The sequence below is a fragment of the Artibeus jamaicensis genome, unplaced genomic scaffold, assembly GCF_021234435.1.
Source record: "Artibeus jamaicensis isolate MK-2021 breed Jamaican fruit bat unplaced genomic scaffold, CSHL_Jam_final contig_956, whole genome shotgun sequence".
Classification (NCBI taxonomy): domain Eukaryota; kingdom Metazoa; phylum Chordata; class Mammalia; order Chiroptera; family Phyllostomidae; genus Artibeus; species Artibeus jamaicensis.
Window position 1 is genome coordinate 1,922,669 of NW_026522021.1, and position 137,747 is coordinate 2,060,415.

At 48.0% G+C, this 137,747-nt stretch overlaps 8 protein-coding genes and 1 long non-coding RNA gene across 22 annotated transcripts; 5 read left to right on the top strand and 4 right to left on the bottom strand.

Moving 5' to 3' along the window:
- The first annotated feature begins 3,863 nt into the window (after positions 1-3,863).
- ACTL6B (actin like 6B) lies at positions 3,864-15,345 on the top strand. Of its 4 annotated transcripts, XM_037134999.2 has the most exons (14): positions 3,864-3,955; positions 4,418-4,494; positions 4,702-4,867; positions 5,162-5,262; positions 9,522-9,619; positions 10,282-10,376; positions 10,443-10,549; positions 11,243-11,332; positions 11,484-11,545; positions 11,668-11,782; positions 11,921-12,001; positions 12,101-12,196; positions 12,401-12,487; positions 15,033-15,344. In XM_037134999.2, exons 1-14 carry the CDS (start codon positions 3,931-3,933, stop codon positions 15,111-15,113), a joined length of 1,281 nt encoding a protein of 426 aa, XP_036990894.1. In that variant the 5' UTR covers positions 3,864-3,930; the 3' UTR covers positions 15,114-15,344. The 4 variants fall into 4 exon arrangements, with proteins under 4 accessions (XP_036990894.1, XP_036990895.1, XP_053511285.1 ...); XM_053655310.1 differs by lacking the exon at positions 4,418-4,494 and having other exon boundaries at positions 3,866-3,955; positions 15,033-15,341; XM_053655311.1 differs by lacking the exon at positions 3,864-3,955 and having other exon boundaries at positions 4,662-4,867.
- A 351-nt stretch (positions 15,346-15,696) lies between these two features.
- Positions 15,697-31,025, top strand: TFR2 (transferrin receptor 2). 5 transcript variants are annotated; one of them, XM_037134958.2, is made up of 20 exons: positions 15,697-15,743; positions 16,276-16,445; positions 16,864-16,924; positions 17,163-17,415; positions 17,517-17,703; positions 22,515-22,655; positions 22,723-22,834; positions 22,919-23,041; positions 23,430-23,546; positions 23,676-23,815; positions 24,160-24,323; positions 25,118-25,237; positions 25,662-25,744; positions 25,825-25,888; positions 25,975-26,042; positions 26,129-26,205; positions 26,298-26,382; positions 26,469-26,696; positions 27,068-27,208; positions 30,307-31,025. In XM_037134958.2, exons 3-20 carry the CDS (start codon positions 16,886-16,888, stop codon positions 30,589-30,591), a joined length of 2,427 nt encoding a protein of 808 aa, XP_036990853.2. In that variant the 5' UTR covers positions 15,697-15,743; positions 16,276-16,445; positions 16,864-16,885; the 3' UTR covers positions 30,592-31,025. The 5 variants fall into 5 exon arrangements, with proteins under 5 accessions (XP_036990853.2, XP_036990857.2, XP_036990855.2 ...); XM_037134960.2 differs by having other exon boundaries at positions 15,726-15,743; positions 16,273-16,445; XM_037134962.2 differs by lacking the exon at positions 16,276-16,445 and having other exon boundaries at positions 15,705-15,743.
- A 3,594-nt stretch (positions 31,026-34,619) lies between these two features.
- On the bottom strand, positions 34,620-37,696 carry MOSPD3 (motile sperm domain containing 3). 3 transcript variants are annotated; one of them, XM_053655324.1, is made up of 6 exons: positions 37,608-37,696; positions 36,856-37,123; positions 36,544-36,619; positions 36,095-36,324; positions 35,341-35,505; positions 34,620-35,218 (listed from the first exon to the last, which is right to left on the bottom strand). In XM_053655324.1, the coding sequence occupies exons 2-6, from the start codon at positions 37,058-37,060 to the stop codon at positions 35,187-35,189; spliced, it is 708 nt and encodes a 235-aa protein (XP_053511299.1). In that variant the 5' UTR covers positions 37,061-37,123; positions 37,608-37,696; the 3' UTR covers positions 34,620-35,186. The 3 variants fall into 3 exon arrangements, with proteins under 3 accessions (XP_053511299.1, XP_036990877.1, XP_036990878.1); XM_037134982.2 differs by having other exon boundaries at positions 37,518-37,608; XM_037134983.2 differs by lacking the exon at positions 37,608-37,696 and adding an exon at positions 37,415-37,483.
- A 928-nt stretch (positions 37,697-38,624) lies between these two features.
- PCOLCE (procollagen C-endopeptidase enhancer) lies at positions 38,625-44,087 on the bottom strand. Its single transcript, XM_037134985.2, has 9 exons — positions 43,890-44,087; positions 42,942-43,050; positions 42,247-42,505; positions 41,272-41,396; positions 40,623-40,759; positions 40,011-40,282; positions 39,681-39,758; positions 39,376-39,546; positions 38,625-39,227 (listed from the first exon to the last, which is right to left on the bottom strand). Exons 1-9 carry the CDS (start codon positions 43,982-43,984, stop codon positions 39,061-39,063), a joined length of 1,413 nt encoding a protein of 470 aa, XP_036990880.2. The 5' UTR covers positions 43,985-44,087; the 3' UTR covers positions 38,625-39,060.
- Positions 44,088-45,249: 1,162 nt separating this feature from the next.
- On the bottom strand, positions 45,250-52,906 carry FBXO24 (F-box protein 24). Its single transcript, XM_037134929.2, has 10 exons — positions 52,802-52,906; positions 52,433-52,531; positions 52,148-52,331; positions 50,919-51,157; positions 50,488-50,722; positions 49,702-49,860; positions 49,310-49,431; positions 48,925-49,056; positions 46,023-46,193; positions 45,250-45,700 (listed from the first exon to the last, which is right to left on the bottom strand). The coding sequence occupies exons 1-10, from the start codon at positions 52,871-52,873 to the stop codon at positions 45,344-45,346; spliced, it is 1,770 nt and encodes a 589-aa protein (XP_036990824.1). The 5' UTR covers positions 52,874-52,906; the 3' UTR covers positions 45,250-45,343.
- On the top strand, positions 46,606-52,246 carry LOC128625852 (uncharacterized). Its single transcript, XR_008389687.1, has 5 exons — positions 46,606-46,899; positions 50,419-50,680; positions 50,940-51,054; positions 52,023-52,102; positions 52,174-52,246. It is a non-coding gene; the product is annotated as an uncharacterized LOC128625852 (long non-coding RNA).
- A 2,775-nt stretch (positions 52,907-55,681) lies between the features above and the next one.
- LRCH4 (leucine rich repeats and calponin homology domain containing 4) lies at positions 55,682-66,997 on the top strand. Of its 3 annotated transcripts, none has more exons than XM_037134924.2 (18): positions 55,682-56,099; positions 59,633-59,777; positions 59,935-60,061; positions 60,237-60,342; positions 62,419-62,555; positions 62,680-62,795; positions 62,939-63,038; positions 63,286-63,376; positions 63,463-63,539; positions 63,658-63,719; positions 63,829-63,978; positions 64,075-64,143; positions 64,235-64,344; positions 64,455-64,538; positions 64,755-64,840; positions 65,036-65,173; positions 65,269-65,346; positions 65,629-66,259. In XM_037134924.2, the coding sequence occupies exons 1-18, from the start codon at positions 55,880-55,882 to the stop codon at positions 65,824-65,826; spliced, it is 2,094 nt and encodes a 697-aa protein (XP_036990819.2). In that variant the 5' UTR covers positions 55,682-55,879; the 3' UTR covers positions 65,827-66,259. The 3 variants fall into 3 exon arrangements, with proteins under 3 accessions (XP_036990819.2, XP_036990820.2, XP_036990821.2); XM_037134925.2 differs by lacking the exon at positions 65,629-66,259 and adding an exon at positions 66,632-66,997 and having other exon boundaries at positions 55,684-56,099; XM_037134926.2 differs by lacking the exon at positions 55,682-56,099 and adding an exon at positions 58,251-58,348.
- A 94-nt stretch (positions 66,998-67,091) lies between these two features.
- On the top strand, positions 67,092-69,199 carry SAP25 (Sin3A associated protein 25). 2 transcript variants are annotated; one of them, XM_037134927.2, is made up of 5 exons: positions 67,092-67,848; positions 68,168-68,274; positions 68,367-68,517; positions 68,633-68,730; positions 68,813-69,199. In XM_037134927.2, exons 1-5 carry the CDS (start codon positions 67,458-67,460, stop codon positions 69,113-69,115), a joined length of 1,050 nt encoding a protein of 349 aa, XP_036990822.2. In that variant the 5' UTR covers positions 67,092-67,457; the 3' UTR covers positions 69,116-69,199. The 2 variants fall into 2 exon arrangements, with proteins under 2 accessions (XP_036990822.2, XP_053511298.1); XM_053655323.1 differs by having other exon boundaries at positions 68,185-68,274; positions 68,813-69,198.
- A 5,863-nt stretch (positions 69,200-75,062) lies between these two features.
- Positions 75,063-98,202, bottom strand: AGFG2 (ArfGAP with FG repeats 2). Of its 2 annotated transcripts, XM_037134974.2 has the most exons (13): positions 97,844-98,202; positions 89,707-89,800; positions 88,762-88,877; positions 87,427-87,580; positions 86,690-86,855; positions 85,866-85,991; positions 84,870-84,902; positions 80,101-80,221; positions 79,830-79,912; positions 79,563-79,646; positions 78,484-78,612; positions 78,059-78,144; positions 75,064-77,709 (listed from the first exon to the last, which is right to left on the bottom strand). In XM_037134974.2, the coding sequence occupies exons 1-13, from the start codon at positions 98,062-98,064 to the stop codon at positions 77,650-77,652; spliced, it is 1,473 nt and encodes a 490-aa protein (XP_036990869.2). In that variant the 5' UTR covers positions 98,065-98,202; the 3' UTR covers positions 75,064-77,649. The 2 variants fall into 2 exon arrangements, with proteins under 2 accessions (XP_036990870.2, XP_036990869.2); XM_037134975.2 differs by lacking the exon at positions 84,870-84,902 and having other exon boundaries at positions 75,063-77,709.
- Positions 98,203-137,747: the final 39,545 nt, after the last annotated feature.

A 137,747-nucleotide genomic window follows, 5' to 3' on the forward strand; every position in this document is an offset into this window, starting at 1 on the left:
CCAAAATTCAGTGACTTAAGTGATGACCCCAAAATAGATCCTTCAGCACTGTGGGAGCGTCCCTGCCATCCTCAACACATAGCATCCATCTCTGTGTCCATTGTGGCCCAGGCAGCTTCCACTATTACACTTGAATCTCATCCATTGAAGTGGGGTAGAGTGGGAAGCACAAGTGCTTTCCTGTTTAAGGACACCACTAACTTCTTCTTAGAAGTTGGTCAGATGCAAGGTAGGCTGGGAAATGTAGTCTCTAGCTATATACTCAGTCAAAACATTACTAACAAAGAAAGAAGGAAAATGGCTACTGATGTAAAGATAGCAGTCTATGTCATTGGTGGATACATCTTGTCAGTGCTGCCTCTTGTATATTGCTTAAATCCATCCCATCTATTGTATGCCAACTGGTTTTTGCCTATTTCCTGGACTCTAAGGTAGACCCCCCTCTAATCAACCTACCAAAAAACACGGCCAGAGATATCTTTCTCAAATGCGGATTGGAACATATAATATTCCAATATAATGTTGCTGTTCAAAACCATGCGATAGTTCCCCATTGATTCCATGAGAAGGACCAGACTTCTTTGCATGATACGCAGGCTAGATCTTGTCCCCTTTGCTCAGTCAGAATGCCTTCCACCCTCACTCCAACTTTATTTCCTTGTCAGCTGGGAAAACTCAGGTCATTTTCTCAAGCTTAGTTTCAATATTGTCTCCCTGACCATACTGTTGTTTGTGCCCTACTGCAATGCTGGCTGCATTCCTATTGCGGTCTTACTGGACAATTTATTTCTGGGCACCTGCCACCTCTAGCTAGGGAATCCCTGTGAAGCCAAGGCACTTGTAATATCTGTGGAAGGGCTTGGGGGTGGGGGAGCACACCAAGCAATGAGCCCTTCACAAGATGCTGAATCATTTCCAAGGTGTGTGGGGTCTGAGGGTCCTGGCCCTACTATCTTTAATGTCATTATCAAGTGCTCAGATTTGGCCAATGTGAATGTAGGCCTGCAATTAGAGAATTACCAGATGACTTTATTGAATTAACTGCTTAACTATCCATCTTCCAGGATAAACATTAAACCTGATGAGAATTACAGCAAGTTATGTAAGCCATTATATTTCCAGTGTCTATCAAGCACCTAGAGAACATCTATAAAATGAATAGAAGCGTGTCAACATTTTCCCCAGGATCAATACTTGTCACACGTCAAATCTCAGCTGTCACCAACTGAGTGAGCTGGGGCAAGTCATTTAACCTCTCCATGCCTCTCTTTCCCCTCCAAAATGCAGATAATAATCAGGTCATTATGAAGACTAAATTATTTAATATTTGTAAAGCATTTATAACAGTGCCTAGCACATAGTAGATGCCTTGTGTTTGCTAAATAAAAATAGAGTTCAGGCATGAATGAATGAATTGCTTTTACTACTTTTTCAGTCCAATCTCCCTGACAGTGGTTTCAGCCACCAGTTCATATCCAACCCTCCTTCTACACTGAGCCCCTAACCATTTTCACATATGCCAGAAATGTTCATGACTCTAGACCTTTGCACAAGTTATTTTCTGTGACAAAGACCTTTACCACCTTGTTCACCAGCGAACCCTTATTCATCTTTCACAATTCAGTTCAAAGTTCACTTCTAGAAGCCTCCCTGGACTCTCAGAAACAGGTGGCCCCTCCCTCTTTGGGCCTCCTTTCATCCCACTTTCATTTGTATGTGAGCTTCCCACTACACCCGCAGTCCCTGAGTGCTGGGATTTATCTTATGCACTTCAGTATTCCCATGCCACACACAATGCCTGGCACATGGTAGGCATAAAAGATACTTGTTAAATCAATGAATGGATGAATGAAATATATAATAAACTTTACATTAACTACTTCCGTAATACAGTAGAATAGCATGTAAGATCTCATGGAAGATTGGCCAGAGTTGACTGGGAGGTAAATCAAGTCTAGTCCTGTAGTTAGCAAACTAGTTTTTCTACCCACCATCACAAGAGCATTACCACAGGGACTTCTCATTACCAAAGAGACTACAGATTTCTAAATTTTGAATAATAACATTAAAGCCTCAAAAACTCCCCAGGGACTTTCTTGGGACCCAGTGTCTACTGAGTAGTCTTATATACCCAGGTCATAGCCAGGCACTTGATTCATCAGACTGAGTCTTACAACTGTCTTACAGATGGGAGCAGTGGAGTTTAGAAAGGGACACACAGGTGTTATGAAAGAAGGTTATCTGTCAACTAGCTGGTAACACATGTGAGTTCTAGTCCTCACTCAGTCTCACTTGGCTATGTGAACCAAGACAGGGCTCTGCCTCTATCTGGGGAAATCCTTGTAAAATCTAGGAATTGGATCAGTAAGGTTTCTTTTGACTGGGGCAGTTTCTTAATGTTAGAGCCAGAGTGAGGTGGAGGAGGGTGTAGTGGGAATTGACAAGATGGAACTTACAGGAGAAGTGAAGGAACATCATTAAATGTCACAAAAGGAGACATTAAGGCTGTAAATAGAATCAATTTCCCCTCCAATGTCCCTTTAACCCTTACCTCAGCATTTTGAAAGATGAAACAATAGAGGTGCCAAGAGCTTAAGGGGCTCATCCAATTTATCCAAGCCTCAATTTATAGCAGCCAATGACTGACCTCGTGTCACTCAAGAATATTTCAATTTCTCAGCTCTTGAGTTGGCTCTCTTCCCTATACTCATTCCTCCCACTGATGCCTGGACCCCTCTAGTCTGGGGAACCAGGCCTGGACTTGGAATTACACAGCATGTAAAATACCCATGTTGCCATGGGGTTGCCAATGAGCCAGCTGACACCATCAGTCCTTCCAGAGTGGGCATCTGGTAAGCAGAGAATCTTCAGGAGCATGCTAGTATCACACAGTACATTTTTCCTCTGCCATCTCTGATCTTAATGCTCTTCCCATCCTCAAACAAGTAGGTGGCAGTGCCCCCAACACACATGTATTCACATGCACATATGTAGACATACATTATGATAGGCACATACCTACACGCATACTCACATAAGAGTCTCACAGCTAAGCCAGGCTGTCAGAGCTCCTCCCTCACCTTTGTTATTAAAATTGCTGTGGAGGTGGCTTCATACCAGGAGCCCAGAAGAATCTCGGAGACTTCTAGTGGCTTACTTGGTAAATGTCTTCTGAGGAGAACAAATGAAGATAGAAGGATAGTGAAAGGAAGCTAAAACTAGGTTAGCTGAACACAATGTGTGAATGTATACAAGTGTGTACACGCGTGTATGTATAAGGCCCAGTCTCCAGGGGACGGCAAAGGGGAAAAGTGGCCATCAGAAAGACAAGAGTAGAAAGAAATGGAGAAGATGGAGGAGACACACACCCTACCGTACATCTCCCTCTCCTTCCCTTTCTCTCCCGGTGACTTCATTCAGGCCTGGGTATGGCAGAACCTTTCTCAAGAGCCTAAGGACGGACGACTCTCCCGGCCTACGGCCTCCTCTCCTTGACCTCATTTTATTTTTAATTTTTTAAAAGATTTTATTTATTCTTGACTTCATTTTAAAAAGTAAGGGGTCAAGGGCCCCAGCAGTCACGCTGCAAAGTCCTGGTCTCCAGGTGGACAGTGTCTCCATCTCTTGAGTTCTCCTGTTCTCTGCCTGCCTGTCAGTTAGGGCCGATCTCAATGTCCTTGCTAACCACCGGCTTATCCCCTCTCCGCCACCTAATGTTGCGGTGTCTGTCCCTTTAAAGCAGCGGGCCCTGGCTGGGTCATTGTCTCTCCTCGTAACCAATCCGCTGTGCTTTTGCGGGGGGTGAGGGGATCCGGCCTTCCGATTGGCCGTCTCGCACCCCGCCCCGCCCGGGATCCCCGGAGCTGTCCGGCCGCCTCGGTGCTGATCCCGCCGCCTCCCACAGGCCGCCAGCAGCGTTGAGGGGGCACTATGAGCGGGGGCGTCTACGGCGGAGGTGAGCGAGCCTCCGGTTTCGGGCTCTCAAGCCTGGCGCGGCCTCACCTGCAGCCCTGCGCCCCGAACCGGCGCGACCCAAGCTTTGGGCACCTGGGGCCTGTCACCTCGACGCTCGAACGGGTCCAGCCCCGGGTTTGGGTCCTGCGCCATTCCTACGTTCGGTCCTCCCCAACTCCCGCACACCTGGCCCAGCCTCTCCACCCTTCAACCCGCCACCGTCCAGCCCCCGGCCCCTTCCTTGCCAGCAAGGAAAGTGGCCCTGAACAAGGCCACTGGGCAAGAAGGGACTCTGGAAGCTTGACCCCCCCACTGCCAGGACCCCGGACTCCACGCCGAGCTTCCACCTGCCCAGACAAGGTTGAAAGTGGCGAGACTATGGCTCTGCCTTGACCTCTCCTCGGAACTATCCGGGGGAGAGAGTTTGGGAGAGACCCCCTCACACGCCTGTCTCCCCGCACAGATGAGGTGGGGGCGCTGGTCTTTGACATTGGCTCCTTCTCAGTCCGCGCTGGGTACGCTGGGGAGGACTGCCCCAAGGTGAGCCTTCCAGCCCCCTTCCCAAATCCTGGGGCCTTCGGGCTCCCCTCCCGCCTTCTCGGAAACGCTGGGCTTTCGTAGCCCAGAGAGAAGCTCTGCTGAGCGGGAAAATGGGAGTAATAAACCCTGGGGCGGGATGAGGGCCCTGCCGAGGGCTTGGCCTGGAGCAAGAAGTTGATTCCTCTCCCTGACCATTCACCCCTCCAGGCTGATTTCCCTACCACAGTGGGGCTGCTGGCTGCGGAGGAGGGGGGCGGGCTGGAGTTGGAGGGAGAGAAAGAGAAGAAAGGGAAGATCTTTCACATCGACACCAACGCCCTGCATGTGCCTCGGGATGGAGCGGAGGTCATGTCACCTCTCAAAAATGGCATGAGTAAGGGGCCCCCACCCACCACCTCCTGACACAGACCTGGAGCCCAACCCACAACCCGGGACACAGCACCCCACACTCACGGAGTTTTCCTTGCAGCTACCCAAGTCCCAGAGATCCCCTTACTGCTTCCCACAGCTACCCAGTTCCCCGCCCAGGGACCTCGCCAAATATCTGGGAAGGGGGCATTTCCACCAGAGCTGTTCTCACTTTCCCTCCCCTGGACTTGGTCTTTCCCCTTCCTTTCCTTCCCTTCCTGCCCACTCTCATCTCTTCCCGCTGGTCTCCTGGCCCCAGTCGAGGACTGGGAGTGCTTCCGCGCCATCCTGGATCACACCTACAGCAAACACGTCAAGTCCGAGCCAAACCTGCACCCAGTGCTCATGTCTGAGGCCCCGGTAAGTGCCTCACCCAGCCCCGAGGGCAACCCTGGGGTCCGCAACACACCTCTCCCCCCAAGCCACTGCCATCAATCATTCCACACCTCAATTTTCAGACTTTCCTTCCCATCACACCCTCTTCAACTACTTTTCCCTCCTCTCTGGTTTAGTCTCCATCCCAGTCTCTCCTCCTACTCTATGTACTCACCCTTCTCCCAGTCAGCCTTATCCACTTTTTTTTTTTTCCTGGTGAAGTCCTCTTTTTACCTTTTAATTTAAATTTCTGTCAATATTATGTATACATATAAAGAATCAATTTTCCTTATAAAGTATGTTAAGGAAAAAACTGCCACTCATACCCTCCTTCTTCCATTTCCCCTTTTCCAGAGGCAACTGCTTTTCTCTCTTTTAGCTTATTTTTGTCATTTTCTTTCATAACTCTAAATAACAGACCTAAATTGCTTTTTTAGTTTAAGGCATTATCTATGAATTTCCAACTATGGAAAATGAGCATTTAGCTCTCTTTCCTTCTCCAGCCCACACTATGCATATTTCTTACTCCCACTTTCAAGTACAGTGTATTTTAGGTTTTTTCTAAGATCAATATTCAGCATTTACACTGTTATTATTATTTATGCTAATCAGGGTTGAGCCAGGCAGTAAAATCTGATTACTTTTTCTTTAATGCACAACCTTTTGTTTTTCCTAAAACTAAAAATTGTCTTGATTATTTTGCATAGCTTTTTATCTACTTATAGTGTGACCCCAAATTATTCATTGGTTGTTTATATTTTTCTCAAAACTTTAATTTCTTTAAGCATTCAATCAGTTTCTCCTTCTTGAAAGAAATCTCTCCAAGAACCCACTGATTTGCTCCACTTTGGACTGGTTGCCTTCTACATAGAGAACATAGCTATCATCCTGACATCTCCCTTCACCATCATCACAGGGAATCCTTTGGCTTCTGTTCTATGACAAAAGTACTGTTACCTGTACCTCATGACTCCTTCTCTTGATTTACTCCATTATTTTCATGGAGCACATCCTTCAATAATTATCCTGACTAAAAAAGTCACAGGAAGCAAACCTTTTGACACCTTGCATATCTGACCATGTTATTGGTCTTAGCTAGGTATAAGCTTAACTAGGTATAAGACTGCAAATGGGAAATAATTTTTCTCCATAATCTTGACGGCATTTCTCCATTGTTTTCCAGCATCTACTGTTGCCATCAAGAAGTCAGAAAACATCTAATTTCTGATCCTTTAATGTATTTTTTTCTGAAAGTTTATAGAATTTTTGCTTTGTCCTCAGTTTTCTATAATTTCACACAATTCCATTGGTTTACTTTCATCCATTGCTTCTAGAGCAGCAATTTTCAACCAGTGTGCCACAAGAATTGTTAAAACACGCAGGACCTGACTATTCAGTCAGGGTCACCAACCTCTTTTCTCTTAGATTGTCAAATTTAAAAATAATGACAAAAGCCCACACAGCGATAGCCACCCAGTGTGAATAAATAAAAATTATACTTCTGTGGGGTTTTTTGGCATGCTGCAGAATTTTAGCAATTAGTTTGTGTGTGCCATGAGATGAAAAAGGTTGAAAATCACTGCTGTAGACATTCAGTGGGTCTCTTCAATCTAGAAACCTGTCTTTCAAACAGTGAAAAAAAATAATTCAGTAATTATTCAATTCAATAACTTATATTACTCATTTATCTGAATTTTTTGCTCTCTCTTTTGGGAAATATTATTATTTGAATTTTATACCTCTTGAACTGGTTCTCTAATTTTTATATCTTTTCCACTGTTATATTTTTCCCTCTATTTCCAAGATATTCCCTCAGTTTTATTTTTAACCCTTTTATTGAGTTTTTCATTTCTGCTCCTGTATTTTTAATTTTCAGCTCTTTTTTTGTTGTTGTTACACAAATGTCATTTTGTAGAGCATCCTATTCTTGTTTCATGGACACAATATCATGTTACATGATAAGAATATTATAAATTTTGGTTTTGCTTTTGAAAGTTTTCGTGCCCCTGCATAAACTCTGTTCTTCTAAGTTGCTTTTTCCCCTGCCCTTTTTGGGAGTCTCTATCTCATTATAGAGGATTTAGATTTATGCAAATTCTTTATTTTCTGCCTATGATCAAGACAGCAAACTAAAAAGCTGATACGAAGGTGTGTAGGGTGGGAGTCGCGTTGACTATGATCTCTGCTAGAAGTTGAGCTGACTGGTATGTTTGATAGGCAGGCTCTGATAATTGGAATCTTTTGATCTTTGATGTAACCCACAGGAAAGTTTTCCACCTTAAGGGAAGTCCTGGCCACCTGCATTCTGAGAACCAAGTGAGAGAATAGGACTGATGTTCTCTGTATTCCATGTGCCTGGCATCACTGAATTCTCCTATTTTAAGTATGGTGTCCTCACTCTCAATTGTGTCAAGTGTTGCACCAGTTCAGAGGTCTGCAGTTTTACTCTGTTTAGAGTAAACTTCCAGGGGGTTTTTGTTTTGTTTTTTGCTGAGGTTAGCATGGGCAATAGCTTAGTGACATGGAAGTGGAGAGAGAGAGTTTAGGGATTTGTTACTTGCATAGCTTTAAACAATCTTTTTTTAGATTTCCCTTCACTTCCACTTCCAGAGATACCTGAAACTACCAATTCCTGAGCCCTATGAGGATTTTGCAATTTAACACATGTTGTTCCTGTTGTTTTTTTTTCCAGTACTGGCTCATGAGTCATCATTCTTGGATCTGTTAAATCAATTACCACTCACCTGATTTCCAACCTTGGAAAATAGGTTGCTGTTTTCCCCTTTCTTATTATTCCCAATCTTTGAGGGTTTCCTTCTCTCATAAAATTCACATGACATAACATTAACCTTTTTTAAAAATATTTATTTATTTATTTTTAGAGCGAGGAGAAAAAGAGTTAGAGAAACATCAGTGTGTGGTTGCCTCTCACGTGGCCCCCACGGGGGACCTGGCCTACAACCTAGGCATGTGCCCTGACTGGGAATCGGACCAGCAACCCTTTGGTTCACAGCCCATGCTCAATCCACTGAACATTAACCTTTTTAATGTTAACAATCTAATACATTCACAAAATGTTGTGCAACCATCATCTCTATCTAGTTCCAAAACATTTTCATCACCCCAAAAGAAAATCTATTTTTATAAAGCAGTTTCTCTCCACTACCCCTGCCTCCAGCCCTTGGCAACTATCAGTCTGCTTTCTGTATGTAGGGTATATCTATTCTAGATTTCTCATAGAAATTGAATTATACAATCTGTGACTTTTTGAGTCTGTATTCTTAGCATAATGTTTTTTGAGATTCACCATGTTGTAGTATATGTCAGTGCTTTAATTTTTATTATGGCTGAGTAACATTTCACTGTATAGATATACCACAATTTGTTTTTCTATTTATCCATTGCTGTTAGTGCTGCTATAAGCAGTTGTGTACAAGATTTGTTTGGGTACATATTTTTAATTCTTTTGGGTATATAACTAAGAGTGGAATTGCTGGGTCATATGCTAATTCAATATTTAAAGTTTTGAAGAACTTCTAATTGTTTTCCACAGTGGCTCAACTATTTTACTTTCCTACTAGCAGTGAACAATGGTTTCAATTTCTCCACATTTTTTCCAACACTTGTTAATTTCTTTTTTTTTTTTAATTATCATTGCCATAATAGTGGGTGGGAAGTGTGGTATCTCACTGTTCTTTTTTTGATTTGCATTTCCCTAATTGCCATTAGTGTTGAGCATCTTTTCATGTGTTTGTTGGTTTTTTTGTGGGTTTGTATGTTTTTAAATTGCCCCTTTATTTTAGTTTTGCTGGAATCCTGGAAGGGAATAAAATAGATGTTTGCATTCAATCCATCATTTTTACTCAGAAATATCTCCAGCTTTCTTACCTCTGAAATGATTAGCATGGGACAAGAAAAGAAATGTACTGGAGACTTGGAGGAGCCTGAAGTGTGTACACTGTACAATAAAGAACACCAGGCCAGGAGTCAAGAGACTATGATTCTAGTCCCAGCTCTACTAAGAGCTTTCTGTGTGACCTTGGGCAAGTCAATATCTTTCTCTTACTTGTGTCTTCTTCAGCTGTGTTTGGATTGTGATCTTCAAAATTCTTTATAGTTATCACATAATAACGATCTGTGTGGGTCAAGGGGACTGACCTGTGTTCCCAGTCAAAATTGTGTGGATGTGCATGGGTCTGTGCTTCTCCATTCCTGAATCCTCCCCTCCTGCACTTTCTCCACAGTGGAACACACGAGCCAAGCGGGAGAAGCTGACTGAGCTGATGTTCGAGCAGTACAACATTCCTGCCTTCTTCTTATGCAAGACAGCTGTGCTTACTGCGTATCCTCTGGGTTGAGCTGCTCTGCCTGGGTGGAGGGCCAGGGTGTGTGTGTGTCATGCAGAGCTGGGGGTGGGGTTTGATTCTATGGAGATAAAGTCCTGGAGGGGCAGGTACTCCCATGAGCCCCATTCCTACAGGGAGCCCCTGTGGTCTAAATGCCTTGGACCCTGAGGTGGCCAGTTCAGCAGTCACTTCCCATTTCTTGATCAGACTGAGGAGAGAGAGAGAGAGAGAGAGCGAGAGAGATGGGCCAATAGACAGAAGGGGCTGGGGCTAGAGAGGAAGGAGGGGTATTCGACAAAGAGCAGTTTCCTTCCCAAACAGCTAATCGGCATGTACTTGTTTATTTAAGGATCTGCCTTGCTAGGCACTGGGGCAATATGGCCTCTAATTTCAAGGGGCCCATAGGACATAAAACCAAGACTAAAGAGAGGCTGGGAGCTCAAAAGGAAGGAATAGAGGGGAAGATGTTGTGACTCAGAAGGAAAAAGTGACAAGGGTCTCAGGAGCCTTCCTCCAGCAGATGGGTCACAAACCAGGAGAAATTTACAGACTGGGAATGAGCTGGACCTCAGGATACCAGAGTGTGACCAGGTCAGACCTGGGTCCCTGCCCTGGCATTTGCTGCTGCTGTCTCTTTGACCTACCAATCCCATGCCAGCTTTGCAAATGGACGCTCCACGGGTCTGGTGCTGGACAGTGGGGCCACCCACACCACAGCCATTCCAGTGCATGATGGCTACGTCCTGCAGCAAGGTGGGGCTTCAGCCAAGGTTGGGGGTGCCTTGGGAGACCAGACCCTGACACCCCCTCCCCTTCTAGGCATCGTCAAGTCACCCCTGGCAGGGGACTTCATCTCCATGCAGTGCCGGGAGCTCTTCCAAGAAATGGCCATTGACATCATCCCACCTTACATGATTGCAGCCAAGGTGGGGCCCCTGGGGCATCTTTGGCACTCACCCTATGACTGTCGGCCCACTGACTCATTAGATATAAGAGTGGGGAACAGCAGGGCCCCCAGAGGACACCGGGTCCAGTTTCTCAACTTACAATCAAGGCATCAGAGATCCAGACAGGCTGAGGGACGTGACCTAGGTCACACAGCCAGCTGGTAGCAGGATATGAAGGGCCAGTGTGGTGAGTTCTGGGGTCCAACACACTCAGGTTCAAGGTCTGCTTCTACCATGTAAGAGCTGTGCGACCTAAACCATGAGATTGAAGTTTCCCAAGCCTCATTTTCTTCCCTTGTAAAGTGGAATAACAGCGCATAAGGCTGCTGTGTCAAATGAGATACTGCATGCAAGGGTGTTCCCTGGACCACCCCATGGAATGTGGCTCAGCAAAGGCCATTTCCTTAAGGTTCTGGTTTCCCACTGTATTTCCTATTCCTCCAGCTTTCTCTGACCCAGGCCTTTCAGATTATCTGTACCCATTGCATGCATGGCTCTCCCCGTAGCTCTCCTCTAACAGGGAAGGAGAAAAACATCTCTTGTGGGCCACATAGCATAGAGTCTAGTGCCTGTTAGCTGCAGAGCCAACAAGTGCTAGAAATGCAGGTGTGGTCAGGGTGGGCTGGGCAAGTGTGGGATGAGGAAGGGTGCTCATAGGCTGTGCCCCCACAGGAGCCCGTACGAGAGGGCGCCCCCCCAAACTGGAAGAAGAAGGAGAAGCTACCCCAGGTTTCCAAGTCTTGGCATAACTACATGTGCAATGTGAGGCACTGAAGAAAGTCCACTGAAACACTCCTCCTTAGCTGCTAGTCCCCCACCATGAATGGAAGGGAAGGGACAGAGGCCCTGCAAGTGGGTTGGGGAGGAGGGCTGAGGAGGGTAGCTGACACTGACCACCTCCCTGGGTTCTCAGGAGGTGATCCAGGACTTCCAGGCCTCTGTGCTGCAGGTCTCAGACTCTCCTTATGATGAGCAGTGAGTGGGGCCTACAGCTGGGCAGGGGAGGGGGAACATGTAGGAAAGACGGCCTGGGGCTCACTGGGGACCTCTGGTCCTTTGTGAGTACCCCAGACAAAGTCTTGCTCCTTCCTGGGTAGGGTGGCTGCGCAAATGCCCACAGTGCATTATGAGATGCCCAATGGCTACAACACAGACTATGGTGCTGAGCGCCTCCGCATCCCTGAGGGCCTGTTTGATCCCTCCAACGTCAAGGTTGGGTTGGCTGGAGGACACTGTGGTGGGTCTGGCTGGGGTCCGTGGATGCCAAGATGTGGGAGAAGCTGGGAAGGGTCATAGGAACCTGGGTAGAGGTGGCAAAGGGCCCAAAACCCAGGTAATCTTTCTCTGCAGGGCCTCTCAGGGAACACCATGTTAGGTGTGGGCCATGTGGTGACCACCAGCATTGGCATGTGTGACATCGATATTCGCCCGGTGAGACCAGAGCCTGCGGCTGGGCAAAGGGGCCTAGGAGAAGTGGGGAGATAGGGAAGGGCTGTTGCCTGTCTGCTTACTCCTCCTCCCTGCTCTCAGGGTCTGTATGGCAGTGTCATTGTCACTGGTGGGAACACACTTCTTCAGGGCTTCACTGACAGGCTCAATCGAGAGCTGTCCCAGAAGACCCCACCGGTAGGAGCCCACCCCCAGCTAGGGCCCTGGACTCCAGTCCTGGGTTAGCCCTTCAAGACCAAGTCCTTCCTTCTTTCCAAACATCTAGTGTTCTGGCCACCAGAGCAGATCCCTCCCCTCGTGCCTTCCTAGTCTTCCCTACCCCTAGCCCGTCCTTTCCCAGAACCCAGGCGTCTGTTTCCCCCAGCCCTCCTTTCCCTACAGAGCATGCGACTGAAACTCATTGCCAGCAACAGCACCATGGAGCGCAAATTCAGCCCCTGGATTGGAGGCTCCATCCTGGCCTCACTGGTGAGTGGGAAGGGGTCTGGCCTGGTTCTGACTGTGTGAAAGGGGCAGCCCCAGTGCCTTACCTACCTTCTCATTTATTCATTCAACAAATATTTATTTTTGAGAAAGGGCAGTTAGTGATCCCAGAAGGGTTAGTGTTCTATCAGGTCACAAATCGGGGAGCAGAGGAACAGGAGAGGTTGGTTGGGATGAGACTGTGGTGGCCTTGTGTGCCAGGGTGAGGCACCCACTGTACTCAGCAGAGAGGAGGCACTGAAGTTCTGGGGAAAGGCTAGGTGATGGTCATAGGCATGTTTGAGACTGTCTTTAGGGATCTGAGTGTGATCTGGATTTGAGGGGACCACGCAAGGAGAATATAATGTCCTGGAATCATAGAGAGTGGTGAAGAGCAAGGGGCAGTTAGAGAAGGAGGCAGGCAGGCTGGTTCTGGGGCTATAAGTGGTGAGTTCACTTTGGACCTGCTGCTGGGGCAGAAGTAAGGTGTTGAGCAGGGAGCTGGAGAGGCAAACTGCATCTGGAGAGTGCCAGCCACACAGAGGGGACAGCAGAGGCATGACAGGACAAGGAGGACATCCACTAAATGGGGAGCCCCCAGGGAGACAAAAACAAGGGTCAGAAAGGAAGACTAATAGTCCGAAGTTAGCTCAGGGCTGAGCATGTCTGCCACACACAGTTATTGTGGGCCTCCTGTGTGCTGGAAGTGGACAGGCAGCCTGGCACAGTCTCTGCCTCCATGAGCAGGGACTGAGGCCCAGATCATTAAACAGGAAGTCACCATGAAGAGACTGTAAGGAGTATTGAAACTTAGATGAGCCCTGGCTGGTGAGGCTCAGTGGACTGAGCGCCAGCCTGTGAACCAAAGGGTCACTGGCTTGATGCCCAGGGCACATTGTGGGCCAGGTCCCCAGTGGGGGCACACAAGAGGCAACCAACCACACATTGATGTTTCTCTCCCTCTCTTTCTCCCACGTTTCCCCTCTGTCTAAAAATAAATAAACAAAGTCTTTAAAAAATTAAAAGAAAAAGGAAACTGAGAGGGGAAAACTGAGTAAGAACTCAAGAGGTAAAGAGGGAGGTAGGGTGCTTGGACCAGGGGGGAGAGGCAGGCAAGGCCAAAGGCAGTGGGCAGACACAGTCGAACATTGGTTTAGCAAGCTCACTTGGGCTCAGTGGCCTCCACTGCGATTGGGGTTTGACTGAGAAGTGGATACAAGAAGCAAGAGAGGAGTGCAGGATGAGGCTCAGGGTGCTAGCTCCTAGCAACTCTGTTTGACAGGAATATAACTTGAGTCACACACATGATTTAAATTTTTCTGGTAGCCATATTTAAAGAGCCCAAAGAATCAGGTGAAATTAAGTTTAAAAATGTATATTTTATTTAATCTAATATATTCAAGATATTTCATTGTATGATCAAGATAAAAGTGGTTGAGATATTTTACATTATTTTTTCTGGACTTTGTCTTCAATATCCAGTGTGTATCTTACATAGAACACATCTCAGTTCAGATCAGCCACATTTCAAGTGCTCAATAACCACACATGGCTAGTTGCCACTCTAGTGGACAGTGCTAGTTTAGAAGATGAGAAAGACCATAGAAGCAGGTTTGAGCCAAACCTGGGGGTAGACAATAAACTCAGGGGTGGATATGTTGAGTTCGAGGTCCTTAGGGACACTCAGGAAGAGGTGTCCAAAAGACAGCTGAGTATTTGGCTCTGTTACTCAGCACAGGGATCTGCAAGAGAAATGGGAAGTTGGGAGAGGGGTGGGATTTTAACTTACGAGAAGTTTGAGAGTAGATGAACTGGTCCAGGAAGCCTTGTTCTGTGAGCCAAGGAGAGAAAAATGGACAGAACCATGTACACAGGCACCAACTTTCAGGCAGAAACAGAGCTACCATCAAAGAGAAGACATGGTCTGAAATGCCCAGTGCAGGAGACCCTCAAGGGGCAAGTTTCAATAGGGAGGTGGGACACCAGAATGAAGACAACTGCATCACAAGTGAGGTGGTGCAGGAATGGTGAGGGTAGAGTTTTCTTGCTAATGAAGGAAGACATGATCAAGATAAAGGGCCAGATGGAGCGGCAGGATGCCTGGTGGAGGAGGAAAGAGAGAGAGTGTGTGTGTGTGTGTGTGTGTAAGCACTCGAGGTAGGGGGCAGTTTCGGGGGTGGGGGGGGATGGGGGGTGGGCGGGGATCAGTTGGCTGGCCTGGGGCTGTAAGTTCCACCACCCAGCTCAAAAACAGGGCCTGGCCCAGGGTAGCGGGCGCACAATAAATACTTGTTGAATGAATGAGCATTATGATTGAACGATAAGAAGTAGGTAGGGTATTCACCCCCAGAATATGAAGGCGTTGTCAGGAGGATGGGGGGTGGGAGTTGGGTTTGGGGAGGGTGTTGCCTGAGGGAGGTCGACCTGAGGATGGGGTGGGGAGAACAGGAAGAGGATTTCCAGGGGCTGAGCCTGCACAGGTGGAATGTGGAGAGGTGCTTCCCCCCACTCCTCCAGGGCTTGCCTGACCGTCGATGTCTCACGCACCCAGGGCACTTTCCAGCAGATGTGGATCTCCAAGCAGGAATACGAAGAAGGCGGGAAGCAGTGCGTGGAGCGGAAGTGCCCTTGAGGGGTCCTTTTTCCCACCCACAGGCCCTCAGGCAGCAGTGGGGGAGGGGACGAGAAGGGGAGGGGAGAGGGTTTCCCCGGCCGGGCCTCCCCAAGTTCAGATCGAAGTCTCCTAACCCTCCCCAACCCCATCGCCCCTTTCTTTTCCCCGCCCCTCGTGTCCTCTTAGATTGTGATGTTTCCGGGTTGAAAGGAGTAAAAATGTTTTAAGAAAAAAAAGTTTGGCCTCCTTGGGGTGGGGAGTGGGTGCAGGGGTCTGGGGGTTGGTAAGCAGAGGGCAACACCTACATCCATTTGTGATCCCACGGAGGACATCGGGCAAGGTATGTGGGCCGGGCGGAGCCGCAGGAGCTACACATGCCTCAGGTTTGAAAGGTGCCTCGATCCAGGGAGGATCAGTCAGCGAGGACCCTGCAGAGCCGCACAGTAAGTCGACCAGCTAGGAGCCCAGCTGGGGTGGGAAAGGGTTGCTGCCGAGAAGCTGCGGCAACTGAAAGGCCGAGGTAAGGGCAGGGCCAGAGGCAGGGCCAGAGGCAGGGCAGGAGTGGGCGGGCTGGAGGTGGGGCCTGGGGTGGGCGGGGCGTCGGTGCTGGACAGTCTGTGTCCAAGCACTCGCGGACCTGCCACTGAGGTGAGCCTGGGCTACGCGGCTGTCTTCCTTCCCGGGGCTCTAAGTGGTGACAGGAATGGGGCGGGAATTCAGACATGGGTGCGCCCCAGCAAATCAGAACTTTTCACCCAACTTGGGCAGGAATTGGGTTTTCCTAGGGGTGACCCCCACACAAGACCCCTGATTCGTTCTGTTCCAGAACTACTCGTCCTGGGGTCCCCGGCCGGGCTTGGGGACCTGTGCCCCCTGCCTGAAATTGTGGGTAAAACTTAGCGGTTTGTGACAGTGATGGTGTTTCTTGGGTCCCCAGACCCAAAAGAAGTAGAAACCCGTGGTGTCCAAGTCCTTTAGTCACGAAGCTGGCAGAAATGCCCAAAGAGGACTATGGATTGTCCAAGGTCACAGAGCTCTGCCCACGCTGTGGCCAGGACTCCTTCCACCACTGCCTGTGGGCCTCGACCCACAGATCCCTGACTCCAGGACCCTCATCCTGGAGCACTTGCCAGTCCTGCCTGGCCATGTGCTACAATTCATGCCCTTCCCTGACCAGCAGTAGACGCCGGAGACCCAATGTCAGTCTGATTCACATGAGACAAGACACCACATAGCTAAACCCCCAGGTCACACCACTGCTGCATCTTCAGCTTAGAATCCCACTGGGGCTGGCACACAGAGAGGACAGCTAATGTAAGATGGGACCTGGGCATTGAGCCTGCAAGCCAGGTGAGGAGGGGCAGAGATTTTCAAGGTGGGGAGCTAGGAAGGGGTCCCCAGGACACTGGGAGGAGTGGAAGCAGGAGAGGGGTGGGGGCATGCATATCTACACCCTCCCTAGCCATCACCACCCCTCCCCCACTCCTGATGGGAACTGGGAGACCAAAGTCTGTCCCAAGGTCAAAAATTGATTGTTTTGCAGGAATGGGGCAGGAGTGGGACTGTGGAAGGATTGGCAGGGGGGAGGACAACCCCTCCTCCTCTAACCTGGGCTGGGGGCCATGTGAGGAAGGCTGGACTGAGGCCAGAGCTGTGCCCCCACCCTTGGGGGGAGCAAGAAACGCCAGAGCTTAGGCTGCCTGCCAAGGCTGATAAGGGGCCCTGACAGGGCTCCCACAAACGGTTTATCATTGGGGGTGGGGAACAGCCCGCAGGACTCAGGAGTGGGCATGAGCATGGAGCCGCTTTGGGGTCTACTCCAGGGAGCGGTAAGACTGAGTGGGGTTGGGAAACACCTTAGGCCTCCTCTCTCAGCCCTTCAGCCCCCTCCCAAACCCCAAGGCTTGCCCCTCCCCTTCCCCCCTTAATCTTTCCCCTCCAACCTTCCCCCTTCTTTACCTTGTGCTTATTTGGTACCCCAAAGTCACTGACCCTATTATTGCCTGGTCCCTCCCTGCCCCCCACAAACCTCTTTCCCTAATCTCATGTCCACCATGCTCCCCACAGAAAAGGTTGTCCCCACGACCCTCTCAGACCATCTACAAGCATGTGGAAGGCACCCAGCAGGGTTGCCCAGAGGAGGAGGAAGAAGACGGGGAGGAGGTTGCTGGGCCACCAGTCCACTTCTGTGCCATGGAGCTGAGGGGCCCTGAGCCCCTGGGTGCTCAAGCTGGGAGGCAAAACCTTGGACTCTGGGCAGCAGCAGGACGAAGGGGTGCTGCCTACCTGGCCCTGACAGCCCTGCTGATCTTCACTGGGGGTGAGAGTCGTTCCGCCCCCACCCTGAAGGGCCTGGGCTGGGGGGGATTTCTGGGGTACAGGAATGGGCACAAGGAGAATATCCATCTTGCCACTCGCCAGCCTTCCTTCTGGGCTATGTGGCCTTCCGAGGATCCTGCCAGGCATGCGGGAACGACGTGTTGGTGGTCAATGAGGATGTGAACTATGAGCCAGGCCCGGACTCCCACCAAAGCACATTGTACTGGAGCGACCTCCAGGCCATGTTCCTGCGGCACCTGGGGGAGGGGAGTCTGGAGAACACCATCAGGTAGGGGTCATCCTATCCCTCAGAAACCCTCATCCTCTCTGCTGCCACCTCTTTTTCTCCTTTCCCAGCACCCTGGTGTCATGGTCTCCCTTCTGAGTCCTTCCACCTGCCTCCCTGGCCTCTTTGCTCAGTGGGCCAGGGGAAGACGACAGGCATTAGAGCTGAGAGGAGGAAGGGCAGACCCTGAGACAAACCTGCAGAGGGCTTAGGTTCTGCAGGCTCTGAAAAGTCTTGAATGCCACCCTAAGGAGCTTGGATTTTGACTCGTGGCAGCAGGGAGCTCTGGGGGGGGGGGGAGGAGCGATCTGAGAAGAGGTATCAGAATCAGGGATCAGAGAAACAAGCAAGGAAATCCAATCGTGGGAGCAGACCATCCCCCATTTACATTACGAGAGAAGCCATACAGACTCAGAGTGCGCCGCCTACAGCACAGCACAGGCAGGCCCGTGTTTCTTTTGTGCTGAAGTCACCTTTGCTTGCTGGGGGGGAGCTGCCGGGTAGGTCCACAGAAGAGGTCATGCCACCAAGAGCCCTCTTTTAGGTCAGAAATAGTTTTTCAGCAGATTCTCCTGGGTTTTCTAAGTACAAAACCATGTAAAACTATACATATTGAGAGATGCATAGCTTCTCTTCTAATGCTGGTACCTTTCATTTCTCTTCAATTTTTTAAAAAGATTTTATTTATTTATCTTTAGAGGGGAAGAGAGGGAGAGAAACATCAATGTATGGTTGCCTCTTGTGTGTCCCCCGCTGGGAACTGGCCTGAAACCTAGGCATGTGCCCTGACTGGGAATTGAACTGTGGTTGCTTGATTCCCAACCCCGAGCTCAATCCACTGAGCTACACCAGCCAGGGTCTCTTCAATTTTTTATTAAATTGGAGAGGACATGAATTTAGGTAACAATGACAGTAGATATCCTTACCCATTTCCTGACTGTCGCTGGGATGTTTTTATAATACTTTGTTACGGGATGTGAACCTTGCTGCAGACTCTGGAAAGCTTTTTTTTTTTAGATTTTATTTATTTATTTTTAGACAGAAGGGAGGGAGAAAGAGAGAAACATCAGTGTGTGGTTGTCTCTTGTGCATCCCCCACCACTGGGGACCTGGCCTGCAACCCAGGCATGTGCTCTGACTGGGAATCAAACCACAATCCTCTGGTTTGCAGGCCTGCGCTCAATCCACTAAGCTACACCAGCCAGGGCTCGTGCTTATTGGTTTTAGAGAAGGGGAAGAGAGGGAAAGAGAGGGGAAGAGAAACATCTATCAGCTGCCTCTCATCCCGACCAGGGACCTACCCCACAACTTTGGTATGTGCTGTGATCAGGAATGGAACCTGCAACCTTTGGGTTTATGGGATTATGCTTCGACCAACTGAGCCACACTGTCCAGGACTGGGATTTATTTTTTATTTTTTATTTTTAATGATTAGGAAAGGAGGGACAGTTATGGAATTTCTTTCTAATATTTTTCCAAAATGTATGGAGATGATCACTTAATTGTTCTTACCATGTTTATGTAGTAATTTGTATTAATACATTTCCTTTTCTTCATGAGAGCAACACTAAACGTGATCACTCTCTTTTTTTTAAGGTTTTATTTATTTATTTATTTTTAGAGAGGGGAAGGGAGGGAGAAAGAGAGGGAGAGAAACATTAATGTGTGGTTGCCTCCTGTGTGCCCCCTACTGGGGACCTGACTCATGACCCAGGCATGTGCTCTGACTGGGAATCGAACTGGGGACCCTTTGGTTCATAGGCTGGCACTCAGTCCACTGAGCCACACCAGCCAGGACTAAACATGATCGCTGTTGATATCATTGTATCTGCCTTGCTAAAAGACCTAAAATCTGTGACATCAACAACATGAGGGTTTGTTTTTTTTTCATCTTCTTGAGCCACACTTGGCAGTATAGGTACAGGCCGAGCAGGTGGATGGTTTGACAGGTCTAGGGGTGAGGTATCACCCAGGGGATGCCATCAAAGGGCAAGGAGGCAAGAGGGTAGCAAGTAGTGAAGTGACTTTCGGTCGGATGGGGAAGGGAAGGGAAACCAGGAGCTGATGATATGCTCGGAGAAACTGGACAGTCTGGAATATTCAGTGAGGCTGAAGAGCAGGTATAGTAAGGGCAGAGGAGTAAGCTGGAACCTAGAAAGCTCTAGTCAGAGAGAGAGAGTCAGAGAGGATTCTGGAGATTATAAGATTTATCTGATAAACTCTGTCCTAAATTTTTTGGAGTCTCCAGCCCCTACCACAGTGCCTGGTACTTAGTAGGTAAGTCCTCCATGGATAAATATTCTGGAGATGGAGTTCTAGGTAATGACAAGATCCAGGGTGTGGCCAAGGAAGTGGGTGGCTGGACTGGAGGTGACATTGATGATGCCATCCATTCATGTATCTAACCAATATTTTGAGCATCTATTATGTGGCCGGCTCTTGGCTAAGTGGCTGGAGGGGATGTAGCAGAGAACAAAACAGTCTGGATCTTGCCCTCATGGAGCCTATAGTCTATTCAAGGAAATCAGTGCTGAAGTTATAACCACACTCATGGCTGCATGAGTATTACTGGACTCATGGTTTTGAAGGAAAAATAAAGATGTGAAGAGTGACCATAACCCAGGGATCCTAATTTAGTTTGGGGGTCAGGGAAGACTTCCTTGAAAAAGTGAGAAGTTGAGACCTGAGGGGTTAATTGGTCACTAGACAAAGAGAAGGTGGAAGAGATTTTAGGCCAAAGACTATCACACACAAGGGTCTGAGCCAGGAAGACGGTGGCCTGTTGGAGACAATAAAAGAAAGTATGGCTGTTGGGGTGGATATGGATCAGGCAACAAGGGTCTTACTGGCTACATGAACTTCTTTGGATTTTATTCTAAAAGGAATAAGTGAGAACTAAAGTTTCAAATGATAGAGTATCGTGATCAGATTTGGGGTAAGGGACCTTTCTAAGGTCAGGTGCAAAGAAGGGAGCTCATACCCCTGAGACCATAGCCCAGTATCCTTCTTGGTCACTGAGGGTGAAAGGGCTACATTTCCCCTGCTTCATTTCCCCTCCCTACCCCTGAGCGTTCCTCCCCACTCCCCTCGCCCATAAGCACCTCATCTGACATGTAGCTTTGTCACATATACCATGTTTTATGTGCATGTGTAGATTTTTTCAAAACAATGTTTGTGTAAAATGCTATACATTCATTACATTAAAATTTAAGCAACACAAAAAAGTTTTAAAAAATCACTCCAAGAGTTAGTATTCAGATACAGCCACCTCTAGTGTGTGCTTTTATTTACTTATTTTAAAAAGATTTTATTGATTCATTCGAAAGAGAGAGGATGAGAAGAAAGACGGGGAGAGAAATGTCCATGAGACAGAGAAACATCAATCGTGGACTGTGATAGTCCTCGAGAGAGGTGGGAGAGTAGTGGCTGAGACTAAGGTGTACGTTCACCTGGATTTTGAAGCAGTGCAGAAGCTTAGTGGATCATGGTGTGAAGAGGAAAATAGTAAGCCAGATGCCAAAGTCCTCAATGAAAGCAGACAAATGACCGATTGGCTAGAACGATTTCCAACCTTTTCGTCTCATGGCACACTTAAACTAATTACTGAAATTCTGCTGCACCCCAGTTGAAAATCGATGGGCTGGAAGACAGCAGCAGTGAGGAGGAACAGAGTCGGAGGGCACGGGCTTCAAAGGGAAGCATTGTACCAGAGGAGAAGAGGTCAGAAATGTGAACAGTGGGGCCAGGGTCATGCCTCCACTTCAAGCCCAGGTGGAAAGTGAACCTGAGCCACCTTCGGGAGCCCCACAGGAAACCTGGCTTCTCGAGGGAGAGCAGCGTTTCAGCCAAGGCCGGGGGTAGAAAGGATATTTAGTGACAGTGCAGAGGAGGGAGGAGTTCATTGCCATGGAGAGGGCACAGGTGGACCCGGTTGACAGGGATCCCACTGTCCCACTGGGGGACTGTGGCAGAGTTGCGATGGAAGAACAGGGAGAGTTCAGATGACAATAGACTTGCTAGACAGGTAGGTGGTGACTAGGGAAGAAGACAGGGTGAGGTCTCCAGTGGGACTAGTAACTCCATGATCCCACTGGGAAGGAACCTTGGTGTCAGGTGTCCTTGATGGGGGAGATGGAGAGCCCTGTCTCTGCCAGTTAGCCCTTTAGAAGACGTTTTCGTGCCTGGGACAAAGCACAGGGCAGAGTGCTTATGTGTGAAAGAGAAAGTGGATCAGAGTTTGGCCTGAGCCAGGAAGAACCTATGGAATGGTGGTCAGGACCCCTAGCTATTGGCAGCTAATTTTTTTTTAAATTATTTATTTATCTTTAGAGGGGAAGAGAAGGAGAGAGGGAGAGAAACATCAATGTATGGTTGCCTCTCGTGTGTCCCCCACTGGGAACTGGCCTGCAACCCAGGCATGTGCCCTGACTGGGAATCGAACCGCGGTTGTTTGGTTTGCAGGCCCACAATCCACTGAGCTACACCAGCCAGGGCGACAGCTAATGTTTTAAGCACACGGAGGCCCTGCAGTCGATGCGTCACAGCCCTGGTGATGATGGGATGGATGGTGATGGCTTAGGAGCCCCTCACAGCCCAGGACCCAGGGCCACTCCACTTATCTGGCATCCTTCCCCTCACAGCCCAGGACCCAGGACCACTCCACTTATCTGGCATCCTTCCCCTCACAGCCCAGGACCCAGGACCACCCCATTTATCTGGCATCCTTCCCACCCGCCAAGGCTCCTCCAGGAGCTTAGAAGTCCTGGCCCTTCTCCCCTCCCATGCACCAACCAATTCCACCTCTCCTCGCTCAGGCAAACCAGCCTAAGGAAAAGGGTTGCCGGCTCAGCCGGAATGGCCGCCCTGGCTCAGGACATCCGCGCTGCGCTCTCTCGCCAGAAGCTGGACCACGTGTGGACAGACACGCACTACGTGGGGCTACAGTTCCCAGACCGGTGAGTGCGTGAGGGTCGAGAGGTGGCGCACGTGGGGTGCGGATCGCTCACCACCCCCACTCTTTAGGGCTCACCCCAACACCCTGCACTGGGTCGATGAGGCCGGGAGGCCTGGGGAGCAGCTGCCGCTGGAGGACCCGGACGTCTACTGTCCCTACAGCGCCACGGGCAACGCCACGGTGAGCGCCTCCTGCCACGCCCCCATTCCTTCTTGGCAGAGGAGGGATGCCTTGAGCAGGCCTAACAGACCTTCCCACCTTCAGGGAGAGCTGGTGTACGCCCACTACGGGCGGTCGGAGGACCTGCAGCACCTGCGGGCCCAGGGTGTGGAGCCGGCAGGGCGCCTCCTGCTGGTGCGCCTGGGGGTGATCAGCTTTGCCCAGAAGGTGAGGGTCCTTGATCGGGGGCGGGAGAGGGGAGAATGGAGCGCAGCAGGGAGGGTGCAGGCTGGGGAACCCCAGGATCGGATAGCGTTTAGGAGGCCGTTAAAGGGAGAAAAGAACGGAACCAAGTGGGTTGTAAGACAGCATTGGCGCGAACAAAATCAGGAGGTCCTGAACGGAGAACAGAAACACGGGGAAATACTGGGTACTTCGGGGTCTGAGGCTGCCAGGGCACTGTGGGAGGGCGTGAAGATGCGGGCCAGGTGCCCACAGCCTCTCTGGATCTACAGCTGCAGATCAAAGGCTGTGTCATTTCACTTTTACTTGCTCTTCCTGCCCTTATAAATGTTTTCCCTGGGAGAAAGAGTCCTTTAGCCCCTTCCTTCCCTAGGTGGCTAGTGCCCAGGACTTTGGGGCGGGAGGAGTTCTCATATATCCCGACCCAGCTGACTTCTCCCAGGACCCACACAAGCCAGGCCTGTCCAGCCAGCGGGCTGTGTATGGACATGTAAGTCTGGGGGGAGCTAGCAGTACTTTCCTAAGGTCCCAGGGCTACACCTTCTGGCTTGGGATGAGGCTGGCACACGTTTTGAGAGCCTAGCCCACAGTTTCAGAGTGGACACCTCTCACCTCACAGGTGCACCTGGGAACTGGGGACCCCTACACACCTGGCTTCCCTTCCTTCAACCAAACCCAGTTCCCACCAGTCCAGTCCTCAGGCCTTCCGAGCATCCCAGCCCAGCCCATCAGTGCAGACATTGCCACCCTCCTGCTGAGGTGAGGGGCATGTGGGGACCAGGAGAGGAGGCAAGTCCATGTTGCCTCTGGGTGAACTAGAAAAAGGTGGCTGTCCTGAGGGGGCACTGCCTCTTGCCAGGGCCCGCAGTTTGGTGAGTGGAGCTCCTGCTGATATCACACCCAACTCAGCGGGCACCCTTGAGCAGGACACAGCCTGCACCACTACCCAAGGCAGCCCTGACCACACTGCCCCCCTCAGGCAGGGTACAGAGGCAGAGAGCAGGAGCCAGGTGGTGGGAGGAAGAGAGAAGAGTGGGCTTTGGGCTCTTCTATAGCCTGAGCCTGTCTGCCCCTCCCAACCCTTTCTACCCCCACCTCTCCAGGAAGATTGACGGTCCTGTGGCTCCACAGGAATGGCAGGGGCGGCTCCCAGGCTCCCCTTATCGCCTGGGCCCTGGGCCAGGCCTGCTCCTGGAGGTCAACAACCACAGGGCTTCCACTCCCATCAGCAACATCTTTGGCTGCATAGAGGGCCGATCTGAGCCAGGTGTGTTTGCTTGCCCAGGCTGTGGGAGGGGAGCTGCTTACAAACCCTGACCAGAGATGGGGCCCAGAGGAGGGAGGTGACTTTGGCTGAAGTGGAGGGTGTGGCAAGGGTTAACGGGGAGAGAGTGGCAAGTTGGGGCTGAACTGAGACTGGGGAGGGCAGTAGTGAGATTTCAAGGTCCAACATGGTCGAGACAGAATAGGCCATTTTGCAGTCGTGATTTGTCTAGCACTGGAGGTGAACAAGCATAAGCTGGGTGATGTTAGAGGATGAAAGGCAGGTCAGGTCATGTAGATGAGCCTTGCAAGCACAGATATGGATGGCAGTGGGAAATCAGAGAGGTTCCCCACTCAGAGTGGTTGAGCTGATTAATGGGGTCACAAGAACAACCTGGGAGGAAGAGTGTGGTACGGATAAGCACTGAGGGAGTGGCACAGGGAGTCCGGTGATGAGGCTCAGGTGAGGATGCTGGTGGTCGTAGCAGGGCTAGAGAGATTAAAAGGGGAACACCTTTTAATCAGCGAGACATGACTGACCTGGGAGATAATGGAGTCAGGAATGACCTCAGGCACCCCACTAAGGAACAGACAATCCAGGCAGGGCCAAAGGGAGGAGGGACACTCTCTTGAGTCACAGCAGGGGGTACACACATGTGAGGGGCTGAAACAGAGACTGGTTGGGGGCCTGGAGAAATGCTGGTAAGGTCCTGTGAGCACCCACCTTTCCAGGGTGGAGGGAGAAGCCTGTGGGTACTGCCAGTGTTAACAGGTGGGCCCCAACATCCCTTCCTCCAGATCACTATGTTGTCATCGGGGCCCAAAGGGATGCATGGGGCCCTGGAGCAGCCAAGTCTGCTGTGGGGACCGCCATACTGCTGGAGCTGGTGCGGACCTTCTCCTCCATGGTGAGCAACGGTAAGGTCAGGGCCTGGGCTGGGCAGCCAGGGCTAGGGCTGGCCTGAGTCGGGATGGGGCAGAGAGGCAATCAGCGCGGCCCAGGCTGGAGTGTGGCCGCTCAGACCTGGGCTCCAAACCTGGCAACTCATGTCATGCATGGCCCTGGGAAAGTGACTGCGTCCCAATTTCCTCTTCTAAACATGAAAGTAGTAACAGTTCAGAGTCTGAGGGCAGGCGAAACAGGAAACACACGGGCCCAGCCCATGTGTAAGCCGTTTCCATCGCTGTTGGAGTTGAGTCTGAGCAGCCCCAGGTGAGAGGGGCTGGGCTGGGTGTTTGATGAGAGGGAGGGAGACCCCAGGGAGCCAGGGCAGAGGAAGACAAAGGGGGTCTTTGCTTGGCCCCCAGTGGAGCCCATCCTCCCTCCCTGCTTTGTCCCCAGGCTTCCGGCCTCGAAGAAGTCTTCTCTTCATCAGCTGGGATGGAGGTGACTTTGGAAGTGTGGGCTCCATGGAGTGGCTGGAGGTAATGAGGGTCCTGGGCAGGTAGGTAAGCAGTGGGGAGATGTGGAGAGGGGCTTCATACTCCATTCACCTAACCCGCAGGGCTACCTCAGCCTGCTGCACCTGAAAGCCGTAGTCTATGTGAGCCTGGACAACGCGGTACTGGGTGAGCAGGGGCAATGCCACCATCTGGACCCCCTCAGGTGCACCCCTGCCCTTGGGATCAAGCCCTGACCTTGGCCTCCTCTGCAGGGGATGACAAATTCCATGCCAAGACCAGCCCCCTTCTGATCAGCCTCATTGAGAACATCATAAAGCAGGCAAGAGTCTAGCCAGGAGCAGGGAATGGAAGGAAACTGGTGGAGGGGTGGTCGGGGCCTGACTGTGTCCCCAACCCTGCCCTCAGGTGGACTCTCCTAACCACAGCGGTCAGACCCTTTACGAGCAGGTGCTGTTCAACAATCAGAGCTGGGACTCAGAGGTGTAAGTTAGGACAAGGCGGGAGGGAGGAAAGAGGGGCCGATGTGGGAGGAGCCTGAACCCACAGAGCACTCTAACCTGCTGCCCAACCCCAGGATCCAGCCACTGCCCATGGACAGTAGTGCCTATTCCTTCACTGCTTTCGCGGGGGTTCCAGCCATCGAGTTCTCCTTCGTGGAGGTGAGACTCCCTGGCCCCGCCCAAGAGCAGCAGCCCCTCAGCCTGTCGGCACCGTGCCCCTGCACCAGCACCCTCTGTCCCCGCAGGATGGCCAGGCATACCCGTTTCTGCACACAAAGGACGACACGTATGAAAACCTGCACAAGGCGCTGCGGGGTCGTCTGCCAGCCGTGGCCCAGGCTGTGGCCCAGCTTGCAGGGCTACTCCTCATCCGGCTCAGTCACGATCACCTGCTGCCCCTCGACTTTGGCCGCTATGGGGACGTGGTCCTCAGACACATCGGCAGCCTCAACGAGTTCTCTGGGGACCTCAAGGTCCAAGATGCCAACCCTGCTCACGCCTTCTAGGGTTGGGGGACACTATATCCCCTTAAAGTGCTGCCCAGGCCAGGCTGTCTGATCTCTCCCACCCCCACTCTCCTGGGAGGGGTGGGGCTAAATCCCCTCTAGCAACCTGGCCCCTTTACTCCTGCCCCAGTCACCTAAGCCCCTCCCAAGCCTCCCGGATTTGCCTCCCCACCCTCAACCACACAAGTCTTCCCTCTCCCTTCATTCCGCCCCAGCATTCTGTCCCCCTGTACCCCCCTACTCCTGTCAGACCCAGCCTGGCTCCTAGACCCGTGATCTGCATCCTAGGCCCGGTCCTGGCTCCTGCCACCAGCCCCAACCCGTGCCTCTGCCCTCAGGCTCGCGGACTGACCCTCCAGTGGGTGTACTCTGCGCGGGGAGATTACATCCGGGCGGCAGAGAAGCTGCGGAAGGAGATCTACAGCTCTGAGAGCAGCGACGAGAGGCTGATGCGCATGTACAACGTTCGCATCATGCGGGTGAGGCCCCGCCTCTACCCTTCCCCCATCCCCAACCTCCCCTAGCGCGATCCCCTTCCTCTCTCTGTTCCTTGCACCTCTCTTTACATTCTCTCGATCGATCGCTGTCCTGGGGCACTTCCAGTCCTGGGCGCAGACTGCTCACGGGCCAGGCTGGAGTGACCACCGAGGAAAGCCCGGTAAAGTGTTGAAAGCGAAGGGGAGGGCCAGTCTCTTGGCAACGGTCACCTGGCCAACATGTCAGGACTGGGTCACTGCCCCCCAACAGACACACACAGTCCCCCACACTGCTTCCCCACCACCCTGGAGAGAAAAAGCATGCCCACAATGGCTTACCGTACAAGAGGCACAGGGTTATGCCACTGGAGATGCAAAAGTTTTAAATTCAGAGCATGGAGAGCTCTCTTCCTTCTGGCAATGAGATGCGTGAAACCTAGAAAGGCTGCTTGGAGGAGGTGTCACGTGGAAGTTATACGAGATCTTATTCTCTGAGCAATCTGTCCTGCTTAGCTTTAGTACTTTTCTATCTGTACCCCCCCTCCAGTTCCAACCCCTCCTCTTTCTTCCATGTCCTCACCCAAGAACTCCATGTGGCAACCCTTTGTCTCAGGACATGAATAGGTAAGGACTGTAAGAGTGGGGGAAAGCCTATAGGGCAAAATCATAGCAGGACTATCCTCACTGAATATGGGGTGAGCAGGGAACCCACAGTGTTCACGTGCACAGTTTTGGGAGAACAAATCTGCTCCTTGCAGGTTCATGTCCTTTCTCCCCATTCACTTTTCCCGCTTGCATTCCTGCCCGTTTCCCTTGACATCACTCACTCCTCCTTTCTGTCCACAGAGCCATCCCTCTTGCTCTTTCGTGCTCACTCCTTTCTTCTGGTCTCTCATTCTCCTCTCCTCGGTATCCTCTTCTTCCTTCTCCCTTTCCCTTTGTCCCCTCCACGGAGACTGTGACCCTGTGGTGAGACAAGAGATTGGGCATGGTTCAGCCTCACTCACAGATCTTGCTTCAATTCCTGCTGTGCCAGACTCTAGGAACACAAAAAGACACCCCCTACCTCACCCCGAAGTTTCCCCCCAAGGGATAAAACCATCTGTGTGTAAGGGATCGAGGTATTTAGACTCAGGCTGGAAAAGAAAGACTCAGTATTTCAGAATCTGCAACACAGGGCTAGGCCAGACCCAGGGCACTTTGTGGCTCTAGGCCAGGGGTTGGTAAGCTACAGCCAGAGGGCCAAATTTGGCCAGCCTTTTTGTAAATAATGTTTTATTGCAATGCAGCCATGCTCATGGGTTTTTATATTGTCTACAGTTGCTTTTGTGCTACAGCAACAGAAGTTGTGTAGTTGCAACAGAAACATTATGGTCTGAGAAGCCTAAAATGACTACTGTCTGGCTTTTTGCAGAAAAAGTTTGCTGACCCCTGCTTTAGACTGTGACATGGCCTTGAGCAACAGACAGAACTTGAGTTGGTGCAAAATGAAAAGGATGTTTTAGGGCAGAGAGCCTGAGAATAAGGATGAAGCAGCGAAGTGGGGCTTGACTTTCCCTGTAAGCAGTGTGTGGACCAGCACAGCCCGAACAGAGGCCCTGCAAAGAGCTGAGGGGAGAGGAGTGCCCGACGGCGAGTTAGGGACCAACTGTGGGGAGCCTGAAATATCAGGATAAGAACGGAGTTTTTAGGGCCTGGGCATCAGGGAAGGTGGTTGAGCAGGGAGGTGAAGTGAGCAAAGTGGAGTGTCGGGGGAGATTTGGCCAGAGTTGTAAACGGCCTGAAGAGAGAATGACGCTAGCTCTGGGTGAGGGTGGCAGGTGGCAGCGTGTGCCACCTGTGGGTGAAGTGACTGCACCGATATGAGACATTTGGAAGTAAAATGGACAGACTCGGTGTTGAGAGAAGAGGAGAATCACAGCAGTTGCCATTTATTAAGGGCTACCATGTGCTATGGCTTTGCTTTCTCAGGAGTCCCCCAAATTCTGTGAGGTTGCTAGTATTGTACACAGAAACTGAGGCTCTGATGGGTTAAGTGATGTATCCGAGATCTCAGTAAATAGTAGAAACCAGGCTGCCTGACTCCAAAGTCTGTGCTCACCCCACTCACACTTACCTTTGAGGCTGAGAGCCTGGCATCTGAGGAAGACCATGCTGTTCACAAGAGAGTGTGGGTGCAAGGGTCAAGTTTTGGAAGAAGTTGGTGCCCACATGTGTGAGGCTATGTCCAGGGCCCCCTGCCTGCCCCAGTGAGGAGGCCCAGGAAGCTGGAGGGCAGGATTCTAGTAGATGATTCACCAAGTAGAATTGCCAGCTGTCCCCACAAGGTCCTGGTTGAAGTTAAGGGCATGGATGGGCTTTTGAATGAATGAGGCCTTAAGAAGAAATGAGGGTGTGAGATCACCCTTGGAGATTGATTATGCTGGGTGGTGCTAGGCAGTGGTGATATCTTAAATATCTTCCCCTAATGATTCTAATATGCAGCCAGATTTGAAGATCATTGGACTGTAGGTGAAGAGAAGAGAAGAAGGTAGACGTTAAATGGTGGGCCTGTCCTCAGGGGGAGCAGAAGGAAACAGAGAGGTGGGCAGAAAGGTGGGAGGAGAACTGGCGTAGGAGCAAGGCCATCTCGGGACAAACAGAATCTGAGTCAGAGGGTGAGGACAGAGTCGGGCACTTCATTAGGACTGGGCTGTCCCCTTGACCTTTGACTTGGGGCTATGGACATTGGCAGAGGTGAGGCGGAATGTCGGGGTGTGGGAAAGTTAGGGACAGCAGGGCCACAGACTGTTCTCTGAGGTTCTAGGCAGGGAAGCGAATGTTGAGAAGGGAAGGCTGGGGAGAGGGAAATGCAGACCTGGAGGTTTAAGGGAGGAGAAGAAAGGGGTTTGGCCCAAAACACAGCTGCAGGACGAGCCCTACTAAGAAGGGATACTAGTGACATGCAAAGTGGCCACTCCCGATTGGGTGGCCAAAGGGAGGTGGGACTTAAGCTGCTCGACTGTGTTTATTAAGCTGGTACTAGGTTCCAATATCGGTTTGTTCAGGCCTTCACTCAGGGCCAGAGCCCGACCCTCCATCTGATGGCCCTCTCTGCTCAGGTGGAGTTCTACTTCCTGTCCCAGTATGTGTCACCAGCCGACTCCCCGTTTCGCCACATCTTCCTGGGCCGCGGAGATCACACACTGGGCGCTCTGCTCGACCACGTGCGGCTGCTGCGCTCCAGCGGTTCCGGGGCTCTGGGGGCTGCCTCCTCTGGGGTGATGCCTGGCCTGGGCTTCCAGGAGAGCCGCTTCAGGCGCCAGCTGGCCCTGCTCACCTGGACGCTGCAGGGGGCCGCCAACGCACTCAGCGGGGACGTCTGGAACATAGATAATAATTTCTGAGGGGGGAGGGTCACAGGCCCCTGCCCCAGGCCGAGAGCTCCTGCTCTTCCCACTTGAGCGACTTCTGGGTGACTGGGCACCACTCATTGCTGACCAATTTTTTAATTAGCTCTTCCTGTCTCCTAGTGGTCCAATGTAAAATACCCACGCACCCTTGGCTCTACAGTGTGGGAGCAGATGAGCAGTGCCTTCCAAAAGGAACCGTCACACAGCTAATCAGATGGCGGCATCTGCTCCATCAGTCACAGCCCCTTGCTCTTCAGGAGCTGGGTCCCTCACACCTAGGGATCACTCTGGAAAGTTTCCTAGGCTCTGGGAAGCTGTCTTGGTGTGAGAGATGGCTGGGACCTTATGGCCAACACGTGGTGTTTGGCAAGAGGGGCTGGAGTTTAAACTTCAATAAACCACCTGGGCATCTGTTGTTTATAAACACCTTTGTGCTTCTTCACCCTCATTCCACCCAAGCGCCCATTACTTAAGACCTTCCCCGGGTCTTAAGTAGAAAGGGTTGGGGAGGATGCAAGTGGGAATGCTGTCTCCGTGGAGAAAACTCTGAGATGTTTCATCATTATGGAAGGAATCTGTTTAAGGAAATTGGGACTGCCCGGTCTCCAAACCCCACCATGGATAGGACACTGCCTCTGTACCTTCTCCTGGGACCTGGGACAGGCCACACATGGTATAAATTCTGGTGCTAAACAAAAATGCAGGGCTTCTTGTTCAAAAAGCAACACCAAAGCCATTTTCTTTCTTCCACAGTCACCCAACCTGTCATAGTGGTTTTTTATTTGCTATTTAGTGTCCTTATCCCTCAGATAGGGAAATACTCAGGTGCAGATCCCCATAGGCACGTGGGTTCGGCCCCACAACTTGGTACAGATGTACCTGACCCTGACCTAGACCTGGACCCCTCCTGTGCCTACGCCCTGGTTCCTGCCGGGGAAGGAGGGTGGCAACGGTTACCTGGTGGGAGCAGGAATCTAGGAGTCAAGATCCTATCCAGGGGAGGCAGGGCTCTAGCACATGTTCCCTGTCCCATCAGACCACTTCTAAAACATAAATTCAAAGGTAGACTCGTTACGAATCATAAGACAGTGACCATGGAGCATTAACCCCAAACATAGGACTCCCTTCTAAGCACGGGGCCTTGGGTCACTGCAGTGCTCAAATACCCATTAGATCGGCCCAGCCTGGGACCTCTTTCTGCCAGGGTCCCCTTTGGCCAATCTTTGTCCCGTGAGCTGGAAGCTGCAGGAGGGCAGAGAATTACAAGGGCTGGTGGCACCACTTTACCTTTCGTCTTGGTCTCAGCAGGCTGTGGCCCTGGCTGTCACTCCCAGGGCAGCTGCAGAAACCCCAGGGCCTGCCTCTCGGGCTCCTTGGTCCTCTCTTATTCCCAGTATGGCATGAGAAGTCCTGCCCACATCCTCAGGATGTGGGACACGAAGACCTCTTAGTCTGCTGCTTGGATTTCAGGATGAAATTGCCCCTCCCTAGCCCACTGAGCCTGGCTTGGTGAGATCTGAGGAGACTGAACTGGGATCAGAACTCTCCTCAGGCTGTTTGCTTCCCTGAGACACACAGTCCAAAACAAACCTTCTAAAGTGGCTTTTCAGCCATTCTTCACCTTGTCCATTCCCGCCCAGTAGTAGACAGAATAGTGGTCTGGGCAAAAAGGTCCACATCCTAATCCCCCAAAACCGAATGAATGTTATCTTACAACAAAAAGGATTTTCAGATGTTATTAAGTATAGGATCTTGAGATGGGGAGTATAATGGGCTGCATTGTGTGCCCCCCAAACCCATATGTTGAAGCTCTAACCCCTAATACCTCAGAATGTTTGTATTTGGACCTAGGGCCTTTAAAGAGATAATTAAGTTAGAATGAGGCCGTTAAGGTCAGTCCTACTCCAGTCTGACTGGTGTCCTTATAAGACGGGGAGGCCGGACACATAGACACCAGGGGTGCACACGCACAGAGGAAAGGCTGTGGGAGGACACAGCAAGAAGGTGGTTGTCTGCAAGTCAGGGAGAGAGGCTTCAGGAGAAACTAAACCTGCCGACCCCTTGATCTTAGACTTCCAGCCTCCAGGACTGTGAAGAAATAAATTTCTGTTGTTTAAGCCACTCAGTCTGTGGCAGCCCTTAGCAAACTAACACAAGGAGTGTCCTTATAAAAGAAGACAGGAAGATCACAGATAAAGTAGATATGATGACAGAAGCAGAGGGTCTGTGTCAGAGATTTAAAAATGATACACTCCTAGTTGCTTTTTTTTAAGTGTTTTTAAACAATTATCATTTGTTATTTCCACTCCTGGCTTGCAAGATGGAGGAAGAGGCCACCAGCCAAGGTATGCAGGTGGCCTCTAAATGCTAGAAAAGGCAAGGAAACGCCCTCCTCTGGAGCCTCCAGGAGGGAGGCAGCCCTGCTGCTACATTGATTTTTATCCTCAGAGATGCTTTTTGGATTTCGGACTCCCAGAACTATAGAATTAATTTGTGTTGTTTTAAGCCACTAAATTAGTGGCTTTAGTCACAATTTCTGTGACTAAAATGGTCACAGAAAACTAATACACACCCACTTGAACTTCTGCAAGTACTGTTTTCTTTAAAAAATTGCTCAAATAAAAGTCTGTTTCCCAAGCTCCTTGCAATCCTTCAGCTGCGTCTTAGAAAACCTTCCTGATCCCACCGGCAACAGGCCTTTGCACACCCAATACCAGAAGGATCATTAATGTATGGTACCTGAAATCCATTTTGGGGACCTGGGCATGGCCAGCCCAGTATGAAGGGTGAGGGGATCGCTGGGCCATGGTAAGAACCCTCTTATACTTCCGGACTCAGGCTGTAGAGCCGTTCTCCGCACACTAGCAGGGCCACACCCCGCTGGGGCCAGCTGCAGTGTGGGAGGAACAAGACTCGCTGGGCAGTGGGGCAGCTCCCAAGACCCCCAGAGTAAAGCTGGGACCACTGATAATCTTCCTGCAGCATGACAGACCAAGTCTCTCATACCATTATCTTGCTGATTTTTGTCTCCAGTCAACAATCTGGTGTTGCCAAAAGCCCCTTTCCCTTGCCTCCCCCTCCCCCTGCATCTGTAGGAGGGCTCAAAGCCTGCTTTTTGAGGATCCTGCTCTTTTACTGTGCCTTCAGGTCTGCTGCCTGGCTAAGTCAAGGTTATGTCAGGGAATGCTATTTCCCCCCATCTTCAGGAACCTTGGTGTTTCTGACCCACATGACTTGGAGTCAAAGGAAGAGACAAAATAAAAGCAGATAAAGGAACAAAGAGACAAGGGGATTCTGGGAATTGGAATTATCCAGGCAGCCCTGGCAAGAGGCTCCAATGGCTCGAGACAGCAAGACTTGATCTCTACAGCAGGTGGTATTTTTTATTCTTTTTAGCTTAGATATGTTGGCACAGGGACAGGATCCTATTTTGTAGGGCTAAAGGGTATCTTAATAATCAGCTGTCCCTGAGATTGTAACTTGGTACAGCCACTATGTGAAAAGTATGAAGATTCCTCAAAAAATTAAAAATAGAGCTCCCATATGACCCAGCAATACCACTTCTGGCTATTTACCTGAAGAAAAGAATAGCCCTGGCTGGCATGGCTCAGTGGATTGAGTGCTGGCCTGTGACCTGAAAGGTTTCTGGTTCAATTCCTGGTCAGGGCACATGCCTGGGTTGTGGGCCAGGTCCCCGGTTGGAGACCTGCAAGAGGCAACCACCTGATGTTTCTTTCCCCCTTGTTCTCCCTCCCTTCTCTTCTCTCTGAAAATAAATATTAAAAAAATAATAATTTGAAAAGATATATGCACCCTGATGTTCATTTTGGCATTCTTTACAATAGCCGAGCTATGGAAGTAACGCAGGTGTCCATCAATAGATGTGTGGTTAAAGAAGACATTACACACACACACACACACACACACACACACACTGGACTATTAGTCATGAAAAATGAAATCTTGCCATTTGTGAAAATACAGGTGGACACAGAAGGCATTATGCAAAATGAAATAATAAGTCAAAGACAAGGACAAATACTGTATTTCACATATATATGGAATCTACCAATCAAAACAAATGAATAAACAAAGCAAAACAGAAGCAGGCCCATTAGATAGAGAACAAGCTGATGTTGCCAAAGAGGCAGGGGTAGGGGGCAATGAGGGGGTAAAGAACTAACTTTTCCAATTCCTTCACTTAGTGGGTAGAAACTGATGCTCGGAGAAGTCAGAAGACTCGCTCAAGGTGACAGTTCTTTTTGGTGTGGCTCCAGAACAAGAACCCAGGTGCTTTAAATCCTGGCCCAGGTGCCTGGGTTCCCTGAGGAACCCAGGGAATGGGAATAGGAGGAACTGGAGGAAAAGCAGTACAGAGAAAGGGCATGTTCTCTACATTTCTCAGTTTAATTTTGCAAATTTATTTTATTCAACTTGAAAAATGAATACAAATCCCTGGGTATTTTTTGTCGGGGGTGAAGGGAGTGGCATTAATAAGGGAGTAGGAGTTGAGGCAAGGTATGCGCATCACAGTGGCTGTCTCTCGTCCGCGTCCTGCCTGGGGAGAAGGGTAGAGGTTGAGCAGGGACTCAGGTCCGGAGGAAGACCATGGTGAGAAGGCCTGCAGAGGGGAGAAAGAAAGAGCAAGGTTGTATTAGCAGCACTGGAGCTCTGGAAGCCCTCTTACCAGTCCCTACCCCTCTTTCTCTGGGGCCCAGATTCCTTCGTCACTGCTGTTCTTACCCAAGATGTAGGCTGCCACCAATTTTTGTCCCAGGGAGACGTGCAGGATTTGGGGCAACTGGCTGCCGAGTTCATCCTGGAGCGGGAGCAGCAGGAAGGCCACAGAGACTATGCCCGTGAGCAAGAAGAGGAGGAAGGAGCTGGTGGCCAGTTGTGGGTGGGATTCTGGGAAACAAGGCTTGTCAGAAGCTCCAGCCCCAACTCCTCCCAACCCAAGGTCCTCCAGGGAGGAGACTAAAGATGGAAGGTGTGGACACTTTTTACTGCCCTCCAGGAGCACAGTGCAAGTGTCCTCTCCTCCCTGGAGCCTCTGTCTCCACGGCCACAGAAACCCTCTCTCCTCTGGTCCCTCAGCATATTTTTTCTACCTTCATTCTTCCTGATTACTGGCTCCTGTGTACATATCTGTCAAACAGGAAACTCCATCTTCCAGACCCAGCATACAAGTTGGTGTGGCATAATTGCTCAGTACAGGTTTCTTATGGAACTGAACTGAGCTGGCATATGATAGAAAGCGCTGAAGTTGAAGCTAAAGAAAAACTTTTCCATCTAAATAGAAGCCAGAAACCAGGGAAACTGAAAAATCTGCTTATGCCCTAACCTGATATAAAATCTCAACCTGATATAGAATGTTTCCATCAAAAAGCAAAAGACTCAATCAGAAGACCTCTGCAACTCCAAATGAGCTCATCTCTAGGATAATGCTAGGTCTTCCCTCCCTACAGAACTCAAGAATGCCCATCCCCCAACTCACTCTCAGGGAGGTGTCTGGCCATGGGTGGTTCTGTCCAGGAAGGAGGCCCTGGGTGGGGCATTGGGTCAGGCTGTCCCTGAAGTTCAAGGGGGTAGGCTGGGGCCCTCAGAACCGAGGTGATGTCCTTGCGCCCCACCACTCGGCCCTCAGCTCCCTCCTCAGACAGCTCAATTCGGAAGCGGTCCTGGACATCATAGTGGCTGGCAATGGGGGCCACGTGGCGAATCACACTGGTCCCAAGATAGAAGAGAGGCCCATTGTGAGGAAGTGAAAGGCAGTGATCCAAGTGGATCCAGGCCCCACCCTCCCAGGAAACTTTCCCATAGGGTTGCAGATGGAGGGTGGAGGGAAAAGGGTTAAAGAGGACCAGGTCTGAGACCTTAGACCACTGCTCAGTTATTCAGAGAAAGGTAGCAGTGGCCTCTGGCTTCCCCACCCTTCCAACTCACATGTCAATGCAGGACTGAGGCTTCACGTATCCTTCTGCGTCAAACACTGTGTATTTGGCAGGAGCTGTGCACAAGACTGGGGGGATAAAGGCACAGAGAGACCGATTATTGCCTCAGAGACCCTACACAAGCCTTTCCCATGAAGGCACACTAGAATCCCCTTGCCTTCTACTCCCAGGGCTCCACATGACTCTTCCAGTACACCAGGGACAGACATCTGCCCATATTCATCTTACTCATCCAGTCCACAGGCCCCCCCCATATCCTGCCACCAGCCCCCAGACTCCTAGCAGGAGGTTCCCATCCCTTCACCTCGGAAGCGAAGCGCAGCTCCCGTGGGGTTATAGAGAGTCAGCAGCTGCCTGGGTCCGCTCCGTTGGTCCGCCCTGAATACTAGATCCGGGGGAAAGACGAGGACCGGGACAACAGGCCCCGAGGGAGGAAGAGCACCCCGGGACCCCCGCCCAGGAGCTCCTGGACCTACCAGCTCTTGGTCTTGGGGCGCCCTGCGGCGCATGCAGGCTCTGAGCGGTGGGACATCAGAGGGCTGAGCTCGGGGGACAGGGCCCGGAGTCTAGAGCTGGGAGGCGGGGGGGGCGAAAGGGAATGGATGAGATGGTGGGGCCATTATGGACTGATACCGCCACCACTGCCGCCTTGGAACTCTACTAGATCAGTCTCGGCAGACCAGGCCCTGGCCTTTGCAACCCTCCGCTTTTCAGCAGCTCCCTTTTCCTTTAGGCCCCGCCCAAAGCCCCCACCTGGATAGTCACGCCCACCCGGTAAACCACGCCCCTTGCAGCTTTCAACTCCCGCTTTATTTTCAGGTCCGGTTCAACATTTCAAGAATCCCCGCTCCACCAGGACCCACCCCTTCCGGGAGCCCGGGGTTCCGCCCCTTTCTCGGGCCAGACTCCGCCTGCCGCAACGGTCTCCACGGGAGCTCCCCTGTCTGCTTCCCGCCCAGTAGAGACCTTAGGTGTGCCTCCGACACCTTCCTGAATTCAAGCCCGCGCTCTTTTGGGTTTCCGCCTCCGACCCGCCACTGGTGCTACAAGGCTCACCTCCTGGTGACAGCACCTGCCAATCAAATTTGTGACCAGACTAGGCTGCTATCTGCCCAAAAGACTGTTTCGGCACTTCCGTCAAACGGCTTCGGTCATTGGCCAGGGCGGCCTTGTTTCCGCCATAAATATAAGCCGATTGGTACGTTTAAGAGGGGATTGACAGGATCCTAGTGACAGGAAACCACTGGTGTCTCTATCTAGAACTCTAGCCTTCGAGAGACCTGGACGAGCGTGAGAGCGGGCCGTGTTTCTTCCTCCGCGCTCTGAGACCGTCCAAATTGCTAGAATCCCAGCCCACAAAGAAGCCTTCTTTCTCCATCTCAATCCCAGGCTCTCCTAGAAGCCCCTGCAGCAACCGAGGCCGTTTCCCGCAGTACTAGTTGGAGGTTGCTTCCAGTTGGATTCGAGTCTCAGTCCTATGTTCCTCTCTTTCCTTCATGGCATTCTGAAATTACTCACATTTGCACAGAGAATTAAGATTTACCAACCCTGCCACTTAAATAATCACTTCAAATCTTCAAATCTTCCAGACAAGGAAACATCAGCCAGGTGTACAGTATACCCACAGGCCACACAATTGGTTAGCAACGGAGCAAAGACAAAGTTGATCTTACCAGAAAGCCCTCCCTGTGCACCCTATCAAATGTAGAATTTCCCTTGTCTGTCCTCTCAATCATGCTTTTGTTTTCTTCGTAGCGTTCATAGTTACTCGTCCTTGTGTTTATTTGCTGTTTATCTCTGCTCCACAAGAACGGGAACTTTACTTTGGTGCCTAAATCAGCGCATGTGATTTGGAATGTACAAATGACTAGAATAAACTTTGAGCTGAGATCTGATTGAAGTTAGGAATTGAGCCATGAACTCTCTATGCAACAGAATTCCAAATAGGGGGATAGCACAGGCAAAAGCCAGTGTACCAGAAATGGTCAAGGAGCCAATGTGACTGGAATAGTGGTATTAAGGGAGGTGAGAGGAGAGGAGATGAAGGATGCAAATCATCTAGAGCTTTGGAGCCCACAGGACGACTTTGGATTTTATTCTGAGACTGATGGAAAACTATAGGAGAGTGCTTATATAGTTTCTTCTTAACAGCTTTGAGATAATCTTTAACATATAACTTGTGTATATTTAAGATCTACAACTTGATGGTTTGTATACATTGTGAAAAGATCACTTCAATCAAGCTCATTAGCATAACCCTCATCTCTAAATGGTTACTATTGTGTGGGTTTGCCTGTGGGGTAATTTTAAGCAAAGGGGTAACAAGCTCCAACTTAGGTTCTTAAAAGATGATTCTGTATAGTAAATGTCTGTTGAGTTTAATGAATGAGTGAATATAAATCCCCAAGATGGGCACCAAAACCATAGAAATGCTCCTTCCTCAGTAAAGGAACATTTATTTGGATAAAAAATGGGTCCCTAGAGCCAAGGTCCAAGGCTGGCCTGGGTTTCAGGCCTGGGACCTAGCAGCCCGAACAGGCTGGGAGGGGCACTTCCTCTTGCTGAGGCTGGTGAGGATCTGGTCCTGGTTGGGCCGGTAGAGAACCACGAAGCTATCTGGAGGGAGGACAGGACCTCTGTTCTCTTCTACCTGGCCCATCAGCAGATAACTGGCTCCTGGGGGATGGGGAAAGAGGGGTTGAGGGATCATGTTATATACCTTGTAGATGTAAATCTGAGGGTAAAATCCCTCAGATTTTACCACCTTATCGTTTCCATGAGGCCAAACACCCCTCTCCTCCCCTCTACCCCACATCCCTATTACCTTTCTTCATGGGGGGACACTGCTTGCAGGGCACATAAAACTTCAAGGAGGTATCTGCGGGTGCAGAGGGCAGGTCCAGGCCCCCGGTTTTGTAAGCGCCAATAAGACTGACAGTGACAGTGAGGCCTTCCCCTGGGCCCCGAACCATGGACTTGATTGTTCCGGTCACCACTGTGGGAGAGTGAGGGTGAGTGGTCAGGAGACAGGAGGCAAGGGTAGGGTTGAAACCAGAAGAGGGGCACTTTGGGACAGGAGGGGAAGTTAGAGGAGCTGGAAGAGCAGAGCATGTGAATGAGGCTTCTTACCCAGGTTGCTGATACAGAAGTTGCTTTGCAAGGTGCCTGTCCTCCGGCACTGCTTTGGGCAGGTGACACTGGGTGTATCTAGGAGTGGGAGGTGACATTGTTTGTGGAGGGTGACCTAACCAGCAAGTAGGAAGGACTACTTTCCCTATAACAGCCTCATTGCTTTGAATTTGTTCAGATTTCTATTCAGCTTTGGGTCCTAGCACCCGTTATTAGCACAGGTGGCACCAGTGAGTGTTGTAGGAATGAATGAATGAATGTGCCCAGGGAGGAACCCTTTGATACATCTTCCTCGGTCTGTGTCCCCTTCCTTCCCCTTCCCACACTCACCTGAGCCCACGGGGGTTGCCTCGGCCTCAGGCGAGGCTTTTGGTTTCTCCGCAGGTGGGAGTTCTGGCTTGACTTTGGGCTCAGCTCCCGGCTTGGGGCCCGGGCCAAGGAGTGGGGGTCTTGGCCGGGCATCCTCCCCTGGGTTCCCGGCCGACCCTTCTTTTGCGGCGCCCCGTGGCAAGGTCCTGTAGGAGGCTGAGAAGCCATCGGCTGTGACGCTGAGGTCCGAGACGAACTGGACGAGGAGCTCATTCCCTTCGGAGGAGATGGGACTGCGGGCAGCGGCGGGGCATTGGGGGAGGCGTCAAGGGCCTGCACCTGGCCTCTACCCAGGCCAGCGGCGTTTTAACCTCTGCTCCCTGGTTGGCTGCATTAGATTCCTGACTTCGTAGTCGTAGGCTCCACTGGTCTCTGTATTCACGGGCCTCAGCCTAGTGTTGAGCCTGGTACCCTACCTGCTCCACCCACCCACCCACTCGTTTGGGGCTGGCCGGTTCAGATTCCACCTCTTCAGCTAAGCCCCACCCCTCCCAACAGCAGCAGGGTCGGACTCCGGAACCTGGAGAGGTGGAGACACCAGGCCCATCCACCCGCCCAGGTCCCGCCCCTCACCCAGGGGCTGTGTCTCCGCAGAACTTCCCCAGCCTCTTGGCGTCATCGCTCACGGCTCCGTTGAACACGCTGACTGAGTCATATCGGCAGTAGGTGTCCGGCTCCACGTCAAACTTCCCAAAGGTCAGCGAGATCACCTGATGGCAGGGCAGAGGGCAGAGGCTGCTCGGTACCTCTCGCCTCCTCCACCTACTACCCACTTAGGAAGGCTTGCAGCAGCCTCCCCTCACATCCCTTCGCGCTGCCCTCTAAACGCACTCATATCGTAGCAACTCGGAGGCCCACAGACACCAGAACCCGGCAGCGGCCTCCCTTGCCATAGTGGGCAAGGTCAAGTCCTGGCTCATTCTCAAGGAATAGACCAAGAATCTGCCTCTTCCGCCTCCTTCTCCTCCTTCCCCCCCCCCCGCCCCTCACACACACCATCACAATTTATCAGCATTAGATACCTCGCTGGTCCCAGGTGTAATTTTACTTTTTTTTTGTTTGTTTCATGCAGGCACATTGGGTGTGTTTTTGCTCCCCACCAGCTAAGCTCAGTGTTTATGACACAGCAGATGCTCTTGCTAGCTGCATGCTGGAGGACGCTGCTCGGGTTCCCGAGAGCACCCCAGGCAGGGGGGCGGTACCTGGGTTGGGGGTGCGGTACCTGGTTTGGGGGTGCGATGATGTGCCAGGAACAGCTGATGCCCGGGGGGTAATCAGACTCGGGCCAGTTGGGCGTGGTCAGGGTTCCCTGGGCTTTCTCCAGCCGCCCCCCGCAAAATTGGTGCTCTGGGGAGGGGAGAGAGGAGTGGGGGTGGGGGGCAGTGGAGACCCTCGGTCAGCTTGAGAAGAGCTCTAGACTGGGAACTCGTGCAGGAAGGTCGCTGTCGGGGTCTCAGGATGAGGGGGAGAGAAGAGGGTAAGGAAAGAGGTGGGTAGGTTAGCAGAGGAGGAGCGAGGCTCAGGGAAGTCTAGGACCTCCTGGCGCCCAGGCTGGCTGTGGAAGGGGGAGGAGGAATTGGCTAGACACGCCCCTTCTTGCCCCTCCCCCTGACCCGCTGCCACACCGTTCCTCTTCCCCTAGTAGATCCCATCTCCCCCGCCCGGCAGAGAAGTCTCCTTTGCAGGCTGGAGAGTTCCCACGCTGTGAGGGTTCCCTCAATTTGGGGCATAACCTCCTAGGCCCCTTTGGGAGGTCCTTGCCTTAAACATTTTAGAGGAGACTTCTGCCACCAGGAAAGGGTGATGGGACCGCAATCGGGAGCCCCGGGCTGGGTGAAGGGGGCTCCGGGTCGGGGGAACCTGGTCCCCCTTCCCGGAGGTACCCCTCGCGCCTCTCAGAGGGAGCCCGATTGCGGACGGGGGCAGGCAGTTACTCACCGTCCCAGTAACCCCAGGCCGCCCATTCTACCCGCGGGTCGGTGACCCATTTCCGCCTTGCGCCTGGGGTGGGGCCTGGAAGAGGGGGTGGGTGGGAGCAGGAGAGGGGAGAGAAGACGGGGAGGAGGGACTGGAGGGGCAGTTAGTGAGGGAAAAGGGAAAGGGAGGCAATGGGGACCTGGGAGGTTAAGGCTGGGGGCAGGGCATGTGTCGGGGTGGGGCCAGGAGAGGGGGAAGGCGAAGGTGAGGGAGGTCTCACCAGTGCCCGAGGTGGCCCGCCCGCTGTACCAGAGCAGGAAGCCTCGTCCTCCTGTGCCCTCGTCTGCTGTCATCTTTAGGGTCACCTGGTTGCCAGGGGCGACTATGGGCGCTGGCCGGAAGGTCCCGCAGAAGCGCCCGAGCCGCTGGCCCGAGGTTCCAGACCCGGCAAAGACCTCCAGAGCATCATAACGGCAGGCAGGGTGTAGTTCCAGGTCAAAAACTCGGAAGGAGAGGGACACAGTCTGGCCTTCGGGGACCTGGTTGCAGAGATAGCAGTGGGGACCCACAAAGTCAGGTCATAAACAACTCAGGCAGAGGGCACTTCCCTTTCCCCAAGCATTTTCTAGAGAAACTTGGGTCTGAACATAAAGGGACCCCATCAGGGTGGCGAGCAGAGGGCCAGGACCCTGCATCGGGCTTGCGGCTTGTGCACAGGACAAGACCTGAGGTCTGTGGAGAGTTTGCAGGGGGCAGGAATGATGTTGGGATTGGAGTAACAGGCTTTGAATTAAAGGTTAAGGGTGAGCACACTGCCACGTATTGTTGTGGACACTGGTGCCATCAGTGACTGGAGGGGAGGGGTCTTGGGACTTCCCCAGGGAGAAGTGGTGGTACTGGGGGAAGGCATTTGGCTGCCTGGATTTAGGACTTGGAGACTTTGATGAGGGATAGTGACCAGAGGGGCCTTCTCACCGTGATTGTCCAGATGCAGTCCTTATTGGGGGGGTAGTGGTTGGGAAAACTCTCACTTGCCACGTAACCTGACTCCCCAGTCACATCCCCTCCACACAGGAACACAGGTCTGGAGGACATAAGAGGGGTCAGTCATGGGTGGGGGAGCAGTGGACAGACTGGGATAGGGTAATGAGGGCGGGGAGGCCCCAGGGGGAAGCCTGGGGGATGGGATGGCCTCAGACGGCCAAGACAGAACTGGTGTGGGAAACACTACAGAAGAAGATGAGGAAAAAGTGGGGCCAGCAACTTGGCCATACCTCCAACCCCCAGCCCCAGCCCCCAGCCCCGACAGGAATTCCCGGAATCCTCAGCCCCACTTCCTCATCCTCCCCGCTCACAGCGCCAAGCAGTCCACAGCAGCTGCCTAACTACTTCCAGATGTGGACGCGGCCACATGGCTGTGCAGGGGGAGGGGGTGGAGTGTGGAGAAGCAGCAGCGATGGCCCTGAAATTGAACCTGGAGATCAGGCTCCCTGAGCTCCCAACCTTTGCTCCACTCCTGTTCCAGCTAATTACTTGATTATCTGACTCCCAAGTCTCCCACTTGCTGCCCCTGCTTTCTCCCATAATCTCTAATTCCTTCGTGGGATCCAGATGTCCAGCTACCAGGCAAGTTCAGGTCTTGGCTCTCTCTCAGGTTCCATGGGGGCGGGGAGGGAAGGGTCTAGGTGAATGGGCAGACTTAGAGGGCAGAGGACAGAGGCTGAAGAAATGGGGAGCAGTGGTGTCCTGCAAGAGACAGTGGTCTTGCAGCAGAGGACAGACTTGGGGGCCAGAGAGGGGTACGTGCTGTGGGAGATCTTGGGGGTGTTGTGTCAGCAGAGGAATCCACAAGATCCACAGGCATAACCCCTCAGAAATTGGCTTTTGGAACTCAAACTAACTGAAAGGTGCCAAGAGACCTACCTGGTGTAGTTCGGGGTCTGGCCCTGGGCAAAAGGCAGCAGGGCCCATGCAGTGAGGAGGGGCCCCAAGAGGGAGGCTGTGGTAGCAGGCAGCATGGCTGGGGGGCGGCGCTGGGGTCCCTCAAGATAGAGGCAGCAGCTGAGTTTAGCAGCAGCAGCAGCGGCAGCAGCGGCAGCAGCAGGGATAATCGGTGCCAGATGAGGCAGCCTCGGGTGTGTGGGCGTGGGGACTGGCCAGTAGGGAGGGCGGTGGGGAAGGCGGGACAGGGAGAGTACAGCCGGGACAGTGGTGAGTCCAGGGGCCTCTCTAGGTACAGGGCACAGAAATACTGACCTAAGTAGTGGGTGGAACAATGAAGAGCCAAGGGAGCACCAGGCCCTCAGCCATAATCTAGGCATCAGTTAATGCCATCTGGAAGCCCTCTCTGTCCAGTGCCCGAGCACCCTGTGAACACAGTGTCTAGTCCTTCCAGAGGATTCTCCAGTCCACTCATGATCTTTTCTCTCCGTTGCTTCTTCCTTAGCATCCAGAGGAAGTCCTTTCCTGGGCCCCCAGACTTTAAGCATTCACCCTCTTCCTGACCACCACCTGCTCCAACTTGTTTTCCACTCCAAATTTCCAGCCTTCTCTCTACCCCCGGTCCAGACTAGGTCAAAGAGAAAAGAATTCTGCTCATCCATTTTCTCCCAAATTATCTGTAGGTACAGGGGTGGGACAGGGAGGCATGGCATGTAAAGGGAATGTCTCGCTTCTGGAGGAAGAGGATGGAGTAGAAAGTAGGGGGAAAGGACACATGAGGCCAGAGCTGGACGGTGAACAGAAAGCAGAGAGGAGGGAGGCTGACTTCACAGGGATGAAGGAAAATGGAGAGAACACTCTCTGAAGTCAGATGTGGCTTCCTCTGGATGAGAATGAGAGGATTCAAGTGGGGGCCCTAAGTAGCATGTGTTGACTGACTTGTACCAGAAGGTGGGGCTAGGATTTCCAGTCAAGAAGACTGGGTCAGGCTTTGGGAGTGGATGGGGAAAGCAAACCGAAGGACTGAGGGGCCGTGAGCTCTCCAGAGCCTGAAAGCTCCAGCAGCTTCTACTGTGCCTATTCTGTCCCTGCTCCTGCCCTCCCCCATCCCCTGAGCCAGGCATCAGGTAGCCCTTCAGGTCCCATTGTCCTCCCAGGCCCCAGGGTTCCAAACTGGGCCTTACTTCAGCCTTTTATTCTATTTATCCATCAAATCTCTTGTCCATGATAGTGAGGCTGGGGGCCCCTTCCTGGGCAGCCCCCTGAACATTTTGCAAAACAGTTCCCTCCCCACCCTGGTATGCCCAGCAGCCCCCACCCCACTGTGCTCCCCTCCCTGGGCACAGTACTCCTTGCCACCACTCCATCTCTCCTAAGCCTTCGGCCCAGAGCCAGGCTCTCCCTCCAGGGGAGAGACCGGGAGGAGTGCTCAACTCTCAGGGGTTGGGGGGGCCTTGGCCGACCCCTCCAGCAGCCTTCTGTAGCAAGTCCAGGGCTTCCCAAAAGAAATCCTTCTGTGCAGCCATCAAAGGCATCCAGCCCACGATCTGCTTCATCTTTGCCATGCGGTCCTGCAATGTGGAACAACTGTGGATCTGGTTGAGGTACTCCTTACAGGCCCAGGCTGTCCCCCCAGGGTCCTGAAGTACTCCGGCCCGTGGGTTGGGTTCAGGGGTCCCCACCGCTTTGCTGGCTGGCAGGTCTCGATAGGCAGGATGGTGCTCAATGTCGTGGCTGGAGAGCATGTAGAGACACTCTCTGGTAGAGCAAAGTGAACAGGCACACAAAGGGACCTGGGAGGAAAGAAGGGGTGGGGCTGAGTGGGGCCTTTACTGAGGGGTTCCCACCAAGCCCCAGCTGTTGCATCCCTCCCCCCAGACCAGCCCTGAGCCAGTGAGCGAGCTCACTGGCTGAGCCCCGAGGTTATATGAGGTCAGAGAGGGCCAGCAGTATCTGCTAAGGAAAAGAGCCAGGAGCCATGGTGCGTGGCAGGAAAGGTAGGTGGGTGGTGCCGGGGAAACGGGGCCCCTGGGTCCCTGCAGGAGTCCCAGCTACAATCCTGTGGGCTACCTGCCCTCTCTGGTTGCCCACTCGCCTAATCCTGCTTGCTCTGACCTTCACATGGAGTTTGACGAAGGAGGCACTCCCCTTAGGCCATCCGGGGAGGCGGCCTCCAGCCCCACAGCCACAGCCCAGCAGCTCCTTGCTGAAGTCCGAGCCCTGGCTCAGCACCAGGGAGTGATTGAGGCCACACCACAGGGCAATGGGGTGTTGCAGATAAAGCACCTGAGGACACAGGGCCAGGGCTCCTAAGGGGGGAACATCAGAGCACTGGGGGCCCAGGTCAGAGAAGGGTGACAGGAAGGCTCAGGGCAGAATCTAGGGAAACGAGGAACGGGAAGAAATAGGACCCCGCACACCTTCCCCAGGTGGTCTGCCCTGCCGAATGAAGACCAGCAGCAATCTCTCTCTCACTGGTTCTCTTGAAGCCCCCAAAAGTCTACTATATGGGGTCTAGCTTTGTTGGTTCCTCATCTTTGCTTTCCAGAAAACAGGTTATGTGCCTGAGGCCAGGGCCTGCAGTCTTCTCTCATTCACACGCCACAGGCCTCAGCCAGCCCAGCCTCTCATCCTGCCTTCCAGCCTCAGGTTGAGAAACACCCTCCTTCTTCCCCAGGCTTAAAGATACAATCTCTCCTCTGCAATTCCTGGTTAACCTCCAGGAAGGACTTCCCTCTCTGTCATTTTCAGTTTTTCATATTATCCTATTTTGAAAAAACATTTCCTCGGGATTCTGTTTTTCAGGCAGAAGACCTGGTTACATGACCAGTCTGAGATTGACCACGTTCTTGTTCTCAACACAGTCTTTCCTGAACCTTCCTGTGATCCAGCTTTTCTCCCTTACTATGCTTACTATGCTTACTGACATGTTCTCCATATGCACTTGACCAGCCAAATCCAGGGCCTCCACTGAATGTTTTCTCCTGACACGGTGAGTGCTTTAATTTTGAAAATATGGATAAATAATTCATAGTCATTATAGAAACATAAGATATTGATGAGCAAAAATTAATTGAAAAATCACTGGAAATCCCACCATCCACTGTTAGCATCTTGCTAGATACTCTTTTTCTCTGCTGTCTATACAAATGTATACAGTTGGCCAATGAACACAGGTGTGAACTCCACAGGTCCACTTATACCCAGATTTAAAGCTCAGGTCCATTTATATGCAGATTTTAAAAATCCGAGTATAAGTGGGCCTCTGAAGGTGAAACCTCTGTTGTTTGAGGGTCTAATGTCTTTTTTAAAAATATTTTATTCATTTATTTTTAGAGAGGAAGGGGAGGAGAGAGGAAGAAGAGAAATATGAATATGTGGCTGCCTCCCGTGCGTCCCCCGCTGGGAACTGGCCTGCAACCCAGGCATGTGCCCCAACCGGGAATCGAACCACGACCCTCTAGTTCCCAGGCCCGCGCTCAATCCACTGAGCTACACCAGCCAGGGCGGTCTAATGTCTTTTTAATCCATGGTTGGAAATCCAAATACGTGGAGGGCCAACTTAAGTTACATGTGGATTTTTGACTATGTGGCGGGTTGGTATCTCTAATGCCTGTATTGTTCAAAGGTCAACTGTAAATTGTCTTTTAAAACAAAAATGAGATCATACTATGTAAACCACTTCGCACATATTTTTCACCTAAAAATATGGCATGATCAATTTTCCATGTCCGAAAAGTATAATCCTGCATTATCACTGTCACCATGAATCACTTCCTCCTGTGTGAAGCTTCCGGGACATGGCGTCCGAGGGCACGCCTCCTGTGTCAGTGACTTTTCCATCCCCTCTGCCTGTGATGACGGCTTCCACCCAGGTTTGCTCCTCTATGTCTGCTTTTGTCATTTCAACCTTGTTCCAACTTGGCACCAAATTGCCAGCGAAATAGTCCCACTTTACTCTTCTACTCTCTCTGCAAAAATGTTCCAAATTCATGCTCTTTCCTCAAAGCAGAGTCACCAACTCACACATTTGTTGCTGATACCATCTTTCTTCAAGGGAACTATTGTCAGAGTCTGCTCACATCTAATCAATCAGTTTCCAGGGCCTGTTCCTTTTCTTTAAAAATATCTCCTATATCCATTTCTTTCCATTCTCGTTGCCCCTGTACCAGCCTGGGCCCTCGTTTCCCGTGCTGCTCTTACTCAACAGCCTCCCAGTGGGCTTCTCATTCACAGCCTCCTGTGCACTCCAGCCTGTTCTCAGTCATCTTTTGGGCTGCCCTCTTCTGCTCCAGAACCCCAAATGACTCTTTCCCACGTCAGTACTTCTCCAAGCTCACCCCCACCTACCCCACCTCACACTACCTATTACAAAATGCCCTCTTTCCTCCCATCAGGCCAGTCTTTTCACGGTCCCAAATATGTACAACCTTTGTCCGTGTCCCCATAGCACAGATGCCTCTCCCTATCCCCACCTGAATACTGTCTAACCCACTAGGCCCAACTCACATCTCACCTCTTCTTCTTCTTCTTCTTCTTTTTTTTTTAAGATTTTATTTATCTTTAGAGGGGAAGGGAAGGAGAGAAGGAGAGAAGGAGAGAAATATCAATGTATGGTCGCCTCTTGTGTGCCGCCTGCTGGGAACTGGCCTGCAACCCAGGCATGTGCCCTGACTGGGAATCGAATCGAGATCCTCTGGTTCGCAGGCCCACAATCGATCCACTGAGCTATACCGGCCAGGGCCACATCTCACCTCTTCTTGCTACTCCAGCCCCCCCCCCCCCCCCCGCCCCCAGTCTTTCCACTTCACTAAATTCCTATGGCACTGACAGCATGCGCTGCACAGAACAAACCTCATAGTGTCAGCCTTGGGTTAAGACACGCAAAATACCCTTTGGCTTGACCTCCTAGGGAGTAGGAAATGGAGTCTACGGAAATTGAAAAAGTGGAGAGATCCAGGGGTCAGGAAATTGGAGGAAGGGGATCAGGATGAAAATTTCTAGGAAACGGTCTCACCTGTGTGGGTTCCCCTCGGTCCATTTTGTCCCCTGTTCCCAGCTGCCCGTATCTATTATTTCCCTGCATAAAGATTCGGCCAAATTCATCCACCAAACCAAGGTGATTGTAGCCAAGAGCACAGAATAGGACCTAGGGGGTAAGAGAGAGAGAGATGGGCATTCAGTTCCCTCCAGAGGAACCTCGAACTCCAAAACCTTCCGGCCACCAGCCTGCTAGCCCTGGATGATCTCTTTTGGCCTTGCCCTCTATGTAACCCCTCTCTCTGGGCCCCCTGTCCCTCCCTGATCAATCATTTGACTCCTGCTCACATTTCAGACCCTCAGAACCTTTCAACCCCTAAAGCCCCTCCAAGTTCGTTCTCCCCATCCCTCCAGGATCCTACCTTGGCAGGCAGTGAGAGAGCAAGTGGCATCTGCTGGTCCAGGGGGTCAAAGGCTTGAAGAGTCCCAAAGAGATCACGATACACCCCTGGGGTATGCACCTCAAAATATACCCCACCCTGGTCTGGGGGGGTTGGGTGTCCTCAGCTCAGCAGCTTTGGGCACCCATTTCCTCGGGGAAGGCCTCATGCTGGGTGAAAACTACAAGATCCGAGGTCTCATGCCCACTAAAAACGCAGCAGCTATGATGTCTGGGGATCTAAACATCTTTTTACCGGGATGCCCTAGGTGTCCACCCCAGACTTGGAATAGGGATTGCGAGGGTGGGGGTGGTGTCTGTATCTGGAAGATCTGTACAAGGTGGGGTCTGGAGAAGAAGGGAGGTGGTTCTTACCAGTAATGTAAAGAGTACTGCTCTGGTTGGAAGCCATGCAGGTCACACGCAGGTGAGGCAGGCAACGGGACACCTTCCTCAGGGCCAGCTGTACTGTGTAGGAGCGTGGCTGGTCCAGCTGGGTTTCATTCACTACCAAAGAGTAGATCTTTCCTTCCTCTGGGGGGTGGGGGAACAGGTGATTATACGCAAGAAGGGACCCTCCAATATCCCCAACATTACCTTTCCAAAAGACTCCTCTAAGCCACATAGGACGAAATGTTTACTGCCCTGAAATGGAGTTGGTAGAAAAAGGGTAGAGATGAAATAAGAAAAGCGTGACCTTGGGTTTCCCAGATTCCAGCCCCTTACCACCCAAAATAAGTCAGGAAGTCCTTCAGTAGAGAGAAAACCTAGTAGATTTGGCAGAATCTAGTCTGAATGTTGAAAATTATCTCTGGGGATTCAGGGCCTTGCATAGCATTAAGAAGTCCCGAAGGTCTCAGGCTTGGGAGTGTGGTCAAGTACAGGAAACACTGAGAAAATACGGGGTAGTTTGGGGTATGAGATGTCTGGCATGGAGGTTAGGGAGATCAGAATTTGAAGCAGGGCCCTTTACTCATATGAAACACGCATAATCTTAGACTAGGAACAGACGAGGCAGAGCTATTTGGTTTGGGATGGCCTGCAGAACCCTGTGTCAGAGGCCTCCCGCTCTCCTACTTTACACCCCTGCAGTAGGTCCTGAAGAATCTGCAGACAACAATTTGCAAAGAACAATTTGCAAACCACTGCTTGAAGCCACACCTGTGAGGAGCAGCAGAGCCCGCTGAGTCTCCTGACCAACCAGCACAATCTGTTTAAAGCTCATGGAGTGGTGGAAGGTCATCTTGAAGACCCGCTGCCCGCTGGACTGCAGGTAGACCTCGACACAGTCACAGGCCTGGCTGCCAGTTGTGCCGACCACTTCCAGCTGCTCCCGAGTAGCCAGTACATAGAGGTATTTACGGTAAACTGTATCACATCTTGGGTCTGAGGCAAACTATAGGAAAAGACAAAGGTGTCTGGGATCTAAGGCTTGGAGTGGGATGAGGCTGGGGCGGGAGATGAGACAGTTGGGTACAGAGCTGGGAAACGGAGACTTGTTTTCCAGTTCTACTTATGGGAAGGCAATTTGGTGTGGGCACTGGGTCCCTGGAGGCTGGGTGGGTTCTTAGCTGCAGAGATCTGCTACTCACATCCTTGGCTCCTCGACACAGCACAACATAGCGGCAGGCACGCTTCCACTGGATCTGGCCAAGGGTGGAGGAGACCAGGGCATTTTTGAGGAAGAAGAGAGTCCCCGCATAGTCAAGAATGAAGACGTGGTCCTTGGTGGGTAAGAAGCGGCGGTAGCCGTGGGCTAGCAAAGGAGCTACACTCTTGTTGAGACAGCGGCGTCGGCCCCCAAATGCCTGGAAATATAGGCCTTTTGTGTCTGGAGAAGGGAAAGATATGAAAAGTGCAAGGGGTTGGGATGACGCAAGGGAAATGAATCAGAACTTGGGCAAACAAGATTTCTTAGACACCCTGGTATTTAGCTCCTCTCCACCCCCAGGGCTGGGGAACGGAACCCTTCCAAAGGACAGATGGAAACCTTAGAGACATCCTCAATTATACCCGATGTCTGAATGGTGGTTTCCTGGCCTATCTCAGCCCAGGGCCATGAAAATGCTTCTAAATGAACACTTCTTTGATCCAAACTTGCATCAGAGACATTAAGGGAAATACAATAATACATAGAAAAGAAGCAGAGGAGTGAAGAAGAGAGAAGAGTGAAGAGAAATGCTCAGAAAGACCAGTAACCCCCCCCTTCACCCTGAATTCTGAATCTGCTGTGTGGCTCTCCCTTAATCTGTAGTATGTGAGATGAAATGTGTAGATAGGGGCTACTTAGGAAGGGAGGGGGGTTAGAGCATGTTTCTCAATCAGGGGGAGATTTTATCCCTCAAAGGACATTGGTTGTCACAACTGAGGGAGGTGCTACCGGTATCTAGTGGGTAGAGCCCAGGAACACTGCTAAACATCCTATAATGCATAGCCCCCACACTTTAAAGAATTATTTGGTCCAAAATTTCAGTAGTGACAATGTTGAGAAGTCCTGGTTTACAGGAGGGCAGATTTGAGGTTTGGGGAGTGGAAGATGTCTCTGGGCAAGATTTGGGAGACAGTTTGAATATGGAAGGAGACATGGCAGGGAGGCTAGTAGTGAGGGCTCTGGGTGGGACATGGGACATCTACAGCCATCAGAAGGTGGCTCTAGAGACTTGAATTACTCGATGGCATGTTTGCGTTTCTTCCAGAGAAAGGGGCCCTGGAAGGTTGGCTGGGAATGCTGAGGTCATCAGGCAACTCTGTGGAACAGGAGGGGTCCCAGAATAAGGTAGGATAGAGGCAAAGAGAACTGGAGGTTTGGGGGAAGCTGTACAGTTAAGAATGGCAGCTCTCTTCCAGGGCCGGACCCCAGAACCCTGCTCTCGTAGGCGAGGACTGAGCCTGCGACAGATGCGTCTCCACACGCCCTCAGCATCGCACACTTCGTGGAAGTAGTGGCAGGTCTGGCCTAGGGCAACTACATCTCTTACTGGAAGAAATGAGATGATGTGTTCCACCTGTGGGGAGAGGAGGGGTGTAGGGGGGGGTCATTGGGGGTCCTCAGTGGTTTGGCCCCTAGTCCTTTATTCTTCATATTTCCCCCTCCCCAAGGACTCACCAGCTCTGGGGGGAACAACTGAACAGAAATAGGGTTCCCTCTCCCCTTCTTCTCTTCACCCCCAGGCTCTGGGCCACATGAAGGGCAGCTCCGCTTCACCTACCCAAGAAGAAAGGGGAGCAAGGGCTTTGATGAGAACCATCTCTTGTTTTCTTCCTCCTCTCAGTCTGTGTTTTCATTAACTACTATCTTGGAGGCTCATAGCTCTATCTCCCAGCTTAGTGCTGTCAAGTCCTCCCATCTTTCTCTCTAGGTCCACGGCTCACCCTCCCTGTCTACCTTGTTCCTTGGTCCAACTTCTCCAAGTAATCCTTCCCCAGATATCTTGCTATCCTCTTGCCCTTCCCTTGCCTTGCCTCCACCCCTCACCCTGAGCCTCTCCTCCCATCCACACAGCCCTGTGAATTTTTGCAGCTTCTGTCTCAGGCTTCTCCTCACCATCCTGACTGCCCCCTCCCTGCTCCTGTCCTCATCTCTCCGAGCCCTTTAGCACCCATCTTGGGCCCAGTCCCTGCTGCCTTTCCCACACCATGTCCCCTGCCTGGGCTTGGGGACCTCTGGGCCCCTCTGCCTCCTAGGCCCTCCCCCATGGAGTCTGGGGCAGACAAACCTCTGTGACCTCACTGCCTAGCCACTGTGACCTATTTTCCCCAACCTTGCCAGAGATTTTTCTCTTAGCTCCTCAGTTCTGGCTCAGCTCTAGCCCCCCAATGGCTTGGCATATGCATTTTCCAGGAGAAATACAGTGTGAACTCCCGGTTGATGGGGCCTTTACTTTCAGGGATTAGGAGGAGGTTTTTCCACTTGAGGCCCTTTTAGCACTAACTCTGTAGAGAAACACTGGTAAATTCTTCATATCTCAGCAGGCCAGAGCCTCCAGGGGATTTGTAGCTCAAGAGTATAAACTCAAAAAAAAAAAAAAAGTACCGACTCAGTTTGACAGGTGAGATGGACAGTGGCCCTGCTAATGATCATCTGTCTCCCAAAAGCATGCACCAAATTAAAGTAGGGACAATTCAGCACAAACTCTTTACAGTCTTATAAAAAATACACCCAAGTCCTGGCTGGTATAGCTCAGTGGATTGAGCACAGGCCTGTGAACCAAAGTGTTATCAGTTCGGTTCCCAGTCAGGGCACATGCCTGGGTTGCAGGCCAGGTCCTCAGTAGGGAACGCATGAGAGGCAACCACACATTGATGTTTCTCTCCCTCTCTTTCTCCCTCCTTTCCCTTTCCTCTAAAAATAAATAGCCCTAGCTGGTGTGGCTCGGTGGATTGAGTGCAGGCCTGCGAACCAAAGGATCTCAGTTTGATTCCCAGTCAGGGCACATGCCTGGGTTGCAGGCCAGTTCCCAGTGGGGGATGCACCAGAGGCAATCATACATTGATGTTTCTCTCCCTCTCTTCTTCCCTTCCCTTCTAAAGATAAATAAATAAAACATTTAAAAAATAAAAATAAAAATAAATAAAAGCTAAAAAAGGCATCCAAAAGTAGACTGCCTTCCTGGGTCAGTAACATCACTGCAGGTATGAAGGGCAATCTATTATGGTGGAAGAAAGGGCTAGATTTACTATGAAAGCTTAGCATATCTCCCAGAGTCTAACACATAGTCTTAGTGTTAGACTCTTATGTATGCTGGGGGAGAGGGAAGGGGGAGAGTGATATATATGAGGAGAAACAGGGGTTGAGGTTGTGTCTGTCTAGGTAGGGGCAGATCTGCACCAAGAAATCCAACAAGTAGCTGGCTCTTCCATGGGCTCAAAGGAATCCAGTCCAGGTCAGCCAGCCGAGCTGCACAGTATTACAGACTTGGTTTACTGGGCTAACAGACCCATCTAATCAAACTTTCTCATGGTGACTAGTAAACAGCTGGTTTAGGTTACCTAGGATTAAATTTTTAAATATTTTTATTTTATTTTTAGAGAGAGCAGAAGGGAGACAGGGAAAGAAACTGGTGCTAGAGAAACGACAGTCAATCGGTTGTCTCTGGCACGCCCCCAACTGGGGACCTGGCCCAAAACCCAGGCATGTGCCCTGACTGGGAATCGAACCCACGACCTTTTGGTGTAGGCCGGCACTCAATCCATTGAGTCACACCAGCCAGGACTAGGATGAAATTTTAATAGTTCAATAGTTTAGGAATGTCAATATCTGAGATGTGATTTATGAGTGCATAGACAACTACTAACATACTAAGGTGGACTTACTTAAGTCCTCAGGTCATCTAAAAGGATGTTAGATCTCTGCAGACAGAAAAAGCATAGTCAGTTTCCTTTCATTTCTGGGTCCCCTTTATTCACTCCATTTCACCTCAGGAGGCAGAGGGGGAGAACAGAAAAAGCGCGCCGTAAAAGCCGATGCAGTGGGAAGCCTGGGCTCTACTGCAAGCTGTCAGCACCTTGCTGTTTGCTCCTGCCAACTCATCCACTTCCCTCTGCCTCAATTTCCACACTTGTAGAGGACTTCTAGATGAGAAACGGTCCCTTCTAGGCTAATCCCCCGGTCTAGTCAACACAATTCCTGCCCCAGCGCGCTCCTCTGGCTGGGCTGGTAGGCCGGGTGGCAGCTCTTGAAGTTTTCGCGGGCTTCTGGAACCCTCCTTCCAAAAGTTGAGCCGGTCATCTTAGGCTCTGGGAAGCCGCCCGCCGGGTCTCCGCTGATCATTGCAGAGCCTCAGCCTTTGCAGTCGGAATGGCCTCCGTGGAACGAGCCCCTGGTGCACGGGTCTCGGCGTTGCCCAGCACTCCCCGGTCTACCTCACACCCTCAAAGCTGGCTCGCTCCTTAAAACACATTTCGCACACACTACTGTCCCTGCAGTGCTTCCAACCGAAACGTGCGCAGCGATCACTGTCTTTACTTTAGTCTCAAAGTTGTAGCTCACGCACCTCCTCCTTAGCGAAGGGGCCACCTTCTCTCCCATGCTATTGGTAGATAGATCCGTCCTTCAGAGAAGGGGTCGGGCCAGGTTCCCTTCAGAGAATCTAATTGGCTTTCTTGGCAGTCACTCGCCTGTATCTGGCTTGCGATTGGTCTTCATTAGAAGAGGACTAGGCGCCCGGGCCTTGTGATCTCTGCCCCTATCCCTTCTAGTTGAGCGCTAGCGTCCCCGCCTCCTGATTGGACCTGATTGGTTCTATCTCCAGCTCTAAATAGTGTGATTGGATGTGGCTGCACGGGGCTAGCCAGGTTGAAGCGTCGGCCGTTGGCGAGAGCCCCATTCTAGTCCTCCTCCTTTCTCTCGCCTCACTCCAGCGCCTGAGTCTCCACCCCCTGGCGGGTTCTGATCAGCCACTTCCTACGCGTCTAGGGACCGCGATTGGTCCACCTGGTATCTGGGCCCACTTCCTCCCCCTTGAAGTCACTACGGCGGCTCCAAGGAGGGGTGGGGGGGGGAAGAAGGGACGGCCGGTGCCGTCAGTCAGGCAGCGGTAGCCGCCGGGAGCGGATGGCGGCAGCGGTAGCGGCCCCACTCGCCTCGGGGGGTGAGGAGGCGGCGGCCACGAACTCAGTTCCAGGATCTCCGGGTCTGCCTGGGAGCCGCAGTGCAGAGCGGGCCCTCGAGGAGGCCGTGGCTACCGGGACCCTGAACCTGTCTAACCGGCGCTTGAAGCACTTCCCCCGGGGCGCGGCCCGCAACTACGATCTGTCAGACATCACCCAGGCTGGTGAGTGCACCCGGCCTAGAGCCCTGATGAGACCCTCATTTGCATAGCCCCTCCCCGTCGCCTGCTACTCCCGGGGAGGGAGAGTCTGGCCCTTCACCTGGCAGTCGGTGTTCTTTACTCTGATGATTTGCATAAGCCTGCTACTGCCCTCTCCCCACCTTAAGAACTACTAGACAATGACTGCGTTTCTCGTGCTGGTAAGCCCCGAATTCCTGGCCGAATGTTGTGAGCTGCCCGCCCTTCTCTTCTCTTTATTTGCATATTGGCGCACCTGTAGAATGGTCCCGCCCCTCACCTGGTTGGCTTATTTGCATGGCTTCTTCCATCTCAGTTCTGATTGTTCCATAAAGCAGCCCCCGTGAACCCCTCTAATGACTCCTTTCTCTTCTTCCACTTCGTCGCAACTTTCCCCGTTCCACCGAGATCCCAGAAGACTTAGGACGCCTTTCCCATGGGTTTGTCCTTAACAACCTGTTGTTCTGCTTATTTTGCTTGTAGTCCCGCCCCGTAAGGTCCCCGGCCCTCTCCTCTCTTTGCCCAGCCAGCCTATGGGAAAGAAGCAAATCTTCCACCTCCCCTCTTTTCTCCCCAACTCTTCCGTCCATTATTCCTGACCCTCTTATCTGAGACTCCTCCTCCTTCCTGCGTGTGTGAGGTCACTGTGGAGCCCGTGACCTCATAGGGACCCTAGAATTCCCACTTCTGTTTCTGCTTTCCCCAGGGGAAGAGACTTGAGGCAGTTGCTAGAAGGAAGGAAATCTTATCTTCTTGCTAGGAGTGCTGGAAACTTAGACTGACGATCCTTCCACTCCCCCACCCGCAGGATCCTTCTAATCATGCTTCCTCCTCCCTGGTGTCTGTTGATGGTGGGGTTTGGGGGACTCTACTGTGACAGGTGAGTCAGGCCTCAGCTGCTCTGGAGACAACCTATGACCTTGGGCTGGCAGCTGTATGTGTACGTGTGGCGGGGTGGATAGGAAGAAGGGAGGAGGACTGCATTCCCAAAGCCCCACCCCAGCCTAGCCCAGGGTGGGACTAGGGGTTGGCTCAGTGTCCTCCTCATTGTTGACACTGCCCTGGGACTGCATTTCTCCCCTAGCAGGTGCCTGCTTACCTGCAAACACTCAAATGGGCACAGACACACTCTCTTACCCCACTATCCTGGTTAGAACCAGTTTTAACTTTACCACTTTTCTTGAATTTCTGAGTAAATGAACTTGACCACTCTGCAGTCAGTGAGTTCAGGGAATGAATGGGTGAACCCCAGGAGCCATCCTCTCTGTCTCCCCGAGCTGCCTATCCCCCAAGCTCCAGATTGACCTCAGCAGCTGTGTGACACTCGGTGTCTGTTCTCTTTCCCCTCCCCCTTGCTTGTTTTTTGACAAAGACCAAATGTTATTCTTTACTTCCTTAGGGCTCTGTCTCTGAGTGGACTCCTGGGGAAAACTACCAAGAACTCCCTGATCTTCCCAGCTCTCCCCCCTCCCCCCTCCCCCCCTAGCATTCCGGCTCAGGGTGCAGCCAGCTCTCTCCTCTGAGAGAGCTTGTGTAGCGAAGCAGGAAAATTCCTGCTTTCCGACAACCCCTTTCTGCCCTGGTCTCCGCGTGGGAATCCTCAGTCCTTTCAGGACCCAGGTTGGAGGCCAGGTGGGATCTATCTTGTCCAGAACTCTCGTCTCTGTCCCCTCTCCTCAAGCAGGGTGCTTATAGCTTAGGGCAGAAAGGGGAAGTGACAAAAACACAGTCAGTGTTGCTGGTACCCTGCCCTCCAACACCTCCTTGCCTTCCAACCCAGACTAACAGCATCACCATTCTGCTGCCAGAATCATTTTGAACCGTCTTCTCCTGCTTTCCCAGTAATTTCTGAACCAGTGTTTTCCATGCATGTTTCCTATGGCACAGGTCCCTCTCAGCCCTTGGACTGTATTCCTGGTGCCTGATAGTACGATGACTCCTGAGATGGGAGGAGGGGCCGCCCTCACAAAGGAGAAGTGTAGCTCATTCTCTCACAGACCACATCCTGTGCCTCCTGTGCCCTGCCTCCTCCTGCTTGGGCTCCCTTCCGCTCCTAGCTTTTGCCCCTCGCCACCTGCTTACCCCATTATAAATTGTTCTCCTCCCCACTCATCCATACATATGTACGTGCACACATTTGGTGGATGCAGAGCAAGTGGGCAGGTGGAGGATGAGAGTAGGAAGACTGCATCTGGTCCTCCCACCCTCTCCGGAGCTGTCTTCTCCTGTGACAGGTCTGTGTGCACCAGGGTTGGGAGCAGCAAGGGAGAGAACAATCCCTGGGGTATCAGACTGTCATCTCTGGCAAACACAGGGCCCACTAGAGTCAGTACCTGACAGATTGTTTCTATTTCATTTCCTGTCACAAGACCCATTTCCTTGGAGGATATGCCCCAGCTTCTCCTCCCCTCAGCTTTTGCTCATTCCTCCCTTGGGAGGGCCATCTAAGAAGCTCACCCAAGGACTGCTGCCTAGGACTTCCCCCAGAAGGCCCCAGGCTCCTCCCAGTACAGGCCAAGCAGAAGAAACATAAACCCAGGCATAAAAGTCTAAGCAGTGAGTGCCTCCAGACTGGTGGGAACCCACATGCCTGGCTCTGCATTGAACTAGTAAGCCACCTCTTGAGTTAAGGAGTCAGTAATAGACTTTACCCTCCTTTCCACTAGTCTCTGTTCAACGCAAAGGTGGTGATTGCTTGAAGTCTGGGGCAGGAACAGAGGAAGTAGAGGAGGTCGGTGGAGCTACAAGAGGGTGAGGAAGAGCCAGTCCTGAAGAAGGTGTGCCTGGATGGGAGGGACCAGAGGACTCTAGCTCCCACCTCCAGCTTGGCTGACTTGCATTTCCTTCCTGGTCCTGGGGAGTCTGTTACTTCATAGACCCTTGGACCTGGCTTGCTAACCCCAGGGACTGGTGAAAAACTGTTGTGCAGTGTTGGGAGCCTCAGCTCTAGAGTCAGGCTTTAGTGACCTTTGGTTTTTCCCCTGGGTTGAAAACAGGTTGAGGTTGGGAGACAGGGCTCCCGAGGAAGGGTGGGCTTTCTCAGTGGTTTCCTCAAGAGGTTGTCCATCTTTTTACCTTGAGCCTCCCAACTCTATCACCTTGCTGTTTTCTTTGGAGCACTAGCACTTTCCTAAGACCATTGTCTTCCACCTCTCCTGGCATCAAAGAGTAACAGGAACCACAAGAGTTACCGAATCCAGACACCCTTTCATGTTAGCCCTTCGTTTATTTGTTTGAAGACAGCATTCGTGGCTTGTCCCACCCCCTTCCCCAAGTTTGGGCATCTCCAGCCCAGTGACCCTAAGGCCTTTGCCTTCCCTTTGCCATTCTAGTCTTGCGTGGAATGTGCTCCAGTTTGCAGAAGACTTTGTTCTCTTTCCAGGTAGCCCATGTTTATAAGCCTGACTCTTCAGGTCTGGGGAGGTAGAGGGCTGGGCATGTGGCTCTGGAGAAGTTCAAGGTCTTCCTTTCCAGGCTGGACATCTCCATAGTTCTCCCCTGACTCTTGCTTCCCTTAGACCTGTCCCGCAACCGGTTCCCTGAGGTGCCAGAGGCAGCGTGCCAGCTGGTGTCCCTGGAGGGCCTGAGCCTGTACCACAATTGCCTGAGATGCCTGAATCCAGCTTTGGGGAATCTCACAGCCCTCACCTACCTCAACCTCAGGTAGGGAGGCAGAACCAGGGAGGGTACAGCTTGTCCTTCTCAATTCCAAGCATCAGTGCACAGTACCCTGGGTGACCTTCCCAATGACCTTTAGAGGAGGGCCACACTGGGGTGCACTGCCCGGGGAGTGAGCTCACTGCCGCTCTTCCTTCTGCAGCCGAAACCAGTTGTCATCGCTGCCATCCTACATATGCCAGCTGCCCCTGCGGGTGCTCATCGTCAGCAACAACAAACTGGGAGCCCTGCCTCCTGACATCAGCACCTTGGGAAGCCTGCGACAACTTGTAAGAATGAGGAGGGGTAGGGCGAGAAGAATGACTGTAGAGCCGGGCACCAGGGGCTTTTTGAGGAAAGGCAGGAAGTGCCCTAGGAGAAAGTCTAGGACTAAAGGGGGTGGCCAGAGACAGGTTCTGGTGCTCCTGGTCTTGTGGCTCCTTTTGACTTTTTTCCTCATTCCAGGATGTGAGCAGCAATGAGTTGCAGTCCCTCCCCACAGAGCTGTGCAGCCTCCCTTCCCTGCGCGATCTCAATGTTCGGAGGAACCAGCTCAGCACCCTGCCTGATGGTGAGGAAAATGAAGAATTGGGCGAGGGGGAGGGGGAGGGGTGCGAAGAGAAAGACAGACTACCCTGGAGAAGAGAGGGAAAAGGAATCTTCACAGAAAACTCATGCTTAATTGCCCTGACCTGTGTGGCTCAGTTGGTCGGGTGTCATTTTGCAAAGCGAAAGGCTGCTGATACGATTCCCAGTCAGGGCACATGCCTGGGTTGCGGGTTAGGTCCCCAGACTGACAGGGCAGGTATGAGAGGCAACCAGTTGATGTTTTCTTCTCATGTCAGTGTTTCCCTCCCCTTCCTTCTCCTTCCATTGCCTTCTCTCTAAAAACAAATAAATATAATCTTAAAAAAATATGCTTAATTGACCAGGGTTTTTTGCATTGTATGAAACAGACCCTAAATTATTTTATTTGCTCTTGACCAGCAACCCACTGAGGCTGGCAAGGCTTGTGTTATTAGCTCTATTTTACAAATGTGGGGAAAGACACACATAGGGGAGTAGGTGAATGCAGTGGCACTCTGTAGGATCTTAAGGACAGAGGGAGCCTTCAAGGTTACCCAAGGTCACCACTCTCCCCAGCAGCAGCTGTCTGTTACCTGAGTCAGCTGATGCCCTGCGTCTCCTCCCCAGAGAATCTGAATCAGTGGGGCCACATGCTGGAGCCCAAACAGCTCTGTTTTAATGAGCTAATTGTGATGCACCCCAGCATTTGATAGCCTCTGCTCCAAAGCAGCCACACCTCCTTTTATTCATCCGGGCATTGTTTTGTGTATTAAGTGGGGACTTGTGCTTTAGGTGGGGACCAGGTAAATCTGGGGCTCAGATCTGGGGCCATCTCTGAAAATTTAATGGCTTAATTAAATTTAATAGGAGGGACAAGCAGAAGGATACTTAGAGAGCTACGGAGCTAGAAGGAGGAGCTAGAAGGAAGCGCGGGGCTCTGCTTGGGGGACCTGAAGAAGGTTTCCCCCCAGAGGTGAAACAGGAGCTGACCTTTGAAGGAGAGTTCATCCTGTGCCTCCCAGGCAGAGGAAACCCCATGTGCAAATCATGTGGGTGGGAGGGAGCTCGGTCCAGCGTGAATCTGGTTAGAAAGGCAAGCCAGGGCTAGGTAGAAAGGACCTGTGCCATGCTAACCTTGGTTCTGAGGAACAAGAAACAGGAGTCAGGTGGTAATGCGTTTTCTCCGGGCTCCCCCTTATTCCTACCCTGGCCCTCTTCTGAGTCAGTAGGTGTACAAATAAGCATTTGATCAGGGCTCTCTCTGGGCCATAAAAGAGACCCCAGCAAAATGTCCTGGGGACACAAAGGAAGGAGCAATGAATTCCAATGTAGTGTCTGGAAAGATAGCATGGAGGAGGTGGTGGGCAGCACTTTGAAAGAGGCATGGACAGAACAGTGGCACTCTCCTAGTTGTGCAGAAGCCGAGGGGTGAGAGGACTGTCTGAAGTGGTATGAGGATGGGCGGTGAGGTAGGAATCATGGACACCTTGACTGTGCTCAGCCAGGCAGCAGTGATTTTTATTCTGTGTCTCGGGCCACCACGAATACATCAGTGCTTTTTTGAGAACTAGGCAAAGGTACCCTTCCCTACCTGTGGGCAAGCAGAGTCTCACCCAGGGGCAGGGCTTGGCTAGCAAAGTGCAGGTGGGATCACAGCCCCTCCTGCCTGGGTGCCATCGAGTGGGGCACAGCCCACTTACCTTCAGCAGCCCCAGCTGCAAGTTATGGAAAGTTTTTGAGCAACGTGATACCAGTTTGTTTTGGGGCTTGTGATGGTTGCTTGAGAATGAAGGAGTGGTTGGACTAGGAAGTGGGTGGGGAGAAGAAGTGGAGGAAGCACCTAGGAGGGGCAGAAGCTGAAGTGGACAGGCCTGATGGGGGAGAGGGGGCCTGAAGGTGGGCGATATCTGAGTGGGGAGAGGAGCAGGGAGGCTATTCCTGCAGAGTAACCTCAGTCAGCCAGGGCAGAAGCTGTGGTGGGCCCAGGGGTGACTAGTTGGCCAGAGCAGAGGGTAGAGAAAGTGAGCACAGGATCCCACCTTGTGAACATACTCCCGACTCTTCCCTCACCCACTCCCAGAGCTGGGGGACCTTCCTCTTGTCCGCCTGGATTTCTCCTGTAACCGCATCTCCCGCATCCCAGTCTCCTTCTGCCGCCTCAGGCACCTGCAAGTCATTCTGTTGGACAGCAACCCCCTGCAAAGCCCGCCTGCCCAGGTGAGAGGTGGGCCTGGGGTGGACCCTGGGTACAGGGCTGAGATTGGGCAGGAGTGGGCAGTGGGTCCCTTTGATAGCCAAGCAGGATCTTCCCCCTAACTCCTCTCATGCTTTTTACACTTAGATCTGCCTGAAGGGGAAACTTCACATCTTCAAGTACTTGTCAACAGAGGCTGGGCGGCGTGGGGGTGCTGCACTGGGGGACCTGGCCCCTTCGCGCCCCCCGAGTTTTAGTCCCTGGTAAAGAAGGGCATGGGAAGGAAGGAAGCCCCTGAATTCCTAATGCTAATTCCTGGCACCAGGGTCCCCATGGTTTTCAGAGGGAGGGTGTGGGGGGTTGCTGCCCAGTATAGGACTGACCGGCTCTCCCTGGCTGGCCCCAGCCCAGCTGAGGACTTATTTCCGGGACGTCGATATGATGGCGGACTGGACTCAGGCTTCCACAGCGTGGACAGTGGTAGCAAGAGGTGGTCTGGAAATGAGGTAAGTGTCCCTTTCCAAGGGACATTGGCAGTGTCAGCTCTGGGGGAGAACATCTGAGCCTGGGGCCTTGGCCTTTTACTTCTGAATCTCAGAGTGACAGGTGGTGGCTGGAGCTGTCTTCTTCCTTCCCTCACCCAAGTGTCCTGAGGAAGGGCTGTCTCAGCGGCAGACCCCATGGCTCTGCACTCACGAGCCCCCCAGCACTACAGAGAAACCATCTTCCATCTTTACATTTCTGCATTTACAGTCAACAGATGAGTTTTCGGAGTTGTCATTCCGAATCTCAGAGCTGGCCCGGGAGCCTCGGGGGTCCAGGGAGCGGAAGGAGGATGTCTGTGGTGAGTGGTCAGGGGGCCCTGGGGCTGAGAGGGGTGGAGCAGCCTGAAGGCGCCACTCTGTGTGCTGACATGTCCTGCCTCGCCAGCTGATGGAGACCCCGAGCAGATTGACTTCATTGACAGCCACGTGCCTGGGGAGGATGAAGAGCGAGGTGCTGCCAAGGTGAGGGGCTGGCCCTTGTCTGTGTGTCCATCTGCTGTGGGAGGAGAGCTGGAGGGAGGGGCCGCTGTAGGCTTGGAGACCAGGTACTCCCTCAGCCCCTCTGCTGTTCTTTCTCCAGGAGCAGCGGCCACCAGAATTAAGCCCTGTGGCAGGGGACGGGGAGAGGGGACCAAGCAGCAGGTACCAGAGGCACCAGAGCCAGCATTTCCTCCCTTTGCTCCATCTCCCTACACCCTCTCTCCTCTTCCCTGACCTGCTCTACCCCTTGCATCCTGCCTTTGCCCCTCAGAAGGGAAGAGCTGGCTGGGGAGGAGCGGCGGCGCCCAGATACTTTGCAGTTGTGGCAGGAGCGTGAGCGGCGGCAGCAGCAGCAGCAGCAGCAGCAGCAGCAGAGTGGATTGTGGGGAGCCCCCAGGAAGGACAGGAGCGAGCCCAGCAAGTGAGTGGAAATGAGCCCTCCTGAGCTACTCTGCCCCCTTGGGGTTGGCAGCCCCCTGCCTGACTTTGCTGGCCTCGCATCTCCTTCATTTTCTAGTTTTCTGAAGCTGGGGGTCAGGGCTGCTGGTGGAGGTGCTGCTGCCTCGTCCACACAAGCCTCCTACAAGTATGTGTCCTACCAGACTCCACCGCCGCGAGCCTCTCCCTGCGCACCTTCCCGCTGACCATCCCCTCCGTTGCCCTTTCTCTCTCCTCAGCGGCGTGCCCAAGTCCAGTGCTGCCCAAGCGGGAGCTTCAGGGGCACAGGGAGCTTCTTCCCCTGCCTCAGCCCCCACCTCCCAGGAGCACCTTCCTATAGCTGGACCAGGTGTGATGGGGGCTTTGGGAAGAATATGGGGGCTTATGTAGGTGAGGGGTGGCCTGATGGAAGAGTGGGACAATGAAGGGATATCTTTTCACCTGCCTCTGGCCCTCCAGTGACAGCACCTGTTCCCCGGCCACTTGGCTCTATCCAGAGACCAAACAGCTTCCTCTTCCGTTCTTCCTCTCAGAGTGGTTCAGGTGGGTCTCCCCGTCCCAGTATTAACCCAGCAACCACCCAGTACTCACCCCTGGGCTGCAGTCACCACTTCTGGCCTGGGAATTCTGTGGTCAATTGTCCCTTTATGTTGAAAATCCCGTAAGCCACAGAGACAGGAGCTGTGGGTGCCAGACACTGCAGCCCAGACAGTCAGTGGGTGGTAGTGGAGACAGCTCACACATCCTCCTTTTCTCCAGGTCCCTCTTCACCAGATTCTGTCTTGAGACCTCGGCGATTGACCCCACCTCTGGACGAGAAGGAACTGACAGCTCAATTGCGTCAGGTGAGAGAGATGGGATCTGTGTGGGTGGGGCCTGGACTCGGTAGGACACCTCCTGGAGTTCCCTGGCATTCCTCATCCATCATCTCTACATCCTGGTGCTTTGGCTGAGGGTGGGGGAGGCAGATTGGAGTTCTCTGCTGGCTCTGCTATCTCCACCTCTCACCCCCTACCCCCACTTCTTTACCTGCCTTGCAGGTCCTTGAGTCGCAGCTGCAGCGGCCCCTGCCTGAGGACCTGACAGAGGCTCTGGCCAATGGTGTCATCCTCTGTCAGCTAGCCAACCAGCTGAGGCCCCGCTCTGTGCCCTTCATTCATGTGCCCTCACCTGCTGTGGTTAGTTGGTGTCCCAGATGGGAAGTAGGGAATGGAACAGGGGACTCCTACGGCCCCTCACTCTCTTCTCTTTTTCCTTTCTTACACATCCCCAGCCAAAACTCAGTACCCTCAAGTCTCGGAAGAATGTGGAGAGTTTCTTAGAAGCCTGTCGAAAAATGGGGGTGCCTGAGGTATGGGGGGTTGGTCTTTTCTATACAGAGTGGTGGCTTCCTGGGCTTAGTTGAGCCCTTTGCTGGGATGGCAGGGTTCCATTCACAGGCTGCGTCTGCTCCCCAGAAAGAAGCCCCTGTCCTGCATGCCTCCCCTCCCTGCATGCCCCCCCTCCCTGCACTCTGCATGTTGGTGTGGCTCTGGCCCTGGCATGTAAGGGCAGGGGGTGGAAAGGATTGTCTAGCTGCTACTGCTGACATCTGCCTTTGTCCTTGTCCATCTGTCCTACTCTCCCTTCCCAGGCCGACCTGTGCTCGCCCTCGGATCTCCTCCAGGGCACCGTCCGGGGGCTGTGGACCACCCTGGAGGCCGTGAAGTGGGTGGGGGGCAGGGCACCCCCACCTCTCTGGCCCCCCTCTGGTCTGGGTGGCTTCATCCTCTTCTACGTGGTCCTCATGCTGCTGCTCTATGTCATCTACACTCGGCTCCTGGGTTCCTAGGACCTGAAGTCTGCCCTCCACCACCACCTCGCCCCGTTTCTATTTATAAGACTCCTGTACAACCCCGTGCCCACCGGTGGTGCCTTCAGCCCCTACCAAAGACACTAGTGAACCCCCATCCCCTCACAGACACTGACCTCAGAGGCCCCACTCTGGATCCCCCAGACCCTGGGTCCCCAGCCTCTGGCTGTCCTCCTGTAGCCCTTCCCCTCCCAGTGCTGATGGTTACTCCATGCCCTCTCCCACCCAGCCCTGCCCTCTGCTCCCCCAGAGGGTGTGGGTCTTAACCTCCCTGTCTTCACTCTCCACCCCCAACCCCTACCCCAGATATAGGGGACTAAATTATCTATATTTTGTAGAGAGAACTCTATATTTGTAGGAGATGCAGGACCTAGGCTGGGTCCCTGTTTCTTGTATAAATGTACAGACCGTGGCTGCCTGTGTCTGTGTGTTTGCGTCTGCTCCTCCCGTGGCCAGGCCCAGTCCTGGCCGTGCTCATGGGGCTCTGTGTGCCAACCTGCCTACTCCAGCGCTTCCCTTTGGAAATGGTAGGTCTTCCCTCCACCCTGAGCCTCAGCCCCTGTGTCATCTTTGTTTTGTTATCTACTGGCAGCTTCCTTGCATCTCATTTGTCCCCAAGCCATGTCCAGGGTGCTCCTGACCTTCGCCTCCTACATTGTGAAGCCTGTCAGCTCCCTTTGACCAGGCTCCTTTAGGGTGTTTCCAACCCTGCCCCCTGCCAAGGGCTGGGAAGCCCAGAGGTGAAGATGTAAAGGGGGACTTAATCTGGACCCCTCCCCCCCAGGAGTCCCTGTGCCAGCCCCATCACATCCTGGAAGAGGAGGGGGCTCCAGGAAGGGGCCTCCCCCACATCGCTGCTGTCGTCCACGCACTGCTGGAACAGTCTTAGGGGTTGAGGTAGGGGGACAGGGCCACGACCAGCCTTGGGACCCAGGAACAGAGGACCACCACGCCTGGGCTCTGCTCTCCAGCAAGGACTGGTGAGGGGCGGCCTCAGGCCTGGCCCTGTTCCTCAGGCACCCCTTACCTAAGAGGTTGGAAGCAGGCCTGCCCAGCAAGACACTGGATTCCTGTGGGTGTGGCTGGAGGATATGGGGTGAAGAGGAGGCACTGGGTGTTGTGTCAAGTGCAATAAAGAAGCCAGAAGGTCTTGAAGTTGCCACGTGTGCGTATGTGTGTGTGTGTGTGTGTGTGTGGTGTTTGTGAACGAAAGCGGGAAAGGGGTCCACTGCTGGGTTCCAATGTGACGTTCACTCAGTGCCACTCACATGGAGCTGAAAGCAGGCGGGGCTACGCCGACCCCACCAACAGGGGGCGCCCGCAGAACCCCCAGCGGGAGCAAGCCACGTCGCCCGGAAATGCGCCAAGCGTCAGCGTCTCTACGAGGCCGTGCGAAGTGGGCGGGCAACCTGTGTTCCTGTGGACCAGCAGAAGGGGCCTGGCTGGGGGCCAGGGAGGGGCAAGGCAGGTGGGGTGGGAGGCCTGAGCAGCAAGGGGCACAGAAGTGCATGCTTGCCCTTCCCTCCCTCAAGACACGGCATGTTGCCCTGGTCCTCTCCGCGGTGGGACGGGGGTAAGGAGCAGGCGCCTGAGGAACAGGGCTCCTCACCATGCAGTGGCCCTGGCAAGGATTGGAACACTGGAGAGGAAGCCCCGGGGGGGCCAGGTACACCCCCACAGGACAGGTGAGGGGCATGCTGGAGGCACTCGAGGGAAATCCTACGAAGGTGGGGTCCCACCGTGTGAGGAAATCTCAGTGGTCCACACCAAACAATGGGTATGTTCAGTCTCCACTCACTAGGCACCTTTGGCCTTGCCATGGAAGTATTCACACCTGGAGGGGCAAGGGGGTAGGCTGTTACTGGGGCATCTCAGTACCTCCCCATCTTTCCCCTCCCAGCCCTCATTCCTGGTGCCCAGGGCCTTCTGGGACCCAGAGAGAAGAGCTGCTGGCCCCGTTCCCCTCAGGTCTGATGGCTGGGCAGTCCCCGGAAACCCCAGGTAGGTACTAGGCCTTGTCACCTCTACCCCTCAATACCCTTTCACTGACTCTTGAGCCTGTTTTTGTTTCTGTTTTGTTTTTTTAAGATTTTATTTTCAGACAGAGGAGGAGGGAGAGAGAGAGAGAGAGAGGGAGAGAAACATCAGTGTATGGCTGCCTCTCGTGCACCCCCTACTGGGCACCTGGCCTACAACCCAGGCATGCACCCTGACTGGGAATTGAACGTGTGATCTAGTTCACAGGCCGGTGCTCAATCCACTGAGCTACAGCAGCCAGAGTGAGCTAGTTTTAATTATGTCATACTTCCCCCCACCCCAGTTCCCCTTTTCCCTCAGATGGCCTGGGAGGTGGACCCCTCAAGGAGGACCCTACTGACACCATGGGACCCCAACTACAAGGCTAAAGCAGGACCTCAGCTGGCGTGGGTAAGTAGGGTGTACCTATGGCCCCAGCCACCGAGTGAGGCAAGGATGCTCTGGGAGGAGGCTGAATGGTGATCTTTTTTGTCCCTCCACAGGCACCCAGCTGTGCATCCGGTGCTTCCTTTTCGGGACGGACTTTGAGTCATCCCTCCTTTTGGCCACTGTATGATGCAGCCTTAGGCAGCGGCTGCAGGCCCCTGCCCACAACAGGACATCAGAGTGGTGAGCAGGTGCCCACGGATGCAGGTAACTTCCCCTGGTCCCCTCAGGCTGATGCTATGTGAACGCCTCAGGAACTGGTGCGGAGCTCCCTGTGATAGGAAGCCCACCCAGCCTTCATTCTAGCTCTTCTTCTCCCCAGGGTTCCCAGTGATGTGCGGTAGAGATGTCTTTCTTTCAGACCCTCTGCTGCCTGCTGGGCAGCGTGTTCCCCTGTACCTGTCTGAGGCCTCTCAGCAGGTGAGTACTCTTCCTGCCCTGGCCTCATCTCAGCCTTCATGCAGGGCTTGGGAGGAGATACTTCCCCCTCTTCTCTCCTCAGGTGATGGGCTCTCTGAAGCTGCAGCTCCCACCCCCCGTCATGTCGCCCTGGGTCCACCCGACCCAGTCACGTGGCAGCTCCACCACCTGGCTCAGTGGGCCTGAGCTGATTGCCCTTACTGGCCTCCTGCAGATGAGCCAGGAGGAGCCAAGACCTAGTTCCACTGGTTCCTCAGCAGCTCCCATGCCCCCTGCTGGTTCCCCAGACCCTGTCTCTGACCGTCCAGGCCCCACTGGTGGCCAGAGCTGTTCTCACTGCACTGACCCATCGCTTCCACAGACTCCAGACACTTGTTGCCCATAGCACCTCTGGGGACACAGTGGGCCCCTACTTTCTCATGCAGTTCTGTTGACAATAAAACAGTGTTTATTTGCAAATGGGCTCCTCGTGGTGGGTAACAGAATGGGATGCCCAGGCAGGGATGGGGTCTCTTCCTCCATGGCAGCTTTGGTTACCCTACCCTCAGATTCTCGTCACTCATTGGTCATCCCCTACAGTGGGGTGGAGGAATACATGGGTCTAAGACCTTTTCAGGCAGACCAAGAAAGGCACTTTTAATGAGGGTGTCCACAGTACAGTTCCCCAGACTGAGTATATAAGAAGCAAGGACTCCATCATCTCTGCCAGGCCTGGGAGAAGGGAGGATTGTGTGAGCATGTGGCTGGCATTGAGAGAGGCAAATTAGGAAGTAAGGGGGTGGCACATTACTTTTGGGGTATATTAGAGGTGAGTTACCTAGTGCTTTCACGCTTCATGTGCTGGGGTCCCAGAAGCTGAGCCTTGGAGCTGGGGGTTAGGTGTTTGGCTTGTTGGAGATACAGACAGGTACTGCAGGCGTGTGTAGGGTGGAAGGAACAGGTCCTCATGGGAGTCCTCGTCAGAGGCAGGGTGGTGGCCAAGGCTGACCTGAGACTCTGGATTGATGCTGCATAATTGTGCTGGGAAAAATAGAGGATTGGAGCTTTGGATGAGAAAGTCCAGAAGCTTGTAGGATTTTTTTGGAGGCGATGGTTCTAGAATTTTCTCTTTTAAAAGAACCCAACTTCTTGGGCAACCTCCTCCTGAACTTTCCCACAGTGAAGGGGGAGGAGCAGAGTAAACAGTTGACCCTAAAGGGCAGCTTAGCACCTCTGTAGTTCACATGTTCTAGGTGATGTCTGGGCCTTAGATGTGGGAATAGGTGGGAAGGCATTTCTGACTTTGCCATTTTTTTCTCCTTCCTCCACCTCACCATCCGTCAGCTAGACCTGGCGGGCTCTCACCCTTGCCTCCCTGAGGTTCTGGAACTCAGTTCAGGGGTAGCTGTGGCGTGGAGCACACTGGCCTTAGGAGTGCTGCCTCCTGTCTCCTGCCTCCTGAGGAAGGACCAGGTCCAGGTCAGTGTAGTTGAGGTGGCCATCTGGGGGGTCCGATATAGAGTTTCTAAGTAGTCCCGGGCCATGTCCTTAGTGCACATATACTCCCTGGCTCACTTGGACAGCATTTGCAAATAGGGCTGATTCCATGCTGGTCTCAAGCTCTCCCCAGTGCCCAATGAGGGTGGGCCCTGGACCCAGTGTTCAGGCTACCTGGTCCCTGGCTTGTAGGAATGGGGCAGGGAGCTCGAGGAAGAGGACCCTGGTGGGCGGGCAGTGCATGGGCACATAATCAGTGCCTTCCCAATCCTGGAGCAGCTGGTGGGGAGCAGCATTGGCAGCAGCAGGAAGGTGGTGGGGAGAAGGGTAGGAGGAGGTAGGAGAGGGTGTGCCATTACCAAGTATCCATTTGCTTCCCTCCTCACATGGGCTTGTAGTCACTTCCATCTCCCATGGGTATGTGGCTCCCTGCTCTAGCCTCTTGGGGAAAGAGTCTGCCATCCCCAGCATTCCAGGGTCTGGAGAGTGCTTCTTCATTTCTCTCACCCAGGCACTCCCCACAGCTCAGACATCTTGATTGGGCCCTCATGAGGTTGGGGACTGTGGGTCTGGAGTACCCCAGCCCTGCCATGGGCACCACCATCCCCAAGTCACTTCATGGCAGCTAGGACAGTCTCATGAATGCTTTGGGCCACCACTGGCATCCGACGCCTGTAGCCACAGCTCCCCAGAACCAGTGGGTGCCCAGGTGGCCATGTTCCAAGAAGGCTTCTGCATGGCTGCAGCAGGGCACACTGAAAAGCTACAGAAACAGGGCCAGCAGTGGCGGTGCCAGGGTGTCCCCGGAACCTCTGCCCCTCAGCTTCCACAGCAGGCTCAGTATCCCAAACTCAGTCATAAGGCAGTAGCTGCTGCTGCCCAGGGCTCATATCCACTCCAGCCCCTTGGGCCACAGTGTCACAGGCCAGACATCCTGAAATGAAGTGAGGATTCAGGTCCCAGGGTCCTCAAGGGAACTGGGACCAGGGAGGACAATTGATGGTTACAGGAGGCTCCTGGGCTGGGAGGTTGGAGTCACTGTGCTCCAAGAACTGGTTAAATGTAAACGCTTAATGTTTGAACTTGATATGGTGACCTAGGGGAGGGACAGGCTACAGATAGACCAAATCCAGAACCATCCAGCCCGGCCCCCAAACCCTCTCCACCCACTCCAGACTTGGGCCTCCTGAACCTCCAGCAGGGCATTGTACCATGCCTGCTGCTCCACCCCACTGGTTGCCACTGACCAGGCTGCCATCTAGTTTGTAGAGGATAGTCAGGTGGCACTACTGTGCATCCACGTGCTTGCTGATGGTGCACACACCCGCCAGGATCATGCTGAGCGTGAGCAAGGCTCCACATGTGAGAAACTTCTCATTCTGATAACACACCAGGTGTGGCGGGTCTGTACAGAGCACTAAGCAGCAGCGGCTCTGGCTCTTTAGCTTTCTCAGGTGGCCACAGAGCTACTGCGGACCCAGGCCTATATCTGCCAACTCAGGGACTCTGGTGTGGCTCTGCAGGGTCACCACCTCTGGGATTCACGGGCAATAAAGTGGCAGGAGGGGCTGAGAGGGCTGAGGAAAGGCCAGAAGTAGGGTAGAGATGGTTGTCACCCAACTTGATGCCCAGAGTCTCTGTCCTGCTCTACTGAAGGGGGGCTGCAGTGGCTCCTCCCTGCATGCAGCGTGTGCCCCAATGGCTGCTTGGCGACCAGGACACACTGGTCTTCACTAGCCTCCGATCACTGGGATCCCTCTGCCTCCCCTACCCACCCTCTCTCTGCCAACAGCTCCAGACTCCCCCACCCTCACCTCTCGATATCCTCACTTGCCTGGTGCTGGAGACCCGACAGGTGATAGAAGTAAAGTTTGAGTTGAGAAGTCTAGAAGTGGCCTCCACCCTACCCACTTGGACTAGGCTTTGGCAGGGGTGGCGAGTGAGCATGGGGGCCTCTCCATTGCTTTGAGCTGACTGCCAGGACAGTGACCATGTGAGGCGAACGTGGATGGAATTGTGCCTGAAGTGATCCAGTCTGATGGCATCCGCACTCCTGGATCACCGGGGCGACTGAGCCAGGCCACCCTCTTCTGCCTCCTGCTACCCCCCACTTGGGTTCTAGGAGTCCAGTACCCTTCCTACTCAGGACTGGTTTTCTACTTTTCCTTCCCAAGTAATCCCAGGAGCCATACCACTGAACACCAGGTTGTGCTGACTTCCAAGGAGCTGGAGGTTGTTTTCCTGTGGTTTGGGGGTGATAGGAGGTATCTTGGTGTAAGTAAACTTGTGGATTAGCCTCTGTGCACAGCCCATATGCAGCTAAATCCTGGTCAAGAGATCAAGGGAAGAGATCCTATGGAGGAAAAGGCCATTTTTCAAGGGCATTTCCATCATGTTGCCCGATTACCCTCAGCCCCTTTTCACCACCACCAGCCCAAATATGCCACATGCACCAGCCAAAGGCTCTCATCCCAGCACAGTTTCTCTCGTTGGGGGTATCCTTTGCCCCTTGCTTCCTGAGAGGTTTGAGATGGAGTTAGGATTCAGACATTTTTATGCCCCACTCAGGATCTTCCATGGACCAACTATCTTGGGGGGAAGATGACACTGGTCAGTGTACACTCTACAAGACAAACCAGCAGGTGACATGGATGGGGGCTTTAGAGGACTCCATGATATCACTGTTGTGGCAAGTAAGATATACAGGGGAGCTGAGGGTGGGGGAGGGGAATAGGGCAATATGTGGCCCTCATTAAAGATGGTGTTTGGGGAGGAGCACAATCAGGTAAAGAATGGGATGTAACAAGAATGGGATGAGGCAAGGGAACCTGATTCTTTTTCTGACTAGTCCAGGGGCCAGGGGAACCTGAGCAAGGAGGGCAGAGCTTCTCTTCTTCCCAGGCCTGGAAGGAAGGGGCTAGAATACTGGAGGAGCCAAAGGTGCAGTGTGAGTGAAAGCTAGCTAGTATCTTCAAACACCGTTTCAAGGGTGATGCTGAGAATAGGAGGTAGGAGCCAACCAGCTTTCTGAGGGCAGGAATCCAGCTAGCCGGTGGGCAGTGCCCAGGCCCACCTCCAGGTGCCTGCCCGCCCCCTCCAGCCCCCATCAGCCAAAGATCCACCAAGGTGCAAGAGAGGTGCTGCCAGCTCTGATGGTATACCGGGGACAGTAGCAGGTTCCCGTCTGTAGGTGTTGGTCAGGGAGAGGCAGGTATGTGGATCTGTAAGTAGCACCAAAACAATGTTCAAGGCCATAGCCCCCAGTGTGGCCTCATCTATGTACCATATGCCAATGTGTAAAAGTGACAGGGACACAGAAAGCTATCTGCAGACCCATCCCCTTCCTAGTCTGGGTGCTGCCTTGAAGAGCAGGGCCCCCACAGGGCCCCCACATACCTGCTGTGCCCCTGGCCTGGAGCCTTACTCCCCAGGTTTGATTTGAAGCTACTCACAGGAGGGTCTTGTCATACCTACTCCTGTCCACTGCCTGTCACCCAGGCTACCTTGCAGCACCCCAGTCCTGTGAAATCACAGCTGCTGTCACAGAGAGCAGCTCCAGATCACCTTGTGTTATGGAACCCCAAAGTTCTGGGCAAGGATAAAGCAGGAAGCAGCAAGGATCCTAGTGCCTGGGTTCTGGGCAAGTAGCAGTGGTAGATGGGTTGATAATCAATGCAGGTGATTTAGCCTGCTGGGCACCAAAAAAAGCCTGGAGAGACAAACAACTGGCCTAATCACTGTTGCCCTAGCAACACTGCCCTTGTCCTAACCCAGACAAGATTTATTCTAGCTTGTTGCCCTGGTAACTTGAGTTGCTCCCCAGGGACAGGAAGTGGCAGAACCTCAGCTCTGCATGGTGAGAACAGTTCTCTCAACCAGAAGGGTCCACCTGTGCCCCGGTGAAGGGCAGCCATAAGGTGGTGGAGTGGGATCACCACATTTTAAGTCCCTGCAGAAATATCTTGTTACCCAGGAGAAGAATCTAGGAGGAGGAGGCGAGGGTACTAAGGCCAGGCTGTTCCCGTGTGTCCCTCCCCCTTCCTGGGTTCCCACTCCTCTGTGGAGAGGGTGATGCAGGGACAGTGTCATACATTTAGCCCTTTCCTTCAGCCCTCCCCCACCATAGCTCCAGGGCTTCAATGCAGACAAAATGGAGCTCGTCACAGAGGTCCTGGGGACTGCACCTGCTGCCTCACCCACAGGGCAGCCAGAGGTCACCTGCTGAAGGCTGGATCCAAGCCAGAGCATGGCTGTCTTCAGAACATGGCAGGGGTAACATGAGGACTAGGTCCGAACAGAAGCCTGGGTGAACCCCTCCAGCCCCATGGTGTGTGTGCAGTCAGATTTGCAGCTACCAGGCAGGGCCATACAGGGATGCCCTGGGGGTTACAGCAGGAGGAACACAGCGCAGTCATTTTGAGATTTTCTATCAGGTGAGGGTTTTTCCATTCTTTGCCACTTGCCTGCAGAGAGGAGGCCCAGCTGCTAAGAGAAACAGCTGCAGTCCTGGTCTTGGCTTATGCCTGGGGAACTCTTGATTTTTCTACCCTGGGGTTTGAGGCTGCCCCCGTGTAACTTCTAACTTGGTCACCCTGCTCTGGCCAGTGAGCTGGCTGGAGCCCTTGTTGGACCAAAGTGACTGCAGAGAGGTCCTGGGCCCAGGCGCCAAGCAGTAAGGAGATCCTGGGGAAGCAGCATGAGTGTGACTGGAACTTGCAGTAAGAGGCACTGCATCTTCTAGTCCTTTAACTCTCACTTCCAAACCTGTGTTTCTGGTTAGGAAAGGAGGAGTGAGGAGAGCAGGGTCAAAAGTAAATCTCCTTCCCCTACTACACAGCAGCAGATGTCAGCTTCCCCACCTGTCCCTGGCTCTAAGCAGAGAGAATGCCAAAGAGACGGGCTCTTTCAAGGGAGAAGGACAGAGAGATAGTCTCCTTCTTTGCTGTTATGCTGTTAAAGTCATTGGGTAGGAAGACCCAGAACACTCTTCATATCCCAAGAATGAAGCAGCTAAATGGCCAGGAGTTCCTGGGCAACACGGAAAGGGGAGGAACCTCTTCTTCCAGCAAGGCTGAGTCCTGTGCCTCTCCTCAGCCAGGTGAGGTGTTTAACCCAAGCCATGTGTCTTGTTACCACACAAACAGCCCAGATACCAAGGCTGTTGACACAACATCCTTAGGTGGAAACAGTCCCATCGGGTCCACTCCCATTTCCCAGCGGGCACCTTCTTTTTTGCCTACCCTCAACCCCTGATGGGAATTGCCCCTCTCACTGCCTCCACCTACCTCCTGCCTCCAGCAGAGGCAGCCCTTCTCCTGCCCAGCTCCCCCTCATTGCTAGCACGGGACTCCTGTTCAGACAGGGACTGGTTCTGTGGGCAACGAGTCTTATTCTTGGTTCCGTCCTTGGCCAACAGCAGGCAGCATCACAGACAACATTATCACCAACCTAGGCAGTCACGTTGATTGACATGAGGGCACTCAAGCTGCCCCAAAGTAAGACCATAAGAGCCATTTTCTTTTTCTTTCAAGTGCAGTTCTTTTCCAACATTGCCTGTAACAGCTTTCGTGCAAAGATTTGGAGGCCAGGGAGGTACATGGATCAAAGAAAGAAAAAAAATATAGCGAATTGCACAAAGCCTTTCCCAAAAAGCCCAGGCTCTGGGTGGTCAGGACACAGCCTGCCCTGCCTGCCACTCCCTGGAGCTCTGGCTTTGCTGGTTGAGGCACAGATGAGGATTCATCCCATTCCCCATGTAAAAGAGCTGTCTGGGAGAGGGAGAGTGGCTGCTTGTGTGTGTATATCTCTCTATATATCTTTCTCTCTGTGTGTATGTGTATATATATAATAGGCTATATTAGAAAATTCTCTCTATGTATAAATATAAAACACTGGTATCCAAACATGACACCACAACTAACTAAAGTGCTTGACAGAAGTTGGGCATGCCTAAGTGCTGGGTTGGCCAAAAAGTTCGTTCAATTTCCCCATAAGCTGGCTTTAGTAGCGCTTAGTTATCTTTAACTTCACTCAGAAACAATTTTGTTAGATAGTATTGTGACAGCTGTCATATCAGTATGCATTAAAAAAAAAAAAAATTAGCCCTGGCTGGTGTGGCTCAGTGGATTGAACACTGGCCTATGAAAGAAAGGTCACTGGTTCAATTCCCAGTCCGAGCACATGCCTGGGTTGTGTGAGCCAGGTCCCCAGTTGGGGGCGTGTGAGAGGCAACCAATCATGTATCTCTTACACATCAGTGTTTCTCTCCCTTTCTTCTTGTCTTCCCCAGTCTTAAAAAGTAAATTTAAAAAAATCTGTAAACAAAACTAATCAAGAAAAGCATCTTTGTTCCTAAAGAGAGATGCATGAAGAAAAAAAAAACTAATCAAAATTGGCAGATTTTTGTGTAGCCATTTTAATGTTGAAGATGGAGGAAAATGCGCAACATTTTCAGTGTACTATACTTTATTATTTTAAGAAGGTAAAAATACAACTGAAATGCAAAAAAAATTTATATGGAGAAGGTGCTATGACTGATCAAACATGTCAAAAGTGGTTTGCAAAGTTTTGTGCTGAAGATTTCTTGCTGGACAATGCTCCATGGTCAGTTAGACCAATGGAAATTGATAGCAATCAAATCAAGACATGAATTGAGAATAAAGGTTATACCACAGGGGAGATAGCTGACATACCCAAAATAATCCAAGTCAATAAAGTTATTGGTGAAAATGAAAAATGTGTCTTTTATTTTATGGAAAAAACTAAACCAACTTATTGGCCAACCCAATATGTAGGTAAAACTAGTCATCCTGAGTGCCCAGGATGAGGGAAGGAGTTGGGAATGCAAGAATGTAGAGAAAAGGGTACGCGCTGGCTCAAGCCAGAGCAGCAGGGGCACTCTGGTCCCCCAGAACCTTCTTGGCTTGATTACTATCCCACATCAACACACCTCATCCCCACCCTTACCCTACTCTTCCCACTGTGCTTCTGTCCACGAGGAGAACAGTATTGGAAAGTTGGGCATGGGGAAGAGTTCCCCCAGGGGAATGCTGGTCAGCCTGAGCCCACAGCTTCCTTTGCCCAGAGGGCTGGGAATGAGGGGAGTACTGTGTATGCTGACGGCAGGAGAGAAAGAGGATTACTGTCATCATAATTAATAATTAGAAAAAACACCATTGTTCCCCTGGGCCAGGCCCTGCCTTCACTTCTCCTGGGCCTGCTGCCTGGGTCAGGGGTTAGAACAAAGAAGGGAGGAAGCTGCCCTTTTCATCTGTAAGCTCCAGGCAAAGCAGTAGCACCTCCACCATCTTCAAGACCCCTACCCTGCAAAGTAAGGCCCATTCTGGTCTCAGACTCACATAAATGCCACAGGCAAGTGGTCACCAGAGTTCCAAGGAGTAGAGGGACCCCAGAGAGCAGTAAAGAGGCCCCCAGAACACAGTGCTACAAGAATGGGTTGGTGGTTGAAGGTTTGGAGGCAAATGGGCTTGTTGAGGATCCAGTCTGTAAAGAAACAACCACCACAAATTGTTAGATTAGAGCAGAGAAAGCTGGAGACCACAGAAGACATGCAGTTCAGGGTTCCTTTCTCCCTCAACACTACTGAGCTGAGGGAACTGGAAATGTGAAGGAGCTAAGAGGCAAGTGGAGGGTTGGGGAGTGTGGGGGATGACAGGAATAAGGACTGAGGCCCATCAACTACTCCTCTCATCCTTGGCTAGGACAAAACAGAACTTTATGAGAAAGGGGCCTGAGTTCCACCCCACATCGCTCTCTTTTCCTTGAAGGATTCTGTCCCTAAGCTCCAGAGTGAGAGATCATGCCCCACACCATGGGGCACTGGGGCACTCACCATGAAGGGGTTGGTGGAGAGGACTGCTGGCTGGCTCAGTGGCCTCTGTCCCAGCTTGGCCGATCCTAAGTCACTGAAGGAAGAGCCTGGGAAGCAAGAGCAAAAACTCAGCAGACACAAGCCCTGCCCTTCATACTGGTACTGACCAGCTCTGCCTGCCTCCCTGCAGGGCAGGCACAGGTATATCCCAGGTGGGCAGTGAGGGGGCCTTCCTAAAGATGGGAATTAAGGTATAGAGCAGTCAGAGGATACAGGCAGGTCTGGTGCTTCCCTGATTCCTCCTGGATGGTCTAAAATGGAACTAGTTCACATGTCTGGCTCCTTAATATTCCTGTGGGTACACACACACACACACTTATATACATGGAGTCCCTGGGGGTCGAGAATAGGGGGTGAGGAAGGAGGGTGAGGTCTGAATCCCTTACCATTCTGCTGCTGGGTCACTGAGGTCTGCAGGGAGAACACTGGTGGTGGGAAGGTACTAGAAAAGGCTCCAGTGGGTGGCACTGTGTGGGGGAAGCCAGGCCCAGCACTGCTCATCCCAAAGCCAGGTCCTATGGAGAGGGATATGGAGCTCAGGCAAAGTTGTGGAAGGAAGGCTAGAGAACAGTTCTTCTTAAACCCCTCCAAGATGGGAAAATAGGATGGAGTTTTTCCCTAATCAGAGGCACCCGGTGAGGTACCCTGAATGAGCCATGGAACTCTTCGGCTTCCATGTAACCTACCAAACCTGCCCGCTTCCTGCCCACGTGGCTTGTGGCCTGGAGAGCATGAGCCTGGCACGGAACCAGGGGCAGCTTTTAGCTATCTATTAAGCTGCATAAACTAAAGGTAATTATTAGCTCTTTCTGTGCCTCAGTTTTCTCTAAAATGGAGCAGTACCTATCTCCTAGGGCTGCTGTGAAAATTAAATAATGGCTGTAAAGCACTTAGCACTGGGTCTGCCACATGCATCACCTCTGGAAGCTATTACTCTTCTCTCTTCATTCCTCAATGTTTTTGAGAACAAAAAAGGGGGTGGGGGGTCATGAGTTTGAAGAGAGAAAAGCAGAGGGTGAGGAAGGGCAGGGTGAGAGGAGACCATACAACTCTGGCTGATGAGGACAGGGAACAGGGTCATGACTTCAGGTGGCTCACTCTGGGATACGGGAGGGAGAGGCTGGGCTCCCAGAGGGACACTGAGGGTTGGAGGAAGGAGAATCACTGATACTACCGTCAACACTAAAACAGCCTTCAGAACTGATACCGGTAAGTAGCAGTCTGCTTTTTCTACTTCTGAAACTCTGATTCTGTGACTTGAGTGCTTCCACCTTGTACCCACTAAAATGGGTCTGGCCTGGGCTGGGGAAGGGCGATCAGGAGGACTTGTTTGGGAGGACCATACTGCCAGCTGAGGCCGCTTGCTGCTCCTTCTGATGATGTTAGAGGAGGGGTGAACAAAGAGAGGTGCAGGTAAATTTGTCCTGTGCAGAGAGAGGGCCAGGGGACAGTCTGGAAGGCTTACCTGTGGCCAAACCATTGGGCTGGAACGGGTTTGTGGAAGGCAGCTGAGGGTGAGCAGCAGGTGCTGTGAAAGGGTTGGTGAAGGCTGCTCAGGGTGGAATAAGGTAAAGGTGAGAAAAGAAATGGTTATTTTTTTCTCATTTGCTTAATACTGTTATAACTGACCATTCATGTAAGTCTTCTCTCCACTCTACCCACGCCTGCCCAGACTCCTCAGTACTCTCCAGGACTTGGATTCCCTCTTGGGTTCTCCACAGGCAAAACTTACCTCCAAAGGCAAGCCCTGTGCTGCTACCTCCACCAGCTGTGGCAGACTGAAGGGTGGGGACTTGGCCAGTCATCCCAAAGATGCTGCAATATGGGGAGAGAGGTCAGCATGCACATCTTCCAGGACCGAGGAGAAAAACTGGGCAAGGGACTGGGAGATGGCAAATCCCATACTGCCAGACAGGAGGAGCTGAGTGGGCTGGGAAAAGCAAGGCCAGGGTTTCTTGGCCAGCTCTCCTTCCCTGAGGCAATCCCCCCATATCTGTGCCTACCTGCTAGGGATACCTCCAGCTGTTGCTCCAGGTCCCAGGAGGCCACCCATATCTGTGAGGCTGTTGGGCTGACTGGCAGGTCCAAGGGAAGAGGCACCAAATGGAGTCACCTGGCTGCTCCCTGGGAAGTCATAGGACATAAAACTAGGAGTGCTGGGCTGAGACAAGATGGAAGGGATAGGAGAAGAGGAGGTGGGGTGCAGTGGAGGAGTGGAATGATCACATGAGAGGCACCACCTGCCTTCTCTGAACCAGCCCACTGTTCCCACAAATCACCCAGTTCAGGAAGGCTTGCTTCCCACTGAGAATTCCAGGCAATGTGATACTCAGCTTTCCTCAGTCTCCCTAGTGCTCAAAGCTGCCACCGCTGAGAGAAAAGCAGTTCTTCCTCCTGTCATGTCACCATCCCTGCTGTTCTAGTGTACTTACAATTTCCATTTTTTTCCCTCAGGAGACAAAAGTGTCTGTAATTTCCTCAAAGCAGCATTTCCATTTACAGATAAATCATATGAAGGGCAGGTAGATGGGGTGGGAGAAGAGCTCTGAATGGCAGAAAGGTTCAAGGGCACTTGGGAGACTCTCATGGATTGTGGAGATGGCACTGGAGGTGATGGACATAAATCTCCAGCCATTAGCACTCCCTTGGAGCCACCTCTTCTGAGGAGGCCACCCTGATGCCATGAGCTTAGACCAGGGCTTAGGCACACTGCTCAGTGGAAAGAGCCAACTGCAGGGTTCTCCTGCCCTCCTCGGTGTTCACAGCTAAAAAGAAAAAGCACAGAGGGCAAACCCACTACAGGAGTTTTACAAAACAGCTTGCAGAGCAAGAGTCATGGAAATCCTGAGCAATCCCGTCTCACAGGAAGAGGCCCGAGGCCCTGGCACTTTACAAAAGCCTTTTCATCTGTGTGTTCACGTCTCCCCTGTCAACCATTCTGGGCTGTTGTGAGGGTAAAACAAGGCTACAAATGGGAAAAAGTTTTATTTTCATGAATGTCAAAAGACTCATTACTGAAGGTAGACACACTTTGCATAGTGTCTGCCACAAGACGGTGCTCAAGAATGGGTGAATGTTTGAATAGTAAAGTGAGAAAAAGGATTCTAGTTGTGGCTCTACCACTTGCTACCACTGTGATTTTAATAACCATTTCATTCTTTATCTTTTTCCCTCCCTCTCATAGGGTATCTATAAAGACACTCTGAGAAAAGTGTTTTGAAATCTAAATATATAAATATATTAAATAATATATTATTATTTAATTAATATATATTATAATTAATAAATATATTATAATTAAATATAACACAAATGCGAGGCGTTATCATAACGTATGGTTTAAGAAATGATCTGCAGGGTCAGAGAAGCAAGACAATGTCTCAAAGGAAACATATGATGGCGGGCTCAGGTCATGAATGCAAGTGAAGAGGACCGTCCCCGGTCAGCTCCAGGCTTTTACATGCTCTGCCTCTGCCCTGAACAAGAGGCCCCACCCATGCTGTGGCCTGCTTGCTAACTCCTACTCACCCTTCAGGCTTAACAAGAACATGTCTTCAGATTAGCCTTTCCTGATGCGCTAATGTGAATTCGGTCATGGTCTTCCTCTCCTAGTACCTCGTTCTTCTTCATAGCACTTGACATATTTGTAGTGATATATTTTATTTATTTCTATATCAACTATATCCTTGCTAGACCAATTCCACTGCCAGGAATTTTTTTTACAGATACAACTAACTTGCAAATGCAAAACAGGATACACAGGGTTATTGACAGAAGCACTGTTTAACAGCAGAAGACTGAATCATCTTAAATATTCATTAACAGGAGATTGATTAAATAAATTATGGTATATACATACATTGGACTGTAAAAAATGAGGAAGCTCTTAATGAACTGATTAAAAAATACATAACAGTATTGTAAAGTTTAAAAAATCAAGGTACACAACAGTATGTATATTATGCCATAAAATCTGTAAAAAAAAAAAAAAAGAAAATAGGACAACAAAAAAATGAGTAAGTAAAGGCCATAGGCTCCTCTGGTCTGAGGTATGGCTGTGGAGAGGAGTTGCAACAAGAGGCTGGCACGGGTAAGGCTGTGGAAACATTTTGTAGAAGAGGAAACTTTAAGCATATTTGTGAGAAAAAAGGGAATATGCCAGCAGAGGTGAATTAAGAGGAGGTGTTATTCAGATAAAGCTGATAGGACAAAACCCTGTAGGAAGTGGGAAAAGGTGAGGGAGGGGGGTCCTTTACAATGGAAGATACTTTTCCTCTTAGAGACAAGAGGGAAGAGAAGGGAAGGGAAAGGAAAAGATAAATACAGGAGACAAGGAAGGAAATGGCAAAGCCAGGCTGGTTCTTAAATCCAAATTACTCCCTGGCTCCTTCACACCTCATCCTGTTTTCTTGTAAGTTTGGGGCTTTTTGCTGAATGCCCAGAACTGTAATTTGAATCTCCATACTTTCTTTTCTGAAGGCTTAGGCTGTATTTCTTCAAAACCCCCTTTTTAAGGGTATCTTCACTATTCATAGGCACTGACCATAGCTGTTGGTGACCAGGCTCCAACTTGGAGAAGCTGAGAATGCAGCAGGAAGGACAGGTGCCCAGTGCCTGCCTACTGCAAGGTTCCAAAGATGGGCTGCTTCTAGTGTGCCAGCACTTAAAAAGACAGTGCTCTGCTAGGCCACTCTTCCTCTCCAATCCCTGGACTTCCCAAAGGAACTAGTGCTAGGCAATGCTACTGCGAACACTTGGTCTCCAATCCTCTCCATTCCACAGGCTGTGAGCAAGGCTGGAAAGTCAGCTGGGTAGTGCCAACACTTTCAATTTTCTTCCAATTTTCCAGCCCCAGGCCCTTCCCTTGCCTGCCTGACTTGGAAGACATAGAATTTTTGAGCGAACACAGCTCCCTGTTCTCACTTAGGTCAGACTCTTCAGTCCTGCCCTGGGCCTTCATGGCAGAGAACTGCCCTCAGTGAGGACCAATCAGGCCCTCTGCCTCCTAGGCTGGGAGAAAGGCTGTCATTCCACCTGCAGGCAGTGCTGTGTGTCTCCTTGTGGACACTAGAGGGCAGAGCTGGCTTTCACTCAGATGGAGTGGACACCCTACAGACAGCACATTCTCAGAAAGGAGGCCACTGCCAGGAATGAATACCTGTGCATGAGTTTGCTTCTAATACAATTCCAGAGCCTCACTCTCAGAGCTGTATTTGTACACATGCCTTACAGCAGTTTGAGGGGGAAACTGCAGTTTTAGAAACCTCCCCTCTCCATATTCCCTCTCAGAAGTATAAAAATACAACCAGGCTTATCAGAAGAAATACCCACCTCACACCAACATCTCTCTCCTTCATACCCAATAGTTCTTTATATCACATGCACAGAAACAACACACCTCGTGATTATGGTGTGGTGTAAAGTAAATGAAATCTGCCACCTATCACCTATTCAATTTTGGCCAAGTCACTGATCAAGTGGAGGCATAGTTGAGTTCTCTTTCCTGCAAAATGGAGAATCTTTCCTTCCTTCTGGAGATAATCCATGGATGCTCCTAACAATGGGCAAGAGCCTCATAAATGCTGGTTGGCTCTGACTGTGGCTGCAGACTGCTTTTTGAGATGGTCAGACACTGTACAAAAGTTTCATCCCAGGTTCAGCCAGGAATGGCTCCAGGGCTAATACCTTCTTTCTCTCCTTTAAAGTCTTCAAAACAATTGTGTTAGGAATGCATTTCTGAACAGACCAATTTATAACAACCTTGAATAGACTGTTTCCTTTAGAGCACCCATTCCCAAGGACACTTCCCCCTTGCTAATCTTTTATAGTATCCCTATAGCAATTTACATTTTTGCTAATAGCTCAGAAAAGGGACCATTTGCCCACATAATATTAACCTTCATCAACCTTTAAAATATTTTTGCAAATACAATGTACAAAATTATTATGTTATCCTAATTTGCATTTACCCTGATTAGTTAGGTCAAAGACATTTTCATATGTTTTTCTGGGCATTATTTGCTTATATCCTTTGTTCATTATTCTGTTCTTTCTTATTTATGGGTGTTTTAAGAAACACATTACAGCTATTAGCTTTTTGTCTGTTTTCCATGTTGTAAGCATATTCTTCCTGTTTCATGCCTTTAAGTACTGTTTAGGAAATTTTTAATCGTACAGATTATGACCTATGCAATTTCTATGTTAGAATTTATGGAGATTTTGTTTCCCTCTCTATGGTTATATTCTAAAATGGTTATATGTTTGAAAATACTATATATTCTGTCCTTCACTTACAAAGTTCTACTTATATTTATTAGATCAAACTTGTTAAAGTATTACTCAAATGGTTGACTTCCTTCCTTACTTGTCTATCTACTTTATCTATTAGTTTTGTGAGTCTGTTATAGTCTCCCTCTCCATTGGTTAATTAGATTTTGATTATGTCTAATAGATTTTGCTTTATGAATTTTAAAGGCTACCCCATCAGTTAAACTTCTTTTGTTAACTTTTATCAGTATAAAGTGTCTCTTCTTGTCCCATTCAAAAAAATTAAAATGAAAACAAAAGGAAGTAGCCAGTTCATAGTGTTGCAATGGGAAGGCTGTGGCCCTGGGTCAAGCTCTGCAACTTCGAGGGTTGCATGACTAGGGAAACTGCTGAACTGCCTCATCTGTAAAATGGCTGAATTTGAAGGGCTCCTTCCAGCTCTCCAAACTCCAGGATCAGAGGACCTGTGATTGGCTCCTACCTTGGGGTGGGCAGAATAACTTACCAAAGCTGTAACTTCCAGTTAGCATCCGACTGGCTGGCAATGATGGTGGAGAAGGGAAAGGGCAGGTAGGTAAGGAAGGGAGAAAAAGAATGTAAGTCACTGGCTTTCCCCAGATATCTGCTCTTTACAGCACTCCAGCTGCCCTCCCGCATCCAAGGATGTCCAAAGGAAGAGGGGCAGTCCAAAAGCCCTGAAGACTCAATGCTTGGGCACTTAGGAAGGAGACAAATGTTTTAAGGCAAGCTTTAGACTCTCAATTGTATAATATAAACTATACAACATATACTTTACAGGCTTCTGCTCTAAGGGCGGTGGGTGAGGACTTCTGGAGACTGCCTTGGATTCTGACCCAGGCCTTGATCTTCCGGTATTTTGCAACACAGACAATGGGAGCACTCTAGAGAAAAGGTCATGTCCTTCCTCAGTTTTTCTAGGACTCAGGTCTCCCATACTTCCCAGTCAGAAATCTCCTAGTGCACAGCCTACACAGCTCCTGATGTAATTTTAGTCATTTTTCTTCCACAAAAAAATAATAATAGAGCCCCCTCTTTTTCACAAGAATCTGATCAGACTCCTCTCATTCTTTCCTGGAGCTTCTTTTCTTTGTCTCTCTTGCACAATTCTCTTTTCTTTTCTAAGATTATTTATTTATTTACTTTTAGACAGAGGAGAAGGGAGGGAGAAAGAGAGAGAGAGAAACATCAATGTGTGGTTGCCTCTCGGGTGCCCCTGTCCCTGGGACCTGGCCCACAACCCATGCATGTGCCCTGACTGGGAATCGAACTAGCGACCCTTTGGGTCACAGGCCAGTGATCAATCCACTGGCCAATCCATGAGCCACACCAGCCAAGGCTCTCTTGCACAATTCTTCAGGTTGGATGTGAATGAAGGGTGATGTATGAATATGGACAGTTAGACATAGCTAGAAGAGATAAAGGAAACCAGTGGGGCAGAAAAAGGAAACCAGCTGGGGCAGTAAGTGGGGCAGCCACTTACCTGTGGCTGTTGGCTGGGCCTGGAATGGGGCTTGGCCAGCTAGAGGAATGCTTCCAAATGCAGAAGGGCTAGGGCTACTGCCAAAGGCATCGAAGTTGGCGAAGCCCCCATGAGAAGGTGTCTGGCCTATAGGGGAATATAAAGCTTATATAGATAAAAATGTATATTAATCTATATAACATATATTAATTCTAAAGGCCTTCAAAGGCCACTCAGTGGGACATCTGTCTTTCCACAGGCTCTTCTTCAGAGGGAGACGGCAGGGGCCTTTGGCAGAGAGCTAGACACATGTGGGTTGAAAGGGGATCTCAGAGGCCTCCAAGTTCACTTCCTACCACCTTTTTTATCCTTACTCCATGAGGCTTTAAGATTTTTGTTGGGGCCTAGTTTGGGCAGAATCTTGTGAAAAAAATATCTTTTTTTGGCTGATGGGGGAGGGGAAGAGCTTGAAAAGGAAAAATGAAAACCAGATACTACTTTATTCAACTCTATTATTGGCTATTGCTGATCTTTGGGAAGAAGGCAGGGGAAATGGAACACATGATAATCCCCCTGCTCCCATTTTAATAGAGAGTGAAAGTAATAAAAAGGCTACTTCCAGTGTTCTAAAAGAAAGTGCTAGACACCCCCAACTACCAAACATAATCTCTGCAGTAGCCACTTGATCCCAACCCTCCCAACCTTGATGCTTCAGAATCACCATGATGTTCATTTGTGTGGAGACAGCTAGGGCTGAGTGAAACCTGGTCACCCTCAAGGAAGGAAATTGCTTGTGTTAAAGGTACCTATGTTGTAGGAAGTTTCTTATCCCAAGTCCCACTTACCTCCAAAGGCCGGGAATGCAGCAAATGATGGTACTGCCTGGGGAGCTGCAAAGGGGTCTCCACCAATGTCAGCCAGCAGGTCAGTACTGGCTTTCTTGACTGATGAGTGGGGAGGTGGCTGAGCACTCCGCGGCTGGGATGTCCGAGCCTGAGACTGACTGACAGACTGGAGGAGAAGACATTACATATAGAACTTGGAATCCCAGACATACCCAGCCCCTGCAGGGCTCCCCAGGCTGCCCCGGATAGGCAGTGGAGAGAGAAGAGAGCAAGAAACTGCCCTCAACTGAGAGGATTCCTAGGCAGATGTTGTCTTAGCCTCTCTCATACCTAATTCCTGTTTCCTCAGTATATCAGCTCCCAAAACCACACATTTTAGAGCATATTAGTCAAGGTAACCCTGAGATATACAGGGATGTCGCCCAACAGTCCCCCTGGAGCTGTTACCTCCTCATCTTTCTCAAGTGCTTGAAGCAGAGTCCTGGCCCCTTCCGTGTTTCCTTGGAGGAATGGTCAGGTTTGGAGTTCATACTCTGACTTCCCTAAATACCACTTCCTGTTGGGTTCTTTATTCCAAAAGATACAAGTCCAAGGTGATAGATGCAAGACATAGGTAACAGCAGGGCTGAGAACCAATTCATAGTTCCTGAACCGCTGAGCCCAGATTTGATTTAGGAAACTGACACTCCTGTCTCCCAAATCCCAAAATAATCTTGAAGGGAAGATCTGAGAGTTACCTGGCTAGAGGTGGAGGCAGCAGCTGAGAGAGATGGCACAGGATCCCCCAGAAGTGTCCGAAGAGGTTTCCCTTCTGGGATGGAGCCCTGAGTAGGGGTGGAAGCACTGCCTTTGGTATAAATGGGCCCCTTGACTTGATCTGGAGGGACATACCTTTGAAAAAGAATAGTAAGGTTGAAAGGAGAGGGGCAAAACCTTGGTCCATGATCAGCTTAGGTGCTTGGGAAAACACAGGTTACAGCAGCCAAAATCTTTTCTCGTTTTTCCCTGCTAGTTCTCTTTTTTGAACTAAAGGGAATTTAGTGCCATAGAAAAGTTCTGCCTGTGTTGAGATTCTGCTTTACTGTCAGAAGTTCATTTTTTCTACAGAAATGTTCAGTTTGTTCTGACTTGTGGCCATTATTCCCTCCTATTTCTTTCTTTAAAAAAAATTTATTTACTGTTGTTCAAGTACAGTTTTCTGCCTCCCCCCACCACCATTCCTCCTATTTCTGACATGTCAAGCCATCTGGGTTTCAAAAACACCTGCAATAATGCTGATGAACAGGCAATCTCATTTTCCAACTTCCTATTCAAGGTCCCCCTTTTATTTCCTCTGTGTTTCTTCAGATATCCCCTTCTCAGTCCCATAGAAAAACTTTCTGCCACCTCATCTTTTAAGAGCTCACAACCTCTCCTGCCAGCTCCCTCTACTTTTAATAAAACCCCTCCCACAATTGTGTGTATGGTCTCTACTCTGGAACAATCTTTCTCCGGAGGACACCCCTGGGAGCGAATCCAAAATGCTATTTTATCCATATCAATCTCCTTGCTCTCTGCATTCTCTTCTCCATCCTCTAGTTACCCTCCAACATGCACATATCCCAGAAATCAAACAATAACAAGTGACACCTGGGGACACAAAAGGCAAGGGGGAACAGAAATGTTGTTTTCCTCTTTTAGAAAATAGCATACATATAAATCATGAATGAAACTATGGGCTAAAAACATAAAAATATATAGGACATGTGCTTTCAGCCACCTCTCTCCATATGAGATCAGCTAAGGATAAAAACTAATTCCCACTCCCACAGGCCTAGTTCCCTCCCATTAGTCTACTCTCCCCAAAAGAGGGGACATCAAAGCTGCAAGGTTAGTGACCAAGAACAAGTTGTCTTTTCATGTACCTTTATTATTTTTAAGGCAGAATTTAGCCCTAACTGAATCTGAGTAAAACAGATTCAGCCCAAGTCCAGCTTTTGAGAGAAGCCCCAATTCAACCCTGGAAACTGGACTATCAGATGAAGTATACATTGGACACATGTCTCCATATCAATCTCTTGCTCTTTCCTTACCATCTCTTCTTCTCATATTTTTCCTGGAGAAACTCCTTCACTTTCTGAGGATCCCTGGAATCTGGTATTAAAGATGTCCGAGCATCAAAAAGACCCAGCCAAATCTTCCTGCAAACCTAAAGGCAAGGATGTAGGTGACAAAGAGGTTGAGGCAGAAAGCGTGAAATGGGAATGATACCATTTCTAGTTTATTCATTAAATAATATTTATTGAGCATGGACACGATGTGAAGATCTGGGTATACCTACAAAATAGACATGATCGTTGTCATCACAGAGCTGTCATCTAATGGGGGGAGTCATGCCTTAGATAAACAAATATAAACTTATAATTATCTACTGTGACACATATTATAAAAGAAATTAGAGGGCCATGGGAATTATGGAGAACCAAATTTGGATAAGAGCAGGCAGGGTCAGGGACAATTTTCAGAGCTGTGGCTTCCAGAACCCCCACCAGAGACACTTGTTTGCCCCCTCCAAGTAAACCAATCACCCGAAGCCAGGCGTACTGCTAACATCAAGAATGGCTTCTTCCTACCAGCAGATTTAGTTGAGGAAGGGGTTTAACTCACTTTCAAGTAAATGGTATGGACTTAAACCTAGGTGGCTGAGGCTCAAGTTAGCTTCAGGAGGTCTTAATCACAGGGGCAGGCCCAGCCAAATCTACATGCTCATCAAAGTGGAGTTTTAACCATTTCTCCCCTTGTCTGCCCAGAGACAACCCTCTGCAGTGATTCTGCTCCTCTCCCTGATTCCCCCAACAAGGGGCCTAGAAAAACCACAATTCTTTTAGTATAAGATTCCGTAAATATTAAATCTTCCATACCCCAAAATAAGAGCAACTTGACCAAAAAGAAACTGTAGGGTTTTCCTATAATCGAGTCAAAGCTTCCCAGCAGATAAGATGGATTGTGTCATACTCCATTGGCGGTACCTCACCCACCTCGTTTCCACGGGATTGCAGGAATACTACTTCAGGCTCAGTGAAAGTTGTCATGGAAATGGACTTGACTCGATGAGGTGGGTTCAGGCCTCTCCTGTGGGAGAGAAATAGAAAGAAAGTATAATGTAGTTAGAGCTGCAGGTCTGTTTATGGAAGGGGGATTGGAGAAAGGATAAAACAGCACATAAATTAAGCTCAAGTAGAACAACTTGCCTGAAGCTACTTCCTAATTCAAGGAAAGAAGGAAGCAAGAATGTTTTGGAGGCTTCTAATAAGAGATGGGGACAACAGAGTCAGGAACATATTGTGATCCCAGTCATTCTGGAGAGGAAGACAGAGACTGCCCCTCCAGAAACCTCCTCTACCTTGGCTCTGACCCCAACAATTCAGCGTTCAGCTGAGGGGGTACTTCTGGGAACTCAGACGTGCAACCACTTCCCATTTGTTGTTTTATCATGGTTTTAGACCTATAGCACATCCTCAAGGTTCCAGAGCCCATGAGACATAAATTCCTCAAAAATGAGGGAACACAAACATGAAGGCTCATGACAATTCCGGATAATACTAGCAAAGGTCTAGAAACAAAAAACAGTCCCTAGGCTAATTGCCCCTCCTCTTGTCTACACAGAAGACCAGTGTGGTGGTAGGGATGGAGAGGGTCCCTCTCTTTCAGGAAAAGATCTCTGAGAAAAAAAAATATTCTGGACTTTCTGATTTCTAGATCTTTCAATGAAGCAGGAGAAAGTCAGGTTTAACAATGAGATAGGAGATTGGCATGAGTCAGCAACATGTATCTGTGGAGATGTTGTTTTGCCAGCTCTGTGTGTTCTTTTAACTCCCTGGGAGTCCAGTTCTGCCCACAGAAGTCCTGTGGAGATTAGGGCAGAGAATAAGGCTTTCTTGCCCTCCTACCTCCCTGTACTTCAACTGCCCTCCAGAGTGTTCTAACAGGAAACTTGGGGCTAAGCCAAGCAGGGTTTCGTAGATTCCCCTTTCCTTATACCTTACGCTTAACTCTGGTCTACATCTACTGTCATCATCGAATTAAAACAAAACTGACTGAACCAAAACAAATAAGCTAGACCCCGAAACCAAATATGAAAGACCACAGGTACATTTCAGGAAAGAGTCTCAAATGATGAGGCCTCTTAAAGCGTTTACTCTCTTGGAAAAAATGGACAAATCAAGATGTGAAAATAAAAGTACTGTAACTCTAGAATAGGGTCCTGGTTGACACCCTCAGGAAAGCAAAGGGAGAAAGAAGAGATAACAAAATTTACCAAATGGAAATCATACAGAAAGGTGAGGAAAACACACATTTATGCTTACAGGTACACACACAGAATAAAGGTGCTCCTGCCAAGTCTGGAAGAATGGCAGTGTTCACATTAGTGTAAGTGAAGGTGGTGAAGGTGGGGGTGGGGGGTAAATGACACACTACTAAGTGAAGGGCAAAGGGCAGGCCTCTTTTGGATAATAAATTACTGATTATGAATTCTAACAAAGGACAAGACCCTGAAGGCTACAATGGAGGCTACAATTAAGGGCACTCTCAGCAATTGTGCTGCTAGACTTTTCAGTAAAAGGTCTGAAAATACCCCTTTATAAAATAAGTAATACCAATGAGGACTGATGCTCCTAGTAAAGATAAGAACGTGGAAAACCAAAAGCCAGGCACTGTTACTACATGTCAAACAATAGCTCTTAAACTTGATCTGCCCTAAAGACTCTCTTCTGATCACATTTCAGAGATATTCCAGTTTTCTCTTCTCCAGCCTCTTACTAATGGTTTAGTTTTGTTTCACTTTTAAGTCCAGACAGCCTGTTTCTATATGCCTTCCTTTGCCCTTTCTCACGTTAACAACTAGGACGTTCCCCCCAAGAATGGCAGACCTTTCTGAGGCCTAACCAGAGCCTACCTCTCTGTCCCATGATCTTGGTCTTCTTCTTTACCTCCCACTAACAAATATTTACTTTGCCAAAACACAAGGCACTGTGGTAGGCACTTTGGGGGATACAAAAATTACAGAACCCAGTCCTTAATCTCCAGACTGCTGGCTTATTAAGAAGGACCCAGGGAGCCTAGACAAGAGTTCTTTTTAATGCAGTAGGTTGCAAGTTAGGCACACAGCTGGACCAGGGAGAATTGGCACCAGGATGCAGCAGAGGAGGAAGGAAGAGAAATGGTCAGGGGAAAAGTAAAAATGTACTATGTTTACATTAGAAACAGATTCTAAACCTATCACACAAAGGTCACTGAGTTTTCCGGAAAGGGGAACCAGGAACTGTTAGCAGAGTATAAACAGGGAGGTGTGCTTCCTTGTAGGGGGAGGGGAAGAGGCTTGACCCATGCATCAATCTAGAGGGGATATTTAGAACAACAGAACTTCCTATGGCTAAGCTTGCCTTGTAGGGTTTTATGAGGGGGAGAGGAGATGAACAGGAAAGGCAGAGAAAACTAAGCGATTTAGGTACTTTGGGCCAAAAAATCTGATGGAACAGGATGTTTCCATAGCACAGTACAAAAACCATTGCTTGACCTTGATATCTGTACTAAAACCAGAGCCATAGTTTAAGGGCAGAGAGATTTCTCTACAAGGCAACACAACATTTTGTAGTCCAGAAGAGGGACTAGTTACATGGCCTATGAGTCAATTTGTTTCTGAATCATGGAGAGGCCATTGCTGGCTGAGAGAAGCAATTTAGAAACAAGAGCCCCTCCCCTCCCAGGAGATGACATCAAGTCGTCTAGGAGTGTTGCTTTCCCTTGGGTACATACCAGGGTCATACAATGGGCCAGATGTGAGTCACTGGCCTGGAATTAAACCAATCCACTGTCCAACTTGTACGTAGTCTCCTCAAATTAACTCTCAGGTTTACCCCAAAAGAAGTAAGAACTAGAAGGAGGCACTGCCCTTCAGTAAACACATTACAGAAAATCCATTCTGTTATTTCTAACCAGGAGATGCTATGAGAAATAGAGAGATAAATTTATTTGCCCAGAATGGTACAATTTTTTCCAATTGAAAGCAAGTACCTTATTAGGTCGCAAGCCTTCAGCACAGTCATAAAGTCTTTTTCCACTTCAGTTTCCTTTTCACAAAAATGCAACTAAATGACATTTGAAGTACTCTGAATTACTTGGCAAGTGAAGCAACTTGCAGAGATCCTAAAGTCTGCCCAATTCTCTTGTAGCCTTTCTCTCCCCTCCCTGTATTAGGCAACCTACTATTTCTACAAATACCACAGCTTTTGTTTTTCTGTGGTCATCACCCTCAAACTGGCCCATATTTTGCTTTTAGCTTCATAAAAGCCTCAAACCTGCTCAGCTGCTCAGATAAGAAGGTTCTGCCAGGTCAACAATGGAAAAAAACAGTTCCACCCAGCACCCAAGTTCTTTCATTTGTGCCAAATCTGAACTTGGGAATTCCTTACCTCTGAATATTTGTATTCAAATTCATATACCCCAGACTTCATTTCTTTGCTCCAGGATTCTACTCCTCTGCCTAAGCCGGGTTCAACTAACCAGTTTAGCCCTTATCTTGAGCCCAAATATCACTAAGAAGAGTCTCTATTAGAGACTTTCATACTAGGAAGGCTCCCCTATTACCCTGCTCCAGGGTCAATTTCACTAATTTTAGGAAATTTCTCCCTAATCTAAATTCCCCTGCTTCAAGCCATTTCCTGTTGTTTTTCCTCAGTGACAATGATAAACAGCTATCCTCTTATGTAGAGCCCTGTAGAATCCTGATATCATCTGCCCTCCTCTTCAGGCTCAATGCCAATCTTTTTACATCTCCCCCTTTCTTCTCCTTCCTTTGGTAATTTACTATTTTCTTAGGGGCTTCTCAAGTTATCCAAGGACCCATATGACAAAGTGCTTACGCCTGTAATTAGTGACACTCTGTCTACTTCTGCCCAGCAGGGGTGAATATGAAAGGTGAGGTAGGAGGGGATGGAGGGATGGGACTAAAATAAGGGCAAGGTACATGTCTACCTCTCCAACCCACACAGATGGAAAAATACTGAATTATTGATTAACATGCACCTTTCCCTTTGTGGAGATAAAAAGTGCTTCAACTAGGAGCCACTACAAGCAGGCCAGACAGGGAGGGTAGGAACTTGTCACAAATAAAGAGCTATCGAGCACATCTCTTGACACCCAGCTCAGAGCCCTACCCCTCTTAACCCTGACTTAACCTCATCGTAAGAGTAAAGTTGCGCAGAAGAGAGAAGTATCCACTACTGAGACTTGATGGATAATGTATTAAAGGATGGACTCAAACAGCCAAGCCAGGTCAGGGAAGCTTGTCACATACTTTGCTGAAAACATTGGTTATCAAATGTAGTGCCTATCCCTGATGTCAGTGAGACCTCAGGCCTCAACATGTTTTCTTTGTACAGAAAAGTGATTTATTCATGAGGTATACAAGCAAACCAAAACAAGAGAGAACATCTAAGACTCTTCTTTGGAAATCCCTTTTAGCAGCAATTTTTACCCCAATCTAGCTTCAAATGGCAGATTCATGCTCTAGTAGAAGAGTCAAAAGTATAAACAAACATGTACATGTACATGTACAGGATGACGGAAAGTAGGTTTACAGTTGTAAGTATGCAAAACACAGAGTTTATTCTTATATTATTATTATTGTATTTTTTCCATATGAACATGGGCAAATGAAAAGGATCTATATCTGGTTAAGGAAATTAGGTACTGGAAGAAAACAAAATGAATAAAAACTAGGTCAGATTTGGGACCTACAGTAGTGGTAGCATGCATATAAATTTAGAAACAGCAGAAACTAACAGTCTCTCTCAGGCCTCACACCAACATTGTGGGGTTTTGCTACAGCTGAGAAAGTATTTCTCATTAAAAAAGAGATGGCAAGAATGAGCTCACATGCACAGAGATGACAGCATAGTCATCACTCATCCACCAATATCAAAATCTGAATTTTCTTGGGAAATTCAAATTTGGCTGGAACAGTCAACTTTGCTACATCGGCCAATCCAGCCAGCTGGGAACTCTGGTTATTCTCACTGCCATCAGAACACTCCATCCCTCTAAGAGGTAGATGTATTTGTAATCCACTCAACAGAAAACTGGCTTTCAAAATACAAAGCCAATTCTACTGTATCCTTTCTCTAGCTATGGTGCTAAATATGGTACTTCAATACCCCCTACCCTCCAATATCCTCTCCATTTTAACTAAGAATCTTCTCTTTTTATCATCATACTTCAGTATGAGTTCCCACCACTTCCTGGCCCAGGTCAAGCTTTATTTTACTTCATAGCACTTATCAACTACCTGCAATTATATATTTAGTAATTTATTTAAAGTCCATGACCTCTACTAGGATGTAAGCTACATGACTATGGGTACTTTGTCACTTTTTGTTTTTACAGTCAACAATAAATATTTGTTGACTGACCGAATAAATAAATGTATGGGCTGTTGGCCTACCACAGCTTTCACTGCCCAGCACCACAAAATCCTAATCTATGGGCAATCAATCCGGTGAATTTATGATGTGAACTGGTATATGTGTTACTGTGCAGCATATGCCTCTCCACTGCCTGTTGGATGGGGTATGCTCTTTATTCTACAGCCTACAATAAATATGCCCCACCTCACACATTCTGCCTCTGCCCCCTTGTCAGCTCCTAGCCCTTTCCATATCAGAGGACACAGGAAGTTTGTTAAGACCTCTTTAAAAGTTTTATATATCTTCCTTTATTCCATGCAAATTATAACCCCAAAAGTAGCATCAGATCCAGGCGGACAGTCACAGTTAGGAAAACTAAAGCTTTTTTATAGAACTTCATCTGATAGTTCTCTCCTCATATCTCAATATGCCTTCAGTTCAGCTTCATTGATTGGCCCAGCCTCCTCTTGATCCGAAGGGTTGGCCTAGCTTCTCATTTCCCAATCAACAAAATGTGTCTCTTAAAGTCTACTACTACCAGAGTCACTCTAAGTTATTCTCATAATGTTTCACCAAAATACTAAGCAAAAAAAGGGCTAGCAGATTTCCATCACTTGTTCCCACTGGAACTTAAGTTCCTAAGAAGCTAAGCCCTAGTCTGAGGTACATACAATTTAGAGAGAGGCAGACATTGGGCTACTTCCTATAAAATTAATCAATCCTTAGGCCGTAGTCACCTTCACCCAGTGTCTCTCCAGATCACAGGCATTTGACTTTTCATTAATGAGATCAACAATAATGACCACCAGGAAAGTGGTAAAATTTTGCCAACTGTACGCTGATATATAAGGAGTTAACTTTTCCAGCAAAAGAAACCAGGTTTTTAATGTGTCCCAGATCCTTTGCCCCTCCTTCTGTCCTGATTGAAGGATGTTCATTATAGAAGGGAAATGTTATCTGTGAGATATATTAAACCAAGATCTATAAAATAATAATAATGATGTCAGCACTTTCAGCATTTTATCTTTCATCCCTAGCTAACCATGGGAATGAATTAACACTGTTTCCTACCATTTTCTTCCTAGAACCTAGACTCTGATAGATCATCAATTTTAACCCCCTGCTTCCCTTTACTTTTTTCTAGACACTATAATCAGATTTTCCTTTTCATAACAAGATCTTCAGAAATCTTCTTTCTCTTCCTGCTTTATGCCATAAATATTCCTAAACTTTGCTCCTTTTCTCCTTAGAGTACTTGTCCCAGTCTCAAGCTTCATTTGCATCTGTAATCACAATTTTTGACACATTTCTGTTTGAGTTCTAAATCAATGTCCCAAGAGTTATAGTGAATTTTACTTAGACCAAAGTCAAATCCATTCTCACAACACACAAGTGAGGTGGATCAGAACACAGAAATTTGGCAAAGGAGGTAAAAACTGAATAGAGGAATAATCCTAAACTGTATCTTAGAAGACCTGGATCCTCATTTCTTATCTGCCATGATCTTAATTAATATTAAACAACAAATGCTGAAAACAGCAAGCCCCATATGGCATTGGATAACTTATTAAACTTCTCTTTACTTCCGTTCTCCCATTAAGCAAGAACAATATTGCTCCCTCCTTGGCTCCTAAAGGCATAGCAAGAAACAGGAAAGTGCTCCTTGTTAAAAAATGAAACCAACAACCAAACAAACCAACATATTAAAACAATACTAAAAAGTGGTCAAAATAAACTCCTTGATAAACTTATAAAAAATAGAGATACAGTCTTGGTATCAAATGTTAATCATGCATCTAACCAAATAATTCCCTAAGGGGGAAAAAGAAACTTACTGTATAACCAGAAATCTGGGCTAGAACTATGGTTCTAAAGTAGCTCAGACATGACCAAATACAGCGCCAGTGCCAAGTGTAGTGAATCAGATTATACAAAAATCCCCCTCTCTCCCAACCTAGAAAGGGTTGCCAGATGTTACTACTAGGGTTAAGCCATGACAACAAGGAGTTTAAAGATGCAAATTATTACACTTAAGAATGGCTCGTTCAGACCTCCAAACCTTTGGAAAAGTCAGGCTAACAGGGCAACGCATCAGCTCTCATCATCTCTCAGATTTGTAAGATATCTACTAGATCACATTTCAACGCCCTGCAAGATTAGGATCTGCACCTGAACACTGGAACGTGGCTCCTTACGTGCCACTATCTCTGTGCTGTCAACCTGGGTTAATTTACCTACTTTAACTTGGTTTCTCCATTTTACTCTCCAAGATGGGCACAAGCCAGAAGGAAGAGAGGCACTGCTTCATCTTGAGCCTAGTTTACCCTACCTCTTTCCTTTTTGCCCTCTACGTAAATGAAGTTTCCTTTCAAGGTTTATGCCATTCTCTGGCCTTAAATCTTCAATCCCCTGCCCCACAATCCTCCTCCCCATTCCCTTCAATTATCCCCACTTTTGGTTCTCCTTCCCTTAGGGAGTTTCTCCGCTCCTCTCCGGTGTCCTTTCTTTCCCCTGCAACGCGACTGCAATCGTGTCTTGCCTCCCCGGCCCCATTCCCTTCCCCACGATACCTCTGCAGCAGAGGACTCTGTCATCACATTGGGCACGTCTCCAGGCCTCCCCTACGTCCCCCACCTAGGTTCTGTCCGTTCGCCCCGGATCTCGCTGTCTCTCCGCCACTCCTTCCCGTTTCTCTCCCCCGTCCACTCACAGGAGGCCGGAGCAGGTGGTGCAGACGAAGCTGCCCACGGTGATATCCACGTAGGTGACCCCGCGCTGGGCGCACTCGAAGCAGTGACGGTTCCCGGCCTGGCTGCAGCCGCCCAGCTCCCGCACACGGCGACACCACACCTCCGAAGCTGCCTCCGCCTCCGCCTTTCCCCCGCCAACCCCGCCACCCGGTCCTGGGCCCTTTTTCGCTGCCATCACCATGGCTGCCCGCTCCCTCGGACTTCCTCCCTGCAAATTAGCAAAGCGTCCCTTCAACCACTGCCGCCTTCCCGCCTCCTCAGTTGCCTCCGCACGCTCAGCTCCCCTGACAGAAGCTCCGGAGCCCGCGGCGTCCGCGCGAGACTCCACTACGCCCAGACTCGCCTACACTGCACACTGATTGGCTAGTCTCCTCCCACCTCCTCTTTCTGATTGGCCGGACATTAGACGGCCTGGCGTTGCAGTTACCGCCAACGCCACGCCCCACAGCCTTTAGACCTCTGGCCTCTCCCATTGGCTTGCAGAGACCTGGGAGGCGAAGATTGTGCGAACCCTCTCCTTGTCCCCGCCCTCTCTCACCACTGCGTCCACAGAGGCCCGCCTCCCAGACTCAATTGGTGAATCCTGGAAACTCGGACTCCGATGCCAACTCTGATTGGCTGTCGAGGCCGCAAAGTTAGCACTGGAGCATGAGTAGCTCTGGTCCTCCCATTGACGTTAATTCCCGCCAAATTTCAAAGGCCTAGTCTTAGCTAGAGTATGCAGAGAGGCACGCAAAGCAAAAGAGAAGTGGCCATAGAGGGACTGAGGGGAGAGGGAAGGAGGGAGCTCTCAGAGGAAGGGATGGAGAAAGAGAGGGAGTGCTTTATAAATGTTATTTTATTTACTCCTGCCCTATGCCATAGGAAATCTCATTTTACAGTCTTAAATTATACAGTTTGCAGTAGATCACACAACTGCGCTGGGCTGTCTGTCTCTAGAAAACCTGCTTTTAATCACCACACTGTCCATAGAATAGTATTTGACAAATATTTATTGACAGTCATGGTTTCAGGAATGGTTCTAGACAACCAATCAAAATTCCTATCTTCATGGATCTTACATTCCAGTAGGGGAAAGCACACAATAAACAAGTTAAAAAATCATCAGTTAGTGACAAGTACTACGAAGAGAATCAAAATAAGGTATAAGAGAGTGACTTCTAGGGTATTTTAGACTGTTCAGGGGAACTCTAAAGCAGTGATATTTAAGCTGAAACCTGATTAACAAAAAGGAGTCTGCCATAAGGAGATCTGAGAAGGAGCAAGGCAGGCAGAAGAAGTACAAAGGCCCTAAAGCAGAAACAAGCTTTGTCTTTTTTTAAAAATATATTTTATTGATTATGCTATTACAGTTGTCCTCTTTCCCCCCTTCATTTCCATCCACCCTACACACCCTCTCCCATCCACATTTCCCCCCCTTAGTTCATGTCCATGTGTCATAAGTTCTTTAGCTTCTACATTTCCCATACTATTCTTGCCCTCCCCCTGTCTATTTTCTACTTACCATCTATGCTACTTATTCTCTGTACCTTTTCCCTCTCTCCTCCTCCCACTCCCCTGTTGCTAACCCTCCAGGTGATCTATATTTCTGTGGTTCTGTTCCTGTTCTAGTTGTTTGCTTAGTTTGTTTCTGTTTTTGTTTTAGGTGTGGTTGCTAGTAATTGTGAGTTTGCTGTCATTTTACTCTACATGTTTTTTTTTATCTTCTTTTTCTTAATTTTTTTTTTACAATTTTATTTATCTCTAGAGGGGAAGGAAAGGACAGAGGGAGAGAAATATCAATGTATGGTTGCCTCTCATGAGTTCCCTGCTGGGAACTGGCCTGCAACCCAGGCATGTGCCCTGACTGAAAATTGAACCGTGATCCTTTGGTTCGCAGGCTCATGCTCAGTCCACTGAGCTACACCAGCTAGGGCTATCTTCTTTTTCTTAGATAAGTCCCTTTACATTTCATAAAATAAGGGCTTGGTGATGATGAACTCCTTTAACTTGACCTTATCTGAGAAGCACTTTATCTGCCCTTCCATTCTAAATGAAAGCTTTGCTGGATAGAGCAATCTTGGTTGTAGGTCCTTGCCTTTCATGACTTGGAATACTTTTTCCAGCCCCTTCTTGCCTGTAAGGTGTTTTTTGAGAAATCAGCTGACAGTCTGATGGGAACTCCTTTGTAGGTAACTGTCTCCTTTTCTCTTGCTGCTTCTAGGATTCTCTCCTTCATTTTAATCTTGGGTAATGTAGTGATGATGTGTCTTGGTGTGTTCCTCCTTGGGTCCAACTTCTTTGGGACTCTCTGAGCTTCCTGGACTTCCTGGAAGTCTATTTCCTTTGCCGGATTGGGGAAATTCTCCTTTATTATTTGTTCAAATGACTTGTCCACTTGTTGCTCTTTATCTTCCCCTTCTGGCACCCCTATAAGTCAGATGTTGGAACATTTAAAGATGTCTTGGAGGTTCCTAAGCCTCTCCTCATTTTTTCTGAATTCTCGTTTCTTCATTCTTTTCTGTTTGGTTGTTTCTTCCTTCTGGTCCACTCCATTGATTTAAGTCCCAGTTTTCTTCCCATCACTATTGGCTCCCTGTGTATTTTCCTTCATTTCACTTAGTGTAGCCTTCATTTATTCATCGAGTTTGTGACCAAATTCAACCAATTCTGTGAGCATCCTGATCGCCAGTGCTTTGAACTGTGCATCTGATAGGTTGGCTATCTGTTCATTGCTTAGTTGTATTTGCTGTGGAGCTTTAATCTGTTCTTCCGTTTGGGCCATTTTTTTTTGTCTTGTCTTTCCTGTTACTTATGAGGGGAAGTAACAGGTGTTCACCAGGGCGGGGCAACCCAGTTGCTGGGTTGGGATGCTGTATGTGGGGGCGAAGTCCAAGAGGGAACAATGGTGCTTGCTCCCCTCCCTGTTGGATCTCAATCCCTTACGCTGCTTCCCCCAAGCAAACTGGGCCTTTCTGAAGCTGATTCCTGTGTGGGTGGGCTTGTGTATGTTCTAGGACCCCGTGGGTCTCTCCAATGAACTCTCCTGTGAGGCTGGGAGTCTCTCCCTGCAACTCAACACTCACAGGTGTTTTCAATTGGTGTTTTGAGGCTTTATTTCCCGGCGCTGGGACCATGGGTTGTGCACCCTGGGTTGTGCAGTCTGTCTCGCTCCCCAACTTCACCTGGTTTATCTGAGCACAAATGTTGGACTGCCTGGTCAGCCACCTTGCGCTCAGTACCTTGCTTCACAATGGCTGCCTTGCTGGGTCTGCCTGTTGCCACCCCACACCCGGGGTCTGCCAGCTGCTGCCTGTGCACCCAGGGTCCACCGGCTGTCGTCTCTTGAGACCAAGGTGCCTTTTGTGCCCAGTGCCACTGCCTTTTGTGCCTCAACCCCTCCCCGTCCGGCTGTCTGACTCCACCCTGCTTACTGGTCTGGATGAATGTGTCTATTTTATCTCCTTGGTTGTCTGACTTCCATACAGTTCAATTTTCTGTCAGTTCTGGTTGTTATTTTGTTTCTAAATTGTTGTCCTTATTTTGGTTGTGCAAGGAGGCACAGTGTGTCTACCTACACCTCCATCTTGGCTGGAAGTTCCAAGCTTTGTGTCTTGAAGCAACAAAAAAGAAAGCCATAGCCACTGAAGCATGCATGGTGAATGAGGGGAAAGTGGAGAGATTATACTGGAGTGTGACCAGATTGTGCAGAACCTTCGGACTTCGGCAAGGAGTTTGGATTTTCTTCTAAGTATAATGGGAAGGGGTATTAGTTAGAATTAGGACCTGCTGTGACAGAGAACTCAAAATAATTGGGGCTTAAGCCAGATGAAGTTTATTTTTCTCATGTGGAAGTCTATGTCAGCCTTCTAGGGTTGGTGGGTTGATGCACTGTGTAAGGGACGAGCCTCCCTCTATTTTGTTGCTCCATAATGCATTAAACTCCACTCCCAAGCTTCAGCCATCATGTTTGTTACAGCAGCAGGAAGATCCTGCTCTTTTTAAAGACATTCCATGCCATGAAATGGCACACAACCACAGTGGTCAGAAGTCAGTCACATGACCACACCTAAGTGCAAGGAGGGACCCTGAAAAATGTACTCTTTATTTTGGGCCTCCGTATGCTCACCCGAACTTCAGAGGTCCTATTACTGACGTTGAAGGAGAGAAAGGATATTAGGATAAAATCACAGTCTCAGCCACAGAAGCCATTGGAAGGATTGTAGCGGGTGCAAAGACATGATCTGATTTTCAGTTTTGAAGAAAAAATTATGCTGTCTACTATAGTGGAAATGGTGATAGCTGGGTAAGATTGAAACTAGGGCAATTAGAAAGTGAGTTATGCAGTCCAAATGAAAGGTGATGGTGGCATAGACCAAGGTGGTAGGGGTGGGTTGGAGAGAAATGGATTGATTTAGGCAGTGCTTTGGAAGTAAAGTCCATAGGACTTGTTAATGGACTACACATGGGAGGTGAGAGAAAGAGAAATTAACAACAACCTCTCTAGAGTACTGCCATCCATTAGAACACTCTGTGACGATGGAAATGTTCTGTGCCTGTATAATATGGTAGTTAGTTACTAGCCACATGTATGTAGCTATTGAGCACTGGAAATGAGACTAGTAAAACTGAGACCATGAAAAATTTTAAATTTAACATTAATTAAATAAAATTTAAGTTTAAATGGCCATATGTGGTTCGTGGCTACCATATCGGACAGGGAAGCTCTATATTTTTGTTTTGAGTGGCTGGGTGGCTTATGGTACCATTTGTTAGAAAAAGGGGTACTGATAGCCAGAAATTAATAGTTTTGCTTTGGACATGTTAATTTGAGACCCCTGGGAGGAATCCAAGGAGTTAATCAAATAGGCAGTTAAATATATAGTCTGGATTTGCAAGAGGTTTAGGGGTCATTAGTATAGAGGAGTTACTTAAAGCCACGGGACTCGATGAAGTTGCTTGTAGACCGAGAAGAGGGCCCAGAACTAATTAAGCTCTGGGCACCAAATGTGTACTTTATTCCACTTATCCAGTTATCAAAGCCATGAATGCACTGTAAGTCCCTAAAAAGAGACAACACCAAGTCACATCCAGATATGCAAATGTGACATCTCAGACTACGTTAAACATTCCTTCTAAATTTCAGAGTCACAGTTACTAAGGGCTTCCCTTTTCTCCTATGGTTTCTCATTAGCCAAGGGTTATTTTTTATCATCCTAAACCTTGAACAAGTTGGTAGCCTTAGCTACCACCAAACCCTGATGTATACAATAGTGGGATACTATTAGAATAGTGGGATAAATTAGAATGTTAAGATGGATTGTGATGGCTTTCTGTTAATTTGTACCACTGGGTGTGGTGGTGCAAGGAGGCACCCACCTCTGCCCCTCCCAGCCCCAAACAGGGAGTAACAACCCTTCATAATCGGGGGCACACTAGCACAGGAACACCCTTTTCTGCTATTGCCCTAGTGGCAGCAGGAATCCCAAATGGACAGGTGGAACCTTTATTGGGTCCCCAGCTGAAAACACTTCACCCTTGAGGTATGGAAAGCATTTTTAGAGAGAAAAGTAATAGTGAGAGCTGCCACCCTCCACCCTCCGCCCCCACCCAACTCTTGTTTTCTGGACCTCTATATGGGCTGAGAGAGAACTGACACCACATTTCAGTCACCGTTTGAGATCACATATCACTTTCTGCAAGAAAGCATCCTAGCCTCATGGGTGCGTTCTCCTGGATACTGCTATCTGTTTTCAGAACAACATTTCATTGTTCTATAGGGCCAGCTGCTTCTGGTGGACGGGAAACATGATAATGGCCCAGGGATTGCCACCTGTCTTATTTCTTTCATTGGAAAGTGAGCGTCTTAGTTGGAAACAATTTTGTCTGGACCACCCTGCGTTCTGCAAAGTCCAGGGATGGTGAAATAGTCAGAGGTAAGACCTGCTGGGAAAGAAAACCCAAATACAGAATAAACAGAATGTATAAATCCCCACACCCTCTATGAGAGAAGGAACCTGATAGAGTTGAACTTGCCACCAGATTCCTGACAGGTTCCCAAGAAGCTGGGTGCTCTGTTACAGCCTCAGTACTGTACCAGTCTCCTACTGGTAAATAGTCACTTAGTGTTTATAATACTTTTCTTTTCAGCTGATTTTCTTCGTTTTTCCAGGTGGAGATCATGTTGTCTTCAAATAATGACACTTTTAACTTCCTTTGATTTTTTTTCTATCTCTGTGTCTCTTGTCTAATTAAGTTGCTAAATATTTAGAAGTAGTTAATTAATAGTCGATATCTTTTCTTATTCTATGAGGAGAGAAATAACAGAAGAAACTTTACAAGAAAGCTAGAGTTTCCCTGACTATGACTGTCTGCCTGGTTCTAGTGGTACTTCCCATTTGCTAATTAGAGCTCTAATTATCATGGACTACAGCAACATATGTAAAGCTTTTAAGGGGGTATTAACAAAGTATTACCTGTGGCCTTTGATATGCTGGGGGAAGGGCTGGGAGCTGACAGGTGGGTGGGTCATAGGTAGAATGTTTGGGATGGGGCATACTTATTGTAGGCTGCAGAGTGAGGAGAAAACACATACAGTCCAGCAGGCAACAGAGAGGCATGGCTCCATAGTGACACATATATCCATTAATATCTTAAATTAAAGATCTTAATATCCCTTCCTTTAATGGAAATGTATCTTTATTTCCCCATTAATCTTGATGTTGACTATTGGGTTAACAAATATATTTTATTATATTAAAGAAGCTTCCACTTTTTTATTTCTTTATTTTTTGAGAGAGGGGAAGGGAGGGAGAAAGAAAGGGAGAGAAATGTCAATGTATGGTTGCCTCTCTTAAGTCTTCCACTGGGGACCTGGCCTGCAACCCAGGCATGTGCCCTGACTGGGGATCAAACCTGCAACACTTTGGTTCACACACTGGTGCTCAATCCACTGAGCCACACCAGCCAGGGCTAGGAGCATTCATTTTGTTTATCAGTTCTACTGGGTTTTTTAGTTTGTTTTCTAACTTAATTTCTGATTGAATCCATTTATGTCATTTGCTTCTATTAGGTTGATTTTGTTATTCTTTTTCTAATTTCTTGAGTTAGATGCTAAGTTATTTTAATTTTTTATTAAGGCCCAAAACATTTTATTTTATTTTTCTGGTCTTTAAAAAAATTTTTTTAGTTGTATTTTTTTCCATTACCATTTAGTCCCCTTATACCCACCCCTGAAATCACCACACTGTTGTCCGGGTCCATGAGTCTTTTTTCCTTTTTGCTCAATTCCTCTACCCCCGCCCCTCCTCCTTAGCTGTCACCTGCCATCTATGAGTTTGTCTCTGTTTTGCTTGTTAGTTCAGTTTTTTTCATTGCAGTCCACTTATGAGCGAAATCATATGGTATTTGTCTTTCTCTGACTGGCCTATTTCACTTAGCATAATGTTCTCTAGGTCCATCCACATTGTTGCAAAAAGTAAAATTTTCTCCTTTTTTACAGCCAAGTAGTATTTCACTGTGAAAATGTCCCATAGTTGTTTTATCCACTCAGCTACTGATGGACACTTGGGCTGCTTCCATATCTTGGCTGTTGTAAATAATGCTGCAGTGAACATAGGGGTGCTTATGTTCTTTTGAATTAGTGTTTTGGGTTCCTTCGGATATATTCCCAGGTCTAAAAGACAGATCTATTTTTAATTTTTTTGACGTATCTCCATACTGTGTCTCTCCACAGTGGCTGTACCAGCCTGCACGCCCACCAACAGTGAAAAAGTTTTCCCCTTTCTCCACACCAGCACTTGTTGTTTGTTGATTTATTGATGATAGCCATTCTGACAAATGTGAGATGATATCTTATTGTGATTTTAATTTGCATTTCTCTGATAATTAGTGATTTGAGCATCTTTTTATATGTTTATTGGCCATCTGTATCTCCTCTTTGGAGAAGTGTCTATTTAGGTCCTTTGGCCATTTTTTCATTGTTTTTATTTTGTTGTTGAATTTTGTAAGTTCTTTATGAATTTTGGATATTAATCCCTTATCAGATGTATCAGCAAATATGTTCTCCCATTCTGTGGATTGTCTTTATTTTATTAATGTTTTCCTTTGCTGTACAAAACCTTTTTAGTTTGATGTAGCCCATTTGTTTATTTTCTTTTGTTTTCCCTTGCCTGGGGAGATATATCTGATAAAATATTGCTATAAGCAGTGTCCAAGATTTTACTGCCTATGTTTTCTTCTATGATTTTTATGGTTTGGGGTCTAACATTTAAGTCTTTGATCCATTTTGAATTTACTCTTGTGTGTGGTGTAAGAAGGTGGTCTAGTTTCATTTTTCTTCATGTATCTGTCCAATTTACCAAAAACATTTTATATGAGAACTGTTTTAGCAACAGCTCACAGATTCTGACATGTCATGGTGTTACTATTTTCTAAATATTCTGCATTTTCTTTTCTTCTCTCTCTCTCTTTTTTTTCTACTCAAGACTATCTTTTAAAGGAGAACAATAAAAACTGTCAAGTGATAGGGACATTTTCCCCTTAGTTTTACTGTTAATATCTAGTTGTATTACATAGTAATCAGATAACGGTGTGTGTGTGTGTGTGTGTATAAAATTTATTTTTGTTCCCAAAATTCATGGGACTTTCTTTGAGGTCCAATACATAGTCAACTTTTGTGAAGTTTCTGTGATTACCGGAAACTAAGGCATGTTTAATAATATCAGATATACCTATGGATTATACTATTGAAGCCATCTAACTTCTTACTTGTGGAGTTTTTCATAATGTAAGGTCCTTCTTTTACCTTGCTACCCCACAGACAGACACTTGCTCATGCAATGACTGCCTGTCTGATTGTCATTCATCCCACCTTAGAGAGCTAAAATAGGTCTAGGAAGCTTTGCCTGCCTCTCTGCCTACTTAAATGCCACCATGTCAAACACCTGAGACAGACCCTGAAGTGACTTTTGTGCTTCATGGTATGATTCTCATCCTTAGAAATGTATTGTACTGGCTCTTTCTGAGATTGCAATAAGAGTGACCTTGCTAACCTTCCTTTCACATGTACCTTTGCTAGAATTCCACTATTTTAGTCAGCCCTTCCATTTGAATTGTGGTTTGAAGCTTTGTTCATTGTTTTGCTGAAATTGGAATTTGTATTCTTGTTTCTTATTCTCCCCTTTGCTTTTGGGTGGTCGCAAGAAAGTAAAGGAGAAATGCTGCCTTCATGCTACCATCTTCAAAATAGAACTTTCCATGGGCTTATAATATAATAATGATGAACCAGTTCACTTCTGGGTGGTACCAGCATGTTACACAACAGTCTGTAAATCTTGCTAGAGATTTTTTTAAAAGATTTTATTTTTAGAGGAGAAGGGAGGGAGAAAGAGAGGGAGAGAAACATCAACTTGTGGTTGTCTATTGCACGCCCCCTACTGGGGACCTGGCCTACAACTCAGGCATGTGCCCTAGGCCAGGAATCAGACCAACTCTTTGGTGGGTAGGGCCACACTCAATCCACTGAGCCACACCAGCCAGGGCTGGCCAAGATTTTTTTTTTTACCCTTGTTTAACTAATCATAGGGGATACTCTTATGCAGCAATGGGCTCTTGTTGAGGATGACTAGCAATGGGGCAAATGAAAGGATATGTGACAGAGGAAGGGAGAGGTGTATAAAGACATAAATGCACTCAAGTAACTTGCTTAGGCCTTAAGATCTGGAGTCTACTTAATAATGGAAAACTTCAAACAATGGTTACTTTGGGTTTCATGGTAACTTTTTTACCTTAAATATTTACACAAGATTTCAGAAGCATGCTAGAAGATGTTTCCTGAAAGGAGAATAGTTATTTGCTGAAATGTGATCTTGCTTCAAAACCTCAGGGACCCCCACTGTGACTCTCTATAGAACATGCCAAAGGGGTGTAGACTGCACGTCTCCAGCACCACTGGGTTGGCAAGGCCTTAGGGAATCTTGCTCTGCAGTCTAGACTACTTTCAAAACTTCCTTTTCTTCCCCCTCTCCTCACTCAAATGGATGTATGTCTGGGCTAACCAGTAAATGAGTCAAATAAGGACTCCTATCAGGTCTGCTCTATGGATGTTGGCAATGGGGCCTTCCATAGATTCTTCTAAGGAAATCAACCCATGTTCCTATGGACCCCACTGAGTGGGCAACCCACTGTAGTAGTAAAATTTTGTACTAAAATTCCTGGTCACAGCCCTGGCTGGTGTAGCTCAGTGGATTGAGTGTGGGCCTGCAAACCAAAGCATCTCAGTTCGATTCCCAGCCAGGGCACATGCCTGGGTTGCAGGCCAGTTGCCAGCAGGGGGTGCACAAGAGGCAACCATACACTGCTATTTCTCTCCTTCTCTCCTTCCCTTCCCCTGTAAAGATAAATAAATAAAATCTTTTTTTTTAAAAGTTCCTAGTCACAACTGATTGGAGGGTGAGAAGATCTAGGATCCTAAGACAGGCAAATCATACCAGGGCCTATGGCCTTTAAAGTTGTGTGATGTGAAGAGACAAGCAAGGAGACTTTAGTTCTGTCCCAGTGGAATAACAAGGACAACACTCACCCTCCCTCATTAAAATGACTTAAAAGTGGAGAAAGTATATGAAACAACTGTTTTCAGACATTGAACAGGCAGCACAAGACAGTGATCCCTAAGAAAAGGGGAAAGAATGAGGTCAGCCCTACCATTGCTCCAGCTTACTGCCTGGAGAGAGTTCCCAGTCTTCAGTACAAGCAAGGGGAACCCACACAGAGTCCACTGGGTTCCCTGAGTTAAGGAGACAGGGCTGAAAATTCAGGGAAGCCAATAGAGCTCAAGTTTACAGGGCAAAGTATTAGAGGAAGAACAGTGCAGAGACAGAGAAGGAGCTCCTAAAATTTTCGGATGGTTTCTCTCAGGTCTTCAGCTGAGTACTTATCATCCATAACTACTCAACTACTTCTGGGTAATGAACCACCAGAAAGGAACAAGTGAATCAGTTCCTGGAGATTGCATGAGTCTAGGAATAGTTCACATTCCTAATAGCCAGAATGGAGAAACCTCATAATACACAAGGCATAGCGAGTACTCCAAAAGGTATTGCCTAAGTAGTAGAGCCAGATTAGCCCTCGATTAAAGGCTGATTTGGTCCCCACTGACAAAACCTAAAAGTAAGCTTTGAAGAAGATCACTAAACTATTTCCAAATAGCTTAGCTGCACCCCAACAAAGAGGTCAAAAATATTTAAAGAATACAAAGAAATCCAGCACCCAAATGTGAAATTCACAACCTGGCATCCAATAAAAAATATCAGAGATGCAAAGAAGCATGAAAACATGGCCCATGGTGAGCCAAGAAAATCAAACGATAGAAACAGATCCAGAGATAATCCCAATGATAAAATTAGTAGACCAGGACATAAAAAAGCCATTAAAAATGCATTTCGTATGTTGGAAATGGTAGTGGAAAGCATGAGCATGATAAGGGGTGATATAGGAACTATTAAAATGGCCAGATCTAAGTTCTAGAAATGAAAAATAAAATCTCTGATATGAAAAGTACATTGGATATGATTAACAACAGATTACACATTAAAGAAGAAAATATGATGAAATTAAAAACATACCAATAGAAAATACTGAAAATGAAATCCAGGGAGAAAGAAGACTGAAAAAAGCCCACAACAACCCACAAGCAAACAGAATACCACCAAGTTGTGGAACAACTTCAAGGGAACCCCTTAAGAATTGGTGACAGCTGATACCTCTGGAAGTAGGGGTAATGTGGAGACTAAAAACCAGAAGATTAATGAAAGCCAGTTTTAAAAGGCATTAGGCTCAGCAACAAAAGGACAAATCATCCACTTGAATATGCACTTCTCCAAAGAAGATAAACAAATGACCTGGCTGGTGTGGCTCAGCGGATTGAGCACCAGCCTGTGAACTAAGGGATCACTGGTTTGATTCCCAGTCAGGGCACATGCCTGGGCTGTGGGCTGGGTCCCTAGTTAGGGGGGTGTGAGAGGCAACCACACATCAATGTTTCTCTCCCTCCCTTTCTCTAAAAATAAATAAATAAGATATTTTTTAAAAGTTTTTGTATATAAAAAAGAAGATATACATATGGTCAACAAGCACATGAGTTATGCTCAATATCATTGGTCATTAGGAAATGAAAATCAAACCACTTCACAGCCACTAGCATGGCTATAATGTTTTTAAAAATAAAAAGGAAAAATAGAACTGACAATTGTCAGTAAGGATATGGAGAAACCGGAACCTTTGTACATTAGGATGGCAATGTAAAATGGTGCAGCTGCTGTGTAAAACAATTTGGCAATTCCTCAGAAAGATAAATATATACATAATCCTGTCTCTCTTCAGGTTATATAAGGAGGTAGATACAGAATCACCAAATGACTCAGCAGCTCCACTCCTGGGTGTATACCCACCCCCCAAATGAAAACGGGTATTCAAACAAATAGTTGTACACAAATGTTCACAGCAGTACTACTCACAATAGTCAAAGTTTCTAAGGGTAAAAACAAATGATCCACATCAAAATTTATAATAGCAACTCTGGAAGCTAGAAGGCAGAGGAGCAATGCATTACAAATTCTGTATAAAAATAATTTCTAACCTGTAATCCTATACACAGCCAACATACGGTTATGAATTATTCTGGAATAAAGATATTTTTATTAATCCAAAGTTCAGATGCAAGCGACAGAAAACCCTCACAATTTTCTTTCTTTCTCATGTAAAAATCCAGGTTACTAGAGAGGCTCTGTTCCATGAAACTTTCAGCAACCCGGGTTCATTCTAGCCCCCACTCTGCCATACCCAGGGTGTGGCTCTCATCCTCAGAGTCCAAGACAGGAGCATCTGAGTACTAGACACCGGGTGGAGGAAGGGACAATGAAGAGGGAACAAGGGGTATTTGCTACCAAAGTCTTCAGCAAGTTTGACAGAAGCTGCCAAATAACACTTGTGATTACATCCCATTGATCAGAATTTGGTCACATGGCCATGCCTGGCTACAAGGAGGGCTGGAAAATGTAGAAGAATAAACTTCACTTTGGATGGTCCTGTGGCCAGCTAAAAACTCCATTACTATGGAAAAATGGAAGACAGACATGGGTGGAATAAGTAGCAGTCTCAGCTACACAGTCTTGAATCTTTTCTGAGTCCTGTTTTTCAGAAGCTGCCCATGAAATATACTACTATACCAAACTGAAGGGATAAGGCAGGAAAGAGGAAGAGTTAAGTTCCACAAATAAAAATATGAAACTCCAAAAAGATAACAGAAGTCGCTGCACTAGGGCACTGGTGAAAGGAGATCCCAAGACGTCAGCCAAGCTGCAGGCCGAGGTGGCGGCCAGTCCAGATGGGAGGAGGTTCTAGGAGGGATTTCTTTAAGAAGATGAAACTGATAGAAGGCCTCATAATTTACCTTCACTTCACAGGCACAGCAACAAACCTTTGCTTCTGCAACAGTCTATTCCCTATGTGAGCATAATTAGAAGACATTTATACATCAGGGATTCAATTAGCAATAAATACCTAGAAAACTAGACAAACAAGAAGACAAGAAAATTGTTAACTCCAGGGAAAACAAATGAAAAGTAATAATGTTACAACATTATTATAATGGCCATAATACATGGCTAAATTATGAATGGCATCTACATGGTTATAAAAATATAACCCTAAATATCTTCCTAACTAAAATGACGTGCGTATGTTCAGAGGATGTTGATTTGGGAAGCGTGTGTGTGAGAGAGAGAGAGACTGGGGAGTGAGAGAACTAGATCTCATTGTCTACAGGGTGGGTCAACAGATGATGGCTAACAGTGAAAAAAATAAAGAATTCAAAATATAACCATATTATTTGGAAATATGGAGATGAATACCAAGATAATCAACTACAAGAACTCAAAGTATTTGCTTCTAAGGAGCTAGTTGGAAATGGGGAAGGCACTGAAAGGGATCTTCTATTATTTTTTTTCTAACAAGCCACTCAAGTATTTAACTCTTTAAATTATGTGCATGTTGAATTTTTAAGAAAATAGAACACAAATTTTAAAAAAGAAGAGGTGGTCAGAGTCTCAGGCTTTCTGGATGAGATATGTGGAATCAAACGTAAGGAAATACCAATGAGAATGGTATAGTGGCTCAGCCACATAATCTGGGATAGAAGAAGATTCAAATTTCCTATTCCTGGAATTTTCCTGGACCCCAGATTTCCTGGCATTTCAGTCAACACAAAGCTTGACTGCACCGTAGCTTCACATCTAGGATGTTTGGTCTCTCTCATTTTCTTATCTGTTTTCCTTACTTCAACTTCTCTGAGAGAACTTTTTTTTTTGCAGTGAAAAAAGCCCTGATAAAATAGAGGCTCCTGCAGCTTTCACAACTCCTTGTTAGTTGCAAGTGTATACAATATAGCAACTTGCCCTTCAGCCCACCCCTGCCCCCTTCATTTTGAAGGAGATATTCTATTTTATTTCAATCACCTCCTAAGAACTTCACTGATTTGGCAGGGTTTTTAAAAAAATATATATTTTATTTACTTTTTAGAGAGAGGGGAAGAGAGGGAGAGAAGCATCGACTGGTTGCCTCTTACATGCCCCCAACCAGGGAACCTGGCGTACAACCCAGGCGTGTGACTGGACTGGGAATCGAACTGGTGTCCTTTTGGTTCACAGGCTGGTGCTCAATCCACTGAACCACACCAGGCAAGGCATGTTTGTTTTGTTTTTAATTTGGTGGGTTTTATCTCATACCCCCATTACATTGCTGTCTCAATTATTAACTTGTTACTTCCAAACATCCAAGGCAAATCAGCATGATAGCATCAATGTAGATTAGGGTGACGTCTGTGGAGCAGTGAGTTAATGTGATCAACCATCCCTGTTTGCCAAGGATCAGAGGTTTCCTGGGATGCAGAACTCAGACAATCCTGAGAGCTGGTCACCCCAGGTAAAGTGAAGTAGTAGGTCCCTGGGAAGATACGCTGCTATACCTACCAGCTGAAGGCAAATCGATTCTGATGGTGTGGGTAAAGAGACACAGAAAAAAACAGTTTTATCATACATCACGTATCCACGTAATTTGGCTTAAGGTAACCCCTCATTGTTTTTTGAGCCCTGTCAATCTTTGGTACTAATCAGCCTGGTGAACTGAGTATGTTGTAGCAGCCTTTCTCTGAGGTTCCCATCCTCCTCTTCAGGGAGATCTGGGTCTCTGACTAAAGGATGGTGATGGCCAGAGCGCCTGTGACTCTGTAGTGTGCTGGTTTGTCTATTTAACAGACGTCTTTGTCTGTTAAACTAAGGAATTATTTTGCTATACAAATCAAGTGGAACCCAGGCCTGCACATCTGTTCTGTTCCTGCCAACACTTCAGGCAGAAGCTAAAACCTCAACTCAGTGTGTTAGGACATTTTTTGCCTAACCAAAACTCTCACACCTATTTGGCTTTTGCTTTATTGTAGCCACAGCTAGGCATGATATTCAAAATATTTAGCAGCTGGTTACCACATGGTCACCAGACAATTAGAAAAGACACTAAGTCAGATTCCAGGAGACCCAACAGCTGTGCTGGGTGTTAACCCTCTAGTTGCCAGACGAGAAGAAAGTTTGGTTGCCTGGAGGCAGGTAGTTGGGAGTTGGTGACATCAGGAGACACTAGGCAGTAATTTACCAACTGATGGAAAAGCATTTGTGTATTTCAACAATGGTATGACCACTGGCAGAATGTCAGCCTGGCCTCAGAAAAGACCAGAGATTGGATGGACCCTCTGCCACCTTGCTTTTAAAACCTGCACTTAGTTCCCTCTTTTCCCAATGTTAGCAGTAATTTCATTTTGGTTAATCTTTCTGGCTGGGAAAACTCTTCTGCTAACCCCTCCTCCACACACAACAGAAGGTTTTGCTAGTCTTTCATCAGTGGTAAATTTTTGTGAGAAGTGTGGGTGGGGGGAGGCAGAGGTTAGCAGGTCATTGGTAACGTACTGTCATTCTCTTCTTCAATTTTGAGATTTATTCATCTACAATATGCCTAGGGCCATCAGGTTCTTCAGGGTCAGCTCCACCAAGAAGTATAATCAGCCAAACTGTGCAGGAAAACAAGGAAAACAGGAGGGGTGGGGACGGAGACTGAGAAGTAAAGGGAGGGGGAAGGGAGGGAGGAAATAGGTAGTAGCCTACCCTCTTTTGTTTATTTCATCCTCCTGGATTTTGAAGCCCTGGTATTCAAGTCCCCATAGTCACTTCTGCAAAAACTCCCTAGAAAATTCCTGCAAGTCATTTTGCCTGCAATTCCTCTTTCCTTGCTCAGACTGTGCACACCATCCGTGGATTTGGGGTATTTTCAAACTTCTGTGACCAGATGTTCCTCATTATGAGGTGGCTCATCATATTTGCTTGGCAATCAGGAATGCAGTAGAAATTATTTGGCGGAGCCCAGGGGACTGGGGAGCTCCATTTCCTCAAGACACTGCCATTCCAATTGCCAGAGTTTCAGTCTTTGATAATCAAGACCAGCAGAATTGTGAATTAGCAAGGACTGTAATTTGGCAATTTACAGTGTTCTTTTTAATTATAAAATATTTAGCAGAAAAATGTTATATTTGAAAATATGCAAAGAATACATACTATATGTATTAGTTATGATGCATAAAAATAAACAAACACTGGTACATTAAGAAATTAAGAAGACATGATCAATATTCACTTTGTGGATCCAGTTTTCAGCGGTTTCCAACAACTGGCTAACAGTGAAAGGTGTTTCTTGTTGCAGGGCCGCAAAAGTGGCCTTAAATATTGTTACTGATTCTACCCAGATATGTTGGGACTCCAATATGTTCCTTCTTGATTAAAATCACCTAATGCTGTGAAAAATGTCCATTTAGCTATAGTCTTTAAAAAAATATATCCCTGGCTGGTGTAGCTCAGTGGATTGAGTGCAGGCCTGCGAATCAAAGGATCACGGTTCGATTCCCAGTCAGGGCACATGTCTGGGTTGCAGGCCAGTTCCCAGCAGGGGACACATGAAAGGCAACCATACATTGATATTTCTCTCCCTCTCTCTTTCCCTTCCCCTCTAAAGATAAATAAATAAAATTAAGTATATATATATATATATATATATATATATATATATATATATATATAAATTTACTGGGGCAATACTGGTTAATAGGGTCATATAGGTTTCAAGTGCACATTTCTGTGATACATGGTTGGTATATTGTTATATTGTGAGAGGGTAAAGCCAGAGCCACTTGCTTTTGTGACACCATTTGCTGAGCAGGCCTGTGACCTTGTTTAACATGACTGTCATTTTACTCTTCTGAGCTTGTCCCCAAGACTGGAAATGACTGGAAAGCCAGAACAGAACTCACTACTGCCTACAGCCACAGGCAGAAGATAACATTGGGACAAAATGCAGCCTTGGATTGCAACACAACAGTAGCTCAGGGGCCACACAACAGAACCCCCCACCATTTTTAAATCCAATTATAATCCAATAAAAGCTCAAAGCTCCAACCCCTCAATGCTGCTATCTTTCTCCACACCAGGCCCCTATGCTTTCTTGGAGAGTAAATAAAAACTATTCTCTGCACTTTCTTCTCTTTGTGAATTCTTTTACAGCTCGCGTCACCAACCACCCTAACGCATGGTGTGCACACTGTCTTTATATTCCTTGTTCCCTTAGAATGTCTCTCAAACAGCAATTCTCCAACTTGAATGTAATTTAAGATCAATTGTGGAGATCTGAAAAATCCCAATGCCCTGGCCCTGCTCCAGAACAATTAAATCAGAATCTCTAGGGCTATAACCCAGGCATCTATGGTTTTAAAAGTAAACCCATAGATCTAATATGGTTGATCTAATATGTTCTAAAGAAATGACAATAAAGTCTTCCAAAATTTTACTTTCAGTGGACATAGTATCTGAGTGGAAGTCTTCATTAACTGTTTATCAATCTCTAGACTTCTAATTTCCCATTCAGGGATACAGAGATGATTTCTTCCTCTTCTCCACTCTGTTATTATAGAAGATTTCATACTGCCTCTGAGATTCTGCTGTTTATAACTCTACTCCTGAAATAAACTTTTATGTTTGTTAGAATAGTTTGGTATTTTGTTTGTAAGAAACACGATCTAACAGAAAAGTTTAGGGGGAAATAGCATGGGTACACCGTATGGATACAGGTGCTCTGATCCACTCAGAATCTGAGGTGAGGCTGGGGGCTGGTTTCTGCTTCTGTGTCTCTCACAGCCCACAGAGCCACTGTCATGGCACCCTTCTCCCCCTCCCCTCACTAAGAATGGGGAATCTCATTTGGTTGGTGAATAATTTTTAGAATCAGGATATCTCTATTAGTCAGCCCTTTGTCCAATCATCTGTGGTCAGGGTGCAGTTTGGACCACTCCAAAGCCCACGGCTGCAAGTAAAAGGACAGAAAAAGTTAGCATGGAAATAGCAATAATAAAGATGGAGAAGCCATACTAATATCAAACAAACTAGACTTCAAAGCGAAATATAAAAAGGAACATTTTATAATGATAAAAGGGTTAATCCGCTAGGGAGTTACCGAGCCCCAAAATGCATGAAGTAAAAACTGACAGAATCAAAAAGAGAAATACACAATTCAGCAAAATAGTAGGAGACTTTAACACTCTGCTTTTAATAATGGCAAGAACAATTGGGCAGAAGATCAACTAGGAAAAAGAATTTGAACAACAGAATAACTAGACCTAACAGACATCTGTAGAATATTTCACCCACCAACTGCAGAATATATATTTTTCTCAAATGTACTTGAAACATTCTCCAGGATAGACTATGTGTTAGGCCATAAAGCAAATCTCAAAACATTTAATAGGTTGAAAACATACAAAGCATGTTCTTCAACTATAATGAATAATATCAATAATAGAAATTTTGGCAATGCACAAATATGTGGGGATTAAATAATAGTACTAAAAATCCCTGTGTCAAAGAACTCACAAGCAAAATTAGAAAATACTTTGAGATGAATGAAAATGAACAATATACCACAACTTATGAGATGAAGCTAGAGCAGTATTTACAGAGAAATTGAAAATTGAAAATGCCTACCTTAAAAAAGAAAGATCTGCAATCAATAACCAACCTTCCACCTAAGACACTGGTAAAAAGAGAAAAGTAAAACTGAAGCAAGAAGAAGGAAGGAAATGTGAAGATTAGAGTGGAAATTAATGAAATAAGAAAACCTATGGAACCAAAATTTACTTATTTGAGATCAGCAAAATTGACAAACCTTTAGCTAGACTGAGCAAGAAAAAAGAGGGAACATCACCCTGGCTGGTGTGGTTCAGCTGGATGAGTGCTGACCTGCAAATAGAAAGGTCACTGGTTCGATTACCAGTGAGGGCACATGCCCGGGTTGTGGGCCAAGGAGCTGGTTTGGGGTGGCAAGAGGCAACCAATTGATGTGTCTCTTGCACACTGATGTTTCTTTCCTTCTCTTTCTCCCTCCCTTCTTCTCTCTCTAATAAATAAATAAATAAATAAATAAATAAATAAATAAATAAAACTAAATGGGGAAAAATAGTGTTTTAAACAAACATTAATGTGACAACTGGATATCTACATACAAAAAGAATTAAGTTGAATTCCTAACTTGTATCATATGCAAAAATTAATTTAAAATGGAATAAGGACAAAAATGTAAGATCTAAAACTATAAAACACTTAGAAGAAAATACAGGCATAAATCTTTGTGACCTTGTATTTGAAAAAGTTTTCTTAGATTTGACACCAAAAGCACAAAAATAAATAAATAAATAAATTGAATGCTATTAAAAAACCTTTTATTCAAGTTTGCAAAGTCTTCAATACATACATATTTCTAAAGAAAGCATCTTATCCAGCTATCAAGATCTCTGACGAGCAATAACTCAGCTATTACATAACAATGTAAATGATAAGTTTTAGCCATGTAAGATTTTTATCAGAAGGTTTTACATGCTCATGTATTAACATGCTCAGTAATAACATGGTTAATAACATGGTTATTAACAGTAATAACATGGTTATTAACAATAATAACATGGTTATTTTACACAGCCATGTTCTGATGGGTTTTTTTGTTTGTTTGTTTTACTGAATCATAAAGTTAGTCGAAGCAGCACTTATGAGAAAAGGCAAAGCCCACCATTGCTATATGTGTCTGGATAATTGGTTGATCAAAAAGGTCATCTTCGTGCCCTGGCTAACGTGGCTCAATGGATTGGGCCTGAAAACCAAAGGGTCGCCGGTTTGATTCCCAGTTGGGGCACATGCCTGGGTTGCAGGCCAGTAGGGGGCATGTGAGAGGCAGCCACACATTGATGTTTCTGTCCCTCTGTCCCTCCCTCCCTTCCTCCCTGTATAAAAATAAATAAATAAAATCTTAAAAAAAAAAAGGTCATCTTTAACTTGGAGCTTAGATTGTTATGCACTTAATTTAAATTGAATACTTACATTGTCACAATTCTAACAGACCACGTTTAACATGTAAATACATCCACTTACTCTGTGTAAACTAACAGTATGCAAATGTCTTGAATGCAGAAGAAAGTGTCCACTATTTTTTGGGGTCTTTCATGAAGTCAGTTCCTGTCTCCCGCTTCTATGCTGTATGTATGTGGCATCCGCATAGCTATGCTACAACTACATTTTTCAAATTCTCTTTCCTACATTGTTCTGGTTTATCACAGATCACAAAAGACATTTTACACAGGTTTGGGGAACAGTTTTAGCAGCAGCCATCTCTCCCTTTGTGCTCAGGAGGTCTCTGCAGGGGCAGTAGAGCACCAGCGCAGCCCATACAGGCTGTCCCTGCTCTGTTGGCTCACCTGGTCTGCAGGTAGGCAGTGCCTGTACCTCCCCATGTTCCCTGTGGAGCCCCTGTCAGTTTCCCATACTCCTCAGCTAGGTGCATATTTAGCTCCATGATGAATTTACCACCTTCTCGTGAGGCCACCTGAACTGTCAAAGCTGGAAGCAGTGAGAAATTAGTGCAGGTTCCAGCTCATCCTCCTGGGTTCAATTCTGTCCCTGCTTTCTCCCAGGTCATGTCCATCTTCCTTTCTAACTCCTGTTAGAAAGGGTGACACCCGGTAACTCCTGTTTTCAGATTTTGTGGTCAGCTGTGAGTATGTGGTGCTGGTTTCACCACACACGAGTGTAAACTCTGTAAACATCCATCAATCAGCATTAATTTTCCCATCATGGTAGGTGAAAAGGCACAATAGTAGGGATACAGCATCTGAAGCCCAGCAGATCTGGATTCAAATCCTGCCTCTGCATTTAACAAGTTTACTACTTACAATCTTTGGCAAATTGTTCAAACTTCCTGAGACTCACCAGTCTTCTCTCTCGTATTAATGTAATAATAATGATCATAAAGAAACATGGCAGTCTTCTAGCTCATTGGCAGCCTCATTAAATGTTGTGTACTGCAGTCTGATTGAGTCCTTCAAAATTAAAAACTTTTGTGTTTCAAAAGGCATCATCAAAAGCAAAAAGACAGCACAGAATGGGAGAATATTTTTTTAAAGAGTTTATTTATTTTTAGACAGAGGGGAAGGGAGGGGGTAGAGAGGGAGAGAAACATCACTGTGTGGTTGCCTCTCATTTGCCTCCCACCAGGGCCCCGGTTGCAACCAGGTGTGTGCCCTGACTGGGAATCGAACAAGTGATGCTCCGGTTCACAGGCCAGTGCTCAATCCACTGGGCCACACTACCCAGGGCCAAATGGGAGAATAGTTTTGCAAATCATATATCTAATAAAAGATTCATACCTAGAATATACAATGAACTATTAGAACTCAATGTTAGTATGACATATAATATAATTAAAAATGGGCAAAGGGTCTGAATAGACATTTTGCTAAAGAAAATATAGAAATGGCCAAAAAAGCATATAAAAAGATGCTGAACATCATTAGTAATTAGGGAAATTCAAATCAATGAGATAACCCTTCCTACACAATAGGATGTCTATAGTAAAAAATGACACATGACAATAAGTATTGCCCTGGCTGGTGTAGCTCAGTGGATTGAGCGTGGGCCTGTGAACCAGAGTATTGTGGTTCGATTCCCAGTCAGGGTACATGCCGAGTTGCAGGCCAGTTCCCAGCGGGGGACACACAGGGGGCAACCATACATTGATGTTTCTTTCTCTCTCTCCTTCCCTTCCCCTCTAAAGATAAATAAATAAAATATTTAAAAAAATAAGTATTGGTGAGGATGCAGAGAGATTGGAACCCTCCCACACCGCTTGTGGGAATGTAAAATGATGTGAGTGCTTTGGAAGATAGTCTGGTAACTAAACAGTTAGGACTAAGCAATTCTACTTCTAGGTACGTACCTATGAGAATTAAAAACACATGTCCTCACAAAAAGTTGTAAGTGAATGTTCATAGCAGTATTACGCATAACAGTCAAAAAGTAGAAATGATCCAAGTGTCCATCAACTGATGAATGGATAAACAAAGTGTTTATTTGACAGTAAAAAGAAATGCTGTTACACGCTACACCTGGATGACCATGGAAAACGTTCTGCTAAGTGAAAGAAGCCAGACACAAAAGAGACCACATATTGCATAATTTCATTTATATGGAATATTCAAATAGACAAATCTACAGAGACAGAAAGTAAATGAGTAGTCATCCAGGAATGGGAGGGGACAGGGTCATTAGAGAGTGACAGCTAAAGGGCATGTGGCTTCTTTTGGAGATTATAAAGATGTTCTAAAACTGGTTGTGGTGATGGTTGCACAACTCTGAACACACTAAGAACCATTGAAATAGATACTCTAAATGGGTGAATTGTGTAGTGTGTTAATTATATCTCGACAAGGCTATTACAAAAAAAAAGACCAAGGCTGTTTTTCTTGAGCAGTTGGAGCAGGGTCACTGGAAGGCACCAGGGAGCTACACAGCCTGTCTTGGCCAGGAAGCCAAGGTGGTGGCAGTGGAGGTGCTAATCTCAAGAGCAGGTGGGGGTCTGGTGCACATGGGGACTGAAGAAAGGGAAAGGTCCAGTAAGAATCTCCCTCACTCTCCATGTTCAATTACTTACCAAGTCCTTCTGACTTTTAACAGATTTCCCTGTTGCCTATTTCTCCCCCTGCTATAGACTAGATTTTGGGACACACCCCCACCCCCACCCCTGCTGCAAATCCACCAGTTGAAATCCTAATTCCTAGTGTGATGGTACTCGAAGGTGGGACCTTTGGGCAGAGTCTTAATGAATGGGCTAGTGCCCTTATAAAAGAGACCGCTGAGAGCTCACTCACCTTTCCTGCCACAGGAGGGCACAATGAGAAGATGGCTATCTGTGAACCAGGAAGTGGGCCCTCACTACACACATATGTGCCAACACCTCGATCTTGGACATCTCAGTCTCCAGAACTGTGAGAAATAAATTTTGTTGTTCATAAGCTCCCCAGTCTATGATATTCTGTTAGAGCAGGCAAATGGACTAAAGGCATCCTTCATTCAACCCATTTTTAAAAAAGATTTTATTTATTTTTAGAGAGGGGAAGGGAGGCAGAAAGAGAGGGAGAGAAACATCAATGTGTGGTTGCCTCTTGCACGCCTCCTCCTGGGGACCTGGCCCACAGCCCAGGCATGTGGCCCTAATTGGAATTGAACCAGCGACCCTCTGGTTCACAGGCCCACACTCAATCCCCTGAGCTACACCAGTCAAAGCTCAATCTATTTTCTAAACCGCCACCATAGTTTCCTTCATAAAACACAAATCTAATTGTGTCACTATTTTTCTCAAAATCAAAGAATTTGAACCCAGTTTATCTTCCCCAGCTTTCCTACAAACCTCACCCCATTGTGCATAAGTTTGCACACATGTCCTTCATTACAGCCACAGGGAACCACATGTTTTCTTTGATCTTACCACATGCCTCCTTTGCTCACCCTGTTTCCTCAAGTTGGAATGTCCTTCCACCTCCACGTCTGCAAGTGTTGAAATAATTATCTCCATTCCTCAAGCCTGCTGTTTATAATTCCACCACCTTCATGTAATCCTACCCTCTCTCTTTTCATTTTACTTCCCACTCTTGGAGCACACAGTGTGGTAGCGAAGATAAATGAGACAGCTGAGTTCTGAGTTACAGCGTGATGATACTCTGGCTGGGGTGTGCACAGTGACCTCGGAGGACAAGGGAGGAAGATAAGACTGTTCAGTCAGTTAAAAGGCTGAAAATTCCACACTTAACTTGACTTCCCAGTCCCAGGGCTTAGAACTTGGTGAGGAGGCATTGATTTAATCCTAATGGGTACCTTCCCACTAACTGGCTATTTTCTTAAGAGCAAGGGCTATATTTTTGATGTCTGTACCCACAGCACCTAGTAGGAGTCCTGGTCAGAAGTGATAACAATAAATCTTTACAGAAGACTGAATGAATGTGAAAGGTTATCTAACTCACCTGGGAGGAGGGGCAGGAAGTACTTCCTAGATCAAGTAACACATGAGTTGAATCCTGAAACATAGGTGTAAATGAGCCGGGGAAATTAGGAGAGTAGGAGGGCTCCAAGCAGAAGAACCTGAGCAATGGACAGGAATGTGAGGAATAGGTAGAAGTGTGAGAAACCCTGCTACCTCAGGAAGTTGGAGGGCGGCCAGCAGCCCTGAACCAGAGCGTTTGGAAGAGAAGGCAGAGAGAGAAAGCTGAAAAGGGACAGATCACAAAGGCCATGAATGCCATGCTGATAAATTTGAAATTGATGCAAAAAGAAGTGGGGAGATACTCAAGGATTTTATGAGCATCCTGGATGGGTGTGAGTGATGTTAAGCAGACAGAATCAAAATCCACAGAGTTCAGCTCATTTGGAGGACTTTCCCTTCTTAAAATATCAACTTATTTTGGTCTTGAAAAAAGGCAATATAGTCACATCACTCAAAATTTAAAAGGTGCTAAGGGTATATAGTAAAAAATCTCTCTTCCTAACCCTAATTTCTAAGCTGTGTGGTCCCTAGCTCCTTCTCTGGAAAAAACCAAGTATACCAGAGTCTTCAGTACTCTTATGGGCATATATACAACTTGTAGCCTGCTGCTTTTGCAATATATCACTGTTCAGTTAACAATATATCTTGGAGGCTGTTCCATAGCAATTCCTAAAGAGTGCCTTCATTTCTTTTCATGGATGTCTAATAGTCCATTGCATGGATATTCCATAATTTATTTACATTTTGCATACGTGTAAATATGTCTGTGACACTAATTTTAGGGATCTCTCTTTAACACCGAAAAGTTTCACTGATCCCCACAAAGATAATTGTGCTGGCTGTTGATGGAAAAAAATGCATTCCAAAAGACTACTCTGTATTCAGGAACTTTGATACCTTTAGGTGAATTTGTACTTTAATGTGTTATTAACATGTTATTTATATAAATTTGAAACTATGCATATGTATAGGAAACATATCATGTATCCAGTGCACAGACTATACTCGGTGTACATATGGATTCAAAGACCCTCATGCACTAGTTGGGTGTGTGCTCCTGGTCCTTGCCCCTCATTACAGAACTTAGTGTCTGAGTGGTTTGGGAGGAAAAGCAGAGGTGGGAATACAAAATAGTATCAAGGCCTTTGGTGTCCTTTGTTGGAATGATGATACCAGGAGAGCAGCAGGTTTGGGAAAGGGGCAGGCACATGATTTGGGCATGTTGAGTTTACCATATCTTTAGAATGTGTATGTTGGAGCCTAAGTTCTGCAGAGTGTACAAACACCCTGCCCTAAACCTTGGAATGCCCTAACCAAGCCGGAGGAATTTCCTAGGAGAGTGTTGATGGCATTTGGAGGACAGGTCATCCATTCTGGACCCTGCATCTGAGTTTCTTGACCTCATTCTCAGAAGCCAGAGAAGGTCTGACTGCCCTATAGTCAGGGTGATTAAATTCTCCAATATCCAAGTAATAGTTAAATATTTTTTTGAGCTCTCCCTTGGTGCCAACCCCTGGTATGGGGTTGCCTGCACACTAGGAGGGAAACCACAGAGAAACATGTAATTAAATATCATATAATGCATAACGGTTGTGGTGGTCCTAAGATATGTCCACAAATTCTGTGATGCTCCTCCCTCCTCAAAGTAGAATCAAATTCCCCTCCCCGTGAATGAGTGCTAGCCTTAGGGACTTGCTCCTAACAAATAGAAAGTGTTGGAGATTACAGTGTGTTACTTCTGAGTCTGGGTCATAAAGTGCATTGTGCTTTCACTTTGCTCTCTCTTAGATTGGCCCTTCTGGGGGAAGCTAGCTGCCATATCATGGGTCCATCCAAACAGCCTGTGGAGAGACCCACACAGGAAGAGACAGATGCCTGCACACATAGGCAGCCCCAACTCGTCTGCCATGGGCGTGAGAAATCTGGGAAATGGATTCTCCAGCTTTGGTCTAGTCTGCAGGTGATTTCATCCCTCCAGACATCTAGTCTTCTAGCTGAGGCCCCAAATATATGGAGCAAAGATAAGCCAGTCGCACCATGTCTTGAATTCCTGACCTACAGACACTGTGAGATAATAAATGATCATTGTTTTAAGCCACTATGTTTTGAGGTAATTTGTTATGCAGTAATAGTAATACGACAGTGACAGGTGAACAAAGAGCACAGAGAACACCAAAAATGGCTAATTAGCTAAAAATGAGAGGTCTAGAAGGCTTTCTGAAGAAAGGGAAACTTGAACTGAATCTTTAAGGGTGCATAAGAAATGTCCAGAAAGATGAAGAGTATTACAGGCACAGAGTATTAAAGGCACAGGGAGGCTTAAAACAGCATGAAGTATGGAAATGAGTTACAAAATAACTTGCCCTCTTTGGACAAGGTTTGAAATGAACGGGCTTGATACCCAGTTCTGCTCTAGAATAACTGTATTTATTACAAGTTTCCTATGGGCAACCATAGTTAGCAAACAATGAGGTTCTGAACTTTTTAATCTGCTGAAATTTCATAAAAAGTTCAAGTCTTAGACTACACACAATTTGACTTATTCTTTTTTTTTTTTTTTTTTTTTTGCCACTGGAACACTCCACTTTCTAAAAACAAGATTTCCAAACCTAAATAAGGATCAGAATCGCCTGGGAACTTAAAAAAATTAATCAGATTTCTGGAGCCCAATCCAGAGCTACTAAATCTTACCTAGGTAGGGCTCAGGATTCAACCCAGCTTCTCAACTTACAGATGAGAGCAAGAGACACACGAGACAGAGCTGAGATCAGATTCCTGGCTTTTCCATTTCTATTTGTGGTCTTGCTGCCTTATTCCCCTCTGCTGACTATCAGCATCACCGCCTGTCATAGCAATGTGTAGTTAAATATTGTGGGAGGTCTGACCTGTAATGTAGATCTTGATCTTTGCATTCTGCCTCTCTACAATCCATGACAAAAAGAGAATTCGATGTACTATTAAAGTTTTATGTCACTTTAACTATTTTTCTTCTATCTTTCACTCCTATTCCTAACCACATACATTTAAAAAGTTGAGATAGAATATAAATTCCACAAAATTCACCATTTTAAAGTGTACAATTCAGTGTTTTCTGGTATATTCACAGGGCTACGCAACTATCATCACCATCTAATTTCAGAACATTTTCCTCACCGAAAAGAAACTCGGTGCCCATTAGCAGTTGTTCCCTATTTCTCTGTCCTCCCCATCACCTAGCAACCACTAATTGACTTGTCTTTGTTCTATTTCTATAGATTTGCAAATTCTGTATATTTCATGTGAATGGAATCATACAATATGTGACCTTTTCTGTCTTCTTTCTTTTTTTTTAAGATTTTATTTAATTATTTTTAGAGAGAGGGGAAGGGAGGGAAAAAGAGAGGCAAAAAAACATTGATTGGCTGCCTCTTGCCCGCACCCAGATGGGGGGCCAAACTCACAACCCAGGCATGCACCCTGACTGGGAATCAAACCAGTGACCTTTGGCTTTGCAGGAAGATGCCCAACCAACTGAGCCACATGGGTCAGAGCCTGACTGTCTTCTTTCACTTAGCATAGTACTTTCAAGGTCCATCCATGTTGTATGTATCAGTACTTTATTTATTTTTATGGCTGAATAATATGCGTATTCCATTATATAAATACACCACATTTTATATTTCCATTCATCTGCCAATTAACATTTAAATTGCTGCCTCTTTTTGGCTATTATGAATAATGCTGTATGTATAATGTTTTTCGTGTAGACATATGTTTATAATTCTCTTGGGCATGTGCCTAGGAATAGAATTGCTGGGTGATATGGTAATTCTGTTTAACTTTTTGAGGACCTGCCAAACTGATTTTTATTATCACATGTATTTTTACACTGAAGAAATAACATTTATAAAAACTGAAAGCCACTTATGCACAAGGGGAAAAAATCAGAAATCATATCACTCAGAAGTAACACAATTTAGAGACTTTACATATGGAGGTACACTGGCATTTACCTCTTCTCCCTCCTGAAATCACACTAAGAATAATAGCAAAATATTTTCTTTTAAGTTATAAACCCTCATGGACATAGGAGAAAACAATAACAAAGTATCTTGAAGTTGAAAAGCATATGGACAATGGTAATGACTCAGAGCAAACCAAAAAAAGCTAAGACTTAAGCCAGTGACAAGGAAGCCCAATGGAAAGCTGATTGACATCACAGAATCGCAGAAAGGGTTGGATGTTAGAGGTACTAGGTATCCCTGAAAGCGGGAGTGCAGATGGGGGAGAACAAAGAGATCAGATAAAAGTTTATAAAAAATTTGTGTACCCATGTTCATAGCAGCATTATTCACAACAGCCAAAAGGTGGAAGCTGCCCGAATATCCACTGATGGATAATGAATAAACAAAGTGTGATGCATACATGCAATTGAATATTATTTACCCTTAAAAAGGATGGAAATACTGAAAACTATTATGAACTAACCTTGAGGACAGTATGTCAAGTGAATATGCCAGTCACACACATAAAAAAAAACCAATACTGTATGATTCCACTAATATGAGGTACCTAGGGTAGTCAAATAGAGAAGAAAAGTACAATGGGACTTGCCAAAGGCTGGGGGAGAGGACATGAAGAGTTATTTAACTGGGACAGAATTTCAGTTTTGCAAGTTCTGGAGATTGGTTGTACAACAATATCAATGTACTTAACACTACTGAACTGTAAGCTAGAGATGGTTACAATGATACACTTTATGTTAAGTGTATTTTTCCACAATTAAAATGAAATTGATAAATGAATTTTCAGCTCTTCTTCTCCACCCTGAACAAGGAGACAGTACCTTTTGCACTCCAGGCTGAAGATGTGATGCTGACTTTCTGGAGAGGTTAAATGAGAGGAACTCTGGCCCAGAGGATGAGGGTAGGGGCCTTAACAGGGCAAACAAGACCTCCAACCAGCCTCTCTCCATTGGCTCATCTTTCTAAGCCCAGATTCTTCTTTTCAGCCCTCATTAATGATTGGTGGAGTCCTCCCTGGAGTAACTGACTGGCTCAAAAGAAAGACCTTCTGATATTGGTATATAATTAGATAACTGAAGGTCACACCAGTCTTTGGCATGAAAGATGGAAACCAAAGCAACAAAGAGAAAACAATGACCTTGGAAGAGCCAGGAGCAGAATAAAGCCTTAAAGAACAAATTAATATTGTTGGTTGTTGGGTAGATAAGGTTAACCATGTCATCCTTGAAGCAAGTACAAAAGAACATGAAACATACTCTGGTTTCTCTTCAGATCATATAAATCTTTTGCCGTTTACAAAAGAACATGAAAAAGGAACATTCAGAGAACAAAGAAGAAGGCTCTTAAAAATTAAAAATATGGTATTGAAATGAAAAATTTAGTGGAGGGTTGGAAAGTAAAGGTTAAAGAAACCTTCTGGATAGTAGAACAAATGACAAAGATATTCAATACATAAAGTAAGAGAGAGAGAAAAAAATAAGAAAACTCAAGGGTCCACTTAGGAGATTGATCCAACATAAAAAAACATTAGTTTCATAAAGAGAAAACTAAATGGGAAGAAACTATATTTTAAAACACTCTAGAAAAATTGCCAGAATTGAAGAAACCAAGTTTCTAGGTAGAGAGGTCCCCTATGTATTCAATACAATGGATTAAAATAAAATCATATCAAGAAAAATAATCTGTAGCTTCCAGTCAAGATGGTGGTGAAGACAGACATGGTTCACATCTTCACACAACCACATCAAAATTACAACTAAAATATGGAACAACTATCACTCAGGAACATCAGATATCAAGCTGAATGGAAGTCTGACAATTACAGAATTAAAAAAACCACATTGATCCACACTGGTAGGAGGGGCACAGATGCAGAATGGGCTGGTCCCACACCTACGTGGATAAAGATTCAGGAGGGATATCTCGGGGGTGAGGAGTCCCAGCCTCACACCAGGCACCCTCAGCCCAGGATTTCAGTGCCAAGAAGATAAGCCCCACAACTTCTGGTTGCAAAACCAGCAGTGATTGAGTTGTAGAAGAAACTTCTGGAGCCCCAAGCTCTTAAAAAACCCACACATGGATTCATCTATTCAGACTCACTCCCTCTGATCTCCAGCACTGCGGTAGCAGCTTGAAAGGCACCAGTAGTAAACAGGGAGAAACTGAAGTGTCTGGCATCAAGGTGAGCAGAGGCTATTGTCCCTTTGAGGAGGCTAAACCCTCCCCTCACAGATCCAGTAAGCTGGGCCATATTGAGACTCCATCAACCTGTCTAACACTGTTTGACCTGCCTTGGAGATCCCCAGAGGCTCTGCCCCACCCAATTTACAGGCCCACCATAGGTGCTTTTCCATAAGAGTGGCTGGTCTTGGCTCTTAAATCCTATTAAACAAGTAACAGCTGGCTTCAGTGAGCCATAGTGGCAGCCAGATTAGATTCACAGCTTGGCTTCACCTGAGAATCTCCAAACCCAGCACAAGTAGCAGCCATCTAAGATTACTTTACAACTCAGGAAGAGCTTTGTTTTGCCCAGTGCCCCAGGCAAAGCAAAGGTGGGGGCTGACCTTGGCCTACACCATCTGAAAAACCCCAAGTCCAGCACAGCCAGTGGACAGATACAGACCATGTTGAACCACGACCACCATGTTGAAGCACCTGCACAGCTGCCAGCTGATCCTCCACCAAGGGCAGAGGTTGGTGGTAAGTGGTCAAAGTCCTTGCATCTGACTTGCCTGGGTAAATTCCTCCCATTGATCTGCCAACAGCAACCAAGGTTCAACTACAAGAGGGAGATGTGCTCAGCACACAGTACTCAACTGGGTGCACCTCAATTACCCAGCTTGGGTGATAAGGGAGGCTGTGTCACTGGACCCTACAACACCTACTACATTAGGCCACACTAACAAGACACGGAGTCAAAGCAGCTCTACCTGATACATAGAAACAAACACGGGGAGGCTGCCAACATGAGGAGACAAAGATAGATACATGGCCCAAATTACGGAACAGAATAAAACTCCAGTGTTGGGAACCGCTCTATCTGGTTTCAGGAGTTGTAACTGCCCCCCATGGATAAGGATGAGTGAGCGACCTCTGGACTGTGAGCCACTGAGACAAAGCTTATCTCCCTGGAAGAAGCGCTGCTTCTGCTTCATCCATCTCTGGCCCCCAATGCTTGGTTGGTTAGTCAATGATGGGTAAGACCCCCTCAGAGGAGGGTCAACCTAAGCCAGACACAATCACTTGGGAGGCCCTCAAGGAAGGGCTTGGGGGGCTTCAGCAAAGAGGGAGTGATGGACCCTCGCCCCCCAGCTATTCTGACAAAGCCTGAGTCCCCATTTCCACCTGGGGGAAGCGCTTCCTGGCTCTAATCCACTTAAGCCTAAAATGGGGAGGGTGGTGTAGCCCTCTGCCACCTAGAGTGAGTTCCAGGGTGACTGAGCATAAGAAAGGATTCGTAAAGTCCTGTGAAGCCTGCTTTGCTAAGAGTGCTTTCATTCATATGATAAGGGTCCGAGCAGGAAATGAGTATGTCTCCCAAAGTTTTTGCAACCCCCTTACCTGACAGACACTGACTCAGATTAAGCCCTCAGATTTCTTTGAAATGTTATCTACTGTTTGATCCTTGCTGCCTGATATTGACTGATGAGCTTTACCTGTATTCCTGTGTATTACAAACCTAATAAAAGCTCTTGAGCAAGGGGCTCTTGGTCCTTCTCCTTTGAGAGACTGACCACCTCTCCTCCCTAAGCAGATCATGCTTTGGTAGTATTATTTTCATCCATGGCAGATGGGGGGACTTGCGTGCAAAGTTTCCCCCACACTCCAGGAAAAGAACTAAATAAAATGGAGATAATCTATCTGATGCAGAGTTCAAAGCACTGTTTGTAAGGATGCTCAAGGAACTTAGTGAGGTTATCAGCAACATAAAAAAGACCCAGTCAGAAATGAAAGATACACTAATTGAAATAAAGAACAATTTATAGGGAAACAACACTACAGCAGATGAAGCTGAGAATCAAATCAATGATTTGGAACATAAAGAAGCAGAAAAAAAAGAAAATACAATCAGAACAAGAAAAAAAAAGAATTAAAAAAAAATGAGGATAGTATAAACAGCCTCTGGGGCAACTCAAGAGGTTCAACATTCACATCATGGAGGTGCCAGAAGTAGAAGGAAAAGAGCAAGAAATTGGGAATCTATCTGGAAAAAAAAACAGTGAAAGAAAACTTCCCTAGTTTCGTGAAGGAAATAGACATGCAAATCCAGGAAGCACAGAGAGTCCCAAACAAGATGGGTGCAAAGAAGCCCATTCCAAGACACTTCATAATTAAAATGCCAAAGATTAAAGATAAAGAGAGAATCTTAAAAGCAACAAGGGAAAAGAAGTTAGTTACCAGATAGGAGTAGAGAGGGGGAGAATGAGTGAAGAGGTGAGGGGATTAAGAAGTAGAAATAGGTAGTTATGGAATAGCCATGGGGATGTAAAGTACAGTATAGAAAATGGAGTAGCCAAAGAACTTATACACTTGACCCATGGACATGAACAATGGCAGGGAGATTGCCTGGGGGAATAGAGGGTGCTGAATGGAGGGGAGCAAAGGGGGAAAAATCAGGACAACTGTAATAGCATAATCAATAAAAATAATTTTAAAAGAAGAGAAAAATAATCTTCAAATTTCAGAATATGGAAGCCAAAGCAAAGATGCTGCCAGTTTATAGAGAGAAATAACAGGGAATCAGAATGACTTTAGACTTCTCAACAACATCATTGAGAAGTAGAAGACAATAAACCATTGCTTTCAAAATTCTGAAGAAAGATGATTGCAAACCTAGAATTCTGTACCTAGTCAGACTACCAGTCCATTTAGAGTAAAAGACATTTTTCAGGTATGTGAAATCTTTTTTTTTTTAAGATTTTTTAGTTATATATTTTTAGAGAGAGAGGAAGGGAGGGAGAACAAGAGGAAGAGAAACATCAATGTGTGGTTGTCTCTCACATGTCCCCTACTGGGGACCTGGCCTGCAACCCAGGCATGTGCCCTGACTGGGAATCAAGCCAGTGACCCTTTACTTCACAGTTCTGTGCTCAATCCACTGAGCTACACCAGCCAGGGCAAGAAGTGTTTTAAAAATTATATCCCAGGCACTCTTTCACAGAAAGCAATTTCAGGATAGGCTTCAATAAAATGAGAGAATAATCCAAGAATGAGGAAGCATGGAACTCCGGAACAGGAGTAGGGGAGAGAGGTAAAAGGTGTCCAAGGGCAACAGCTATGTGGCAGCCTACAGCAAGCCATTTATAGAAGAGTGTAATAAGGGGAAGGGCTGCAGGACAGATATGGCCAAGAAAAAAATTAAGCTGATCAGTCACCTGAGGGGATTAAGTTCCTGATATATACCTTGAAAACTAGACCAGAACTTGAGATGATTAACTCCAGGGAAAGAAAACTCCAAGAAAGAAAATATAATCTGCCCTGGCTCATGTAGCTCAGTGGATAGAGCACGGGCCTGGGAACCAAACAGCCACAGTTCAAATCCCAGTCAGGGCACATGCCTGGGTTGCAGGCCAGTTCCCGGCGGGGGGCACAGGAGAGGCAACCATACATTGATATTTCTCTCCCTCTCTCCTTCCCTTCCCCTCTAAAGATAAATAAATAAAATCTTTAAAAACAAAAGAAAATATAATCTTGGTCTGTTACATGGCTTGGCTGTAAATAATATTTATAGAATAGTGTTGTAAATGCTGAATTATGCTGTGTTAAAAAATGAGAATATAAATTTATTAGGAGGGTGGGAGAAGGGGAAGAATTGAGTAGGGGGTAGAAGTGTAAAAATTAAATTCTCACTGTTTTAACAAATCATATCTAAAACTGAAAAAAATCCAGAAGTAGCTGTACAAGCATGTTACTTCGAAACTGGGAAGTACATACTAGAAGACTGAGAAACATTACATTTAAGCAGCAGGTCAAGAGTGTAATGAGGTATAAGTGCTTTTCTTCCACAATTAGCTTATAGTTCTTGACTTTTAAAATGATGTACATGTCTAACAATAAAAATAAAAACAAATTAATTAAATAAAAGGCCGGGGGTGGAGAAATGAATGGAAAAAAGATGTAGGTGGGATGATGGAACTTTCTGTTCCTTTGCATTTTAAATTAGGAGTAGGGTATATCAAGCTATTTAATATGTGCAATGAAAAATAAAAGGTATACTTAGGATTTATATGGGACCAGTTATATAGCGAAGATAGGGAGAGACAGATGATGAGAGAGTGTATGATAGAGAAATAAAGAAAGGAAGGAAGGAAAAGGAGAGAGATAAACAAATGCCAAGACACAGAAAGACATACTCAGACACACATAAGTAGGCCCTGGCTGGCGTGGCTCAGTGGACTGAGTGCCAGCCTATGAACCAAAGTGTCTCTGGTTTGATTCCTAGCCAGGGCACAAGCCTGGGTTGCAGGCCAGGCCCCCGACATGGGGCATGTGAGAGGCAACCATACATTGATGTTTCTTTCCCTCTCTCTTTCTCCCTTTCTTCCCTTCTTTCTAAAAATAAATAAAATATTATTTTTTTAAAGTGAGAAGTGTGGAGCAACAGAGGAAGAAATCCGCGGGTACTCTATGGGAGTATATACATGTGTGTGTGTACACACAACCAGGCAAGGGGAGAGACACAATTATTCACATACAACATCTCAAAGTTTTTTAAATAGCACAGAATAAGATGATTACCACTAAACATCCCTCCCACCACCGCCATGAAACAAACTCCTCTGCTATCAAGAGTCAGCTGAAATCTCCCCTTTTCTGGAGAGACTTCCAGGCCACACTGGAATCATTGCTCTGTCTCCTCAACTTCTAAAAAAAGGAATGTCTTAGTGTTTTACTTATTTAGGGGAAAAAAATCATAGATGGCCTTGTGACATTCTTACACAGCTATATTAAGCTGTTGTTGCTTCTCTTTTGAACTTCTATCCAGCTTTCCAATGTTCCTAATTGTCCTTCAACTAGACGAGTGCACTGGGGGCAGAGAAACAAAACCTCTTGCTGAAGAATATTCCATGGGTGCAGCTTCCAGGAAGCCTCTGGATTTGAATTCCTTTCCTGATGTTCACTTGTTGTGTGACTTTGGGAAAGTTACTTCTCTGTGCATTAGAGTCCTTATCTGTAAAGTAGAAATACTATTGGGTTGAATTATATAAAATCACCAATATTCTACCATAGTAGACCAACAAAAATAACAATGTTGTATGGTTCAGAATAATAAAACCTCTGCCTTTAAGGTGGTATGAGGATTAAATGCAGTGCCCGTTGTAAGTGTCATCCTGCCGCATGAAAAGTGGACCCAGTAGCAAGCCACTCAGACCTTGTGGAACAAAGGAAATGCATTTGGAATGCAGAGCAACCAATGAGAATGAATCTGGCCCCAGATGTCCTGAAGCCTCCAGACGTGCCATGGACTTCTTAAGTCTAGACATGTACATGAGCAAGAAGTAACCTTCCCCTTAGGTTAAACCACTGCTGTTTGAGTCGGTTTTGAAGCAGTAAACCCGATATCCTAATGAATAAAGGGTGTGTGTGAGTGAGAAGGGAACTGGCTGTTCCTAGGAAAGGATTTCTGCCACAGGAGGCTGGATGTGATGCCATTGACTGGGGCGGGCAGCCTAAGACATGGTGGGAGGTGGAAAGGCAGATCACGAGTGCAGTGTGGACATGTCTTGAGATGGGCCCAGAGAAAATTGCCCTGTTCTTCTGGAGCCCAGGAGAGAGGCTGTTGCTAGAAATACTGGTTTGGGAACCAAATCTGTATAAATGATTATGTAACCTTGGAGAAAATGTGGTCATCTTGGGAAGACATATGAATAGAGAAAAAATTAGCTAAGTCTATCATAAAGTGGTGAGAATGCTAATCATCATGATGATTATTACCACTGATGAAGCCCTTCACCATATGTCAGGCAAGCTCTGTGCTAAGTACATTATGTCATAGTTTTTATCACCAGGATAACCCCTTTGATTGATACTATTAATGCAATTTGCTGAGAACACCAAAGCTTGGTAGATAGCAGAGCTGGAATTTGAACCCAGGTCTAGTCAACTTCAAAGTCCACATTTATAACCATGACTCCATACACCTAAACACAGTTTTGAAAAAGTTATGAATGCAGGTACACAGAGGAGTCAAAACTTGTCAAACTATGGACTTAAAATAAGTACATTTTATTGTATGTAAATTACAAGGTCTGTCCAGAAGGTATCCAGCCATGTAATATGAAAAATAAAGACATTTACAGAAAAAGATACAAGACATAAGAAACATTGTACGTAGGACAGTGATGCCTCAGTCCCCTTCTAAGTAGGCACCTTGGGACCTCACACAGTTCTCCCAATCACCATCAGCTGCCCAATCGTTTTTTCCTGAATCTCATCAACAATCTGAAATCTCTTCCCTTTCAAAGATGATTTTAGTTTGGGGAAAAGTCAGAAGTCACAAGGTATCAAATCTGGGTTGTAGGGGGATGAGTCACCTGAACGCTTTGATATTTCGCCGAAAAACTCTGCATGAAACATGATGTGTGAGTAGGCACATTGTTGTGATGAAGCTGCCAATCACCAGTTGCCCATAGCTGCAGCCTTCTGCATCATCTAAATAGTTTCTGAAGAGGAATGTTCACGCTTAACACAAAATTTGATGGAAATTTGTTGCTCTACTTGCTCAGCCATTTTGAATGCAATGGCCATACATGCTCACTAAACGGTGTCTGCTGTCCCCACTGACCAGTACAGTGAAGTCATCTTTGTTCACACATGTATGTTCCAGTCCACTCTCCTTGGCTGACAGGTTACTTAGATGTCATGCAAACTGTTCTTGTTATATTAACAATGGCTGGACTTTTTTCAGACAGATCTTGTATACCTCAATGAAGCTGATTTGAGAAAATAGTAACGTGAGTTTAGAGCTTCCACTGTGCGTGCACCAGGGGTCAATAAGCAGTTGTTAACAAGAGATGATACAAAGTTAGCACTTAAAGTGCTAACAAGTGATGAAGGTCGGAACTTAAGGTTTTGTGTAATTTTTTACCCCCACCCAGTCTGACTTAGAAATTTTAATCACCACACTTGAAAACAAACACACAAAAACTTGTGAATAGCCCTGGCTGTTGTAGCTCAGTGCATTGAGTGTAGGCCTGAGAACCAAAGGATTGTGGTTCAATTCCCAGTCAGGGCATATGCCTGGGTTGCAGGCCAGTTCCCAGCAGGGGACACATGAGAAGCAACCATACATTGATATTTTTCTCCCTCTCTCCTTCCCTTCCCCTCTAAAGATAAATGAATAAAATCTTTAAAAAAAAAAACAACAACTTGTGAATAAAGCAGTTAGCTGCCAAGTTTAGATTTTGCTATATGAATGTAAAAATACCATGCTCTGCCCTAAGCAGTATGGCTCAGTTAGTTGAGCATTATCCCACAAAGCTAAAGGTTGCTGGTTCAATTCCCAGTCAGGGCACATGTCTGGGTTGCAGGTTTGGTCCCAGGTTGGGAGCACATACAAAAGGCAACCGATTGATGTTTCTCTCTCTCTCTCTTTCTCTTTCCCTCCCCCTCTTTTCCTCTCTCTAAAAATAAAATCTTTAAAGGTACCGTGTTCTGCATGTTAAGGTACTCTAACTTAGGGTCTCTCAAACTCAAGACTCAAGGAGCTCCACCTCAACACTAGGGCATTTCAGAACAGGTGCCTTGTTGCTATCCTATGTATTATAGGATGTGTGGCAGCATCTCTAGCCTCTACCAGCTAGATGCCAGAAGCCACCACAACCGCAGTTGTGACAAGAATACCCTGTGGGACAAAATCATCTATCTGGTAGCACATCATCTGGGTGGTTGCCTCCTCTTAAGCTGCAGCACCACCCACAGTCAGGGATTCATGCCCAGGGTGCCGAGCACGCCTAGGTCCCTTTCTGGCCACCTGAGCTCATTCCACTCACCCTTCTGGGAGCAATAACTTCTGCTTCCCTCCTTGGCAGGGTGCCTCCACCACCACACCCCCTTCACCCTTTTCCTTCTCTCCAGTCTTGTGATTTTATGTGGCTTCCTCATCTGTACCTCTAGGAGGAATGTCTGCCCTTTTCGTTGTCCTCTTGACCCTCCTCATCCCAAACACTGTAAAGCCTGAGTGGTCCTCCCCTCCAAGATGTAATGAGTGGTGGGCAATGAGTGGTGGGCAGGCACAATGCCCCTTCTGCAGAAGCTCCCTCTCTCTCCTTCAGAATCGCAAAGGGAAGGAAATCCTCTATCCATCACAAGGAAGGGTAGCCGAGGGCATGTCTCTTTTGGAGCAATTATTTTGGATGCCAAGGTAGGGCGGGTAGCTTTCTACCTCTCTTCTTGGGAAGGAGGTGATCACCCCACCCCCACACAGGAGGGAATTCTACATGTAAATTGTCCCTCCTCATCTGTTTTGTTGTCTAGAGCCCTTCCCACCCTGGGTAAAAAGGCTTGCCTCTGTAAGTTCTTATTAGGAGCTGTCTTCTTTTCCTTACCTTAGGACCTCCTAGGTGGGAAAAGAAGAAAGAAAAGGCAAAGGAGAGGAGGGACTTTTCTTCACAGACCTTTTCACTCACCCAGCCCCAAAGTCAAAACACAGGGTGGTATGGGAGAAGTGTTCTTCAGTTTTTAGATTTCAATATCTCTAAGTAGACCAACCATGACGGTTTTATGACCCAAACACAAGGGCACATTTATGTTGCTAAATGAGCAAAGTGACTTCAGATCTGAATGGGCAGGAAAATAAATAATACATATATTTAAAAATTTCCACCTAGTTTCTAATTTTTCCAACAGGTTTCTCTTCATGACTCAGAAATTTCAGGAATGTGTGCATCTAGCTGTCCCACCCATCCCTGGGTTGTAGGGCAGGACCGTCAAACACAATCAGCATAAGGTCACCACTTGGTCAGTGGAAATTTTTTTTCAATGATGGTAATACCACCTCTGGGGCTTCCAGCCTGTGGTTTCTGGCTCCCAGCCATTTTTGGCGGCAAAAATTGTCCTGGGGTGGTGACAGAAGTCAGTGGGTGGCCTGGGTGAATCCCCAGCCAATATGCTCCTCACTCTATCCTGGGGCAGTTTGGAGGTGACAAAGGAGCCTTGGAAGCTGGGCCCTCAGAATGTGCTGCCACTCTGAAGGTGTACGCATCGGGGCACCTAGGTCTGAATAGCAAGTGACATGAGGCTCTACTCCCGGTACTTGTCAGCCGTAGAGGCACCTTGAGGACGCAACCAAGCCCACCACCTAGGGAATGCAACATTTTACAGGACAGTTGGTCCAGCCTGTACCACCAGTCAGAGTTATGGGAACAAAACAAAAGAG

Bases quoted from the DNA above. Each gene is read 5' to 3' on its own strand.
- ACTL6B (XM_053655311.1), top strand. From the start codon at position 4,418: ATGAGGTGGGGGCGCTGGTCTTTGACATTGGCTCCTTCTCAGTCCGCG. The intron at 4,868-5,161 runs GTAAGGGGCCCC...TCCTGGCCCCAG, and splicing joins ACCTCTCAAAAATGGCATGA to TCGAGGACTGGGAGTGCTTC. The intron at 11,783-11,920 runs GTTGGGTTGGCT...CTTTCTCTGCAG, and splicing joins TTGATCCCTCCAACGTCAAG to GGCCTCTCAGGGAACACCAT.
- TFR2 (XM_037134958.2), top strand. From the start codon at position 16,886: ATGAGCATGGAGCCGCTTTGGGGTCTACTCCAGGGAGCG. The intron at 22,656-22,722 runs GTGAGTGCGTGA...CCCACTCTTTAG, and splicing joins GGGCTACAGTTCCCAGACCG to GGCTCACCCCAACACCCTGC. The intron at 26,697-27,067 runs GTCCAAGATGCC...CTCTGCCCTCAG, and splicing joins AGTTCTCTGGGGACCTCAAG to GCTCGCGGACTGACCCTCCA.
- MOSPD3 (XM_053655324.1), bottom strand. From the start codon at position 37,060: ATGCGCCGCAGGGCGCCCCAAGACCAAGAGCTGGTAGGTCCAGGAGCT. The intron at 36,325-36,543 runs GTGAGTTGGAAG...TCTTGGGACCAG, and splicing joins CCTCAGTCCTGCATTGACAT to TGTGATTCGCCACGTGGCCC. The intron at 35,506-36,094 runs GTGAGTTGGGGG...CTTGTTTCCCAG, and splicing joins GGCCAGACACCTCCCTGAGA to AATCCCACCCACAACTGGCC.
- PCOLCE (XM_037134985.2), bottom strand. From the start codon at position 43,984: ATGCTGCCTGCTACCACAGCCTCCCTCTTGGGGCCCCTCCTCACTGCA. The intron at 42,506-42,941 runs GTGAGAAGGCCC...CTCTGCAACCAG, and splicing joins ACTGCATCTGGACAATCACG to GTCCCCGAAGGCCAGACTGT. The intron at 40,760-41,271 runs GTACCGCACCCC...CCCTGCCATCAG, and splicing joins TCATCGCACCCCCAAACCAG to GTGATCTCGCTGACCTTTGG.
- FBXO24 (XM_037134929.2), bottom strand. From the start codon at position 52,873: ATGGTGAGGAGAAGCCTGAGACAGAAGCTGCAAAAATTCACAGGGCTG. The intron at 52,332-52,432 runs GTGAGTCCTTGG...CTCTCCCCACAG, and splicing joins AGTTGTTCCCCCCAGAGCTG to GTGGAACACATCATCTCATT. The intron at 46,194-48,924 runs GTGAGACCGTTT...CTGTGTCCTCAG, and splicing joins ACCGAGGGGAACCCACACAG to GTGCTTTATCTGCAACACCC.
- LRCH4 (XM_037134924.2), top strand. From the start codon at position 55,880: ATGGCGGCAGCGGTAGCGGCCCCACTCGCCTCGGGGGGTGAGGAGGCG. The intron at 63,039-63,285 runs GTAAGTGTCCCT...CTGCATTTACAG, and splicing joins AGAGGTGGTCTGGAAATGAG to TCAACAGATGAGTTTTCGGA. The intron at 63,540-63,657 runs GTGAGGGGCTGG...TTCTTTCTCCAG, and splicing joins AAGAGCGAGGTGCTGCCAAG to GAGCAGCGGCCACCAGAATT.
- SAP25 (XM_037134927.2), top strand. From the start codon at position 67,458: ATGCAGTGGCCCTGGCAAGGATTGGAACACTGGAGAGGAAGCCCCGGG. The intron at 68,275-68,366 runs GTAAGTAGGGTG...GTCCCTCCACAG, and splicing joins CAGGACCTCAGCTGGCGTGG to GCACCCAGCTGTGCATCCGG. The intron at 68,731-68,812 runs GTGAGTACTCTT...TTCTCTCCTCAG, and splicing joins TGTCTGAGGCCTCTCAGCAG to GTGATGGGCTCTCTGAAGCT.
- AGFG2 (XM_037134974.2), bottom strand. From the start codon at position 98,064: ATGGTGATGGCAGCGAAAAAGGGCCCAGGACCGGGTGGCGGGGTTGGC. The intron at 79,647-79,829 runs GTAAGTTTTGCC...CACCCTGAGCAG, and splicing joins CACAGGGCTTGCCTTTGGAG to CCTTCACCAACCCTTTCACA. The intron at 77,710-78,058 runs GTGAGTGCCCCA...GTTTCTTTACAG, and splicing joins TCTCCACCAACCCCTTCATG to ACTGGATCCTCAACAAGCCC.